General features: G+C 35.9%; 2 protein-coding genes across 6 annotated transcripts; both read left to right on the plus strand.

Annotated features, from left to right (window-relative positions):
* Nucleotides 1–2,605: 2,605 nt before the first annotated feature.
* On the plus strand, nucleotides 2,606–78,472 carry FAM135A (family with sequence similarity 135 member A). Of its 5 annotated transcripts, none has more exons than XM_081141390.1 (21): nucleotides 2,606–2,695; nucleotides 4,412–4,527; nucleotides 9,604–9,683; nucleotides 24,727–24,866; nucleotides 24,978–25,048; nucleotides 26,380–26,553; nucleotides 29,073–29,199; nucleotides 29,874–30,027; nucleotides 33,726–33,803; nucleotides 37,769–37,818; nucleotides 41,134–41,289; nucleotides 50,676–50,749; nucleotides 52,081–52,235; nucleotides 52,452–54,804; nucleotides 56,316–56,476; nucleotides 58,421–58,512; nucleotides 59,014–59,111; nucleotides 61,536–61,687; nucleotides 63,248–63,358; nucleotides 74,334–74,447; nucleotides 76,995–78,472. In XM_081141390.1, the coding sequence occupies exons 2-21, from the start codon at nucleotides 4,451–4,453 to the stop codon at nucleotides 77,198–77,200; spliced, it is 4,623 nt and encodes a 1,540-aa protein (XP_080997516.1). In that variant the 5' UTR covers nucleotides 2,606–2,695; nucleotides 4,412–4,450; the 3' UTR covers nucleotides 77,201–78,472. The 5 variants fall into 5 exon arrangements, with proteins under 5 accessions (XP_080997516.1, XP_080997517.1, XP_080997520.1 ...); XM_081141391.1 differs by having other exon boundaries at nucleotides 77,000–78,472; XM_081141394.1 differs by having other exon boundaries at nucleotides 53,034–54,804; nucleotides 76,995–78,471.
* Nucleotides 78,473–82,310: 3,838 nt separating this feature from the next.
* Nucleotides 82,311–85,613, plus strand: SDHAF4 (succinate dehydrogenase complex assembly factor 4). The gene is made up of 3 exons (XM_081139465.1): nucleotides 82,311–82,442; nucleotides 84,882–85,031; nucleotides 85,186–85,613. The coding sequence occupies exons 1-3, from the start codon at nucleotides 82,388–82,390 to the stop codon at nucleotides 85,293–85,295; spliced, it is 315 nt and encodes a 104-aa protein (XP_080995591.1). The 5' UTR covers nucleotides 82,311–82,387; the 3' UTR covers nucleotides 85,296–85,613.
* The last annotated feature ends 36,513 nt before the right edge of the window (nucleotides 85,614–122,126 follow it).

Consider the following 122,126-nt stretch of genomic DNA (forward strand, 5'->3'; position numbering starts at 1 on the left):
AGAAAGCATAGGCAATTAAGAAATTGTTTCTTAGAATATTTTTCAGAGAGAGGAATGTAACTCTTTTTGTTCTTGTTCTGAGCTTTTTTCTTTGTTGAGATAACTAATAAGACCAAGTATTTTAATGAATGCTGCGCAGATCCTGGAACTAGGTAGTAGATGGAGTAAAAGGAGTAACTAGTTTTTGTTACTTTGGGCTATCCTGGTTTTTTTTAAGGTATATAATAACATGATATATTCAAAGGCACTCTGTATTATGTTACTGGCAGGTTTGTTTTATGGCATAGATGTATCCCTGAAAAATGTATATGAACTGCTTTTAATAAATTAGATCCTGTTTTCCATATAATGTCAGAGGTAGTTTTCATTAAGTGTCTCATAAAAGTTATTTTTTGTTCCTTTACTTCATTCTTATGTACTGAGTAAACCATGGAAATGCTCTCAGAAGTTCCTAAATTTTTTTTCTACATTATGTTTAAAAATAATTTTTTCTATGGATTTTCTATTATATTAACACAGTTATCCAAAATTAATAGTGTTCTGTTTTGAGAGTGCTTACCTCTTAATCTAAATGTTAGTTCTAACATTACTAGTAATATGTTTCTCTTTTATTAGACAACAACTGTTTAAACCCCGATTTTTAAAGAAATTAGGAAAGAACAATGCCTTTATTTTACTTATTTATTTTTTACTCTTCACTGGAGGACATGTTTGTTGATTTTTAGAGAGCAGGGGAGAGAGAGAGAAGCATCATTTGGTTGCCTCTTAGATATGGTGTTTGTTGGTGTGGGATTTGAGAAATAGAAGATTTCAGTTAGGGAATAATGTTAATTAAATGGAAAATTAACTATAGTAATTTATCAAGTGCAGTTTTTTTCATTGTTGCATTCTGATTTTAGTTTTTGTTTTATTATGGGTATATTTACCTTATGGCTTGATGATCATTGAATTTGTTTGGTATAACAATTCAGGTGTAGGCTTTAGAAATGTGCAAGTGTAAATATAAATTGTAGAGTTTTATACATTTGAGGTTTTTGTCCTTTTATATTATTTCCTTACTGTGACCTTGGATAAATTATATAAACATTTTGATCCTTAGTTTGGTCACCTGTAAAATGGAGTAATAATAGTTCTTCCAGATTTTTATGATAATTAAATACAATAACATAGTTAAAGTTACTGGTGTAAGAGTAGGTGCTCCAAAAAGTTCTGAGTGTCTGGTTTCTATTTGATACTGTTATTTGATCTGTATTTGGTATCAAGAGGGAAACAGAGCTTTTAAAAAAGTTTGTCAATCAAGCTATTCCCATTGTCTTTCCTTTGAAGATCTCCCTCTTCTCCTCTCCCCAGAAGAGAAGAATTTAGTACTTTATTCTTAAGTATTTCTATAATTTCTGCAGTATAGCATATGACTGGCCCTCAGGAGTTCATTTGGATGACTAAGGAGTGGGAGCAAAAGTTTCTAAACCAGTGATTTTTTTTTCTACTTTACATGTCTCCTCTACTTTAATGATTCTGATAAACTCATCCTCACTGTGAATCACTTTTTAAAATGAAATGTCACTGATGAAAGTGTGTTGTGCATGTGAATAATTATGAAGACAAAAAGAAGGTTAAAGCCGTCTGAGTAGTGGTGATTTTCAGAGTCAGACAAGTAACAGGTGGCTTGGCCGTTTTAGACCAGGATATAATCCAGTGACTTAGCATGTTTAACCTCTGCAAGAGGGAGTTTACCAGACTAGGCAGGGTGTCAAGGCCTTAGCCAATCAAAAAGGAAACCGAATCAAGAAATAGGACCATAGCTCAGATATTTAGACTGAACCAACCAATGCAGATTTAACCAACTTATGTGGCCAGAATTACACCAGATAACAGGGTTATAGATACAAGACTAATCCACATGTCATTAGCTGATTGTTCTCAATTTATAACTGTATGTAACTTACTCTTTTTGATGATTATTAAGGTTCAAAATAACAATTATGGCAGGTGGTACAGTCTACATATTTATGATGGAGAGAAGAAAATATCTGTGAAAAAGAGTGAACGTGGTCATTATTCTAACATTTTTAGTACCTAAAATAATTATGTCAAGGGCAAAATATCTTTTTAAATCTAAGTGATAAATATTTGGAGTTTGGAAAAAACTATCCATAGCATATCCAGGCAACTTTTTTGTCAAAATATTTTAGGTAGCTCATAGCATACACACATTTCATTCAGAAATCATTTGAATTTGCTCTACCCAGGGAGTTATTTAAAAATTACGAGTTCTGCATCTTAAAAATTAATAGGTTTATAATGTTTTGTGTATTCATGAAGTTTATTTCTGAACCACTGAACTAAGAAAATAGTCTTCTATTTATTATTGTGCTTTAAAGTATGCACAAGTGGATCCTTGACAATGATACGATAGTTAATACTGATATCAGTGAAACTGTGAATGAAAACAAAATCTCTTAAACTTATTCCTAAGCCTTATAGAGGATATAGATCTTTTAGGTATATTGAGAATGTTAAGTAGCTAACAAAGCATAGGTTTCCTTAAAGTGGACTTTTTTATGTTTACTGTTTTGTTTGAGATGTTGTTTTTCCTTTCTCATAGGAGGAACAATATATTTTTAACAAGAATTAGTAACTGGAAGCACAAGATTTGTTATTTAATAATGTTAAAATGAAGCTTTGATCAGCAGAGGTAAGACTATGCCTTTATTTATTTTATTTTTTTTGCATTTAATTCATAATAGATTAGATTCTTTGTCACATTTCTATGAAGAACTATTTCAAGAACTGCGAAGGGTCTAAGATTTTATCCCACTTTCAAGTTAACATTTAGTCTGCCACAAGTGCCATAGATGTGGTTAGAAGACATGAGACTCCTGGATCAACAAAAAGGATAGTTTATACTCATAGCAAGAGCAGTAGCTAGAGTACCAGGCTATACCTGCATATAAGTGGGTTGTGTCTTAGGAGAGGAACCCTGACCTAGGGGTACCCAAATCTTTCATTTTGGACAATAAGCCTACCTGACTTAGGCCTCAGGGGGACACTCTAATCTCTATTACTTGGGACAGTAAACGTATCTGCCCTTTGATCCAGTATAAAATCTATCTCTGATTTCCTAAGGCTTCGCTAACCACATCCTTGAAAAATAGCCTGGAACAAAGGCAGTCATTGTCTCTGCTTGCAAGACATACAGAAACACAAGGCTGGAGAATTGTCTTTCAATACTTCCTACTCTGAATTGCTTTTTAAAGCAAATAATATCGATAAAGATGATTGTTGCAGTGCTTTTTTGAAGTAGTGAAAAGATGGAAACCACTAAAATACCCATTAGGAGATTGTTTAAATTATAACATTCACAGCATAATAGTTAACAATTAAAAATAATGTTATAAAACTACATTTATTGACATAGATGTTCATCAAAAAGATTAAATGAACCCTGGCTGGTGTGGCTCAGTTTCTTAGAGCATTGTCCTGTACACCGAAAGGTCGCAGATTTCATTTCCTCCTGGTCAGGGCACATACCCAGATGGCAGATTCAGTCCTCAGTTGGAATGTATACAGGAGGCAACCCATCAACGTTTCTCTCTCACTTTGATATTTCTCTCTTTCTCTCCATCCCCTCTCCCTTTCTCATTGACATCAATGAAAACATATCCTCTGGTGAGGATTAAAAAAAAAAATTAAGTGAAATAAATGGGTTATAGAATGTACATGTGGTTTGATCTCTCCTTTATAGAAATTGTACAAATGTACACACATGAAGAATATATACCAAAGTATGTATTTCAGTGAGTAGAATTGTGAATGTTTTCTTTTTTGCTTGTCTGTATTATTTTAACCCATTTGAAGATGAATACTTCAGGCTTTTGTAATGAGGGGGATTTCTTTTTGAAATTTAAAGATGAGTAGTCATTTAATAACTTCACCTAACAGAGAAAAACCTTCATGAATATAAGTAGCGGTTAAAAAATGTTATTTCACTTTTGACTCTGGAACTGCCTTTATGTGCAATATAGAACTAGAAGAGAATAATTAGCTTAATTTTTTCTTAACAAGTTACTATTTTATTTATGATAGATAAAGTCAAGAGTTTCTTTTAGCAGTTTGGTGTATTATTTATTATCACATGCCACAATGGCGAACAAATCTTAGAAAAAGCATTCTAACAGGATATATCTTAAATTATACAGTGCTATTTTAGTAAATATATTATTAGTAAGTATACTTAGTAAGTGTATATTCTGGTGCTATGTCATTGGGTTATTCTAAGTTAGGTACACTTAACTAAATTGCTTTATTTTTCTTTCCTGCCTATATATGATACTCAAATATGTTTAAATGTTAGTGGTTTTGTAAGTTGGCATTTTTGTTGTTGAGCTTCTCATGATTTTTTTCCTCCAAGGTGCTGTTACCAGATTTGTCTTCTGAATATAAATTAAAAATGACTGAAGTTCAAGCAATGGTAGAATTCTCTGTGGAGCTAAACAAGTTCTACAATGTGGATTTATTTCAGAGAGGGTGTGTATTTTAATGTGAAAACTATGTATTTTGCATAAGATAATATGTACAGTTTTCATTTATAATTAATTAATTACTTTTGTTCCAGTATATTATAAGGAAAACAGTGAGGTATATTTAAGTAATTATTTTCTCAGAGGAATTTATTTTTATTTTTTATTTTTTTAAAATATATCTTTATTGATTTCAGAGAGAGGGAGAGGGAGAGAGAGAGATAGAAACATCAACGATGAGAGAGTCATTGATCGGCTGTGAGCCCACAACCTGGGCATGTGCCCTGACCGGGAATCGAACCCCGATCCCCTGGATCCTAGGTCGACACTCAACTGCTGAGCTACGCCTGGCTGGGCTGGAATTTATTTTTAAATACATATTTGAGAATTATCTACATGGATATAATGATAATAAGGGATATATTTAACATGTGTTTATAAATGTATACCAATCATTGAGAGAACTTTAATGAAGACTCATTTCTCCTTTTTAAAAGCTTATAGTGAATGGGGAAAATCAGATATATACATGAAGCACCTAAGAAGGAACACAAAATGGCGAATATTCAATAAGTATATGTAGGAAGTGCTCTAGGAAAAAATAGAAAAATATCTAGGTTATTATGTTAGGAAAGGCGTTATGGAAGGATAGGATCAAAGTATGAATAAGACTTGAGTAAGCAAAGGATAAAGTGAAAGACCCTTTTAGTAGGAGAGAGCAGCACGAATCAAGTCTTGGAACTGGGAATGAACATGTTCTTTTAAAGAATATTTAGGAGATTGGATATTCTCTAGAAGAACTGCAGAAGAAAAGATAGTAAAGAAAGGACAAGTTATGTTGTGAAAGGCTTTTAATGTCTGTAGAAGAGTTTATACCAGGGATTAGGGTAGCTATTGATGGTTTTCAAGTAAGGATGAAACTATCGCATTACAATAAGCACTTACTAACTTGATGAAGATTGTGATATATTAGATTGATGGTTGATTGGTTGTATATAGGAAATAGAAGCATAAGGTATAGTTTAGAGGTGCTTGCAGTAACTCAAGTTAGATACCTGAAGGTATGTACTAAGAATGGGAGTAGAATGAGAAATCTTCCATTGTTTTTATTTGTTTGTTTTTTGCTCGGCTCGGCTCTGCTCTCTTGTTGAAAATATAAAACAACTGTGCTCTGCTCTGCTCCACATGGTCTCTCATCCCTCAGCAGAACAGCCTAGGCTTCTCATGGCAGAGGCAGGAGCCCAAGAAAGAGCAAAGGATGCCCAGGCCCCTTGAATTGGCCTACTTGTTACTTCCACTGCATTTTGTTGGCTAAGCAAGTTATAAGGCCAAACAAGGTGTCTAGGCTAGTGGCTTTTGGGCCAATAAAATTTAAAACTTTATGGGTTTCTATATTTTTATATAATCCATTCCATGAAACTACACCCACAATTGTTTTTTATGGCATGACTGCTCTCTAGATGTAATCACTACTCTTGGGGGATCATGCCCTTAAACTTCCTAATAACCCTTTTGTCAAACAGAATGTGTACTTAGACACTGCCTTAATTCATTTAGAGATCTTAGGAAAGGGACTTATAGCCACACCCATGATTTGATCTATGTCCATCACTGCGTTTTATTTTGAAAATCTTTAGGGAAGTGAGATAAACAGTTTTATATTCCAACCCAGAAAGCCTAGTCTCTCTCTCTTCCCTCTATATTCTGCTTGTAAAATGACCAGTTGTTTCTTTAGCTTATCTCTGTCTTGCAAAATCTTATTATACTTAACTAAGAGCAGCCAGTGACATTTTTAGCATTCTGCCTAGAAATTAACTTGCTCACGTACGAAAGTTCCTTCAGTACATTGTCTGAATTCTCCTAAGTTATTGCTGACAGCACATTTACTTAAGTTTCATCACTACATAACATGGGTTACCATTTTTTAAATCTCCTATACTTTCATTACTTTTCTTGCCTCTGTAACTATTACTGTTACTTTGGCCCCCAAGTCAATGCCACATATTTTAAGTTTTTGTTAGGTACCAATTTCTGTATTAGTTATATATTGCCACAGTAATGCAGCTAACAACAAACATAAAGCCTCAGTGGCATCACAACAATAAACATTTATTTTTGCCTCAAGTCTATAGATCAGCTGAGTGGTTCTGCTGATCTGGGCTGGCTTGACTGATCTTTACTGGGCTCACTCATGAATTCACAGTCAACCGGTAGGTTGGCTGGGTGCTGGCTGATGCAGAATGGCCTTACCTTGATGGACTTAGCTGTGTTTATGACCTCTCATATTCCAGCTTATTCTCATGGAGGAGGCAGGTTTCCAAAGTGAAAGAAACTATTTAAGAAGACCTTTTAAGACCTAGGCTTCGAACTGGCACACTGTCATCTCTCCCACATTGTATTCCCCAAAACAAGTCATAAAGCCAGTCCAGATTTAAGGGGTGGTGAACTACACTCCACTTTTTCATGGAAGTTAACATTGTAAGAGGTGTGTATACAGATGGGGAGGGATGGGGGAAAAATTGGAAACATTTATAAAGTCAATCTATCACACACTTTAATGTGTGTGTTTTTAAAATTAATTTTTATGAGGCATTTTGGAGAATAAATAATAGGATTTAACAGCTGATTCAATGTGGAGGATGATGTTGAGACAGAAAAAACATTTAATAATATATATGAAGAAGCATGGATTTGCATGATGTCTAGGATTACTTTGAAATAGCTCAACAAAGGAAAATAGTACTGATGACTCATGGCAAAATATTTTTAATTGGAAATAGGCAGTTCATTGCTGTACATTTTGCAGATTTAGAATTTGTAGTGTGGGATTTAAAAGATAATGCTGAAGTTTTAAGTCACTTTTACTTGGACAGTATTAGAAATACTGAGATATGTAATGAAGTTGAAGAGGATTTCTGGTGTGGGACTCAAGATTAGTTCATTTTGTTATGCTGGGTTTGAAGTGAGATATCAGTTAAAGAATAAAAATTCAGCCTGGCTGATATGTCTCAGTGGTTGAGAGTCAACCTATTGAACCAGGAGGTCACTGTTTGATTCCCAGTCAGGGCACATGCCCTGGTTTTGGGCTTGATCCCCAGTAGGGGGCATTCAGGAGGCAGCCGATCAGTGACTTATCATTGATGTTTCTCTCTCTCTCCCTCTCCCTTCCTCTCACTGAAATCAATAAAAATATTTTTTAAATTTTTTTTAAAGAATAAAAATTCAATTGAGAAAATTTAAAGATATAGTTGGCTTTATTGAGCTATTTATGAATCATGCAGTATTCCATCTATCATGTAGAGAGGAGCCCCAGAAGCTGTATAATATATAGAACACATTTTTAGGCAGGAACTGGGTGGGACAAGAAAGTTATTAGAAAAGAAAAGATTGTTTCAAGCAAGGTTACCTTACTTAGGGGAAAGAAGGGATCTTATCAGGCAGATTGCCTTAGCTTCCTTTGGTGAATGGAGAGGGCCTGCTGGACAGATTACCTCATTGGTAGTGACCAGAAGATTCCAGACTGACCAATTAATGATAACATTCCTAGAAAAGGTTGAAACTGCAATTTGGTGAAGTATTAAGTCTAGGTTACTTGTGATGGGCTTTAGTATAAGTAACTCAGTTTTGGGCCTGTGGTATTCTCCTTAACATATCCTAGTAGAGGTAGTTTATAAATAATTGGGGGTTTGGAACTGGGTATAAGGCTGGGGCGGGAACCGTCCAGCCTCAATGGCGCACGAAATAATTTGGTCTGGCCCTGCCAATGCAACCACAGGTGGGATTCAAAATTCAATAAATCTAGGAGCTTTTTTCATAGCTAACTTTTAAGTTGATAATTTTGTATGACTTCCAAATGATGTTATAAATATCCAAATGGCCCTTAGCAGAAAAAGGTTCCCCACCCTTGGTATAAGGATTAAGTAAATTATTACTCTCTTTTATTGTCAACCATTATAAATATAGCATGTATAAATGCTGCTTTTATTAATTTGCTTGTATTCTACAATCTGGTTTCTTTATCCGTTGAGGACTTTTGAAGAATATTATGTTACTGATCTTTCAAAAACCTAATGATTAGAGACTTACTGTTTTTTGATATATTCTTGTTTGTTTGTAAGAATATTCTCAAGAATATACTTTGCTACTTTTTGAGTCCTCGCCACTTCTGCCATTTACTCTAGTTAACTTAGAGCTTGCGCTTGGCTGTTATGTTAAATAACTGTCAGCTCTGATAGATAAACATACATAAATTACCTAAATTTATATTTATATTAGGAAATAAAAATGTCTTTAGTAGTTTATTTTTTGATATATCAAATGATTACTTAGGATACTGAGATGAGAAACTTAAACTTTCAAGTAATTCCTATGTAATATTTTGTTGTGATATTTTTAAAATAACATCAATAAATATCATACCAAATAACATTGGAATTAGAGCCAGTAAGGATTAGATGGAAAAGGAATGTGAGGAAACATTTCTTGTGCATGTTTTGTGATGGTTCTTTCCCTGCTCATATTTTTAGTGTTAAATTTGCCACCATTGTTGTTACATGATAAAGAACTGATTAAGCAGTACCAAAACTTTAGGCAGGTAGAGAAGAGAGAGAAAATGTTATATCTGAGTAGATTTATTTTCTTGAGTGGATAGGTTTTTATAGTATGAAATCAATTTTTAAAAAACATTTGTAATTCTCTTTTTTCAACATTATGCCTAAGAATAATTTATCCTTACCTTTTAAAAGAAAAAACAAATCAAATTAGGCAGTGAAAGTGAAACTCTTAGATGCCTTATTAATTCCTCTGGTTGCTATGACATTATCTCATTTGAAGTAAGAAATACCATATATATTTCTTCTGTTTTTTTTCCCCATTTATCTTTAATTATACTGGTTTCCCTTTGGGTTTTATCCCACTCTAATATTTGATCTGTGGATCTTATACTTTCCACCAATAATACTATGGGAGACTGATATTAGCAGACAAACTTTATTACTTTAGTATGTATAGATATATAGTAATTGGGGCATTGCATATTTTAAATATGTTTTTTAAAATGGCTTCTTTGTCTCTTTTGCTTTAGTTTTTACCAGATTCGTGCATCTATGAAAATTCCACCAAGAGTTCCCCACAGAGTAGAAGCTAGTTTGTTTCATGCAACAGGTAAGCCAAGGAATATTTTCAACTTAAAAAAAAAGCTGAAGCAACATTATACTGGCCAATAATAACTTTTCATAATTATTTTTATTTTTAAAATTACAAATACAAGATACCAAAGAGCATCATTATAATAATACCTCTTATAAGAAATATATTTGAGACTTTCGGTAAAACAGGCTTGCTTATAGGTTCCTTGTCTCCCTCTTAGCTTTTCTTAATATGAATGAGGAAGAAAAATGTATGTGAAATTTCCAGGGGGTGAAAAACTTAAGTACTGGGATGTAATTTGAAAAATGAACAATGCGTCCTGGCTAGTGTGGCTCAGTCTCAGTGGTTAGAGCATCGGCCCACCCACCGAAGGGTCGTGGGTTCGATTCCTGGTCAAGGTCACGTGACTGGGTTGCATGTTTGATCCCAGGCCCCTGTTGGGGCTCATGCAGGAGGCAGCCAATTGGTGTGTCTCTCTCACATTGATGTTTCTGTCTGTCTCTGTCTCTCTCTCCCTTCATCCCTCACTCCCTTTATCCCTCCCTCCCTTCGTCCCTCCCTCCGTCCTTTCATCCCTCTCTTCCGCTTTCTCTAAAAATCAATGGAAAAAATGTCCTGGGGTGAGGATTAACAAAATACAGCAACAAAGTATAGGGTGTCCCAAACAATGTTTACACACTTTGACAGCTGATAACTCAACTTTCACTCCTTTTCAGGTTTAACTGATTTGAAATAATGGGTGAAGCCAGACTAAGCTTTGAACAAAGAAAATTTATCCTAAAGTGCCACTAGGTAAAGTTTACAGTACAAAACCAGCAACAGTCAGCAAATGGAGGGCATACAAATACCGAATGAAATGATCCTTGATGTTTGCAATTCCATTCCTTCAAGTTACCAGCAGTGCCTGGACCAGAATGGTCATCAGTTTGAAAACAGACATTGATAAAAAAATTATTCATTTCTATAGATTCTTTTAAATTTTGAAAATGAGCCTTATGTTAATAAATACTGACTTTATAATCATGCAAAGTGTTTATACATTTTTAGGACACTGTGTAGATCTATCTATCTATAGATAGATATTTATACAGTGAATGTAGATGCCTAATTTGACATGATTATCAGAGGTGTTTTATGATAAAGTTGCTTGAGAATATTTTTTTAACCACATTTTTTTACCTGGTTAACTAATAAGAAAGCAAAGAGCCAGAAGACAATGTAAGAATGTTATAAAATAGATGTTATAGCAGCTCTATTATTTACTTATATTCTAAGGAGAAACACCAGCTTTTATGTGTCTGAGCCAAAACTGGTGGCCCTGACATAATCACTGGGCATTTTTTTCAGCTTTCCTGATACAGTATACTATTATTATTTTTTCTTTTTTTAGAGAGAGTGGGAGGGAGGGATGGCAGGGAGAGAGAAACATTGATGTGAGAGAGACACATCAATTAGTTGCCTCCTATACCTGCCTCAACCAGGGCCGGGGATCGAACCTGCAACCCAGGTACTGGCCTTGACCAGGAACCGAAACCGAGACCTTTTGGTCCGTAGGCGTACACTCTAACCACTGAACTAAACGAGCAAAGGCTACAGTATACTATTTTATTCTATGCAGTTAAAAAATCAAATAGTTAATGAAACATTTTACAAAGTTATCTATATAATAGGAATTGCCAGTTGTTAAAGCATTGTAAAATAATAAAATACACCTAATACTGAAGCTGTGCTAGGCATAATTAAGTTACTTTTTAAAATTTAAAAGCATAGTCTGGGAATTTGAAATGTTTAACATTATCTTTTTAGCATACTATGGATAATAAAATGCTCATTAATGTTAAATTTTAATGAATTGTACATAGTGAAGAGTTTACTCTATATTCCTGAAGACTATCAAAATACTCAGGGACACCTATTTATTGCCTATGACCAAAAATACATTCTTTTAAAATGAAAAAAATTTCTTCTTGGCCTGGTGTACACATTAAAATATATATTTTTTATCAATAAGTCTTTTGTAAGTCTATGTAGTAGGAAACACAGAGGTTAAAACAACTAATATTGCAAGACAGATCTGGTACTCCCTCTTTCAACTTCCTAGTAAACTAAATGTCTTGCTCTAATTGTATCTCCTAAAGTTGCCATTTGAAAAAACTAGAAAGACTTTTTTTCTGGACTCCCTGTATATGTATTTTTCCAGCTTTATTGAGGAATAATTGACAAATATAATTATAGTATATATTTAAAGTATGCTATGTGATTTGATATACATTGTGAAATAATCACCGCAATCAAGATTATTAGCACATCCATCATCTTGCATACTTAACTTTTTGTGCATGTATGGTGAGGATGCTTAAGATTTACTCTTAACAGATTTCAAATATGCAACACTTTATTTACTGTTGTAACCATACTATGCATTAGATCCTCATAACTTATTTATCTTATAACTGAAAGTTTGTACCTTTTGATCTACATCTCCCCATTTCTCCCCACCCCAACTCCTGGAAGCCACCATTCTACGCAGTTTCAAGAAAATCAACTTTTTTGTTTTGTTTCCACATGTAAGTCATACCATATAGTATTTGTCTTTGTCTGACTTATTTCACTTAGAAGAATGCCCTCCAGTTTCTTGCATATTGTCGCAAATGGCAGGATTTCCACCTTTTTATGGCTGAATAATATTCCACCTGTATATATACCACATTTTCTTTTTCTGTTCATCCACTGCCAGACACTTAGGTTATTTTCCTGTCTTGGTTCTTGTGAATAATGCTGCAATGAACATGGGAGTGCAGATTTCTCTTTGGGATACTGATTTTGTGTCTTTTGAATATATACCCAAGAGTGGGCTTGCTAAATCATATGATAGTTCTATTTTTAATTTTTTGAGAAATCTCCATGCTGTTTCCATTGTGGCTGCACTGGTCTGCATTCCCACCAGTAGTGCACAAGGGATCCCTTTCTTCACATCCTTACCAACACTTGCTATCTCTTGACTTATTGATAATAGCCATTCTTACAGGTGTGAGGTGATATTTCCTTGTGGTTTTGATTTACATTTCCTGATGAGTAGTGATGCTCAGCATCTTTTTCATGTACATGTTGGCCATTTGTATGTCTTTGCAAACATATCTATTTAATTCCTCTGCCCATTTTTTAATAAGATTGTTTGGTGTGGTATGTTTTTTCCTCTTGAGTTGTATGAGTTCTTTATATATTTTGGATATTAACCCTTTCTCAAATACTTGAGTCGCAAGTATTTTCTCCCATAAGGTAGGTTGCCTTTTAATTTTGTTGATGTTATTATCCTTTGCTGTGTAGAAGCTTTTTAGTTTGATGTAGTCCTATTTGTTTAGTTTTGCCTGTGCTTTGGTGTCCAATCCAAATAATCATTGCTGAGATCAGTGTCAAGATCACTGTCAAGGAGCTTTTCTCCTTGTGTATGTGTGTGTAATTTATTTATTTGAGAAAGAGAGAGAGAGAAACCCAATTTGTTGTTCCACTTATTTATGCATTCATTGATTCTTTTTAAATTTAATTTTATATTTTAATCCTCACCTGAGGATATTTTCCATTGCTTTTCAGAGAGAGTGGAAGGGGGTGCCGAGAGAGAGAGAAACATCTATGTAGAGAGACACATGTTGATTGATTGTCTCCCTCACATACCCTGACCAGGGCCGGGGATCAAGCCTGCCACCAAGGAACGTGCCCTTAACCAGAATTATACCCAAGACCCTTCAGTTCAAGGGCCAACGCTCTAACCACTGAGCAAAACCTGCTAGGGCTCATCATTGATTGTTGTATGTGCCCTGACCGGAGATCAAACCTGAAACCATGGCCTGTGAGGATGATCTAACCAACTGAACTACCAGGCCAGGGCCACCCTGTATTATCATCCAAGAGTGTTATGGTTTCAGGTCTTAAATTTGAGTCTTTAATCCATTTCGAGTTAATTTTTGTTAGTGGTATAAAGGAATCTAGTTTCATTCTTTTGCATGAGGGTATCAATTTTTCCCAGTACCCATTGTATGTTCTTGGTGCTTTGTCAAAGATTTGTTGACCATATGGCATGGGTTTTTTTCTGGACTCTTACTTTGTTTCATTGGTCTGTGTGCCTATTTTTACTGTTTTGATTACTATAGTCTTATAGTTTTAAAATAAGGAAGTGTGATACCTCCAGCCATGTTTATTTTTTTCTTAAGATTGCTCTGGCTTTTCAGGATCAATTGTGGTCTCCTGAATTTTAGGGTAGTTTTTTCTATTTCTTTGAAAAATGCCATTGGGATTTTGATAGAGATTGTATTGACTCCATAGGTCACTTGGAGTAATCTGGACATTTTAACAGTATTAATTCTTTCAATCCAGAAACATGGGATATCTTTCCATTTATTTGTGTCTTATGCAGTTTCTTTCATCAGTATCTTATGGTTTTCAGTATAAAAGTCTTCCATCCCCTTGATTAGATTTATTTCTAATATTTTATTGTTTTTGAATCTGTTGTAAATGGGATTGCTTTCTTAATTTCTCTTTTGATTAGTTCATGTTAGTGTATAGAAATACAGCTGATTTTTGTATGTTGATTTAGCATCCTGCAGTTTTACTGAATTTGTCAATTAGGTCTAACAGTTTTATGGTGGAGTCTTAATATATAAGATCATGTCATCTGCAGATAGTGACAGTTTTATTTCTTTCCTATTGGATACCTCTAATTTCTTTTTATTGCCAATTTGCTGTGGCTAGGAAGTTGCATATAAGTGGTGAAAGTGGGTAGTCCTGTCTTGTTCCTAACTTTAGAGGAACACTTTCAACTTTTCACTGTTGAGCATGATGTTAGCTGTGGTCCTGTCATATATGGCCTTTATTATGTTGAAGTATATTTCTTCTACACCTAATTTAGTGAGAGTTTTTATCATCAAAGTATGTTGAGCCACACTTGAGCCCAAGCTGCTGTTGCTGAGTTGGTTGAGTGTCATCCCATGCACCGGAGGGTCTCCAGTTCGATTCCTGGTCTGGACACATGCCCTGGTTCTGGGCTCGTTCCCCGGGGGGGGGTATACAGGAGGCAGATTATAGATGTTTCTCTCTCACATTAATGTTTGTCTTTCTCTCCTTTCCTCTCTCTGTAAAATCAATTAAAAACACATGGATTGGCTGCCTCCTGCATGCCCCAACCAGGGACAGAGCCCATAACCCGTGCCGGTGCACTAACTGAGAATTGAACTGGCAACCCTTAGGTACATTGGACAACACCCATCCAACTGAGCCACACCCACCAAGGCTTTATCATGTTTATTGATTTGCATGTGTCAAACCATCCTTGCATCTCAGGGATAAATCCCACTCGATCACAGTGTATGATCCTTTTAATGTGCTCTTGCATTTGGTTTGCTAGTATTTTGTTGGATTTTTCATCTGTTCATTAGGGCTATTGGCATGTAATTTTCTTTTCTTGTTGTGTTTTCAACTATTTCTTTTAATCAATTTTTGGAAGAGTTCAAGAAGGATTAGTATTAATTGTTCTTTAAGTGTTTGGTAGCATTCACCAGTGAAGTCATCTGCTTCTGGACTTCTATTTGGTGGATGATTTTTTTATTACTGATTTAGTCTCCTTACTCATTATTGGTCTGTTTAGATTTTCTGTTTCTTCATGATTCAGTCACATGTTAGGGTTGGGTTGTTTGAGATCTTTCTAGGTCATTAGTATGGCAGAAATATTACATATAATTAACATTATTTACAAAGCTATGTTATTTTGACATGACAAATAGTGTTTCAAAAATACTCAAAGTACCTTTTTAAAAATAAATATATATTGAGTTCAGAGAGAGGAAGGAAGAGGGGGAGAGAGAGATAGAAACATCAATAATGAGAGTCATCACTGATTGGCTGCCTTCTGCATGCCCCCTACAGGGGATTGAGCCGGCAACCTGGGCATGTGCCCTGACCAGGAATCTAACCTCAATCTCCTGGATCTTAGGTCAACGCTCAACTGCTGAACCACACCTAGCCAGGCCCTCTTCCCTACTTTTAAAAAGAGATACACCATGATTCCCTTATCTTTCTTTGACCATTACTATAGCTTAAATAATATATTTAAAGCTCGTACCCTATTTCAGCAAATATGACAGACCCCTTATTGTATAAAATAAGAAGATATACAATCTTGTCTTTTTATTCAAATTTTCTCTTTTTCTCCACCCCCAACCTGTTAGATATATTTTGTTTTATATTATCAAGGTTGCTAACGTTCATATTGTTTTGTAGTTAAATCTTATGTGCTTTGTCTATGGGTTGGTTCCAGATGTTGTAAACAGTTAAACAACATTTGCATTTTTATAATAACACAAAAGAAAAAGGGTTTATAAAATAGAAATGACATGAAGAAAGCATCATAAGGTTCTGGCAAGACAAGGCAAATCTAGTTACCATTTTGATATTGATCTGGGTCACCTGTGATATAGAGATACAGCTATAGATATATCTTTGGTATTTTAGAAGTTGTAGATTCAAATATAAGGCTCTGTTGTGGTTAATAGAATAATGACTTGGGATCAGGATACCAGCTTCTTTTTATGTTACCTTGGAAAACCTCTGTAAGCTTCAGTTTTTGGTCTGTGAAATGTGTTACCTGCTTTACAAGGTTGTCATGTGTGAAATAAGTAAAAGTTCTTAGCAAACTGTAAAGGGTTGTATACATGTAAAGTATTATTATTTCTCTTCTGGTGATGTAAGAAAGACTGGAAGCAGTCAAATTTTGGCTCATTTTCTATGATTTGTGAACCATTTACTGTTGTAAAGAGCTGACACTTATAATGAAGTTAATTTTATGTTTTCCTATTATATAATTTTAATTATGTAGCATAGTGATTAAGTACATAGGATAATATCTCATGTCAATAAGTAAATTAAAAATTTTTTTAAATCATTAAAACCATTTTGGTATAAGAAGCATGAACAAGTATGACTAAGGGCAAGAAGAGGAAACTGAAGGGAGGAAGAGACCTGTAAAAGATCCCTGAATTTATAGCTAATCAAGGAAACCTAGATACCTGGGATTGCATTTCTGTGCTTATAAAACTGGCTTAATCTGTAGAAAGTGTTTGAATTTGTACATAACTAGTTTCAAGTCTTATTCTGCCACTCACTAGCTATGTATAAATTTAAGGTGTACAACATGTTACTTTGATTCATTTATATATTGTAATGTGCCTTTGTAATATTTATCACATTACATAATTATAGTAAAACATTGTTGTCTATATACATTGCACTGTGCATTAGATATCTATGACTTATTTACTACTTGATGCAGGTTTGTACCCTTAAACAACATCAATCTTATACTCCCCCTCCCATACCTTGGTAATTACCATTTTACTCTGTTTTTTATGAGTTTGAGTTTTTTAGATTCTACATATAAGTGATATCATATAGTATTTGTCTTTCTCTGTCTGACTTTTCTCACTTAGCATAATGTATTCAGGAGTCATCCATGTTATTACTCATGGCTGAGTAATATTCCATTGTAAATACATATCACACCTTTTTTATACATTCATTTGTTGAGGGGCTTTGGGTTGTTTTCATATCTTGTCTGTAGTGAATAATGCTACAATAAACATGAGAGTGCATATATCTATGCAGAACCCTCTTTTCATTTCCTTTGCTTATATATCCAAAAGTGGAACTGCTGGATTATATAGTAGATCTGTTTTTAATTTTTTGAGGAGCCTCCATATTTTTTTCCATAGAGGTTAGACCAATTTACATTCTCACCAACAGTGTATAAAGGGGTCCCTTTTCACCACATCATCATCAATACATCCATCATCTGTTGTCTCTTATCTTATTGATGATAGCCATTCTCACAGGTGTGGTTTTGATTTGCATTTTCCTGATGATTACTGATGTTGAGCATCTTTTTGTGTGTCTGTTGACCATTTTGATGCCTTTGGAAAAATGTCTGTTTTGTTCTGATGCAAGACTTATTTATGAGGAGAAAGTCAGGGAAATGTCACAAAAATTCAAACAATGTGTGAGAAAAGTCTTATTACTATATATATGTATATATATATACACACACACACACACACACATACATACATATATACACATACACATATATTCTCCACTTTTTAGAAGCTTCACAGTTAGATAAGCATTTGTACTAATAAATCAACCCTTGTTGAACAAAAAAGAAATTCCCAGTTATTTGTATTTGACCAGGGTTTTTTAAGGCCATTTGTTCTGGATAAAATTCTTTGTGTATATATGTTTTACATTTTTCTTCCTACCTACCACTACCTAGTGCTCTTATATAGGTATTAGCAGTTACAAAAATTAATATCATGAAAAAAGTAAGGTTGAAAATAAGGACTAGTTATCAAAGTAAGAAAGGATTGGTTCAATTGCTTTGCCTTTGCAGTGATTCATTGGCCACTTGTAATAAAGCTTTAAATATTTTGAAGTGCTACTAGAAGAACCATCTCTTTCTCCCCTATTAGTTGTCTCCTCAAGCTTTGTCCAGCAACCAGCTTTTTGGGGCCTTTCTTTGAGAGTCAGTGAAATGTTGTGGTAGTTTTGCTGACTTGTTAAGATTTTTCATGATTTTATCCTATACTGCATGTCTAATTTTATTTCCCACCGTTCTCCCTGTGGATTCTATGGTCAACAGCTTCCTTCTGTCACTGCCATTAGTTATCTATTTACCTGGCTTAAGAGATAATGATAATTACATTGCCATTTGCTTTGGCCTCCTGAAAGAGGGAGTTAAGAGATTAGCACATTATACTGCAATTATTTGCTTGTATGTTTCTATTCAAACTAGATTAGGAACTCTGAAAAGAAATACAGTGTTCTTTTTATGTTCATATCTCATAGCTCCGGTATTTTAGAGGCTTAATAAAATATGACTGAATGAATGCTCACTTGTTCACAAAATAAATAAGAGATACCAATGCTAGCTATTTAACCAAACAAAATGCTGAAAGATAGAAGAATAAAATATAAATTATGACTAAATGTAATTATTTGTAGGTCTATATCACAGATCACTAAAGGTGCAGACCTGATGTTTTGGTTAGCAGAGTGAAAATAGTCTCATTTCAACAAGGAAATAGAGCACTAAATTTAGATGAAAGTTCATTTATTCAGTAAATAATTGCTGAGTGCCTGTTATGTATAAGACATAGTGCTCACTCCTAAATTAAAGCAATGAAAAAGATATATGTGGTTCTTAAACTCATAGTTAGAGGTTATCAACTAGTAAATATTAAAAAGCAGAGAGGGTTTCAGACTCAAGACAATAAACTGAGTATATGCTTATGTTCAGGTCTTTTTTATTCCAATACTCCTTGATAATAGTAATATAAAATCACAAAAAGAAATAACAGACAACTATTTCAATAAATTTTTTAAGGACAGAAAACACAAGTGGGAGCTAAACTACCTTCTGGAACACCTCCCAGGAATTTTAGGCAGGTACAGTCGATGAGGGGATGCAAGAGGTGGGACTGAAAACAGGGATAAATTAAGGTTTGTAATTGGGCCAGCTTTGATATAGTTGGGCCCCCAGCCCCAAATGCAGAATGCCAGGAAGGTTAGTATTTACCTTAGGACAAAAATCTCAGGGCTTTTCTCCATATTGCTATGGGGTGTTAATGCTCCAGAGTGCCAGCGTGCTCGGAGTCCAGTAGTAGACGAGCTCTATGAGTCTCTGCTTCCCTGTTCAGTGTGCATGTGCTTGTATACACAGGCGCTCAGTTTTTCCAGGTGAATTCCACTTCAGAGGGCCTCTGTTATCCTCTCCAGGGAATAAACCTTCAGACTTCTACTCGGGTGAAGGAGGGGCAGCAGCCTAATGGCAGGTAGTAGGGAGATTACCTAGGAGTCTGTTCTAATCTTTGCTGATAGGTTACCTTCTCAATTAAGCATTGCCTGACTTTTCTGTTTAAAATTGCTGCCTTTCTCATCTTTCCTCTTTATTTTTTTTCTATAGTGCTTATTTTTATTTACTTATTTTAATTCTCTATTGCCCTTCCCATTGGGATGTAAGCTCCATTAGGTCAGAGATTTTTATCTCTCTTATTTGACTGTTTATCCCCAATAGTGCCTGCCTTCTAAAAGGTTTTCAATAAATATTTGTTGATTAGATGAGTGAATGAATAACTAGAAGGAATTTGCACATCTTTTGCCCATTGCTCCTGATTTGAGAATAAAATTAAAGAGAAGTTTGTTATCTGTATGTCATTGGTACATCTTTTTTAAAGCTTTAAGTATTGATGTTAATTGAGAATATAGGTAACTTTCACAGACAGTTAATTATTGTCATTACAAAGCAATTTAGAATAATTTTTTTATATAGTTTCTTATCCTGTGCTAGAATCCCTTCTAGGGCATTCCTAACAGTTGTGTTCTTTTTGAGCATTTCTAGCACTTTTACTCAATAAATCTTAGATATATTTTGTTGGTGGAGCCAATGGGGTTTGCTGAAGAATTGGATGTGGGGCATGGAAGAAAGAAAAATTAATAAAGATCACAGGGCTAATAAGTGACAGTATTTAAACCCAGCAAGTCTGGCTCTAGAGTCTGTTCTTAACCACTATGCTGTGCTTCTTCTTGGACAAGAAAAAACAAGCCAAAAATGACTAAAAAGGGGTGGCCCATGAGGTAGAAGTAAAACCAGAAAAATGTGATGTCCAGGAAGCCAAATTCTTTCAAGAATAAGAGAATATGTAACTGTCAGATGCTGATACACATCAACTAAGATGGGGTCTGAGAATTCACTATTGCATTTATCAAAGCAGAAGTTATTAGTGGTCTTGATAAGAGCAGTTACATGCTCCAAAGCCTAGTTAAAGTGTGACTTAATTATTCTTGTGTATTTGCATGCAAACTTAGTTTAAAACAACAAATGTCTCAGAGCTTCTTTGGGTCTAGAATTCAGAAGTTGTTTAGCTGCTTTCCTTGGGCTCAAGGTCTCTTAAGACACTGCAGTCTATTCTGCTGTCTTACACAAATCATACCTTTAATTGTGCTGTATTTACACAGATCAACCCAGGGACTTTGTGGGAGGTCTTATATAAGGATGTAAATACCAGGAAGTGAGAATCATTGGGGACCATCCTTGAAAGTAGGTATCACAGAACAGGCCAGAGAGAGAATGGGAGGCAAATTTGAGACATTAAATACCAAAGACTCTTGAGTTTGCTAGAAAGGGGAGCAGAGGAATAGGGAATTTGTCCAGGTGTATCTGCAAGTAGATAAACATCAGTAAGGAACAGAGAAGCTTCAGTCCCAGTAGTAGTAGGAATGTAAAAGAGTGGAAGAGCAACAGGGAAACTCACTTTTTGAAGCAGTGAATTCAAATTTTACATTATCTGGGTGCTTTACAAAAGTCTACTTTTCATTGAGGAAAATTTTTCCTCTTAGCTCTTCTCTGATATATACACTTGAGTTTCTCATCTGTTTGGTTTCCCTTGTAATGTACATATATAAATCTGTCAAACTTATAGAAAAGTTATAGGTATAGGACAAATACTGTTTTTTCCTGAACCACTTAAGAGTAACCATTTAAGGATAATTTGCTAACATGATGCATCATCACCCTCAAATGCTTCAGTATATATTTCCTCCAAACAAGAATATTCTCCTAATAACCCTAATAAAATCATCAAAATCAATAAATTAACACATACATTATTGCCATCTTATCCTCAGACTCATTCAAGTTTTGCTAGTTGTCCCAATAAAGTCCGTCATAGCAAAAGGACACAGTATAGAATCATGCATTGTAATTAGTTATGTCTCTCTAGTCTCCTTTATTCTGGAACAGTTCCTCCGTCTTTCCTTAACTTTCTTGACTCTGACCCTTTTGAAGACTATAATCCTATTAATTTGTAGAATGTCCTTCAGTTTGCATTGGTCTGAGATTTCTTCATGACTAGATTCAGGTTATGCACCTTTGGCAGGAATATCTCAGAAGTGATGCTATGTTCTTATTATATTCTGTTAGGAGGCACATAATTTCTGTATGTCCCATTACTGATGTTAACTTAGATCATTTGATTAAGTCAGACTTGACTTAATAAGCATCCTGTTCTTTATCAAACGCCTGACTTGTTTGTTCACGTATTTATATCATTATGGACTTCTGGATTTCTGTATTATTGAATGTATGTTAATACATTACTATCATAATTTATTTTGATCCTCAGTTCATCCCAGATATGACTAGGGGTAGCTTCTTCAAGCTAGTTTTTGTGTATTTTTTATGTGTCCCCTTATTCTTTTAGCACTTCCTTACTTTCTGGTATGAAAAGATGGCCCAGACTTTTCTCGTCCTATCTGTGCCCCAGCTCTGGAGTCAGCCATTTCTCCGAAAGCCTTGATTCCTTTTAGTGGATAGTGGTATCTAAAATCAACATTTGGGACTGTCCTGTTCCCAGTCCCTTTTAGGTGACAGAGCTAGCGAGTGCATGTGTGTACAAACATGTATATTTATATACGTGCATATACAAATTTACACCTATCTTCCTTTATCTAAATATATAGTGAAAACCATGAGTTTATGTCAGGATTTCTAATTTCAATCCAGTACCATAGGATTCATTCTATATTTGTATCTTCTTTCCATATGCATGCATTCTTTCTCGAACAATAAGGAACCTGACTATCATTATCCTTAATATATTTTCTTATTTAATCTATCCCTTATATGTGCCAGTCCCTTGTCACTATTCCCTCTCCCTCATGGGCTACTTGGGCTTCAGCACCTCATGCCAGGAGACTCCCCTATGTGGACACCCTCCTTACCTTACTTGGGCTCAGTTAGTGTGTGTCAGGCTGCCCACACTCACCCTCTTTCCCATATGGAAGTTTTTCTCATCTCTCTTGGATTCCTACACCATGATGCTCTTCTGCAAGGACACCCTCCTAGGCTAATTTGAGCTCCAAATCTCCAGCCTTTGAGCTCCCATGCAGTTGCCCTCCTCATTTTGTTTGGGCTCCCAGTACCTCCCTCTAAGTCACTCCTTTACCTAGATTGCCCTCCTCACCCTACTCAAGTTCTAACACTTCACTTCAGCCTGCCTCTCACCAGGCACAGGCTCAGACATCAGACCACCACCCTGTGTGAACAGACCACTCTCCTTTTTAGTTCGACCCTGGTATCCCACTCTGGGCTTTCTGACCCACAGGATGCCCACCTGGCTTTATCTCTGGCTTAAACATCTCCAGTTCATTTGACTGTTTCTCCTTCCATGTTACTTCTAGAGGATAGAGAAGACGGCCGGTGGGCTGGAGTGACCTGACACCAACAACTCACAGACCAAACTTGATAGGTTAAGGATGTGGCCTTCTGTGAGATTACTCTCACTTCAGACACCAGCTGCAAGTTCAGGGGTTCACAAACTACCCTCACTTTGGACCACTGACTACAAATTTTGGTTCCTCTTACCCCTGCCAGTTTGATAATTCACTAGAATAAGTCACAAAACTCAGGAAAACACTCACTTATCTTACAGTTTTATTATATAGCTATAAAATTATAGCCAGCCTAAAGAAATGCATAGGGCAAGGTATGGGAGGATCACAGATTTGTGAGGCTTCTGTTATTTTCTCCCCATGGAGTCAGGATGCATTACCCTCCCAGAAAATTGATATGTAACAAAATATTATAGAGTATTGCCAACCAGGGAAGCTCACCCAAGCTTTAATGTCTAGAGTTTTTATTTGTGTTTTATTACTCAGGCACGATTGAATCATCACACACATGGTTCAATCTCCAGCTCCCTTCCCTTCCCTTCCCTTCCCTTCCCTTCCCTTCCCTTCCCTTCCCTTCCCTTCCCTTCCCTTCCCTTCCCTTCCCTTCCCTTCCCTTCCCTTCCCTTCCCTTCCCTTCCCTTCCCTTCCCTTCCCTTCCCTTCCCTTCCCTTCCCTTCCCTTCCCTTCCCTTCCCTTCCCTTCCCTTCCCTTCCCTTCCCTTCCCTTCCCTTCCCTTCCCTTCCCCTCCCCTCCCCTCCCCTCCCCTCCCCTCCCCTCCCCCCCTCTCCCCTCTCTTCTTCCCTTCCCTTCCCTTCCCTTCCCTTCCCTTCCCTCCCCTCCCCTCCCCTCCCCTCCCCTCCCCTCCCCCCCTCTCCCCTCTCTTCTTCCCTTCCCTCCCCTCCCCTCCCCTCCCCTCCCCTCCCCTCCCCTCCCCTCCCCTCCCCCCCTCTCCCCTCTCTTCTTCCCTTCCCTTCCCTTCCCTTCCCTTCCCTTCCCTCCCCTCCCCTCCCCTCCCCTCCCCTCCCCTCCCCTCCCCTCCCCTCTCCCCTCTCCCCTCTCCCCTCTCCCCTCTCCCCTCTCCCCTTCCCCCTCCCCTCCTCTCCCTTCTTCTCCCTTCCTCTCTCCTCTCCCCTCTCTCCTCTCCCCTCTCTCCTCTCTCTCTTCTCTCTTTTCTCTTCTCTTCATGTGGCTCAAAGCCCCAGCTCTCTAATCACATGGTTGGTCTTACTGGCATGGCCAACTCCCATCCTGAATCTCCTTGGCATAAACTCTCTAGGGGACCACCTTGAGTCACTTCATTAACATAAACTGTCAGGGCCCTCCATGAATAACAGAGACACTCCTGTCCCTGGGAAATTCTAAGGATTTCTAGATCACCTTCCAGGAATCAGGGACAACAGCCAGCCAGATTCTTTATTTGGAGGGTTTAGAGGTTACTTCCCAGTAACCAGAACAAAGGCCAACCAAAATCTTTACTATGCAAGCTGTGGAAAACTAAATTGGTTTCTTCTGTGGTATCCATATTCATTTTTTACTTTTAAAATACCTACTTTGAGATTTCCTTTTTACTTTCTCAAGTTAAGATAAGTTGTACACAGCAACTTAATAATGGTTATAATGACTTACCTATTCATTTTTTTAAATCATAGAAATGAATAAATTTTCAGAAATGTTCTAATACTGTTATTGGCATTGGAATAATATAATCAAGCTTATAGTGTAAAAATTTTAATTTACTTGTATTATGTTTTACCCTTTACCTGTCAATTATATATCTTATTTGTTTTAGGTATGACTTTAGCCTTTCCAGCTTCAGTTCATGATTCTCTGATTTGCAGTAAAACATTTCAAATTCTATATAAAAATGAAGAGGTTGTTTTAAATGATGTTATGATCTTCAAAGTTAAAATGCTGTTGGATGAAAAAAAGGTAAACATCTCTTCACATATATTTAGATAAGTATTTTTTTAAAGCCTCAAGTAGTATTTCTAACTTTCTATAAATATTTTAAAAGTATCTCTTATTGTAATTTCTTTTCAGATTGAAGAAACTCTTGAGGAAATTGGTTTTCTGTTATCCTTGGACCTACACTTTACAGATGGAGATTATTCGTAAGTAGGCTAACCAAACAATTAAAAATCCATAGTTACTCATGACTATTACCTGTTAAATAGTCATTTACTTCTTAGAATTCAACCTTTTTCCAATGGTTAGGCCTACTCTTTTGTGCCCGTGCTGATTCCATGAGCGTCAGATAGTGAAATCAAGTTGAAGAAATATGAAATAATTTTCTAGGCTCTAGAAATAGCTCTGTTGATATAATAGCACTGCCGTCAGGCATTTAAATATAACTGAGCTCTTTTCCATTTTATCACTGGCTAATATTTTTAGTGGCATGAATGATGATTTCTTTAGGTGGGACTTTTTTAATTGATATTCAGAGTTATCAAGACCGATGACTCTTAAACTTAGCAATTGTTTCCAGCTCCCCTTGAGGAAATTTTAGGACTAGCTACCCTGAACTTGCCCACACATCTGGATGTACAATACCGTCATAGATTTTAGGGACAAACTATGCTTGTATTCATTTAAAACAAGAATCGGAAATCCATTTAACAATTTTTGAAGATTTGTGTGTTTTTTTAATTTGAAATGTACTTGTAGAAATATTTCTTGCATGTAGGATAAGTGATTAAGCAGTCACATTACTGAAAGGACTACATGAGATGTCCTCTTTGCTATCCTAGAGGAATAAGAATTTTTTACGTGGTAGCTATTGCTCCTCTGTAATACTTGTTTATTACAAATAATTCCTTAAGAGATTTTTTAAACCAAGAAATAATTCTTTAGGTGGAGTAAGCTGAAATGAGTAAGTAGTTTATTAGCTGTAGATAATTATAATGTGTGTATGTATGGGTTAAAATATATATGTGTGTACATATATTTTGGATATCATTTTCATGGAATTGTTTCAGATATCTTGTATGTGTACATCTAAAGACAGACTAAATATCTACCCATGGTTAGCTTATCTTTAGGAAGCATTTACTAACAAAATTTTGTACAATAAAAATAATTTTAAATATCTTTTAGGATTTATTTTAATCAGATTTTACCTATTGATACCGCAACCTTATAATAAACAATATTTCTATGGAAAAAATTTAATATAAGATGAGACTAATTTCTAACATATCAAGAAAGACTCACTTTATAGAGACATTAGTGAAAAAAATCCATATCATAGATTGATAGACATCTATAGGTAGGATCTTATTGTTAGACTTTATTTGCTGTCTAATGCAAACTTGCTGCTTTAAAAATGATTCTCATTAACAGTTTTTAAAAAGTAGTTAAATAACTGAATGTTTAAACAGCTTTACGAAGTATTGGCCTTTATGAAATATTCTATACTTATATAAAAATATGTTGCTTTTTATAGGGCAGATGATCTGAATGCCTTGCAACTAATAAGTAGCCGAACCTTGAAGCTGCACTTTAACGTCCATAGAGGCCTTCATCATCATGTTAATGTTATGTTTGATTATTTCCACCTTTCTGTTGTGTCTGTTACAGTCCATGCATCTTTAGTTGCACTACACCAGCCACTGATAAGGTAATTTTAACCAATACTCTGGTCTTTATTAATGTAATGTCTTTTATTTTTATAGTGAAAACATATACTTTGATAAAGATAACTTCATTAGTAAGGAATTTCTAATTCATAGTTATTTAATAAATTCATTTTATACTAAAATATTGATTTAAAATTGAAGAGCATGCAAACATTAGATTGATAACTTTATTATCACAGATATATGGAGTAATCATTGTCAGATATACTAAGAAAAATAATGCAGCCTGGAAAGAATCATACAGCATTGTTTAGTCTGAATCTATGTTTTTGTGTGATGCTATGCTGTAATTATTCACTCTCTGGAAAAGTATATTCATTTTTTCGTAGTTTTTTTTTTGTTTGTTTGTCTCTTCGCTGGATGAACTTATTTTATTTTTTTAAATCTATATATACTATACAGTAATTCTTGTTTTCTAAGTCATTAACCAAATTTATACATCTTTTCTAAACCTTTTAAAATTATTTTATGTATATCATTTTAGCTTAAAAGTGCATAAAATTCTGGATCATAATAAACACATTGGGATAATCATTTTCTCTGCCCACTTCCCTGGGGAGATGGATTTTCTTTTATTAATGTAAGAATACAATTCAAGCTCTAGTTTTTACAATAAAACAACATCCTTATGGTATGGGCAATTCATGGACACTATTCAAATCAGAAACTTACATGAAAAGACTCCAGATTGATTTGATTTTTGAACTACTTTATAATTCCTGACATAAATCTTATTCCGACAACTGATATTAGGGATAATGCTTAAATGTTATGATATTAAACGAATTTATCAGAAAACTAGGTAATTTTGTAGAATTATCCTCAGAATTTGTAGAAGACCCACACAATTTAACATATAGCCCACAAGTAAGAGCCTCCTGTGGCATACCTTTACATTGTTTTAAAAACTGTGAGAACCTTTTCTGTTATGTTTTCCCATTATCTCTTTTAGGGCACAGGGCCAGGAAGAAATCTATTTCATGACTTGCTTTGCCTTCCTTATTCTCTAGGAAGATCTCGTTCTCTAATAAGTAACTAGTGTTTTGCCATCTTGGTCTTACCTCTTAGGCTTTTGAGAATGTTCTGGATTGCTATAACTTCTGTAAATAGCACTTGATCATAAACTTTGTCAAAAATTTTCAGATTCTGATTGAATAAATTAATATATAATAACATGATAACGGAATGAAACTTTTCTGACAAGAAATATAACTTTGAAATAAGTAGTATATAATATTTTTGTGTGAATTACATGTTAAGTTTTAATGATAGAAGTTTATTTGTTTATAAAATATGCTCTAGTTTTCTGAATCTCTTATTTTTGTATTTTCAATAAGAATCCCTAACTAAACTAAATCTATCATTCCTTTTTCTTTATAGCACTGGCTTACTTTCTCTTCTGAAAAATGTACAGTTCATAGAGGTTAAGTCAGATTATTAATGTTGCTTTTTAAGACCCTGAATAGAGTAGTGATATTCATACTAATTATAGTGAGTTAAATGTGTGCTTCCTCTTGTAGTACAGCAGTTTTTGCCACAGACTAGTAGGAGAAAGGGACAGCCATCTCCTAGAGACTGTTTGCTGGAAGGAGAGGACATTTTTGGCTCAGAATCAGAAGCCAAGAGGATTAAGTGTTGGCTTTGGTTAGTGACTGAAAAAGAAAATGAGGTGCCTGCAACATCTGAGGTTCTGTTCTTTACCTAGCAGCCATGGGCCCTGATATCCTCTCTTTTGCTGCTAGAATTTTACCCTGAAAGAAGGAACATCTTTCCCTACCTTTCTTTGCCTGTAAATGAGAGGTTGGAGAAGGGAAGCAAGGAAAGGGTAAAGGAAAGCTTTTTGCTGGTGGCGTGCTGGTAGAGGGATCATGTTAAGGGTAACATTCCTTATTATTTATGCTTTGACAAGTTTTTCCTGAAGTTTTATTATAAGTGAACTTTTTTATCCTTTAAACAAAGTGAAAAAATTTTAATTTATAATATTATCATTCTCTTTAAAACAATTTCTATGTTCAATCCAACTATAGCCATTAAATCAGTTATGTAAAAGTAAGTGGGAGCTCTTCTCTATGTAGAATTCATATTTGATTAAGTGTTAACTTTGAAAAGTTGATAACCAGTTCTGACAGATCAATATTTCCAAATTAAAGCTTGACACTCACTTGTCATTTAGCTACTCTGGGTCCCACCCTGTTTTATCTTTAGGATCCTTTGAGGCTCCCTAAAGTCCAATTATAAAGAAATAATCTCAAGAATCTAGTCTTGGTTATATATATATATATATATATATATATATATATATATATATATATATATATATATTTTCATTGTGTCTTTAATAATTCAAATTATTAAAGGAAAAATTATCTTGGAATACTTTACATCATCGCCTTGCAAAACCCTTGCTCTTTATTCTATTCCTATAGGACTTTTGTAAACATTTAACTTAACATTCAAATTGACTATTGTGACCATAATAATGTAATACTTATTCCTTCAGCTTTCCTCGCCCTGTGAAGACTACTTGGTTAAATAGAAATGCACCAGCACAAAACAGAGATTCTGTGATTCCGACTCTTGAAAGTGTGGTCTTTGGTATTAACTACACAAAACAGCTGTCACCAGATGTAAGAACTGATATATTTATAAATCCTTTCTTCCTTTTTATTTCAAATGAGATATTTCTTTAATGTTTTATCTGTGGATATGATATTTCTTTTATTAATGTTTTGAGCTCAACAACTTACAGACCTAATTAAATATGATCTTAAGAAAATTGGTTGTTTTCAGTTGTTTATTCTGAAAAAAACAATGACTTCAAGATTTTACCAATTTAATCGAGATTTTTGAGAGTCACTGCTTTTTTAAACTTGTGTTGCTCTCTTAACAGAACTGGTAGAATCATTCTAGAGGTGCCTGTAAAGAACAATTGGCAAAGTCAGACCCAACTTGCAGTAGTACAAGTATAGCCATTACTCCTCTAAAAGGAGAAGAGAATTATACTATAAAGGCAGAGTGTCTTTCCCTCAGTCCAAATGTAATTTGGACCTCAAATTTTTAAAAATCATAATCTTGTTTTAAAAATCCACTATAACTGAAATTACTAGAGTTGCATTTCATGTTTAAATTACTTGCATTGAAAAGAGCAACTTCCTAAAATATTGGTGAATTTCTTATGTTTTAAAATAACTGTAATTAGTAAATGCTTAAGGTTTTTATTTTATTTCTCTAAGTTTCAAGTGTAATATTTTTAGAGTTTTGGTTACTAATACTCAATATCCTAAATCTATTCTTTGTTTAGGGTTGCAGCTTCATTATTGCAGACTCCTTCCTACATCATGCTTATCATTTTCATTATACCCTTTGTGCCACATTGCTGCTAGCCTTCAAGGGATTGCACAGCTACTTCATTACGGTAACAGAAGAGATTCCCTCTTGTCAGAAAGTAGAACTAGGTATGTTGAAAGTAGTCAGACTTATCCTATAGTTCAAGTAATTCTCTTCATTCCCATATTGCTAGTTATCAGCTTTGACATAGTTTTTCTATACTACAGTGTTTATGTGCTTCACTTTTTCTTCTCTCTCAGTTCCATCTTTTTCCATCTTTGGTAGCTACTTTCTGCAATTAAATACTTTTTTTATATTGAGAACTAACTCCTTGGTGCTAAGTTTGAAATGAGTCTTTTGATAGATTTTTTTTATAAAAGCATATATCCACATACTACTCCTCTTCGACTATAACCAGAAAGCATACTGGAAAGCAAATGTTATTATCTGTAGAATCATAGGAAGATCAGTTAAATCCATACTTCCAATATTTAACAATTTAAGAAGAGTGTAGATACTTTGGACATTTTTATATACATTTGATTTTAAGTGATCTCAGATCTTATTTCTTTCATTTCACTTAAGAAAAGAATAACATTACTCAGTTTTAACATTTTAAAAATTATTTAAATAATTTTAAAAATTAAACTTTAGTTTTAATCCAACAGTAATATCTGCACATATGTTACAGTACATGAGAAAAAAGTCATATTGCCTTAATTTTGTATGTCATTGGTAGTTTGCAAAATTTTCTTACATATATAATTTCACAAAAGACAAATTATTGGGATTAACAAAAATATATTTTATTTAGACTTTTAATAAGTTACTTATAAGCTTTTATTTTAAAATATCAGGTAATAGCTTACCATAAAAGCACATTTTAATGATCTCTTCAGAATAAATTATTCTTATTAGATATTTGAATAAATCACGAGTTACTTTTAAAATTTTACTTAAATTATTCAGTGTTCTTTGTTTGTTTCTTTGTTCAAGAATCTCAGTCTTTTAACAATATTGATGCACTCAAAAATAGTTATCGTTATTGAAAATAATTATTGGGTTTGAGACTAGCCTATAATTGCCTATTTTGAGATACAAAAGAATTGTAAGAAAGTGAAATAATTTGTACCTTACTTAAATTCAGCTGTGAGAAAATTCTGGTTATTGTCCCATTCCCTGTCAGCAACTACTCCAGAGGGTTTGATTAATTTCGTTAGACAGTTCACACTTTTTTGACTTAAGGAGAAACAGATACAGATTGACTGTTTAGAATGTTTGATGCAAAAATCCCAATGTATACATAGATACACAACCAATAGGAAAGTGTGTTTGTTCTTTTTTGCTCATGTGTTCTTCCTAAAGATAAAAATGGAAGTGTGGAAGCCTTTTGATTACTGTCCTCTGAAATTTTCTTTTTCCTTGCTATTATTTCATGTACTTAGAATCCTTCTATTTCCCTTAGGAAAATCCTGTAGGGGACAACTGCTTAAAATGTAAACTTTTTAAAATGAAAGAATTGTTTGTAGAATAGACTAATTTAGACTATCAGTTATCCTCAATTAATGGAAAAATTATGGTCCATGTATTTTTCAGCTTGGCTCCTTGAAACTCAGACACATTTTCTTAGAAGAATTATATAAAATTTTTTGATTAATTTAGATTTAATGACCAGACCACAAAATTATTAAACCACAATATTAATGAAGGACAGTACCAGGTGCCTGAAAAGTAGTGTTATAAAAAGTAGTGGTGTGAAACTTAGAAGCGTGTGTAATAACATTTCTACAAAAAAATTTGTTAGTAGTTTTGATGTTGAATGCTGTAGTAGAATTCATGGAGGCATTAGCTCATAGTGCTTAAAAGTGCATGTTTGGAGCCATTTCTGTCACTTATTAGGTTTGAGACTGTATATGCAAAGTAGATTCCATTTGAAAGATAGGGAGATTAAAGGGAACCACGTTGGTGCATGAGTCTGGCAGGAAAGATGAGGACATCCAAAAGACAAGGTGTAAAGCAGCTCTCGCTGTAAAACTTTTTAATGATATAATTCCCTTGGGCTTTTTATGTCAGGTACTGAGATACAGGTACTGAGGAAAGAATAGGGTCTCTCTCTTTAAAAAGCTTTGACTTCTCCCTTCCCTTAATAAGTAATCAGTTCAGCATGGGAATGAACGAGAGAAACTCACCCACAAGACTGGGCTTCTTGTGATTTTAATGTAGAGTCGTATATGAGATGGGCCTATATATGCTTGTATAAGGAAGGAAGATGTTTATCAGCATTTAATTTTCAAGTAGATTTATATTTGCAAATGAAAAAACACATAAAACCTATTTTAACTTAAATATTTCTCTCTAAAAGAAAGTAATGTTTAAAGAAAACGAGCATCTCTTTTCAAAGGCAAAGACTTATTTCAAAAAGCTTAGACAGTATTAGCACTTTATTGCTAATTTATTACTTTAACTTCAGTGTGATCATTTTATAAGGCTTTTGATTTTCTCTCAGATAAGGATTGTTTTTTTTGTCATCTGTTACTTTGGGCTTCTGGATGTAACGTAGAAAATTTCATAATTAAAAGAGCCCTTATATTTAATTTAAGGAGATTATTTACTAAATGGATATCAACTTTATTCCAAATTATATGGTTAATATATTTTATCAAAAAATAAAATTCTAAAGCAAACCTAGACTTTAACAAGTAAATAATAGTGATAGAATAAAATTATTACTACCTTATTCATAGTATTTATTCAAAATATATTTGTTGAATGAGTGAATGAATAAAACAGCACAATGCAGTTTTTGTTGCTACTTGAGAAGTATATAAGCATCAACACATAGTTTATAGCAGTTTCCTAGGGATTTTTAAAATCAAGACTCATCTTCAATAAATATTTATTGATAATACTTTGTGTTATTCTTAAACTTTTCATTACTATTTATATTTTCTATTTATTTTGACAGTTTATTAGTTTATTCTTGAATGCATCTTCTAGAAGAACCTCTAAAAATACTATCAACACTTCAGTAAAACTACTGCATATTCTTAGCTATTGATATTAACGTTGTTTACTTTTATTCTAGCAAAATTAAATTGTAGGCACTAAATAATACATCCATACAACACTGCTGACTAAACATCATCATATTCATCAGTTTTAATAAGTGGACTTAAAGTAGTTCTTGATTAAAGGGTGTATTTTATTTCCTTCTACTACTTAGCATTTTTCTTGAGTATTCAAATAAATATATATTTAAAAGTCTTAAACTCCACCATACTTTGAATGTATCTAAACTCTACTCCATCTTTTAATATATGCCTTGAATTCCTTTCTGCTTTTGCCTTATTTTCTCCTAGATGAATGATGTACATTTTTTTGATGACATAGAGTTAAATATTGGTTTGGTGCAAGCAGCTCTAACTGAAAATGAGAGTCACAAGTTCTGGAATCTAGGCTTTGGCAAATGTGTAACCTTTCTGGGCCCCAGTATCTACACTTGTAAAAGCAAGGGTTTGACTTAGCTGATCTCTCAGATCACTGCCAACTCTAAAATTTTGAGTCTAAGAAATTAAAACATAAAAATATGGATTATGAAATATTGAGTGGTGCATACATTTAAATAGAAAACAAAGTAATATAAACTTGAATGTACATCATTTGTGATTCTAATAAGCTAATTAACTAACTCAAAGATTCTGCTTTAGAGTTCTAACTGCACTATCAGGTCAATGCTAAGTCTATTAATAACAACTTGGGAAATTCTAATAAATTTTGTTATAAAAGGAGTATAGTAACTAGTGCTGTGTGCAATCCTTATAACTAGCCAAGGCCAACATGCAGGTCCTTTATGAACGCCTTCTCAGAAGAAAACAGCCACGAACCCAGAAAGACACCTGTCTAGGTATGTTAACAAATAGGTTAAGTAAATAATCCCTTTAAATTAGTATGAAATTTTGCTTTAAATTAGTGTCAAATTTTATAAACATGTATTTATTAATATAATATGTTTCTACCACCCTTATTTAAGAACTTTTAGAATTTGGTTTGTAAATAAGCTTTAGTTAATTTCTTAATTTGTAATATTGAAGTTTTTATTTAAAACTGGAAATGGTAAATGCAGAGATTTCTTTGGCTCTTTCCATATCTTTTAGAGTTCCCACAAACAGCACTTTTGGAAGCCATGTTTATTGCCAGGATTTGTTGGTTTAATGATACTGCCTTCAATTTATCTTTGGTTAGGGCTAGTGATAATAAAATGTGGTTTAAAAACTGAAGCTGATTTCATGCATTACAGAAATAAAGAAGAGAAACATCTTCATTATCTGGTTTTGTTTTTTGTGTCAATTTGCATTTGTTTTTTATTCTAAATTTAAAAAGCAAGTAGTATCAGTCACCACTATCCAGATATGTTACATATTGTAAAGGAAATATTTTAATCGCATTATTTTGTTGATGTATTTCCCTATCCCTATATATTTTAGACTTGTTATTGACTAGCAATAGAGTTTAATTCACTATTTTTTGATAAGTATATTGAAAGTTTTTACTTTACATTGGGTAGACCATCACAATTACATTTTTTAAAAGTTATAAAAGGCTATAGAAATAAAAAAAAAAAATCACAGTGTTTCTTCATTTTTAGGAGTATGAACAAAAGTAAATTAAGGAGCCAAAAATCTTTCTTAACATTTCTCAGATGAAAACTAGCTCAGAAATATTTAAGCTGCGTCAATTTTCACTAAAACTTAAGAGTGGAACTGAATTTCTTATCAGGAAGAAAAAACAAAGGTTGAAGATTTATTATGATCACTATTTTGTAATATAATTTTATATTCTCATGTAAAGTAACTAAAAGAATTTGATTGTGGTCATTTGTGACATATGTTAGTGTTCTTTTTAGCAATAAAAATATACTTCTTCCCCAGTAATTTTTTTTTTAATCTAAAAAAAACACAGAGTAAGTGGTTGAACTGGAAAATATATATATACTTCTCATTTAAACTATTGTAAGTCTATCGATTTACATTCTAAATAATTCTATGGAATGCTATTTATGTAATAAGCTCTATATAAAGAAGAGCCCAGTTTTTAGTTGGGTGGGAAAAGACTTGATTTAAAACTAAAGTCTAATGAATTAAATTATACTTTTATCAATACTTTTATTAAGTAATTTATCAAGGTATTTTTGGTTCTTAATAGCTAGCATTGTATTGGCATTTTCTGAACTATGTAATTAATATCTGTTGAATGAATAAATGGATGGATTTAGAAAATAAGATACATTTTACCCTTTGACCTAGCAACCCCACTTTTGTTAACCTATATCATAAAATAAGAGTACTAATATCTAAAAATATATGTACAAGCATGTTTATTGCAATATTGTTCATAGTGTTAAAACACTGAAAACAAAGATGAATGACCATCATTTGGCGAAGAGTGGAATATAGAAGAAATTATAAGGTACTCACACCAAGGAATATTATGCAGCCATTTAAAAAAATGCTTTAGGGCTGTATACCAGAGTTCCATGGAGTAGTGCTGAGAGAAAAAGGCAAATTGCAGAAAGGGTGTAAAATACAATCCCATTTTTGTAAAACAAGGACTCCAAAACTCATTTATGTATACATATGTATATTTGAAAAATATGGAAGGATATGTTCTAGACTGTAATCTCAGAGTAGCAGGAGGAGCGAAAGTAAATGATTTTATATAAGATAATCACATTTCTACATTTCTATAAAGTTGTTAGATATATGTCACATTAAGACGAAAACTTAATTAAAATAGAATTTTAATTCAGGTAACACTCCTAAATGATTTTGAAATCACTTGAACTCAAAGATTTTGAGGTTAAGTTTTGCTTTTAAACATTCTTTAAGATGTTGTTTACACTGAAGTAGCTTTCACTAGCCATAATGCTAATGTACCAGTTTATGCATTTAGATCTTGTATGTAAAGATTAAAAAAATGTATCAAAACTTTAAAAAGCTTTTTATTTTTAAAAAATATTTAGGCAGAATATGTAACTACTAAAACTAACATTTTCTTCTATCACTGGAAAAGATCATGAATAATGTGAAAGCAGATATTGGCATATGAAAGTTACAATTTTAATACAGGGTCTGCTGCTGGTTTTTTTTTAATTTTGGCAACCAATAGTAGAAGCCACTGATTTATCTGACAATGAAATGATTTTTGAAATCTTAGCAGATTTCTTTAGTTATCAATGGGCTGACCAAATTTGTGATCTGTTTCCTGGTATATTTTAATAACTAAATACAATATTATTTATACATTTTGTCAATTACAAAACATATGTGTTCTACTGGTTTTAGTTACCAATAGAATATCTGTTCACATCATAGTTTGGTTGTATTTACCACTTAATTGTAACTGCTTATTTTATCAAATTTAAATGTTTATCATTATTTTTATCAAGTAGTAAACATTCAGTCTGCCTTATAAGATAGTCAGTTGAGTGAATTCAGGGATGTCATAGAAAGTTTTCTTGACTTTGTGTGAGAATGATCAATTAAACTGTCTTTGAGCAACAAGATTATGGAATTTTGTGTGATTATAACTATGCTATTATAGTTCTTTAGGAGATCTCATTTTGGTTTGATTTCTGATTAAAAATGAAATATATCTAAATATGGTATTTCAGAACTTAGGGAAAGCAACTAATAAATCTTTCTATTCTGTTAGTTTCTATATTCCCTTGTAAATGTTACCATTTTAATTGCAAATTAATGTGTACAACTTTTTAATAGATGGTTGTAGCATACATTAAATAAACCAGAATTGTATGGAAAAATTTTGCCTCACTGTTAGACTTATAGAAAACTGAATTTTAATTTTTTTTAATATATTTTGATTTCAGAGAGAGGAAGGGAGAAAGAGAGAGAGCTGAAACATCAGTGATGAGGAGTTGTCATTGATTGGCTGCCTCCTGCACACTCCCGACTGGGGATTGAGCCCACAACCCAGGCATGTGCCCTGACCAGGAGTTGAACTGTGATCTCCTGGATCCTAGGTCGATGCTCAGCTGCTGAACCACACCCAGCCGGGCGAAAACTGAATATTAAACTAAACTAGAAACTTACCTTTTTTTTTTTTTTTTTTTTTTTTAAACATATCTTTATTGATTCCAGAGAGAGGAAGGGAGAGAGAGAGAGAGATAGAAACATCAATGATGAGAGAGTCATTGATCGGCTGCCTCCTGCATTCCCCCAACTGGGGATCAAGCCCGCAACCTGGGCATGTGCCCTGACTAGGAATCGAACCCTGATCTCCTGGATCCTAGGTCGATGCTCAACCGCCTGAGCCACGCCTGGCTGGGTGAAACTTACTTTTTATTGAAGAGGATTTTGTCATTCCTTTTTATTAAATAGCCTGTACTCCAGGTATGTTTTACATACTTTTTGGTTATAAAGATTAATTTGACTTGAATTTTTTAGCAATACCTTTTGTAAAAAGCAAGGAATGTATACATATAAGACAAAATACTAAGCTTTAGTGGAATTTACAGTATGTGAAATGCAAGAAAACTTAACTATATTGTTTTGTCTTTTCTGTGATGCAGTTGTGCAAGTTACTTTAGGTATATAGTCAATATTTCCTTGACCGTGTTAGCCTCTTTTGGGAACTGAAACACTGTTTAATAGAGCATAGAATATAAGGATTATCACATTATCTACATGATTAATATATTTATGAATATACATTATATTGACATTTAATTCATTAGAGTCAAGATATTTCTTAACCTGGTTTTTAAAAGGTAATTTAATTGATATAATTTCAAAAATAGATTTCAGATCTAACATTGAAATACTTTCTCTAATTGCTCTTTAATCCTTTCAGAGGATATGGATGTAGAAGCTCGGCTTACTGAACTATGTGAAGAAGTTAAGGTACTTGGACTTTTTATCAAGTTATTTTAGTGGATTGTTTCCTATTCTAAAAATTGTGTCTAAGAAAACCTAATAATTAGTTATCCTTCCTAAAATGCAAAGATAAAATTATTGATCATGGTAGAACCACAGCTTAGTTGATCAAAAGACATTTGACTTGAACTTGAATTTAAATTATCTTTAAAAAGTATGTTGTTCTGCATATAATTGAAATAGCAAAGACAGCTGATCAAAAGTGTGTTTTCTCTTCAATTAGTTTACTCATAGAATTTCTGGACAATTTTTAAAGCATCACTTAAACTTGCATATTTTTATAAAATTATATTACTTAGAAATGAACATTTGTTTTATTTCAACAAGTCAAATTTTTTCACAACCTTTAAAATGATGCTTTGAAGAAATGTTTGATGATGTGGGAAAATGTTCATACTGTGATATATAGTGAAAATGGCATAAAACAAAATCTTGTTTGTAATCAAACAAGATCATTTAATGCTATGAAAAGTATATATTCCATGTAAGACAAGATAGTGAATGGTATTTGAAAAAATACAATACAAATGTAAGATCTTATTCCTACATTTATACATATAAAAGATCTTGTCAAACGTAATTCCAATTTTCTTTTCAACATAAAATAATTTTATTATTTATATTTTAAGACTTACTGTAAAGATTTATGTAAACCAGAAAAGTAATTTGTTTATACTTTAAGGGATGCTTTCCCAGTAATGAATATACTGAAGTCTTCTCTCAGAACTGTGGTGCCATGATCCCTGAGGAATAAAATTAATAATTGCAAGGTATCTAGATAGCCCTGCTCTCAGGAAAGGGGAAAAAAAGTTGTGTACTTTATTCAGCCTATGGTAGGGCCAGGAGAATTATTTCTACTTGTTTGTAGGTTATATTAGGTACAGTGTTGCTTGCCTTACACCATGCTATTTACTGTCAAATGCTTATCTAAGTCTTTTTCTAACCTTTGTTTAAACTATTGTTGGAACAATACTGCAGGTTTCAGCTTATTTTAGATTACATTGTCATCTTCTGTATGTTCTTAAGAGAGACGTTAAAAACTTGTTAGCTGCACCCCAGCCAGGTGGCTCAGTTGGTTGGAGCATCATCCTGTGCACCAAAAAGGTTGCAGGTTGGATTCCCCATCAGGGCACATACCTAGGTTGTAGCTTCGATCATTGGTCAGGATGCATACGGAAGGCAACCAATCGATGTTTCTCTCTTTTATCGATTTCTCCCTCCCCTCCCCTCCCCTCTACCCCTCCCCTCCCCCTACCCCTCTCTAAAATCTGAACATTTATAAATCATCCCCTGAGGAAAAACACATCTGTAGATTTATTGTATGTTGTTGAATCAATATTTATTATATGTTCTATTAGCTTCCATTTCAGAATTCTGGAATTAGTCAACATTTTCTAAGTTTATCCATAAATTCTGGTAGCTTTTTCCTTATCTGAAGCCTATAATTTCTTATTCATTCAGTAAATATTTGAGTGACTACTATGTACCAATAACCAAAGTCACAAAAGAGACTAAAAGACTCTCTCTTCCCTTATTACTAATTTTGCTGAATTTTTGTCTTATGTGTTCTCTGAGTTAAGGTAGATAAACGGAAGCTTGGTTTGGGTGGATGAAGAAAAGCTTGCTGAATTGCAGACTTTAAAAAGAAGTAAAAATAAACTGAAATTAAGAGTTTAATATGTGATAAGCAACATTTGGGGAGGATGGGAGGTTTATTTTTTGTTTTGTATTTTGGTGGGCTTGTGTTGTTTTTTTTAAGAAAGAGAGAGTAGAGATATAATTGTAATTTGGCACAAGTTGAACTTGAGCAACTTTCTTTTCATGTCCAAATACAGTCATCCAGTAGGTAATAGGTCTAGAGGTCAAGAGAGCTGTGATCCAGAGATATAAATTTAGCCATCCGTGGTATATAGGTGGTAATTAAAACTATGGGAGTGACTTTCAACTTTAACCCCAATAGACTATGTCTACCTTCTTTAGGAAGGAAATGAAATCAACATCTTTCTATATATTTGGAGTAGATGTCCTATTATTACTAGTAGTTGAAGACAGATGTTTGCAGGAAGAAATCTGCCTGAAAACTGGCTGCTGCCTCAGTGAATTAAAGAAAAACCTGTCCTCATAATAAAAATACTTGTCCAAAAGAGAAGCATTCAGTCTGTGTTTATAGTCTTTTGTTGTTCTTTGTTCAGAAATCCATATTTTATCATTCAAGAAAACCAAATGCCTTTTAAAAGATTATGTATAATCTAGTTTCGTAGTATAATCTAGTACTCTTTAACTTTTATCATCAGCTTAGGTGAAGATTTAAATAAATGGAATAATTTAATATCACTATAAGAACATTCATAATATTAAAATTGTTTACCTACCTTACTTTCCTCACCTAGACTGTGAGCTTCTCATATTAATCTTTGTATCTGTAGAATGGTAGGCTCTAGCATTTAAAATGTGCTCAATAAACAGTGGGTGAATATTAGAAAGAGAAAGACGTGTTTGACAAGAATTATCACAAGCAAAACAGAACATAGGAAACCTAGAAGTGACAGAAAAGCAGTACTTTAGAAAGTCCCTCAGCCCTTTATGAGGAATTACAGATCTTTTAAATACTTTACATTGCTGATTGGAGAAAAACTCTTATTCTAAGATATCATTCATTATCTTTCAAAAATTTTATAACTTTCAATATGATTTGTACATTGTGTTTAAAATTCTCAATATTTTAGTGTTTGAAGTTGATCATGCTCTATAGAATTCCATTTCATAATTTTGTACTGTATTTGACATTGTAGTTACAAGTTATCTCAGATATTGAAATATTAGTTAAGTCATTGAAAATTGCTATATAGTAACTATCAAATAGAAAAAAACCATTGGTCAGTTCTCTTTCTACAGACATACACACACATACTTCTTTTGTTTTTAATCCTCACCTGAGGGTATTTTTTCCATTGCTTTTCAGAGAGAGTGGAAGGGGGGGAGGGAGGGAGGGCGCAGAGAGAGAGAGAGAAGCATCGATATGAGAGAGACTTCGGAGTGGTTGCCCCCCCCACTCGCCCCGACTGGGGCTAGGGATCGAGCCTGCAACCAAGGTACATGCCCTTGGTCAGAATCGAACCCAGGACCCTTCAATCCCCAGGCCAACGCTCTAACCAGTGAGCCAAACTGGCTAGGCACACATTTTTTAAAACTAAAAATGTGCCTTTGTATTGATATTCTCAATTATGTATTATATTTAGATGTATTATAGTAAGTCTCAGAGAGCCTTTCTTGTCATTTCAGAAAATAGAAAACCCTGATGAACTGGCAGAACTTATAAATATGAATCTTGCACAACTTTGCTCACTTCTGATGGCTTTATGGGGACAATTTCTGGAAGTTATAACACTACATGAAGAACTAAGGCTGTTATTAGCACAAGAGAACCATACTTTGAGGGTAAGTTAAAGAAAACTGTTGTTAGAGCATTTTCATGAGTATTATTATTTATCTTAAATTTCTTATGAGTGAAAAGCCTGATTTTTTACTTCATGTGTTGATAAATCTGAAAAGAGACATTTATTACTGTGTTATTGTTTGATTTCTAAAGATAATAATAGAACAATACAGTGGAGCACGTGACCTAACTTAGTTAACCCCTGCTAGTAAGAAAAATCACCTAGATGTAAAGAAAATAGAAAAATGTATGATATAGATTTTCCTGGGAACCCAAGAACAGGATTATATTCATACATACATACATACATACATACATACATACATACATATATATCCAGGTCTTGTTAGGAACAGAAATCAGGAACTAGAGAGCCATCTCAAACTAATATAGACTATCTATATTCTATATCCTGTTCAAATAGTTTGCCCATTTTTCTATAGGATTACCTTTTTTCTTGATTCGTAATAGTTTTCTATGTATTTTAAATACTGTTCCTGTGTTATGTTTTATAAATAAACCTCATATGATGGTTTGATTTTTCACTGTCTTTATGCTGTTTTTTGGTGAACTAGAGGTCTTAATTTTAGTGTAGATGGAACAGAAGAGAAAGGCCAGACATAGTCATATCCGTATTTCAACATAATAAATGCAGGTGGACAATGAAAAGGTGAGATTTTCAATAAATGACTGGGACAATTGTATATCCATGTGGAAGAAAATATATGAAATTGAATTTCAGATGAATTGAAGACAAATATGAAAGGCAAATTTATCAGACTTCTAAAATATAATAGGGAATTCACAGAAAGAGTATACAATAACTCTTCATCAGAAGCACAAATTATAATTTTGGCACATTTGCTTTATCATTTCTTTTTGTAGATAGGTGCATATATCTGGACCATTTGAAAGTTATAAACATTGTGCTCTTTTATCCCTAAATACTTCAGGGTATACTGACTAAGAACAAAGATAGCCTCTTACTTAACCAAACTACAATAACCAACACTAATATTGATACAGTACTGCTATCTCATGTATAATTCATTTTTAAATTTTATTAATTATCTAATGTTCTGTGTGATAACCTTTTTCTCCTTTTCAGCATCAAATTCAGGACCACATAATTCATTCAGTTGTCTTATTCCTTTAATTTCTTTTTAGACTCATTTAATCTGGAAGTTTCTTATATTTTTTTTGTCTCATGACTTTGATTTTTTTGAAGAGTATTAGCCAATAGTTTTGTAGTCCATTCTTCAGCTTATGTTTTCTTGTGATTAAATTCAGGTGGTATAGTATTAGTGAGAATACTGTATTTTGTTTATTTTTCAATCAGTTTTAGTAAGTTATATTATTCCAGAAGTTCTTTCTAAATTTATTCATTTATTGACATCAAATATTCATAGTATCCTTCAATTTTCTTTTTAACACCTTCAGTATCAGTAGTATTTTCCTTGGTTTCATTCCTGATATTAGTTATTTGTGTCTTCACTCTTTTTTTCTTTATCAGTCCCACCAAAAGTTTGTCATTTTATTAGTTTTTTCAAAGAACCAAGCTTTCAGTTCTCTCTCTTGTTTTGTTTTCTGTTTCATTAGTTTTGTTTTTACTTTAGTATTTCCTCTTACTTTCTTTAGGTTTATTTTGCCAACTTTATAAATTTCTATAAGTAGATGCTTAGCTTATTAATGTAGCATTTCTTTTTTATTTTATGCATTTAAGTTTGTAAGTTTATAAGTATTGCTTTAGCTGCATTCCACAAGTTGTGATATGTTGTATTTTTTTATCCTTCAGTTCTCAATATCTCTTCATAGTGTCCTTTGAGACAAAGGACATGAGGACAAGAAGAAAAGTCTTAAACTAATTTTTTTCCAGTAAAAGGGTCTTATAAATTAAGACATATATATTCAACAGTTACTTTTTGGTAAAATTTTTAAATGATAGAACATAACTTTTTTAATTGAGAGAAAGTATTGTGTTTATGACTGCTACTGATAGTTTTCTTGAAATCATTAATTTTTTACATGTTTGAGAAAAATCCACATGGCAAGGGGGAGAAAAGATTTTTTAAATCTAAGTTTACTTGATGTATATGTCTTTGTTTCAGTAGAATCCTAGTATATAGTTGATTTTTTAAAAATTCATAGTCCTCAGAGGCTTAGCACAGAAACGTTGCATTCAAGAGATCTAGATGTTATAAACTCCAATACAAGCTTCTTGAATTATAATTGGTACCATATTTTCAAAACCAGGCATAAAATCTAATATCTGCTTCTTCTCTTTAACAAATTAACTAGTGAAAAAAAATAAAAAGGAATAAATATTGGTATCTTGAATCAATATTGGAACATATACTTATGTAAGTTGAGGTTTTATTCCCCCTTGAAAAATTACCCTGCTGCTAAAATCCTCAACAAAATATTAGCAAACTGGATTCAGTAATAAATTAAAAAGATCATACACCATGATCAAGTGGGATTTATTCTGGGAATGCAGGGTTGGTACAATATTTGCAAATCAGTAAACATGATACATCACATAAACAAAACAAAGAATAAAGATCACATGATCATATCAGTACATGCAGAAAAGGCATTTTGACAAAATTCAGGACCCAATTATGATTGAAACTCTCAGCAAAGTGGGAATAGACAGAACATTTATCAATGTAAAAGAGGCCATATATGACGAACCCACAGCCAACATCATACGCAGTGAGCAAAATCTCAAAATGTTTCCCTTAAGATCAGGAACAAGACAGGGATGTCCACTTTTACCACACTTATTCAACATAATACTGGAAGTCCTAGCCGCAGCAATCAGATCAGAAGAAGAAATAAAAAGCATCCAAATTGGAAAGGAGGAAGTAAAACTGTAATTATTTGCAGATGACATGATACTGTATATAGAAAACCCTAAACACTTCACTAAAAAACTACTAGAACTGATAAATGAATTCAGGAAGGTACCAGGATACACAATTAATATTTAGAAATCGATGGCATTTTTATAGACCAATAATGAACTATCATAAAGAGAAACTAAGAAAACAATCCCATTTACATTTGCTAAAAATAAATAAAGTACCTAGGAATAAATTGTACTTGGAAAATTACGGAATACTGAAGAAAATTGAGGAAGATACAAATAAATGGAAGCATATTCTGTATTCAGTGATAGGAAGAATTAACATAATTTAAATGTCCATACTACTTAAAGCAATCTATAGATTCAACACAATTTCTATTAAAATAACAATGGCATATCTCACAGAACTAGAACAAATACTCCAAAAATTTATATGGGATCACAGAAGACCCCAAATAGCCTCAGCAATCTTGAGAAAGAAGAGCAAAGTTGGAAGTGTCACACTATCTGATATCAAACAATACTACAAGGCCATAGTAATCAAAACAACATGATACTGGCATAAAAACAGGCATATAGATCAATGGAACAGAATAGCCCAGAAATAAACCCACACCTTTGTGGTCAACATCGAAAAAGAAATCAAGAACATAAAATGAGTAAAGACAGTATCTTCAATAAATGATGTTGGGAAAGTGGACAGATACATGCAAAAAAATGAAACTGGACCACTTTTTTTACACCATACACAAAAATAAACTTAAAATGGATTAAAGACGTAAATGGAAGTTGCAAAACCGTAAAAATCCTAGAAGAAAATACAGGCAGTAAAATCTCAGACATTTCGCATAGCAATATTTTTTCTGATATAGCGCCTCAGGCAAGGGAAACAAAAGAAGAAATAAACAAACGGGACTACATTAAACAAAAGCTTTTGCACAGCAAAGGAAACCATCAACAAAATGAAAAGACAACCCACTGAATGGGAGAACCTATTCACCAATAATACACCTGATAAGGGGTTAATTTCTAAAATTTATAAATAATTTCAACTCAACACCAAAACAACCCGATTTAAAAATGGGCAGAGGACCTGAATAGACACTTTTCCAAAGAGGACATACAGGTGGCCTACAGACACATGAAAAGATGCTCAATGTCACTAATCATCAGAAAAATGCAAATAAAAATTGCAATGAGATATTACCTCACACTGGTCAGAATGGCTATCATCAGTAAATCAACAAACAAGTGTTGGTGAGGATGTGGAGAAAAGGGAATCCTCGTGCACTGTTGGTGGGAATGCAGGTTGATGCAGCCAGTGTGGAAAGCAGTATGGAGTTACCTCAAAAAATTAAAACTGGAACTGCCTTATGACCCAGCGATTCTGTTAGCAGTGGGGAGAGGTCCTTTTCCCCACCTGTTGCTCGTAGGAGTGGGCTTTGTGCGATATCCCAAGGAAAAGAATTTCCTGAGACTCACAGGAGGGTGAAATATTGTAGAAAGCTTTATTTCTGTGGAATTACAACTCTGAGTTTCTAAGGTCCCATTTCCCTTTGCCCCACCAGGGAAGAAGTGTAGCTGTGGCTTCAATAGGGCTAGAATCAAAGCCAGTGTCAGAGGTTTCAAACTCTACATGTTAGGGGATAGTCTAATTCAGCATCATGCTAGCTTAGTTTGTGTTCCCAGTTCCAGCCCATTAGTCCATTGCATGTGGGGTCCACACGGCCACATGTCTATAGTGCAAAACATGGGTGAATGTAAGAGATCCAAGAGCCAAGAGAGAATTCCTTTGTCTAGGGAATTATGTATTCCCAAAGTTTTGTTGGCTTGTATTGGCTCCACCCTCCTCTGGTCAATGATCTCAGTCCCAAGGTTTGACTGACAGGCAAGTACCTTCCCTGTGTCACCCCAACCTCATTGGGCATGCATGTATCTCCCCTTTGTTGGACCCTTTCCCCTGGCGATCTTCAGGGAATGGGCTGGTGGTTCCCTGGAGAGTGAAATTGCAGCTTCCTGTTGAAGCTGCCCAACTGACCATGCCTATAATGTCTGACCTTCTCTTTGCTCCTTTTCTATTAATAAACTAGCTAATTACAACAGTATTAATTCCATTTGGGGGATATATCCAAAAACACTAATTTGAAAGAATATATTCACCCCTATGTTCATTGCAGCATTCTTTTCAATTGCCAACATATGGAAGCAGCCCAGGTGCCCATCAATAGATGAGTGGATAAAAAAGCAGTGGTACATTTACCCAATAGACTACTACTCGGCTGTAAAAAAGTGGGGGGAAGAGTAGGGGATCTTACCTTTTTCGACAGCATGAATGGACCTGGAGAATATGCTAAGTGAAATACAACAGAAAAAATTACCTTGCAAAAAAAAGGAAATTATGTCCTGTTTAAGTTATTGAGAGCTCTCTCAGCTTGATTTTGAACACAAAAGCAAAACTCTGTTGTCTTCAAGATAACAAGAAATAAAGTCCAAGATTAGGGTAATGTGAAACGGTAGCAAATGAAAGAAACTGTCTGCTTAAATAACTTTAAAGAGCATACAAAACAAAATGTTCAGGGAATGGAATCACTAAAGTTTTAATCACTGTTTGAAAAATACTTAGAGAAGGCATGTTAGCTTGAAATATCTGTCTGTGATAGTGTTTTAGATGCTTTTTGAGGTACCTGACAAAATCAGTATAAAAAGTCAAAGATATGTACACAGATTTAGTCTTTATCCATGGGAATTGCACTTTATACTGCCAAGTGTTGAATATCAGTGTAAACAAATTTTGTAAAGATTCTCTGAAAACCAAAACAATAAGTTATGTTATGCTGATCACAAATATACCCATACCAAACTAATGAAAAAAAACCTAGTGTCACACAAATGACTTGGGGTGAAATCTGAGAAAGCGTTATACATGGATTCAAAAGTAGCTGTATCTCAAAACACTTGGACTAAGTGACGATGAGGTTCACAGTTGAATTTAATCTTGAGAAATAAGATCCTACAGAGTTAGGATTATATGATCTAGGAAATTTAGCATTTCATTTTTGAACTTGATCCAAGTGAGACAGGCAAGTAGACTACCTCTCAGTGTCAGTGAAACACAATAGATCTTATAAACTATACAGCCAAGAGATGGGCAAGGACACGAGAGGAGTAGAACATGGATGTTGTGCCAACCTATTGGGTGTTAGAGTATACTTTCTAATACCCAATAGGCTGTTAGAAAATAAACCTTCAAGTAGTGAAGGTTTATTTTTATTTTATTGAGGTAAAATTTAAATCCAGTGAAATGCACATATTTTAAGTGGACAGTTGAATGAATTTTGACAAATCTGTTCATCCATGTCACTAACACCCCAGTCAATATATATGACATTCCCATTACTTCAGAAAATTATCTTGTGCTTCTTTTCATTTTTTTTAGATTCTCCATGTTGCTGGGTGCGTTAGTAATTTTTTTCTTGCTGAGTAGTATTCTATTGTATGATATACCAGAGTCTATTTATCTTTTCTCCTGTTAATAATTTGGTTTGTTTCATTTTTTGACTATTACGAATAATGATAATAAATATTCTTCTACAAATCTTTTTGCAAACATGTTTTTTTTTCCTTTTCTGTTTCATTGACCTATTATATATCTTTATGTCAGTGATTTTCAACCTTTTTCATCTCATGGCACACATACACTAAATACTAAAATTCTGTGGCACACCAAAAAGTATTTTTTGCCCATCTGACCAAAAAAAATAGGTATAATTTTGATCCATTCACATCGGACAGCTATTGTTGTGTTGGCTGTTGTCATTTTTTTTGACAATCTAAGGGAAAAGAGGTCAGTGCCCCTGACTAAATAGTCAGATATTGCATATTTTAAAAATTCTTGTAGCACACTGGTTGAATATCACTACTTTATATTAATAGTACACTAACTTGTCATGATATATATCACTCATATTCTAAGTTTGTATTTGTAAATTTAACACTGTTTCTATGTATGTCTTTTGCCCCACATTAAGCTGTGCTGCCATCAGGTAGCAGTCATACCTTAGTTATGTCCATATAATGCAGTTAATGGGGTTATTCATTAGACATTGCCACAGCACAAAAATTATGGCAGGAGAAAATTTAGAAGGAAAACTATATATGGGTGCAAAGAGGAGAGAAAAGACTTTCTGGTAACAGGGAGTCTAATACAGAAGGGAAGAGGTAAGCAATTTGGAGCACAAGGTTTAGAATTTCTCAGATTTTTATTTGAATCCCGTGTTTATCACTTGCTATGTTATCTTGGCCAGGTACTTAGTCTCTTTGTGCCCATTTCCTCATTCATAGGGTTTTTATAAATAGTTTAAATGAAAGAATGGAGCCTTGGCCAGTGTAGCTCAGTGGTTAGAGTGCCATTCCCCTCACCAAAGGGTGGAGGGTTTGATTCCTGGTCAAGGACACCCACTTGGGTTGCAAGTTCCATCCCCAGCCCTGATTGGAGGGCATGCAGGAGGCAACCAATGGATGTGTGTCTCTTACATTGGTGTCCCCCCCTCCCCCTCTCTCTCTCCTTCCCCCTCCCTCTCTCCCTGCTTTCTTCCCTCTCTTTCTCCCTGTCTCTCCCTCCCTTCCACTCTCTAAAAATCAATGGAAAAAATATCTTCAGGTGAGGATTAACAAAAAATAAAGAATGGAAATAATGTTCTTATTTAGCCCAGAGCCTGGTAGGTAGAGTGCTGTCAAGAAATGTCAGTTATTGTAGGAACTGGGGAAAGTAGAGAGAGAAGTAAAAGCGACTAGTCAGTTTTGCAGGCCCAGCTGCAACTGCAGGAATCCAGATGACTTCAGGCTGCATTTGTTCATATTTTATAGCCCTCAGGGAAAACATATGTAGTAGATAGACAGGCAGACAGATTTTTTTTTTTTAATGTTTTTATTGATTTCAGAGAGAGGAAGGGAAGGGGAGAGAGAGAGAGAAACATCAGTGATGAGAGAGTCATTGATCTGCTGCCTCCTGCACACCCCCTACTGGAGATTAAGCAACCAGGGCATCTGCCCTGATCAGGAATCAAACTGGGATCTCGTAGATCATACATAGGTTGATGCTCAGCTGCTGAACCATGCCACCTGGCTCTCCTCATCTTTAGTGTTAGAAGGGATAAAGAGGCAATTGGATGACATTTGAAAGTGAAGACACAAGTTGCGTCATTCCCATAGATGCTACATACCTTCCTCTTCCCACCGTTCTCACTGTCTTGTTCCTCTGAAGATCCAGTCTCATCAGCTTAGGAAGACAAGTTAAATAAGTCAGAAATTCACATAGCCACATCTTGATATCAAGTAAAATAAATCACCAGTTCATTGTATGTTTAAAACCAAAGAACCCTAAATTTTATTTCCCTTTAGAAAAGAAAGTTAGATGTAATATAATTTCAAGATGTAAAATAATTATCCTTCCTGTACCTTCCAAGCAAAACATTTTTCCATCTCCTTACTGTTGCTTTATATTGCTCCAATAGCTGATAGAGCCTTTCTGTGTATAATTAGAAATGAAAGGATCAAAATACAAATATGATGGAAGAAATACTTAATTAGATTCAACCAGTACTTACCAAGTACTTACTTCTGTAACATACCCAGATATATTTTTGGGGGGTCTAACATAAATCATAAAAATATAGTTCCTACTCTAAAGAACATTACACATTAGAGAGGAGACAATTCACATATCAATTATTTTAAGGAAAAATGTGGTGAATACTTATAATGGCAATTATAATAATATATTTATACATACTTTCCAGATTAAAAACTGCTATCAAATAGTTTGTCTTTATCTCATTTATTCTTCAAAATAACCTTATATATAGAACAAGTACTAAACAGAATTTGAAAATCATCCAAGGCTCAAAGGTGAAATGCCCAAAGTCAAGATGCCAATAAGTCATTCAGTTTAGCTGGCATATACTATGCCTGGCACATGGCGTAGTGGAAATGCAATCTGATTCTATCATTTTTCCCATGTGCTGGGCACTATTTGTGGGACTGGGGGTGTAGTAGTGAATAAGACAAACAGATCCCTGTCTTTGTAAACCTAAATTTCTCACTCTGCATTCCATTGTTTTATTTCATAGAGCACCAAAATACAGTGCTTTTGCAACACTGAGGAGGGAGGTTAATTCTCACAGGGGTGCTTATGGAAGGCCTAATGAAGGGGTTTCTTTCCCTACCATCCCATGCCTGATTGATTTTTTTATTTTTTTATTTTTATTTTTTATTTTTTTTAAATATATCTTTATTGATTTCAGAGAGAGGAAAGGAGAGGGAGAGAGAGAGAGACAGAAACATCAATGATGAGAGAGTCATTAATCGAGCCCGCAACCAGGGCATGTGCCCTGACCAGGAATCGAACCCTGATCGCCTGGATCCCAGGTCGACGCTCAACCCCTGAGCCACATCCGGCTGGGCCTGATTGATTTTTTTAAATGTGCCATGTTATTCATATTCTCTTTTGGAATTTTTCAGGTACGCAGATTTTCTGAGGCATTCTTTTGTTTTGAACATCCAAGAGAAGCTGTCATTGCATACCAGGAACTTCAGTGAGTAGCATAAATCCAAAATTAAAATAATTCTATTTCCTTTTACATTAAGTATCTCAGAATTTAGTGACAGTATATACAATATTTAAAATGAGGAAATTAGGAAAATTTGGTGTTCAGATAGAGCTTGTTTAATCAAATTGGGTTTAATCTTATGACTTACTTTATGAAAGACCCATACCTTATATAGAAAAGCATCTTGCACTTTATCCCCTCTTCCTATAATCAGATCTATAACCTTGGTAGTCCCATACAGCTCTGGCTCCAGCCTTCTATTTGGCCATCTAGTTGCATTTTTATTTCCACAGGTCAGAATCTCTTACATTTATCATTATATATTACAGATTTTCATAAGTTCTCTTAACTGGCATTGCATTTTGTTATGTCTGCTGCTGAGTATATTTTGATTGGTTTTCTTTGGCTTTAAAGAATATTTTGAGGACATTGTATTGAGAGAAAGAAGTTGGAATAAAAGAGTAGATACAATATGATACTATATATGTGAAGTTCTGGAACATGCAAAACTAAGATGAAAAAAGTCAGAACAGTGGTTGTCTTGTTGACTTGGGCTGGGAGTTTGAAAAACAAGGGTAATCGCTGGGTAGATGGAAATAGTCTGTATTATGTATCCATTTTTCAAATGGCTAAGATTTGTGTATTTTAGTACATGTGAATTTACCTAAAAACACACACCTATAAATAATAATAGAGTGTGGGGATAGGTAGTGAGTAGGGGTATAGCTAAAACAAGAAAGGCAAAATGTTAATTGTAGAAGCGGAGTGGATTTATTTTAGTATTCTTTTTACTTTGATTTGTTTGGAATTTTCCATGAGAAAACATTTTTTGAAAGGCTCTTTTGTACCAGAAAGTTATATACCTTGTTTTAAATAGTTGTTAATTGTATTCATCAATATGTGTTAAGTACAGCAGTAACAGTGGAACACTTTTTTTTTTTTCAACACTACCATCAAATCAGTAGTAGCCATTTGAGTTTTCTCCTATGTGCTATTCTCAGCAAATTAGGAAGTTCAGACATTAAGCATAAGTAAGTCACTTTGAAATAACATTAAAAAGTATAGAAGAATATAATGGAAGTTAAATAAGTTTTTAACAAACCATAGTTTTATAAGCTATTAATTTATTGTCAACAAAGTATTATTTTCATTTTACCAATTTTTCTCTCTGAACAAGAAGCTCTTTCATGAGGAGGTTACATCTTGAGGAAGGAGCATAGGAATGGTGAGGGGAAGGGAAATGGGTATAGAATCTGTAAAGTGGAATTAGGTGTAATTTTTTAAAATTACAGTCTGACCTAAGAAATATTTTTCAGTGTTCAGAGTCATCTACAGATGTGCACCGCTATCAAAAATACTTCCTTCTGCAGTTCTCTTCCACCCCTACCTATTGAATGTAGTGAATTAGATGGAGATCTCAATTCATTACCTATAATCTTTGAAGATAGGTATTTAGATTCAGTTATTGAAGGTAAGTATAATCTAAAATATATAAGCTGTTGTGTCATTTTCAGTATATTCTCCCTAATATACATAAAACTATTCCCTAATGTCGGTCCATTTCTTTTCCCCTCTAGTTTGTTTATTTTTGAGGATATTAGAAAGTTATAGCCAGAAAAAATAGTCTTAATCATATGAATTCTCACACCTTGTTTTAAACCTGAATCTTTTTTTCTTTGGATAAAAGACTTAGATGCACCCTGGATGGGAATTCAGAATCTTCAGAGATCAGAGTCCACTAGAATGGATAAATATGAGACTGAAGAAAGATCTGTAGCTGGACTTTCTAGCCCAGAGGTGAAAATCAGACCTGCTGGTGCCTCCAATTTTTCCTATACAGAAGGTGAAAAGCAGCTAACAAAATCTCTAAAAGGAAAGAATGAAGAATCACATAAATCCAAGGTTAAGGTCACTAAGCTCATGAAAACAATGAAACCTGAAAATACCAAAAAAATAATAAAGCAGAACTCTAAGGATTCTGTGGTTTTGGTAGGCTACAAATGTTTGAAAAGTACAGCATCAAGTGATCTCTTTACATGCTTTGAAGGCAACCCTTCACATAGTCAGAAGGAAGGTCTGGATCCCACAGTATGTGGATATAATATTGACCTAAAGACCTACATCAGACAGACAAGTCAAAAGGAAGCTAGCTATTTGCCAACAAATAGAACTGAACAAAAGTCTCCAGATATTGAAAATATGCAACCAGACCTGTTTGATCCTTTGAACTCTGGCAGCCTAAATCTTTGTGCAAATTTGTCCATTTCAGGTAAACTTGGTATCTCCCAGGATGATAGTGAAATTTCACACGTGGAACTCAGTATGGCAACCAGAAGTTCATCAGACGATTGCCATGATCATCAAGCAATTCCATCTTCAGGAGTTAGAACAATTGAAGTAAATCCCTATAATAAAGATCTTTTCAGTGGGGAGAAAAAAACTGTTAAACTAGGTCCTTGGACAGAGCTTCAACAAGATGAAATACTTGTAGATAGTTTACAACTACCTAACTTTGAGTCCTTAGAATCTGATGGTAAACCTAAATCTGTAGACATAACACTTGAAAAGGAAGCTTTGCAGGAAGCAAAGTGTCGTTCTGTTGGAGAATCATTAGCTAAGTTAAGAAGTAATCAACCTGCTTCTTCTACAAAAGAATATCATGTTGTCGTAAGTGGAGATACAATTAAGTTACCAGATATTAATGCCACATATGCCTCATCTAGATTTTCAGATTCAGGTGTTGAAAGTGAACCAAGTTCTTTTGCAACACATCCAAACCCTGATGTAGTTTTCGAAATTGTACAAGGACAAGGCCCTTACAATAATGAAAGATTATTTCCTCAGCTTTTGATGAAACCTGATTATAATATAAAATTTTCATTAGGAAATCATTGTACTGAGAGTACAAGTGCTTTAAGTGAAATACAGTCATCTTTGACATCCATAAACTCTCTGCCTTCTGATGATGAACTGTCACCTGATGAAAATTCTAAGAAATCTATTGTACCTGAATGCCAGCTAAGTGATAGCAAAACTGTGTTAAATCTGGGAACAATTGATTTGCCAAAATGTGATGCTAGTAAAAAGACAAGTATTGTTTCACAACAGCAGAGTGTCATATTTTCAGGGCATTTGGACAATGAAGCTATAGCAATAAATTTCTTAAATTCAAGCACTAAAGACCCTCTACAAGCTGTGTTTTCAGATGAAGCTACTTCCAGTGATGTGAAAAGTAGTTGCAACTCCAAACCTGACTTGGACCCTATTTGTAAAGACTCCCAGAGTCCTGATAAATCCAGTAATTCTGCAGGGACAGCAGTTACATTAAATTCAAAACCTGTTTGTTTAGGCTCCCCTTGTGTTGTTTCAAGCTCCATTTCTACTAATACAGAAGTTAGTGAAGATAGAACTGTGAAAAGAAAAAATAGTGATACATTAGATCTCAAACAAATAAATCCAGAAGCCCCTACAGTTAAAAGTGAAACTTACCTGGGTACAAGTGACCCTTTTTCAGCCAGTCCTGATATGGTAAAACAGGGGCTTGTGGAAAATTATTTTGGCTCTCAAAGCAGTACAGATATTTCTGACACGTGTGCCATTAGCCACAACAATTCAGGTAGCCCTCAGAAGGAAACTCCTGAAAAAGGATTTGGTGATCCTCAGTGGGAACAGGGCAGAGGGGACGAGGAGGAGGAGGACCAGCAGATGGTTCAGAATGGGTACTACGAAGAAACGGAGGACTCGGCCTTGGACGGAACCCTAAACGCTCGCTATCCAAACAGAGATGCACTAGAAGAAGAAAGGCTTATAAAATCTGAAAAATTAAACAGTGAATTTCTGAGGGATGGTATAAATATGCCTACTGTCTGTACTTCTGGTTGTTTGTCCTTCCCATCTGCACCACGAGAATCTCCTTGTAGTGTTAAGTATTCTTCTAAAAGCAAATTTGATGCCATTACAAAGCAGCCAAGCAGCAATTCTTACAGCTTCACTTCATCAGTTTCCTGGTATGAAAATTCACCAAAACCTCAAATACAAGCGTAAGTAATGGAGCACAAAACGTGCTAATAAATATATAGAGACATAACTTTATATTATATTTTATATTTATATTATATATATATCTGGTAATGTATATGTTTCATGTTCTGTGGTTTCTATAATACTAAAGAAAAAAAAGTGCTTTTATTAGCTATCTAAAATGGAATAATGAATTCATCATACAATTTGACAGACCTGTAGTTCCCCGTATGATATAAATTTTCCATTGGTGGTTTTATGTTAGAAGTATGGAATAATTGCAGTTAAAACCCTTTTTTCATTAGTACCTTATTTTGCCTCCACTAACTCCCAGACAAAAGTTAGGTTTTATAAGTACATCTAGCAAATAAGGACAATATTAGCTAAAGAATAAGAGGTTAAGTAGAAACTTCCTAAACCTACCAGACCCAGATTGCCTCAGCTAAGTGAGTATTTCCAGAATTGAGTTTTCATGGGGAGTTAAAAAAAAACAAAACCAGAAATATTTGAGGACAACATAGGTTTTCTAGTCTGGCACTAGTTTTCAAAATATTCTGCCTTACTGCAGATGGAGTTTTACCCTGGAGTGAAAGGTCTGGGCATGTCTACAGTAGATTTTTTAACTTCCTAAATTATTATTATTATGCACATAATTAAAATCCATAGTGGTTTTGGCAGGCTACAAATGTTTGAAAAGTACAGCATCAGTGTACTTTTCTGATGCTGAAACCAGGTAAGTGATGACAGCCTATTAGAGAATTATAGTGTGCTAGCAAGCTGAAGGTTGTATCACCATCTAGGTACCTCAACTGTTCCTGAGTCCTTAATGAAAAAAATGGTCTATATGTCTTCACCTAGTGTATCCTACTATGTTTAGTGTTCATCAGCTTCTTTGAATTTTACTTTAATCAGTTCAAATTAGATAAATGTTAAAATAATTTTTGATGTTTACAATCCCCGAGTTGAATAGTCACTCATTCCAAATGAGTATGTTTCACCAATTATATGTAGTCACATCCCCCTGTTGGTTCTGCTGCTGCTTCTTGGTATTTTTAGAGAAAAATCCAATAACTTAATCTACTAAATACTATAACTACCATTCTCACTGTTACACTTTGTACAACAGCTCCTTCCCTTCTATTAATGTAAGATTTAAAAAGGAACAAAGAGGACAAGATTTGATTAGAGGATAAGCATTAGATTGTCTCTTTCCAGTACTTCTCCCAGCTTTTCTGTGCATACAATACAAAATTTTGTAGAAAGCATTAACTCCACTCCTATTTTCTTCGTTAATTTTGAGTTTAAAGGAGTATTTTAGGTATTTTCAGGTTTAAAATAGTTGTTGTATTTTATGAGAATATGTACTAAAAGTAGTAAAGAAAATTACTCTCTGATTTCTAAATCATTTAGGTGATCCCACATATTTTTATTATTTTAAAATTAAATAATTTCTGCATTTCCCTTTAGCAATTCCTTAAGTTCAACAGATTGTCTTTCTGGTTTTAAAAACTGAATATAATACTTGCTTCAGCTTCCTTCAGGCAAAAGAAGAATTGAAGCAACTTAAACTCCCTGGGTTCATGTACAGTGATGCTCCTCTGCTGGCATCCTCAGTCCCTTACTTTAGCATGGAAGAAGATGACTGTTCTGAAGATGGAGTGCATCTCATTGTCTGTGTGCATGGTTTAGATGGTATGAAATGCCTACTGATATAATCCATAACAACTCAATTATGTTTTCTTTTCCTAATAGATCTCATTTCCTTTTATTTATCTTTGAACTGAAAAAAAGATTTTTAATTTGCTTAAGTTAATTGAATTTTAAATACATCCTAAAACAGGAATATGCTTAATTGTGCTAAGTATAATATTAGATTTCCTTTTAAGTGAACTTTACATGGAACTAACATCCATGTGCCAACATTTTATTTTAACTTTGGAATTTTCTGTCTTCTCTCTCACTATGTGTGTTTCTTTCCCAGCCATTACTTCATGGCAATCATTTTGTCTCTCTTTGATAGTCTTCCTAGTTCCCTTTTAGCTTGATGGATACCTTAGGACTAGAAAAGTCAATACCTTACAATTAAAGATTCACTAATTAATTAGGGATTAATTAAATTCTAAATACCTGGCCTCAGTGCTATGGTTTTATAACAGACTTTTTTTCTTTATTAGGAGTTATATTAGAAGATGCTAAATATCTCTACACTAGCAGGATATTGCTATAATGTTATTCTGTAAGAACAAATTGACAAAAGATTTTATGGATTATAAAAATACTAAATAGTTCTGAGGTAGTAAATTCTTAAAACAACCACCAAAACAAACTCTCCAGAAATAAAATGCTTCCAGTACTAACCTCTTCTCACCCCCGTAATAAATTTTCAAAGAATTAGCCTTCAAGGAAGAGTTCTTGGTCCAGTAGAATCTCTGGCAAATTCTTCTTTGAAATCTTCAAGAAAACATTATTCCTTTGTTATACAAATTGTTGCAGAATGATAGAAAAAAAAGATGAAATGCAGCTTATTTTGTGTCTTAAAGCTAACCTAACCTTGTAATCAAATCTGAAAAAGATATCACACCCATACCCCCCAAAATAGTAGAGCAATTTGACATAAACGTATTTAATGAAACTGTAGCAATATTACAGAAAAATAATTCATTTCTAAAGTGTTCAAAAACCTTCTAGCAAATAGGATTTAATTCCAAGAATGCAAATATAAGTAAATATAAATTTATTAATATACTATACCAGAAAATCAAGTAAGAAACTATTGATAAAATTCAGTTTTCATTCCTAATTATGACAACTAAGCACCAAACTTGAAGCCTTAAATAACACTAGCCCTAGTTCATTAATGTGATTAAACATATGTATTTCCAGCCAGTGGGAAACATATCCTTAGTAGTGCAACACTAGAGGTGTTCCTTTTAAAATTAGGAATAAAACAGTTATCTCAGTGTATGAGATATGTAAAAGATTATACATCTATATTTATACACATATGTATATATACATATACATTTAAATACATATATACACACACACACATATATGGTAAAATTTCAACAATTGATAATGAAATGTTATTCCTAAGTAAACCAAAGGAATTATCTAAAACGTGACTAAACTAATTTTTAAAGAAAATAATTTTTATGTATTATCTATATTATAAGTATTTTCTATTTCTAGATATCTTTTAAGTTAGTAGTAAAAATAAACTATCCTAGATTATTTAAATAGATTTTTATTTCTATCAGGCTATACCAGTATACCAAAGGAAAGTCAACAGATTAAATCTAAATCTAAAGTGCATTCAAAGTTTGTTAAATGATCATCTAGAGTAGTGGTCATTAGGAGTACTTCAGTCAGTCATTCAAGCTACTATAGTCAGCAATCAGTCACAGTCAGTGAGCACTAGCAGTTAAATACATCCTTAGGTGAGAAAGTGAAAGCCTCAGTGTGACCAAACCTAAGAAACAGAACTGTTGAAAGACATTGGTTAATGGAAATCAACTTTGAAATAAAAATTGAGAACTCTCTTTCCCAGTGCACTGTCTATTTACAGCTGGCATAGTTATGCCTTTTAATTTATCTCATCCTTTAGACATGATTTTTATTTTCTTTATTTTTTAGGTAACAGTGCAGATCTACGATTAGTAAAAACTTATATTGAACTTGGACTGCCTGGGGGAAGAATTGATTTTCTTATGTCTGAGAGAAATCAGGTACAATATCACAGTGTTTTCAGTGGAAGAAAATAATTTTGAACTAGTTTCTACCTAAATAGTTGCTATTACAAAATGCCTGTAGTAGTAGAAATTTTTCTAATTTCTATAAAATTTAACATTAATGCATATCCCCAGTAAGTAAAAATGATTTATATTTCTATTTATGAGCTCTTCACATGTACAAATTTCTAGATTTCACATTTCTTTGCAAATATATCATTAATGAAATCATTATAAATAATATATTAAATTCTGGTAATGAGTTAAACAATTAAAGAACTAAATGAAGTGTTATTAAGAACACTGAACCTTTTTTCCCCTAGAAATTTCACTCTTTTTTGCTCATTTAAATACAATGAATATTACATTCACCAAATCTCTAAAAAAACACTGGTCTTAAACCATATTTTCATACCTAAATGTAAAATAGTTTATTTTCAGTTTTTCATGTGATTACACATATTCAGTATATAATGTGTCTATTTTGCTTTTGTTTAGAATGATACTTTTGCTGATTTTGATTGCATGACTGATCGCCTTCTGGATGAGATAATGCAGTATATTCAGATGTATAGTTTAACAGTCTCAAAGATAAGGTAACTTCTATAATACTACATAACTATTTTTATATCTCCGTGAATTATAGAAAACCAAAAAAGAATTTGTGATAGTTTTGATGTCCTGTTCTGAATATAGCAGACCACATGTCAGAATGACTGAAAGAGAAAAGAAAAAATTAAAAGATTTTAGAGAAAGACCACATATTGTATGATTTCGTTTATATGAATTGTCCAAAATTAGCAAATCTATAGACAGAAGTAGATTAGTGATTGCTTAGAGCTGGGAGACATAGGAGACAGGGTGGTAATAACTAAAGGGTACAGGGTTTCTTTCTGAGGTAGTGAAATGTTATAAAATTTCTTGTAGTAATGGCTGTACAACTCTGTGAGTACCCTAAAAACCATTGAATTGTACACTATAAATGGATGACTTATATGGTATGTGAATTATATCTCAAAAAAAAAGTGTTACCTAAAAGAAAGGTTTTAGGGAAATGGATATATATAAGTAAAAAAATACAAATATTTTCGAAGTTTTATGACTCTACCTTGTGAGTTAGTTTTCCACAGCAAGAGATGATGATTAGACCAATATGTCTCATTATTTAATCAGATATTGTGAATATATATGGGAGACAGAAAAGTTTTTGTTTCTTCTAATCCATTAGGAATTAAATAAAAAGTCAAAACTAATCTTCCTCAAAAAGAATAAACTGATTACCTTCATATTCCAGCTAGGTTAGAGGAAGAAGCTGGCTCTGTATACTGTAGGCTTTTGTAGAGTTTGTTTCCAGTCTGAATTATAGAGTAGGGGTTAGGAAAAGAGATAAACAGATTTTTATTTGAAGTTTTTTTTTTTAAAAAAAAGATTTCTGTTAAAATATGGAGAGAGATGCAAGTATGTTGTGGGGAAGAGAAATTATTTTCTTGTTCTAATTTTCTTCATTTATAGATTTTTAAATACTCTTTGTTTACTAAATTTTCTACAGTGAGCTTGTATTTTTTTATTCATTATTTTATGATGAGAAATGTTTTCATTTTTTCATTCATCTACAAAAGTATTCCCTCTTTCAAATTAGATTGTCAGTTAAAATAATCCGTTAACCAAAAGCCTGATATGCTTGATTTAGGACTGTTAGTTACCATCATAACTCTCACCCTACAACTTTAGGACAGTCAGTTTGGGAGGGAAGTTTGTCCTGAACTCTCACTAGTTATATATGTAAACCAGTGTTCAGACAGCTTTCATTTCTTTCATTGTTAATTGTCCCTAGGGATTCATATATTATCTGTTGTAAAATAATGCTAAGCAAGAAGGCTCTTTTGATTTAAACTATTTTAGTTTGATTTAAACTATTCCTTAATAAAGGTGAAGTGCTTTATAAATATTAGTTATTCTTTTCCTATGATCGTAGACTTATAGTAGGAAAATGCACATTTTACCTATGCTGTGAAAGTAGTCAAAGAACTTTCCCACTTTTGAGTGTGGACCAGAGAATAAGAGAAACAGGTATATAATTTCTTATTAGTCATATTTTATAGGAACAAATTCATTATTTTGTTTTATATTTTATTTATTTATTTTAAGTTTCTTTATCTTTTTCTTTATTGTTGAGAATATTACAAATGTCCCCTTTTTATCCCCATTGATCCCCTCCACCCTGCCTCCATCCCACCCCCAGGCTTCCCCTGTACCAATGTCTGTGTCCATGGGTTATACTTATAAACATATAAGTTCTTTGATTAATCTCTCCCCACCCACTCCCCCTTCCCCGCCTTCCCTCTGAGATCCCTCAGTCTGTTCTATGCTTCTATGTCTCTGGATCCACTTTGTTCATCAGTTTATTTTGCTTATTATATTCCACATGTAAGTGAGATCATGTGGAACTTGTCTTTGTCTGACTGGCTTATTTTATTTAGCATAATACTTTCTAGTTTCCTTCATGCTGTGCCAAAGGATAAAAGACTCTTCTTTTTTACAACTGCATAGTATTCCATGGTATAAATGTGCCACAGCTTTTTTATCCACTCATCTACTGATAGGCACTTGGGCTGTTTCCAGATCTTAACTATTGTAAATTGTGCTGCTACGTTAAATCGTTACTTAAGTAAATAATTATATGTGTGCCTAAGGAGGCAAATTATCATCTAGTCAATGTATTACTACTTTTAAAATATATTTATTTCTAAGCAATTACAAGCTGTAAGTAAAATTTTCTATATAATATCTTGCTTCCATAAAGTAAACATTTAAATTATCTAATAGGAACTTTCTACTACATTCACATTTTTCCCTTTAAGATATAAGTTATCTCATTTCAAAGTATCAAACCATAATTTTAACACATACTAGAAAATTTGAAATTCTTAGTATTTCACATCTATGTGTAGTGATATCACCTTGATATTTGTTTTTAAAACTAATACTGTAAGAGAAATGTCTTTTTTTTTCTCTTAAAGCTTTATTGGACATTCATTGGGCAATTTAATAATCCGTTCAGTGCTTACAAGGCCAAGGTTTAAATATTACCTCCACAAACTTCATACCTTTCTATCTCTTTCTGGACCTCACCTCGGTACACTCTACAATAGCAGTGCTCTTGTTAATACAGGTAAAAAGTTTTATTGTTCAGTATAAAAAATATGGCATGGGGAGAAAATTTTAAGTCAAATATAATATTTTCTTGTGTTTATTTTAGAGCCAACTTGTCAAATACTTGGAAATTCATGAAAGAAAAGATGTAGCTGTTTTCTATTCTGTCATTCCCATGAATTAAGCTGATAAGTCATTTCAGAAAAATGAATATTATATTGAGATGATATTTGTAAAAAGTCACTAGAGCATTTTTAAAATTAAATTGTAAATATTTTCAGTAAATGTTTACCTTATAAACAGGCTATTCTGTTTTTACATTAGTTGAACAGATAAATAAATGTCTATATTTAATATATTATAAAGTTATAAAATATTTTATAAAGAATGTTAACTCTGATTTGGTTTGATAACAAAAGCATGTTATGAGGAAGTAAGTTCTAAAATTTTTAAAGAAATTAAAATGAAAGTTAAGAGCCCATTTGGATTAGAAAAAATATTCTCACTAAGAAAGATCTCATTCTTGATTTGACTTTTATTTGGCTTTATTTTCTCTTAGATTTTTAAAAATGGTTTTTATAGTTTAGTCCATTGATTCCCATTGAGAGATGAATTAGATTTCATTTTGTTGTCCTTTTTCATTGAGCCTTAAAACTCTTATTTTCATTTTCTCTTTCACTTCTTTCATTGACAAAAAAACCAAACCATTTTCTTTTGTATCTTATTTCAAATGGTGGTATTCAAAATACAGCGAGTTCTAGATTTTTACAGTTTGAGAAAAAGGAAATCCATAAATAAATAAATAAAAATAGAACCCAATATGAATAAAATGCAGCGCTCTGAATTTCTTTCTTCATTAAACTTTCCCCTAAATAGGCTTACAATGATCAGATTTAATCAATTAAAGGGTTTTTTCTTATCTTCTCCTCTTCCCTTCTATAATATTAGAAGCACCAAAAGTGGAAATGAATATTCCACAGTCTGAAAACCAGTTCCAGAGTGATTAGGGTTTCACATAAGGGAAGGTGCATTTAAATATGAGTAACTGATGACATAAGATATACAATTAAATATGAAAGTTAAGTTATATTCAGCTATTGCTAGGAAACATTAACCAAGTCCTCATTCTAAGAGTTGGTTCTTATATAATCATTCTACCATAACTTAACTGTAATTATCTATTGTCTAAAGACTCAGTGTTAGGCATTTGGATCTATACTATGTTTGAAGTTTTATCTCCCTCTGCTTCTTTATAATTTGGACAAATATATCTAAAGGTACAGTTTTCCCAGATTTGTTCTTCATAGACCATTATCTGTTTTATTACTGAATGAGAAATAGCAGGCCATCTTTTAACCACCATTAACCCATAGTTAACGTATATGTGTATATATATATATATATATATTTATATTTGTTACCACAAAATGGAAATATTTTGTAAATATATTTATTAGCCAACAAAATGCTAATTTGGAGGATGTCTTTTTTGAAATGAAATATATATTAAATTTAACAACCTTGGCATATGTTGCCATATATTTCCAGTTATACTTACATATCATTTATAACTCTCTAGGTCTATGGTTTATGCAGAAATGGAAAAAATCAGGTTCTCTTTTGCAATTGACATGTCGAGATCATTCAGACCCTCGCCAAACTTTCTTATACAAGCTTAGTAATAAAGCAGGTGAGTATATAGTAACAGTTTTTAAAACATTCACTTGCAAATCTTTTGTAAAACAAACCTTTAGCAAATAAAGTATCTACATGTCTTTCTGGTGATTAAAAAGTATTAGTCAGTTGAAGAATGAAATAGTAGACTCACAATTAAAACTAAGCAATTGATAGCATGGTTTAATTTTCTCACATGATTGTATTTATCTTTTAAGAGCTGCACAGCTACATTGAAATTATCCTAAAATTTTAGTATTTATAATTCATACCAGTTACAAGTTAGTCAGTTTTTAAACTAGGTCTCTGCATACCCTGGTCCTCCTTTCCTAGCTGCCCCTACCCCAGTCTTCAGTCCTGATTATAAACTGTCACATATTGTTCTACTCTCCTATTCCAAGGCTGTCAAACATTTCTGGAAAATGTCAGCAACCGAACTATTAATAGTTATTCCTTCTTCACGCTCTCACCCCTGACGAGTCTTGTTATTCCTCTCTTATTGGTTGATTATTAAATATTTTCTTTCCCCATCTTGTATATATTTTCTAAGCTTTTACAGCCTGAAGTCCACAACTGCTGCTTTGATACTTTCACTCTATAAATTACCTTACCTCTAACCTTACCACATCTCCCTGACTCATCCTCACACTAATGTCTTCCCAATCCATTCTTTCCACTGGGTCCTTTGAAATCTCCATTTGAGGGGAGCAGACTGCCCTTGTCTTTATCTTCAAAGAATGTTATCTTCTCTTCCTTCTGAAAGTAGAGACATAACTGAAACCTAGATATTATCCCACCCTACCCCCATCTCCCTTTTTCTCTAAAGGGGCAGATAGTGAATATTTTGGCTTTGTGGGCCATCTGATCTCTGTTGCAGCTACTCAACAATACCACTGTAGCACAAAAATAGCCATAGACAATACATAAATTAATGAAAATACCCACCTTCTTGAAATACTTTGCTCCCTCCAACTCTATAACATCAGTCTCTCCTGGTTTTCTTTCATCTTAGTTCTCTGCTTCCTACACAGGCTTCTTTTCTTTCCTTTCCCCTTACACATGGGTATTTTCCTTGGTCTGCAGCCTCTATCATCTGCTCTCTGTACATTCTTCATTGATAGCATCATTTCATATCCATCTTCACTATTGGTGCCTCTCAGATATGTATCTAAAATCTCAGTCCTCTGTGCTGTGCTCTAGACCTACATAGCTAGCTGCATACTGAATATATTCACTTATATGTCACAAGGGTGCCTCAGATGTTTCAGACACCTCCTCTTTCTACTCAGATTTAATTATCTGGATTCCACAATTACAGGAGTGGCACCATCGTCTACCCAGCCAGAAATGTAGGAGTTGTTCCAGACTCCTCTTTCTCACTCTCCCCTCACATCTGTGGAGTTATCAAGCCCTGAAACCAATTCAGCTTTCTTAGTAACTAATGGAGGCTTCTCTTTTCTTTGCCACTCTGCTAGTTCACCTTTCATCACCTTCTACTTAGATTATTGCTATGGCCTCCAAACTTTATGCTCCCTTCTCTCCAGTCTCACTTCTTCATGAGATGAAATGATTTCCTAATAATTAAATCAGACTATATTGCTCCTGTTTGAAAATCTTTCACAGTACCTTTAGGATGAAGCTTTTAGGATGAAGTTTAGATTCTGTGGCTTAGGGCATCAGATCCTTTATAATTTGGTCCCTGATTCTTTTACCTGCTTCATATCCTACTCTTCCCACATACACATCCTTTGCTTTAGTCATACCACATATGTTTTATGCTTCCTTGCATTCATGCTATTTATTTCTACTACCGTTCCTCCTGATGTGTTTACCCATCTTTTTAGAACTAATTGTCTTCATCTTCTAAAGTTAAATTTAAGCACCACCTACTATCAAAAGCTTTTCATGATGTTCTATCTGATTTAATGCTCCTCTGCCCTCAGAGTGCCTAATATATGCCTTTATATCCCAAATCTTATATCTCTAGGACTTCACTAATGAAATCCAATCCTCATTGGCCTGCTGGACATCTCTACTTACATATCAAACTAAGTGTGTTGAATACTGAACACACTGTCTTCTTTTGCAGCCTCTTTTCACCCTTTTTTAAATGGTACTCTGTCTTCTAAGTTACTTGGTCTGAAACACCTTAGTGTCATCTTTGATACCACTTTTTTGTATCCCACATCCCACATTGCTAATGTTATCTCTGAATTCATATTAGCATTATATATGAACCTCTCTTATACCCGTTATAGTTTATCTGATATGAGTCATTTTATGTCTCTCATCCTCTTTCTTTAAATATGATCTGCTGTGACAACCCTTTTTCCACCCTCCGAATACATACCCAGTATTTACTGTAGTTCATCCTAGTAGGTGTTCAGTATAAATCCATTGAATCCATGAGTGATCTTTTCAGTATTATTTTCTGTGTCCTAAAGCAGGTCAGATATTGTATGGTAAGCTGAAAATCAAAGCCATCTATTTGGTGACTAATAGTTCCAAGTCTGAAGTAACTTCACCTCATAAACTTAAATCCTGGCCTTTTGAATCTTTTACCTTCATTCCTATCACCCATATCCTCCATCCTGCTCTTAAAACATTTGATATGAACACTGGACAGATTTAGTAATTGAATGAATATAGCTACTTCATTTGAGTCCTATTTTAGCCTTCTTAGGATTCTACCATAAATGTTGTTATTAATATGATAAAGGAATCTGGGAATGGTTACTTCATGTATTGTCTGATAATAGAATCAGTAAAAAAAAAGTTTTTTTATAAGTCAAGTTTTATGATCTTGTTTCTAAGGATACAGAGCAACAAGTTACTTGTAGTGCACAGAAATATATATTTGATTAATAAAACTACAAAATATTCCTATAAAATAAAATAGTCTATAAGTTCTCATGTGAGAAAAACTTAATGACACTAACTAGAACCATTGTGTGTAGCTGTGGATTTTGTACCACTGCTCCTGATGGGCTGGCAAATAGATGAAAGGCAAAACAATGTAAATGTTCTCCAGGGTGTGTGCATTTTACAAAGCAAAATTTAATTAGCAATAGTAATAAATAGCAACATAAGAAAATAAAAACATAAAGCATAACTGTAAAATTTTACTACACAAATTCTATACTCCATGGCATTCCTCATCCAAACAGATTTTGTGTATTATTAAGTTTATAGTTATTAATAGATGTGAGTAGGTCTTTTGCACTTGAGTTGTTTCTTAAGGAACAGTTTAAACTTTTGTTTACAAGTTATTTATTATTTGCCTTATCTCGTGTAGCAAGATTCTCACCTCCCCTCTAGTTGTACCAGCCTAACACTACTTAACAGCCAAACTTTGAAGGCACACATAGATGTTAGTTCTAGTTGAAACACTGAGTAGGTGTTACTTAATCAAAATAAACTTCAGTTTCTTCATTGGTAGAATGGGAATGATAGTATCTTCCTCATAAGACTATTCAAGATTATTTGAGATAATGCATGCAAACAATTACCATTCTGAATAGCATGAAATTCAATAAATGTTAGATAGTAAAAATAGCTCTAAACGAAGAAGTGCCTGAACTAAAATAATATTAGTGTTTTAGATAATAGAAATTTGCTTTCACATTAACATCATGAATCCATTTTAGGAGATATTTTAACAGAACTGTTAAAAAACAGCTTATCTAAATGTCAGTATTACTAGCCATAAAAATTATTCAAATGACTTATGAAAATTGTTATGTTTTAAGATTTCTACTTGTACCCAGATATAAGTTTATTAGTATATACTTGAATTAAATTAATATTATTATTGGATAATAACATGCAAGAATACTGTTTTCTAATAATGATGACTAATACATTAAATAATACTAAAATATAGGACTGTATAGCTGACACAAATGGCACTTCCTATATTCCAGGTACTACTAAGCATATTATACATATTAGCTGATTTAGCCTTATGAAGCAGGACTATTATTGCCCCCATTTTGCAGATGAGGACACCGGAGCATAGAGAGGTTGAGGGACTTGCTGAAGGTCACAGAGCTAGTAAGCAGACATGCGTGGTTCAAGCCATGTTATGTTAAGCCAATAATGTATATTTTCAAGAACTTTAGAAGCTATATATAATTTCAGTTTTAAATATCAAAAAATATTCATTAACTGATCTTCTTTTTGCTAAATTAGAGTTTTTTTGTGTTTTTTTTTTAAATTTATCTTTATTGCTGAAAGTACTACAAATGTACATTTTCCCCCCATTGGCCCCCTACCCCCTTTACCCCTCCCCACAGGCCTTCACCACAGTATTGTGTGTGTCCATGGGTTATGCATATATGCATATAAATTCTTATGTTAATCTCCCCCACCCCCACCCCTGCCTTCTCTCTGAGATTCTTCAGTCTGTTCCACGTGTCTATGTCTCTGGATCTGTTTTGTTCATCAATTTATTTTGTTCATTAGATTCCATATATGAGTAAGATAATGTGACACTTGTCTTTCTCTTACTGGCTTATTTCACTTAGCATAATACTCTCCAGGTCCCACCATGTTGTCTCAAAGGGACAAAAATGAAGGGATCCTTCATTTTTACAGCTGCATAGTATCCCATGGTGTAAATGTCTGAGAAGATCCTTGATATGATTTCAATCTTCTTGAACTTGTAGAGACTTGTTTTGTGTCCTAGCATGTGGTCTATCTTTGAGAATGTCCCATGTGCACTTGAGGAGAATGCCTATTCTGCAGCTTTGGAGTGGAATGTTCTGTAAATGACAATTAAATCCATCTGATCAGTGGGGTGTTAAAGTCCCCTACTATGACTGTATTGCTGTCGATCTCTCCTTTAAAGTCCTCCAGAAGTTTTTTTTGTTTTGTTTTGTTTTCCAGCCTCTGTGAGTCTTTTGTTCTGAGGTGAGTCTCTTGTAGACAGCATATATCTGGGTCTTGTTTTCTTATCCATTCAGCTACCCTATGTCTTTAGAACAAATATTCATTAATTGATTTTAAAATTATAATATTACCACAGTCTGTCTTGAGCTATGTCTCCCTCCACCACAGTTTTGTCATCTAGAGAATTATGAGAATGAGTGGTCAGTTCCTAGGCAATTATTACACCTGTATATATACATATAATTACTTTATTCACAATGTAGAAATATATGGGTTCACATAAGAAACATAAGTAATACAGGAAAGCATAGAGCAATGTTTACGTAACCATTTTATATAACCAGTGTGCTATTATTAGGTGTTTTTAAACAATCAAAAGTCCTAGTGGTGATTTCTCTTTTATGTTTTCACTCTGTGAAAGGTACAAAGTCTTGGATGCCCTAGTCCAATTATTGCTTCTATATCTTCTGAATGGCTAATTTCCTCTCCTTTTGAGGAAGACTAAGATAACCTCTGTGAAGCAAAATCCAGCCTTCTACCTTGTTTTCTTTTTTTATTTAAGCAAAGCCTCCCCTAGGGTCTTCCTTTTGAAAGTCTTTTTCTCTGCAACATATCATTAGTTAGTAGCTTTTCTTAATTGAAAACTATTCATTATTTTAAAATTATGGAAACATTTAAAAGCCTAAAATAATTTGTGTGATTGGAAGGGAAGGAAGGGGAGAGAGAGAGAGAAATATCAATTTGAGAGAGACACATCGATTGGTTGTCTCCCCTACGTGCCCCAACCAGAGCCGGGGGTTGAGCCTGCAACCGAGGTATGTGCCCTTGATTGGAATTGAACCCAGGGCTCTTCAGTCCACAGGGCCATGATCCAGCCACTGAGCCAAACTGGCTAGGTTTTTTTTCTTTTTTTAAAAAAGTGGGTTTTTTTGAGAAACATAGTTTTTTAAAGAATCATTTTATTAAGTGTCAATTGCCTTTTTTGTTTTGTGGACACAGTAGATCTATCTGGTAAAGAACTAAAGAAATACAATTTTTAAGGGGAAATTATTTTTTTTATTAAAACATTACAATTACAAATGCTCATTAAATTGTTACAGCAACTTTTGACCAAAAAACCTACAGCATTCTACAAATGGCTGATAGACTATATAGTTCACACAGTATAGTTATGGCATACTAGCATCTCAGCATTGAATATCAAGGGAAAGAAAGAAGATGAAGGAACTAGAGCAATGTGGAAGGTAAAATGTATATTATATATAGATTCAGTGACACCAGTGGTGAAGTAGTCAAGATTACATAGAGATAAGGATCATGGGCGCTTTTACATTCTGTAATGAGGGCTCAAATATAGCCAAATAAAAATCTATTGATGTTGGAACTTCCAAAACGTAATATCCTATTTTAAGTTCTTCCCCAAAACATCTGCTTAGATTCTCTTTACTGGCTGTTGAATTCTGACAAATAGAGAAGTTTCCTGCTGTGCTACTGTGGCACAAGATAATCTTTTCTTCCAGTAGATTACAGTGGTGTTTAATAATATGTATCACTTGATTTGTAAAGAACATATGTATTTTGTTTCTGAAAATTTGGGTAAGAATCAGCATCCACTAACATTTTTAGGAAGCAAATTCTTTCTAACAGTGTTTCAAATAAATAAGTAAAAATAAGAATAGTTTAATGTTACTTAGAATATGTCCATTTTAAAAGTACAGGGTCTTCTCAACTTCAGCACTATTGACATTCTGGGCTGGATAATTCTTTGTTGTCAGGAGTTGTCCTGTGCATTGTAGGATATTTAGCAGCACCCTGGCCTCTACCCACAAAATACCAGTAGCACACACCCTTACAACCCCCAACCCCCGGTTGTTACAACAAAAAATGTCTCCAGACTCTGCTAAATATCCCTTAGTGTGCAAAACAACCAGTGCTTTAGCCAATTTCAAAAAGTAAAAAGAAAATGAGTCAATATGAATTGCTTTAAAACATTAAAATTTCAGAAAAAATGAGATGTCAAAAATATCAGGAAGACTATGATAAGGAAGATGAAAGTTACCTTTTATAATGTTCATATGTAAATCATGTTGTTATATATAAGTACAGGAAAATATTGAAGATTTACTTTAATCTTTTTCTTGGAAATCCTGAAAAGTAAAATATTTAGAAACTTTTCTAATTCCACTATTTCATTCTGTAGATAGGAAAACCTTGTTACCTTCCCAAGTTAGAGGTAACTTTTCAACGGAGAGTTAGCCACTTCAGGGACTGAGTGAAGTGCTAACCGGAAGGCCCGTTAACTAGGTCATCTTTGAGCAGGTAGAATCAGTATAGGTGCAGAAACGATTAACCTAAAATAGAAGGCTCCCAGAATAAAGACTTCAGACATTTTTATTAGCTGGACTTCAACTCAGATGAAATGTTTCCATAATTCCCTTTAGGACTCTGGACCTACCATGTTTCACTTTGAGTTTCTGCCTTCTCTAGCCAGCACTGCTAGACAAGGAATTGAAACCAAAAGATTCAGAAAGAGTCACAGTCTACTTAACTAACTTGGTTCTTGGATAACACAAAAATCAAACATTCTATGCAGAAGTACATTATTAGTATTAATTTATTGTTGAAAAACTATTATTAAAACAGATTACTTATTTTAAAATACTTTTTTAAAGTACAGTACTGTCTTAGGAATCACATTTCAAAATGACAGTATACTTATATCAGTATTAGGATCTTTGATTTGATTTTATCATCATGCAATCTGAGAGTTAAAAGTTATCTTGATCAAAGATTCAATTCCCAGTCAGGGCACATGCACGGGTTGTGAAATCGATCCCCAGTAGGGGGTGTGCAGGAGGCAGCTGATCTGATATTTCTCTGCCCCTCTTCCTCTCTCCCTAAAAATAATTTCAAAAAGAAATCTCATCTAATCATTATTGATTTTATTTACTTTCATTGCACTGAGCTGCCTGAACCTGAGGAGACATACACTTCCCTCAAGGATCTCAGTCTAAAGCAGTGATTCTCAACCTGAGTGTCATTTCTCTATAGAAATATATCAGATTCTCTGTAAAAAGCTATTATTTTTAAAAAACATATTTAATGTAATTTTTTATGTAATGCCTATTATTTTTATAGTATAACTATATAAATAAAGCAGTGCCAAGAAATTGGGGGGAGGGGTAATGGTAAAGGAGTATAAAGTCCAAAGACAGGTTCATTGATTGATTGATTCTTTAAATGGGAAATATTATAGTGTTTTGCTACTGATAAGAATCATCTGTACAAAAGAAAAAATTGATGATGTAAGAGAGGGATGGGACAATTACTAGAGCGAAGGCCTTAAATAAGGAGGAGGGATAGGGACCTAACATACAAGTTATAAGGGCTGGCCTGAGGTGAGAGCATGAACAGTTTATCAGAAGGAGCAAGAGTGAAGGCAGAACATGAAAGTACAGGTGTGGAAGTGGACTTGTGTTAAGGTGAGAGTATGTGGAAGTTCTCTTCTGATTCTTCTATATTCTCAATGAAATAGAAAGCAAGGTCATAAGGTAAGAGTAAAGAGGGGATAAGAAGATGCTGGCAGTTTGAGGGAAAATAGTCATTTAGGAAAGTACAAAAATGAATGTTGTTAAGGCTGGCACAGGCTGTGCAATGCACAGGTCCAAGTGGTGTTATTTATGCAGACTATGGTATGAATTGTCCCCCTGGAGTTGTGCAATATGGTATCCCTTTATGGAGTACACAAATAGATAACTTTTAGATAAATGAAGAAGCTAATTGTGCTGTTATATGACTGGTTTCATGCAGCTTGGGATAAAATTTCAATAACAGCATCATACTTAGATTCAAAATGTGCAGTATGGAAAACAACTTGGAAGTGAAGATGATGTACAGTAGGACAGTTGTTTGCACATATTTGGCTTATTTAACCCTTAAAATATTTTGAAAAGGTATGTATCCCCTTATATAATTTTAGGGTGACACCTAAAAACATTTTCTATAATTTTAAATAGCTGCAAAGGATATATTTTATGGAATATAAGGTTGTATATATTTACTGTAATTATATCATTATAAAAATATAAAGACTTAACTCATTCAATTAGAGTTACAGATTTAGCTCATTTAATTCAATTTATGGAAGATGTGTGCCCCAGGGCTATACATCATAATAAGACCCAAAATAGATTGGAAAAATATCTTTCTTGTAAAGTGGGAAAAGGACAAGTCATTTATAGAAAAGTGCTCGTATGGCAGTTGGACTCCGGAAATCAGTTTTCTTAAAGCTGTACATGCCCATCTGCACTGTAGAGGGTCTTAAATTACTCCTGGGGTAAATGTATACCAGTTTGAAACCTCTGCTGTAGGATACATAGATGATTCCCAAAGTAGCACTAATGTTAATGACGACAGTGCTGTCAAATGAAGCCAAAGTAGAATGAATTTGCCTCATGAAATGTGAGAAAGGAGGAAAATCAATTTTTCTTAATATCTTTCTAAAATGATATTAAATATGATTGTGTAATTGAATTGGTATTGTAGATGTTTGATTATTTTACTTATACCCCTAGAATTTTATATATTCAAATTGCCTTAAAGTGGTATCTCCTCACTGTGAGAAAAGGGAAGATGACCCCGTGTTTGGCACAGAGGGTGTGAACCGTCTCACCTGTGTGCGCCTGCAGTCTCTCGGTATTTGGACCCTTAAGTTCCAAGGGAGAAGGGATCTTCTGCAAAGGCTTTCTGTGTTCTGTATCCACAGTATTCCCGCAGTTGGTCTGTTTAAGAATCTGAATTTCGCCAGCCATCCTGGCTCAGTGACTGAGCAGCTGCCTGTGCTCCAGGACATCGTCGTTTAATTCCAGGGCACATGCTCCGGTTGCGGGCTCGATCCCCAGTGAGGGGCGTGCAGGAGGCAGCCGATCAGTGACTTTCTCATCATTGGTGTTTCTCTCTCTCTCCCCATCTCCCTTCCTCTCTCTGAAATCAATAAAGAATATATATTTTTAAAAAAAAAGAATCTGAATTTTGCTCTGGAATGTTCCAGAAACAAAATTGTATGCACTGCACACCCCAATTGTAATGTATTGTTATTATTGATATGTATCGTATTTAATAATCACATAAAATTTTTGCTTTTTATTTACTAGTCTGAGACAGATAGTAAAACTATAACATTACCATATTAAAGTGGTCAAGAACATGGTTTCAGACTTAAGTTAATTAACAACGTATCCCAAATCACAAGCCTTAAATTCACCTAGTTTAATAAAACATAAAAATAAAGGGACCTGCCCAGCCAGTGTTTCTTAGTGGTTGAGTGTTGGCCCATGAACCAAGAGGTCCCCAGTTTGATTCCTGGTCAGGGCACATGCATGGGTTGTAGAATTGATCCCCAGTAGGGGGCGTGCAGGAGGCAGCTGATCGATGTCTCTCGCATTGATGTTTCTATCTCTCCCTCTTCCTTCCTCTCTCTCTAAAAATCAATAAAAACATTTGAAATAATTTTTTTTAAAAAGAGGGACAGGACAAAAGTCTGTGGATGGATCATGAAACCTGTTGTTATTACAGAAGAAATCAAAGCATCTATCTTCCTGATATACTTAAATAAGGAGAAAATATGAATATTATTAGGCAAGAATCAAATGAAAAATTAAAGTAAAAAAGCCAGCTTTAAATGAATTCACATATGGTGTTTCATTTATTTTTAAAGGTAGAGTGTAGTTTTGTTTATTTGGGAAATATTCCTAAATATTGAGGAATGTCCTTTGGAAAGTAAGAATGTCCTGAAATATTTCCTATGGGATTTTAGTCCACTGTATCTAATTTTTCCCAACCCTCACACCACCACACCACAATCCTTGCTTTCAGTCAGTGCAAACACACATTTCTTATTTCAGTACATAAACTATATACAATGAAGCTTGGGAAGGGGCGGTTGTAGATAATATATAGAAATTTGGAGAAAGAATTCAGTAGGTATTTAAAAAGCCATAAACAGTGCTACCGAGGAAATTGTTTTGATCACTTCATATGATACTAATAAGTTCTAAATCTGGTTAATTACTGCATTATAATTCAGTATTTTCTTTCCACAGGGCTTCATTATTTCAAAAATGTTGTGCTAGTGGGATCTCTGCAGGATCGCTATGTTCCTTACCACTCTGCCCGCATTGAAATGTGTAAAACGGCTTTAAAGGACAAACAGTCAGGTATCAAAGGAAATTAGTATTTCCAAGAGTGATATCTCTATGGGAGCTTTCCCCAAGTTTTTCCCAGAGTCACTTTCTTCTTTCTCTCGTCCGTCTCTTCCTTTCACTCCTTTTTCACCCACTGACATGAACAGCTATCCTTCCTCCATTTCTCTTTTCTTTACTCCTATCACATCAGATGTTTTTACCAATAAAACAGTAGTAGTTTTTATGAAATAGTTCTTTCATCTGATTGCAAATGCTTCTCCGTTTTGCTGCCTCAAAAGTAATTTGAACTTTGATTTCCTCGATTATTGGGATTGGTGATTGTGGTGATGGTCATGTTACATGTTTGTCTGTGCCTCACTTTTAGTCAAAGGTGGCAGCAAGGAGTTGTGCCACTTTATTGATAGTGACTGATGAAGAATTTACTTATTTATTCTTTTGCTATTTTTGAATAACAAAAGAAATTTAAATCATAGCAATTTGGGTCCTGTTTGCCCATTTTGTAACTGAGCCCCAGAGATGCAAAGCGATGTATCCAAAGTAACTGGTGGTTAATTACAGGCTTCGGATAAGAGCTTGGGTGTCCTACCTCCCACTATTGCCTCAGTTCCTTTTTTGAATAAGGCTGATTTCAAATGAATTCTTAACCCTTCACTTTTCCCACATTGTGACTGTGAACAGCTCCTTTAGGCAGGGACTCTCTTAGATACATTTGTATTAGAATTGCCTAGCATGGTGCTGGCACATAGTAAGTCAGTATCATTGAACAGATATTTTTTGAGCATTTTGTGACATCAGAATAACTTGGGGGTGTGTGTGTGTACATACATCCATCCCAGCAAGGTCCACTTATGGGAAAAGACTAGAGTCCACTTAGAGAAAAATTCAGAAGAGGTTTAACCTTCACACGGGTCACTAAAACTACAGAAATGTCCGTTGTTTTAACAGTGGGATTCTGTGCCACTGGGGGACAGGGAAAATCTAATAGAGGTTTGGATTTCTTCCTAAGTAAGAATATTTTTTAAATAGCATGGAATCAGAAATCCACCTTGATACAATGAAAACTAAGAGGAAAGGTTGTCTATGAATCTGTGTGATATTAATCTTCCTTTAAATACTTTTCTTTCTCTAATTGTACTTCTGTATACTATTACCTTCTCTTCATTCCTCAGGACCACATCTGCCTCTCCTCCAAAATGTAGTACCTGCCTCGCTAAAATTTACAAGTTCCATGTTATGTGTCAGCACTCATCTATTAGTAATGTAGTAATGCATAAGCAGTAAAAACTGTTTTGCCCCCTTATAGGTAGTTTGTGCTTTTATATGTATATATATCTAACTTTGATCTTTTATGCTTAGCATGACCTCAATAAATCCATTAAAAGAATTAACCAAAATGAGGGAGAGAGAAACACAACTTTGGAATTAAAAGCAGAACCAAGCATTAAATAAACCTTCAGAGCAAAAAAAAGGATCTTCTTTGATCTTTGAGCCAGACTCACATTGTTCTTCTGACTATAGGAAGCTGCTGTTCTTCTCAAAATACGGGGGTGGACAAAAGTAGGTTTACAGTTGTGAGTGCACAAAACATAGAGTTTATTCTTATATTATTATTTGTTTATTAATTGTATTATTTATTATTATTATTAATCTACTTTTGCCCACGCCTGTACTGTGGAAAATGTTGACTGCCATGGAAATTTGCTGTAGACTGAAGTTTTAAATTTTGCCTTATCAAATGTCTCAACATGGCTACTTTTTCATAATGATTTAACAAATAATAGATGACTTAATCTTGAAGAAAACTTTGCTCTATTATATTCATTGCTTTGAATTAAAAATATCAAATTGACAAGGATAATGTATAATAAATTTGCTACTTGTACTTGACTAGATAAATAATGGAAACATATTTTCTCTAAAACAGTCTCAAAAATGATAGTCAAAGGAAAATAAAACCTTTTAAAATAACTTTTTCTACTTTTTTATTGAATTTATTGGGGTGACAATGTTTAATAAAACTATACGGGTTTCAAGTGTACAATCTAATCAACAACATAATTTGCCCTAGCCAGTTTGGCTCAGTGGTTAGTGTTGGCGCACGGACTGAAGGGTCCAGGGTTCGATTCCGGCCAAGGGCGTGTACCTTGGTTGCAGGCTCAATCCCCGGCCCCAGTCAGGGTATGTGCAGGAGGCAACCAATGGATGTGTCTCTCTCACATTGATGTTTCTCTCACTCACTCACTCTCGCTCTCTTCCTCTCCCTTCTCCCTGAAAAGCAATGGAAAAAAATACCCTTGGGGTGAGGATTAAAATAATAATAATAATTAAACAATAGAAACAGAAGCATAGATACATGGAACAGATTGACAGCTGGGGGTGGTGGCTGGGTGAAAAAGGTGAAGGGATTAAGCCTTATATATATATGACACATAGAAACAGACAACTTTTTCTACTATAAATTGTCTACTATAAATTGAAATAAAGCAAATTATATAAAAGTTGGTATAAAATATTTTTTTAATCATGTCACCTAATTTTACTTTTTCTCTTTTTCCATAGGACAGATCTATTCAGAAATGATTCACAATTTGCTTCGCCCAGTTCTGCAAAGCAAGGACTGTAATTTGGTTCGATATAATGTCATCAATGCATTGCCCAATACAGCTGATTCACTCATTGGGAGAGCTGCGCATATAGCTGTTCTTGATTCAGAAATATTTTTAGAGAAATTCTTTCTGGTTGCTGCCCTCAAATATTTTCAGTAGGATAAAAACATTGTTAAGAGACTTGACAATTACCTCATTCAACAATGATTCAAATAATGTATTATATTTAAACTATAGATGATAAGTTCTAAGAAATATTTATACCTTTTTATATGGAAGATAATTTATATCATCCATGTTTAGAGCTTTTTAAACATCAACTTTACTTTCTAGGTAATGTGGCTGTGCAATATTTTTTTAATTTTATCTTTTTACTTTTCTATTACTTTTCATATATTTTGCTACATAAGTATTTCAGTGAAACTTTAAGCCCATACATATGTCTGATTGTTTATTATTGGCTTTCCACAATCCATATATCAGACACATCATACTAGAGGACATTATTGCTAGAATAGCATGGGATTTTAAATTTTCTAGTATGGGGGTATTTTTAGTTAATTATAAATTTTACTTTTACCATTTTACTATGTTTTAACTGGAAATAAAATTATGGCTGCTAAAATATATTTTTTGAAATCAACTCTTCAGCCCTGCCAAATGAGGTAGTTCGTATATGACAATGTTATAAAAGTTTTCTATAAAAAGTCACTACTGTTGCTATTAAACATATGTCATGCCTATTAAAATATATTTTCTACTGGTAATTTCAACATTGTTTCTCACATTGACTTTTATTACTGGAACTTTTCATGTTCATGTTAGCAGCATCTAGAGATTTTTGAATGAATGCCCTTTGCCTTGATTTAGTTGGAATTTTGTTAAATTTGGTAATGTTGCTTGAACTTTCTGACTACATTTCTTTAACTTTTTTTCATGGACTTCTTGTATGTACATAATAATTAAATGTTGAAATTTATGAAATACTTTTATGAATTTAGATAATTTTTAAATATTGTTAAAATTTGTTGAACTAAAGAGTAATGTAAATAAAATAATTCATGTTAAAAATGGAACAAAATAATTAACTTTACATGTTTGGTGATACAGATGCAAATGTTTTTGATATATGGAGATGATGTTAAGTCTTTTGACTTTACTAAAGGTGCTGAATAGCATTAAATTCTCTATTTTCCTTTACTGTTTCACTTGCAAAAATCATAATGCACTAAGGGTGGATAGAAGTCTGTTTGCATTCACCAGTTGTGACTGGACACAAAGTTTTTGTAAGTATGTATTGTATGATTGATGCATGTTTACTTTTAGCATTGTGTTATTGCCTCTGGTGTTAATAAATGAACAAATGACTAGAGGAACAGCTAAAACACTTGCTTATTTTCAGAATACTAGAGGTATGTTTTTATTTTTAATTGGATAGACTATTATTTATAGATCAGCATGATTGTATAACTTATAGCCTTTGTAAAGTATAATTTACATCTTTTGCATATATTAAGTAGTTAAAAGTTACTTCATTGGTAGCTCTCCATAAATCTTTACTTTTTAAAAAAGTACTTGAAAACTTAATGAAATGACTAAGCAATAATATACCAAGTGCATTATAACTGGAAAATGTAAATGTATGCATTATCCACCATATATTTTTGCCACACACATTTTTCATCTTCACATACCTTGACCCTGAATTTGAAATATCATGCTTATTTCTAAGTTTGAATAATCTCTTCCAGGTTTATCAAAGGATTCTTCTTACTCATAATCATATCATTGTATTTAAGGCTAAATTGCTCTTATGATCATAGTCTTCAGTTTGCCAGTGATCATGAAGACTGATTATTACTTGTCACCACTGCCACTTCCTCTGTTTCCTTTGTTTTCAACCAGCTCCTCAGCTGATCAGATTTGTTTACCTAATGGGTCACACAAGGATCTGCAGCTTGGGTGGTTTTGCCTATATATGGTTATAACAGTTCTTTGCTTAGTTTTCACAATTCAACATGATATTGATAAGATTCCCAAGTTCTAGTCAAACACCTCTCCCTACTCCCTTTCCCCCCATGGTCATTGGGGCCAATCATTCCAGCTGGCACCATAACCACTTTTTCTAACTCCCTACCTAGAGGAATGAGCTAAAAATGATCAAGTGGAAATCCCAACTTCCAATTCAGGGAAAACATATCCCCTTGTACCTCACTTGGAGTGTAAAAATTGGTATACCAACAGAACCTGGAATCATGGAGATGGATGACAAGATCAGTGAAGGGTCTGAGATTTTATCCTACTCACTGGCTTGTTTGCCACAGTTTCAGGGATGCTGGGCAAGAGACAAAAGACTTTATTAGAGCAAAACAGTAGCCAAGTGTCAGCATATTTGCACTAGTTCCTGGAGCCCCAGCCCCCCCAGTGATGCAGAGGGCCAGATGACACCTGTACACGTGGTATGTTGCATTACAGAAGAATCCAAGGCTGAGGGCCAAGCAGTTTTTGAGCAAGCAGTAAAGAAGCCTGTATCATTCCCCCAAGGGAGCAGCAGCTAAATGGTAGTGATGCTGTGGTTGCTTTGACCTACTTAGATGCCTGTATGACTAGCTACAGAAATGCTCAGTATCAGGAGGTGGATGAGCCTTGCAGTTGGTATACTCAGCAGTAATATGCAGGGTCCCTCAGGACTCATGCATGCAGATTGTTTCTCCCCACAATGGAAAGCAAAATACATAGGTCGTGTGTCAGATGTAACAAGGTATCAATCCCTCTGCTACTCTTTGGACACTGGTATTCTATCAACTGAAGAGATCATTGAATACTGTTAAGTCAGTTGGAGCATATGCCAAATCCTGTAGGACAACATCCCAAAGTGTGTTTTCTCACCTAGTTCCAAAAGTAAACCAGTAGGACTGTCCATTATTTTATAAGACCATTTGCTTCTGGTCTGATGGGATATGTGATAAGACTGGTTAATCCCATACCCTGCTTTACATCTTTCACAGGAAAGTGAGTTCTAGGGTAAGAGGCAGTGTTGTATGGGATCCTCCATGAGGTGTATGGTGGATACTCCACAGATGGAGTATATTAAAGAAGCATAAATCAGGGAAAGCAACCGAAACCCAGGACAGTCTATTCCTATAGAACAAGCTGCTGCTTCATTATAGTAGGATCCCACTGTTATCAAACCTGCCACCCAGGTTTGATAGTACAAATAATAGTGCTAACCAGTCAGTCTTGGCAGAGGAAAGTAATGTTAAAAATATGTGCATGTCTCCATGCCACCGTGGTGATCTTGTTAGTGAGCAACTGAGCAAACAACTGTGGTGGGGGAAGGAGACTGGTGCCTACAGAGTGGGTCATTGTGGTACGCAGCCTCTAAAAGAGCCTTCAATGATCCCCACCTGCCTGTATTCATCCCCTGTGTAACCCCCTCCCTCTGAGAGTGGGCTGGACCTGATCTAATGCTAAAATACAGCAAAAGTGATGCATGTCCCTTTTGAGATTAGACTTCAAAAAGACTTGTTTTCCATCTTGATCAATCCCCCTTTTCTCCCATTTATTCATTCTGTGGAAAAATAGCTGCTATGTTGTGAGATGACCTTTGGAGAAACCAACGTAGCAAGGAACTGAGGGAGGCCTATAGTCCAGCTAAAACATCCTGCCAGTAATGTGTGTTTGAAGGCAGATCCCTCCCCTAGTCGTTTCTCCATATGAAACTGGAACCCCAGTGAACAGCGTGACTGTAACCTCATTTAAGAGGTAGGGCCAGAGGCACACTGGCTCCTGGATTCCTGGTGCACAAAAACTGGGAGAATAAATGTTTTTTAGGCCACAAAATTTTGGTATGTTAGACAGCAGTAGAGTCAACTTGTTCTGATTAAGAGCCCTTTAGCATCGACAGCCTTTTTTTGAGCATTCATTGGGACCCAAATGTTCTTATGCTTTGGGGCCATTTTGAGAGGTCCTATTGCACAGTATTCCAGAGCCTTCTATTCCCAGTCCCTGACCACTTGACTACTGGAAGGATGTAGATCTTTATTTCAAGTCATATCTCCTACCAGGCAAAATGCACAAGATAAAGTCCCGCCCTCCGGGAGGATGTTTTTCCACACTGCTATTCCTTGAGGGCCTCTGTTAGATGGGGCTCTAAGTGCCAAAGCCAGTCTCCTGCCAGCTGGGTCGGTACATTGAGCCAAACCATCTGTAATTCAGCTTTGAATTTTTTCCTCAGCTAACTGGTCACAAGGAACTCATCATTAAAGTGTAGATGTGAGCCCGCCCGGGCATGGCTCAGCGGTTGAGCATCGATCTAGGATCCAGGCGATCGGGGTTCGATCCCTGGTCAGGGCACATGCCGGGGTTTCGGGCTCCATCAATGACTCATCATTGATGTTTCTCTCTCTCTCCCTCTCTTCTCTCTGAAATCAATAAAGATATATTTAAAAAATAAAAATAAACTATAGATGTGAGCTAAGTGTCAGAAGTATGACTGTGAGCTACCTGCTAATGGAAATTGGTGAGCTTTTTGGCTCTGTATATACCACTTCCTCTTAGTAAAAGAACCCCTCTCTAGAATAAGCGGATAACCCGCATAGCCACCTGATGTCACGCGGTCAGACACTGCATGGCCCAATAGCTAGCCAAGAAATTTTCTTTAAAAAAAAAAAAGACAAAATTCTGGAGACCTCCCCTGTGGTGCTGTGAAGTCTTCCGCGGGTTTCATAAAGCCCCCGATCTGCCACACACGCTCCCAACAAACTGGAGCTGTTGGAATTTAAGGGGCCACTTGGCAGGTCTCCTTTCACAGCAGCCTGGGCAAGATGGAAAATCTCTTGCTCTGCACCTCACTCAGGACTCATCTTTCAAGTCATCCGGTCAATGACCGACGAATTAGTTCACCGAACGAGCAGAGATTTAAAAAGAGAACCGAGAGGAAAATAAACGATGCTCAACCTTTGTATACTATAAAGGAGACCTGCCAAGGTTTTTCCTCAGGTTTAGAGGAGTCAGCGAAATTACTCCCTCATCCAACTTCAGCCATGACTTGGGGGTTTAACTAACACAGGCCTCGGGGTGGTTTGGGTCGTTCGCGACGGTCCTGGGCTGCTTCCCGCGGTCGCTCGCTGCAAACGGCCTCGGCCAAGGGCGCGGATTCCTAGGGCGGGGGTACGGAGGCCCCGCCCCCCGAGGAGGCCCCGCCCCCCGAGGAGGCCCCGCCCACCCCGCCCCACGCCGCCCCACGCAGCCCGATAGCCCCGCCCCTCCTGGGGGGTGACGGGAGAGGACTCCGCCGGCTCCCTCCCTCCGCGGGCCTGTGCGGACTCTGCGGGACTCGGCGCCATGACTGCCGCCGGGCTTCTCGGTCGCGCTCCTGCCACAGCGTGGAGAGCGGCAAGTAAGGCGCCCGGCCAGGAGCCAAGGTCGCGGGCGGGTCCCCGGTGCCGCGAGACAGGCCTCTGGCGGGGCAAGCCGCGTGTGTCCCAGGCGTTTGAGGGTGAGGGGTCGCCGAGCTCCTCTCTCACTCAGCTCGGCCACCCGCGTCTTGGCCCTGCGGCAGGTCTCGTACCGCCGGGATCTCAGGGGTGGGACTAGAGCTAGAAGATCCCCAAAAGCTTTCCGCCCCGGACACCTGCTTCCTTCCGGCCACTGCTTGTTGCAGAACTGAAGCAACCTAAAACTGGCACACATCACTTTCAGCCTCAGCCCGGGGGTGACCCTTGGACACTGGGCTGCGTGCCCGCAGGGGAGGCTGGGAAACGGGCTCTCTCAGGGAGCGGCCTGGGGCTCAGGTTAATAGCTATATTTGCATCATTTAAGAGGTAAAATTTTTAGCCTCAGAATTTGTCTACATTACCATTGGTAACCAGGGATGTATTCTGTGCCATTTTTATGATTTTGCATAAATGCTTAGGAATTTCTACAGATTTGGAATATACTAAAATTACTTTTTATACTGATTATTATTTCAAGCTTTCAATTAAGAGATTTTAAAAAAAATTTGCAACAACCACCAAACCTAAAACAAGAGTGATTTTATTGAGTTGAGCCTGAGCACACAGTATCAGGTAGCTACTCTTATGTATTAGATACTTACTGATTTTTAGGCTTCAAAGTGAGTTATTTAATGTATAATAAAGTATACTTAATTAGTAACCAAATGCAAAGACTACTCATTAGCCAAAGTAGATGTAAAATCTGTCCACATTTGGAATCTAATATGTAATTGTTAGAATTCTCCTTTCTGTGTATCTATATTATTACTGAACTATCATGACTTAGCATACAGTCTTTTTTGCTTTACTAATTGGTAATAGATTTGTTGACAAATGGATATTTAGACATCGGATGATGGACAGAATTTCTACTGTGGAGGGTGCATGAACTTGCTAAATTGAGATACAAGGTCAAGTTATAAAGAATCCTATATTTCAGATAACATGACTTAAAAGTGATTTAAAAATCCTGTTATTTGGACTGAGAAAGTCCTTCAATTGTGCATAGTTTATTATCACCAACATTTTCAATGTATTTTCTAAATAGTCAACCATAATAAACCAAGATGAGGTTATTATATTTAATATATTAATATAATCAGAAACTCACATTTGTATGTTTTCCACTTAATTTCTAAATAAAAACAAATGCTGCCTTATATTATTGCATGTTTTTCTGTTTAGCCTTTTAGTATATGTTTAAGTATACTTATGAGGAGATAAGAAAAATAAAATACGCTTCAGTTATTGAAGTGGAGTTTGAAGACAGAATAGTCGGTACCATAAATCAATAAATAAATAAAAACTTTTAATAGATAAGTGTATTTATTTTATTTTATTTTTATTTTTTATACATGCAACACACTTAAAACAGGGCCCAGCACATGATAAGCCAGTGTATTTATTTTAATACAGAAATTTTTTTGGTCCACAGAATTTTTCTTAGCCAGTTAGTATCATAAATATGAAGTATTTTATATTAGTGAGCATGTAGATGAAAAGAAACTATATTAATTCCATAGATCATTGTCATCACTTTATTAAAATATTGATGAATAGCCTGGCTCGGTGGTTAGAACATCGGCCTGCACACCAAAGGGTCTTGGGTTCAGTTCCCAGGCAAGGGCATGTACCTGAGTTGCAGGTTCGATCCCCAGCCCTGGTTGGGGTGTGTATGGGAGGCAACCAATCTGTGTGCCTCTCTCACATCGATGTTTCTTTCTCTTTTCCTGCCTCCCTCCCTTCCACTCTCTCTAAAAAGCAATGGAAGAAATATCCTCAGGTGAGAATTAACAGCAACAAAAAAAACCATTAATAAATAAATTCTTATTTTCTATAACCCAGTTTGACTATTTTTCAATTCTTAAATGCATCTGCCTGATACATTTTTAAAATTTTGGTTGGCAGGAATAGAGGCCCATGATTAGGATTTACCTGTAAGAATACTAAATATAGTCTCTTGTGACTTCTAGATATATACTAAATATTGTCATTGAAAAATTCATACTAATTAGTTATTCTTAACAATGTGATTCCCGGCATTTTTGGCATTGCTACAGATAGGCATCAGTATTTCATATATAAGTTCCTATAATTTTGACAGTGGTTAACTAGCCTCTTTCAAAGCTCTTCTTTTCAAACTGATATTGGTTGCTGCCAAGGAAAGGAAATGGCTGTCTGGAAGATATGGACAGAGGGAAGAATTTTCACTGTGTGTCCTTTTGTACTTTTTGAACTTTGACAAATGTTAATGTATAAACTAAAAATAAAGTAAAATTATTAAATTTTAAAAATAGAATAAATGAACAGCTCCTATTTTTCCGCTATCCCTGCTCTGCTAGGATCCCCCCTTCTGTGTCATTCTTTGAGGAAAACAAGTTCTCAAGGAGGAAAGTCTGAGCCTATCCAGCAACCCCTCAAGAAGCCAAAGTTACCTCAAGGTCGTTTTGATGCACCAGAAGACACCCATTTAGAGAAAGAACCACTGACAAGTAAGTACAGTAAAGCTGCTCACATTTCAAGACTGCATGGTAGCCTAGTCATGGTATCCGGCCTCCTAACTGCGTAACTCTGCAACCTTGTCTTCAGAATTGCCCATAATGCTTTTCCTGTCTCTTTGACTGCTTTGTTCACATCTTTCTTCAGAATTTCCAAATGATGTTAATCCTGTTACGAAAGAAAGAGGTGGACCCAGGGGCCCAGAACCTACCCGATATGGAGATTGGGAACGAAAAGGACGCTGTATTGATTTTTAAGCCACATATTCTTTAACTTCAATATTTTTTTCTGAATACATACATGTGAATTAACTTATTTCTAATTATTTTCTTTCTGTATATTCTTTAATCACCTAATTGCTGTAATGTGTTTAAAAGTGTATATGATGGCTTTGAAAGAAATATGCTCCTATAAATGAGGAAAGGGAAAATATTTCTGCATGAGCACATTAATTTTAATTTAAATGTATTGGGGTATATAAGTGATTATTAGAACTGTAAACTTCATGTTTTAGTCTAAATTCATTTAGTTGTTTATAAAATGCAAATGTAAATAAAGCAACTTTTTTTTAATGAGTGTATTGCCTTGTGCTAGATAATATTGGCTTTTTAAAATGTGAGTTAAGGTGCTCGCTTCGGCAGCACGTATATTAAATGTGAGGTAAGTAGTGCATTCTCTTTGAGAAGTCTATAGTAACAGCAGAAAGTCTTTAACTTGGAGCTAGATTACTTGGGTACAAATCCTGGCTCTACTACTTACTAGCTATGTGACCTTGGGTAAGTTATTTAACTTCTCTGCTTCAGTTTCCTATGTGTAAGTTGGAGATAGAACTAGTTCCACCTCACAGGGCAGTTGAGAAGATTTTATGAATAAATACCTGTAAACCACTTAGAACCATAGCACATAGCTCTCAGTAATGATAGCGGTCCTTAAATCATGAATGCATTTTTCCAAGTCTTTAGGCTTCCTGGGGAAAAAGATTAAGAAACCAAAATTTGAAATACTTGAGTTGAAATTGTTTTATATGACTGTAACAATAAAAAGTCATTGGTTGGAAAATTGGTGATTATTTGCATAGGTGAACTGAGCTGAAATATACATTCATTTGTGAAACAAAATTCAACTACAGAGGGCAACTATGAGAAATGTGGGGCATAGAATGGACCAGCTTAGTTCTGATGACTCAGTAGGTCCTGCCCCTGTGGCCTTTGGCTAACTAACTGGGTCAGGAGAAGTCAAGTCCAGTTTACAGATCTGGGATGAAGGAGGGATGAGAACTGCTGGGCCTCCCTTAAGGCCTCCTTTGCTGTCCTGTGGCCTCACTCAGTCACAGAGATTGGCCCTTCTGCCTTCAGGCTACACTTAAATTGGGAAGTAAGGGTTTGCAAAGCTTATAGAGGACAGAATACACTGGGCCGATTATTGTGTGATATGAATCAGGAGTGCAATGAGAAGATTGTAGGGGTACTTGTTGAAGAGAATGAACTTTTTAAAAAGTATATTCTCCCCAGAAACAAACTAACTAGTGTGGTAATTGGGACTAGTCATTCAGTCTTTATACCATTCTCTCTCTCAGTCAAGATTTGTTCTCTAATTGCAGCTACTGCGTATGCTGCTAAGTAGTAATGACATTCCTATAAAACTGTGCTATAATTTAGTCAACCTCCAATTAGCCCAAATTAGCGAAGGTTTTTACTAAATTAACATTTCAGAACTACTGTGTTAAATTATTTTGTATTGTCTTGTTTTGCTTGGATTCCACACTAATCATCATGCTATATGACGGAGAAAAGACAAGTTACATACCTCAAAAATAATATAAAATGTGGAACAACCAAAGTGTTGCATTAACATAATAGAATCTTTAATCTCTGTTACTAGTAACATGATTCCTGACAGCAACAAATATATAGGTAGAAGTTCATGGCATGAAAACACTTATTTTATGTCCATCAAACATTAACAGAAAAACCTGAAGACTTACCAAAGGTGGTGTGGTGGCAATGGATGCATCACTCAGCTCTCCACCTGTGGGAAGGAGCGCTGACTGAGATCCCCAGCTGCTGCCCATTGGATCCACTGTTGTGTTTCTGCTGAGGCCATGCTCCCTTGACGCTGTTTCTAGCCATGAATGAGTGTGGCGGGGCTACAGTGAATGAATATGATGGCCAGCTCCCCTGATGGGTGATGTGAGTTCAAAGGACGCACCATTAGCCTTTCCAGAATTTTTTCAGGGCTGTGCTGCTGTCTGACACTCTTCCTACCCAATCCTGTCCTTCCCTCTCTCCTTCACAGATAGACTCTGCCTATTCCTCCTTTTTATAATTCACAAAAGCCTCCCCAATAAATCTCTTTCACATTTAATCCCATTTTAGCATCTGTTTCTCAGAAAACTCAAACTAAAGTGGGTAAGTTTAAAAGAACAATTTACAGATTTTCAGAAAATGTCACACAAAGCTTGTGTGGCTTTTTCTAGCGTAATCATAGTTTAAACACTTTAATTTACATTACTAGAGGGATTTCTGGGAAATTATAGGCTGAGCTTTTATGTACAAAGCTCATACCATGGAGCCTTGTACATATTAGGTGTTTTGGTGGAATCAACTTATGTCCAGTATTTTTTCTTATTTTGATGTCAATTGCTGAGACCTGTCATGAGTCAAAATATAATATTACCTATAATTAAACTAGTAAGAAGAAGCCTAAAGCCATGTTCTACTAGTAAATAACAAATGCTTGTTGTATGAATAGAATAGTTTATAATGAGCAAACTTTATAATAGTGATTATTAATGATCTATGAGCAATTTTAGTGATAATTTCAGAACAGGACAGTACTTTTATAAGTGCAGAATAAGAATGGTGGTCAACTATTAGTTAACCACTGGTTGACCAATTAGGAAGGAAAGGAAAGTGAAAAGTGTCTGATGAGTGCATTCATCCATTCAGTTAATGCTTTCATTTAATCAGTGTCGATTATTTGTTTGCCATTGCCAGATATTCTGCTAGACTGTGTATTTCGTGATAAATGAGACAGATCCCTTGCCATTCTGGCATAAAGTCTGGTGGGTTTGATTTGCACATGAGAACAGTTCCAAAAGACAGCTGACAGAAGACCAAATGGATTGCAAGTGACTCTAATTCCCCCCAAACAAACCAAAGGAGACTTCCCAGATTTGATGAGGCTATCCTTTCTGGGTTTTTGATACCAGAAACCTGTTTTTCACCTTTTTAAATATAAACTGACTCTGTGAGATACTTATTAGTCAAGATACTTATTTATACAGTGATCAAATGTGTTCTGACCTCGCCATATATCAGCCTCCTTAGACATTAACCAAGAAGAAGATATGGAGTGAGCAGAGCGATATAATTAAGAGTCTTGGACATAGAAAGATTCCTCAAGCCATTCCTGGCTCAAGGAGAACATTTTGAGTGGGCATCCCTCTGCACAAACACTGAAACTAAAGCTGCCTCTGAATTCCTTAAGCGAGGGCTGTCTACTGTGGGTGAATTATAAATATTATTGTACAATCCATGAATTGGAGGATATGTGTGAATATTAAGAAATATTTATGATTAATAAGTATTCAGTATCAGTTCTGTGTCCTCTGGGTACTTTGTTCTAAGTTATCCTCAGCTCTGTCATTTGTAGAAATAGATAGCACTTTCTGGCGCTCCTGTAGACTCGGCCTTGGTTCTAATGTGTGCTGCTTTTGCATCTCCCTCTCCTCCTTCTCTTTAGAGGACAATACCAATTCTCCCTAAACCAACTTCTCTCTCATATTCACCGAAATCTCAGTGGAGATTTAAAGAAAAACGTAGCTTTCTCCATTATTCAGGGTTTTTGGATAAAGATCACAGAATCTACTCTGGCTATTAAACTTTCCTGTCTTAGGGTCCTGTTATACTTTAAAAAAATTTTTGAGGTCCCTAAACTGCTTAGGGCACCAAAGAACTTTTGCTGGTGGGTATTATATCTATTGATCCTGTATTATGAATGAAAACTGAGCAATCTTTAAAATATTTAATTCATTTAAAAATAACCCAATAATAAATCCATTGCATGTTAACATAACATTTTTTTGTGTGTGCAAAATAATTAAAATAACTGTTCAAAACAAAAAGCAATTAAGAAGAGTGCAGTACTCTTTAATGCCTAACTTCATAGAAGGCAGCTATATTCTCATATCACCTTCTGCATTCCTTCCATTGTGACATCAATTGACATATAATAAAAGCTGACTTCACACAGAAGCGTAGTTGGCAAAGCGTAGTTGGCACACACCCTGAAAGGGTCTTGGAGACCCCAGGGTCCTGGGACATCACATTTCTAAGAACTGCTGAGCTGATTTAAGTAGGAAGGGAGGTACTGAATACTGACTCTGGAAGGGCTAGCAGAACAGGCTGAGCCTCCAAGACCAAGTTTCAGAACTACATAAGAGCGCTGGCAGGAGAAGGGAGCTGCTGCCTGAAATCAATTAACTACACCTCTCAGGCAGCAACCTGCAACCGCCACCACCACAGGCCCCAGAGCCCTTACGACTGTTACTGCTGCCACTTGCACCCACAAAATGAAGTCCCATGGCTTCCTCTTCCCCTCATCTAACCCATTTCTGCATCATTGTCTCATGCTGATGTTTCTGATTAGACACTAAAGTCAGATGTCTGCATCCTAGTAGAGGCTGAGAAGTATACTAATACCTAATTCTCGAGATGGTGCTTATAAGATTTTGGACAGACACAAATGTTACTTATTTACTACCATTATCTAGGAAAACAACTAGCTGAGAATTCGTTTTATTGGGGCATACAATATAGAAATGTAAATGTATATATATTTCTATATATGACATAGAAGCATAAAATTGAGCTTAAATACTCCCTGAGCATGTTAGATGTTATTCCTGCTCACTTGAAGAATGCTCCCATAAAGATTGGGCATTTGACTGTGATTTATTTTTATGCCTTTTACAAAGCCTTGGTTAATGAATATGAAGATTAGTTATATGAAAAGTTGCTTAAAATTCTGTAACATCCTATATTCTTTAAAATACGGTTTAGGTATATTTAGTCTGTGTATTTCTAACTTGGTCTTAGCAAGTGGAATCTTGTCTGAAGCCCTGAAGCTGCAACTACTCCTCCTTAGCTGTTCATGGACAGACTGAGAAAGGAGTTTGTTGTTCATGCAGGTGTGAGGAGATGAAAGTCAAAGGTGTTTCAGAAGCAACCTAGAATATTGGAAGCTGAAAACACCCACAGGAAAAAACCTTTGCAGGATTGCCTGAAGTAGCCCCTTGGGGAAAATCTGAAATAATAAATTGAGATATTATAGACTGTGGAGTGTAACTATTATCTTAAAAATTGTATATTTCTTAGCACCTGAGGTCACTATATTCAAATCAGTATTTACAACTTTAAAGGCATGTAAAATTTAGATTCTTTGGTTTGCCAGAAGAGCTTCATATTTCTCATCATTCCTAAGTCAGTGGCCCAGGCAGATCCCTTATTTTTAAAAAGGTTACAGAAGCTTTTGTTTTGGTAGTTATCCTCTCATTTTCATTGTGCTGGTTAGATATGTCAGGGCTCCTGAGTGGGTTGTCTCATACCAAATCTGAATGCTTGATTATGTCAGTTACAGCCCTCTACCACTATCCATACCTACATAGCAAATGTTTCAACCTGGCAAAACAACCCAGATCTTTTTATGTCACAGTTTTATATAGGTTAATGCCCACTAGAGTGCCCCCTGCCCTTCTATATTTACACATATCTCTCCTTCCGATCCTTTTGTTGAGTGAGGCTAGGTATAAATTAGATAAGTGAAATCTCCCTCTCTAAAAAAATAAAAAATGTTTGACTCATGTCAGACCTCAGTGCTTTTCCAGCTATTAATCCTGACCACCTCTGATCATGCGTTATCATCCCTCTCTGCCGATGCGTGGCTGACATGCGATCACCAGCCTTCTGCACAGACGTACTGTGGTGGTTGTGATGACTTAGCCCTTGTCCTCTGTCCCAGTGTTCTGGGGAGCTTTTCGGTTCTGTAGGGGTTACAATGCCAAGAACTACATTCTAGTGAGTGTTCTGAGAGCAAGTGAATTAGATGCACTTGTTGAGATTTGGAAAGGGCTGTGAGCAGAGCCGTCTTCCTGCTGCCAGCTTTTATAGTTGGCTGGTGCAGTGGTGGAGACTGGATTTTCCTGCAGCAGCACTCCAGTGTCTAGTCACTAGCCCTCTGGGGTCAAGAGGCACGCCTCCTATGTTCTTGTACCGAACAGTTCCCGATGGAGCCTTGTAATTCCCAACATTCCTCATTGTGGTGGAGATGACAGCCCCTTCCCACCCCCGATAGGCCAGTTTGGTCATATTTTTTCTTAAGTTATTTCTGGAAGTCCAGTCCAGAGTCTGCTTACCTATCCCTTCAAGGAATGTTGTCAGCACTAGAATACCTGCCTATTTAGAATAACAAGAGAGGTGTCCGTGCTCTACAATGAACCCTGACTGTCAGGGTATTTGTCTGTGAATAGACCAGCTGTGTCACATGCGGTTTCATTCCTGGACTCTGTACCCTCTTTTCTCTATATATCTGAAGCTACTTGACCCACCCACATGGCAACCCCTACCTCCACTGACTGATAAGAGTTCCAGAAAGACAGGAAGAGAAACGGAGGAGTGGAAATTATTAAAAAATCAATACAAGACAGTTTAGTACAATCAAAGGATGTATTACCAGAACAGAGAAGCTGACCAAAACTGATTCCAAGTTATGAAGTTGCAGACTATCAATTGCAGGGATAAACAGCATATCAAAAAAGCTTCAAAAGAAGAGAAATAATGTCGCTTAGAGACAAAGGGTACCAAGGTCTCCAATAGAACACAGGAAAGTAGTAAAGCAACCTGGTCCATATTCTGAGGGTAAATAATTTTTATTTGGAATTCAGTACAGCCCATACAGCTTGCCAGTGAAGTATACACATAGAATATACCCAGTTAATCGCATTGAGAATGGAATAAATATATTTTCAGACAGCAAGGCCTAAGGCAGGAGGGGGAACTTCACTCCCATGCACTTCCTCTTAGGAAGCTACTGATGGATGTGCTTTACCAGAAAGATACATGAACCATAAAGGAAGAAAATCAAATCCAGGAAGGAAGAGATTCCGCACAGGGGTGCAGTAAAGGGAAGATCCGGGATACAGCTGAGCAACAGCCAGAGAACAGCCAGTCCAGACAAGAGGTAACAGTCCAGAGGTGTGTGAGAGGGAGATATAGGGGAGGTAGAGGAATGGAAATAATCTATTATTTACTGTGATTGAGCATTAGAAAAATCATAAACATTTGACCAATGGGGAATTTAGAAGATGTCAATGGGTACATAGAAAGCTATGCAAATTTAAAAAATGAGACAAGAATTCAATTGTTAATAAGACAAAACTTTGTACAAGAAAGGATATGTTACTCAGAAGGTAACAATTATTACATACTCTTAATAATTGTTAAAATATTACCTATTGAATTTTTTTAAATTAAGACTTAACCGTATGGAGAAGAAGGCAGAGGGTGGTAGTGATAGAAAGCTGAATCTACAACTCCATATTAACAGGAAGTCAAGAGATAATTGCTAAATTTGATAAATCCAGGGATAACAATGTATACATATTATTTAGAAATGTGGAGGTAAATACCAGAACAATCAACTAGCAGAACTAAAAGTGGTAGCCTATAGGGATGAATTGACTGGACAGAAACTGTTGTTTTTCCTTAGAAGTTCTAATTCTTAAAATAAATGAATATATTGTTATTTTAAAAATTTATACAGCCCAGCCGGGCATGGCTCAGCAGTTGAGTGTCGACCTGGGATCCAGGCGATCAGGGTTCGATTCCCTGTCGGGGCACATGCCCGGGTTGCGGGCTGCAGCCGATTAGTGACTCTCTCATCATTGATGTTTCTCTGTCTCTTTCTCCCTCTCCTTTCCTCTCTCTGAAGTCAATAAAGATATATTTAAAAAATAAATAAATAAATAAATAAATAAATAAATAAAATAAAATAAAATAAAAATTTATACAGATTCATTGAGGAAATTTAGAAAACAAAGTATAAAGAAGAAAAAAACGATCTATAAAACCTCTATATCCACTTAACCTTTGATGGATTGTCCTTCAATATTCTTAACTATATACAGTATACATGTTTTTATATCGCTGTTATCCTAAAAATTTCATAGCCAAAAATAAGATTCCACTATTTTAATCTTCACTTTCTTAATCCTTACCTGAGGATATTTTTTCCATTGCTTTTCAGAGAGAGTGGAAGGGAGAGAGAGAGAGAAACATCAATGTGAGAAAGACACACCAATTTGTTGCCTCCCGCACGCACCGACTGGGGCCAGGGATCGAGCCTGCAACCATGTCAACGTACCCTTGGCTGGAATTGAACCTGGGACCCTTCAGTCTGCAGGCCGACGCTCTAACCACTGAGCAAACCAGCTAGGGCTAATCTCCACTTTCTTAATGACAAGTGATGATAACACTTTCCCCTATGGCTATCAGTTGTTTGCATTTCTAATGGGCATGTTACCTTTATAAGACTCCACCCTGTAGCCAGCTGGAGGAATATTCTCCTGCTGGCTTTGAAGAAGTAGGATGCCATGTTGTGAGAGTGTAATTGGCTAGGAACTGAAGGCAGCCTCTAGAAGCTGAGAGTGACCCCTGACTGTCAGCCAGCAAGAAAACAAGGACTTCAGTCCTACAGCCACAAGGGCGCTGAATTCTGCCAAATACCTGAATAAGGTTGGAAGAGGATTCTGAGCCCCCAATGAGACCCCAGCCCCAGCCAACAACTTGATTTCGGCCTAGTGAAACCCTGAGCAGAAGACCCAACTGGAGCCCAGACTCCTCATTCAAGGAAGCTGTGAATAATAAAGTTGTGTTATTTTAAGCTACTAAGTTTGTGGTAATTTCATATGCAGCAATAGAAATCTGATACAGTATTCAAGCTGCTATGACTAGGGCATTGGCCTTGAATCTTAGATCAATGACTAGGCTGGTTTTAAGACCTTGTAGTTTGGATAACCAAATCTTTGTTTTGATTGTTTGAACACAAAATCCCTTTGAGACTGGCTCTGCCAAACTCTTGCCATTGTCTCTCTTAAGAGAAATGAAGCCCTCCTAACCAAAGCCATTCTTCCCTGTGCCAACTCCCCATTGATCAACAACAAAGTTTAGTTACTGATCTTGGATTCCTTCTTGCCATGTTCTGTCTGCATATAATAACACTCCTGTTACTTTGCATTGAATCTCTCTTCCTTATTGGAACCACACATATGTAAGCTACCATCTACTGTTTATTGTGATAACTTTTGTATGTTGCGTTAAGCCTACTGGACTGAACTTCCTTCAGCAGCGTACAGCCTGGCCGTCTTCACTGCCCAGAAGACGGATCTGTTTTCTTCTGAAACTGTCCCCTCTAATAACAGTTACTTGGCCAGGTATTCTGGAATTGGGCCAGTAGAGTCCCTCAGGTGAAGTAAAATAATCTCAAGTCATTCAAAAAACACTTAAAAATATGGTACTGTTGCCTGGCTGGCATGGCTCAGCGGTTGAGCATTGACCTAGGATCCAGGTGATCGCAGTTCAGTTCCCAGTCAGGGCTCGTGCCTGGGATGAGGGTTTGATCCCCAGTGCAGGGTGCGCAGGAGGCAGCTGATCAATGACTCTCTCATAGTTGATGTTTCTGTCTCTCTCTCTCCCTCCTCTCTCTGAAATCAATAAAAATAATTAAAATATATATATAGTACTGTTTGCTTTAATTTAGAAAATATAATGAGAAGCCTTTTTAAACTTTACATTGTTGTAAAAAATGCCCCAAATTCTTTTAGGAATTGGTTTATTAAATAAAAGTGCATAATTTTTAAAACCACCCAAAATACTAAAAGATTTGGAATCTAAGATTTTTAATGTCAACAAGAGACAGGTAGCAAAAGGTTCCACTTAAGTTTCAGGGGCAAGTGATTAAACAGGTAGGTGGTGGTTAAGGAAGGTGAAGTTGGGGCAGGTCGAGCTAATATGCTGCTTGCGAGAAGACAGAAGGGTAGGAGAGGGGGCTGGGAAGTGCCAACTCTGGAGGAATTTAACCCAGTATTAAACTTGGTCTCAAAGTGTGTGAGACTGGTCCTGGTATTAACATTATTTTTATGAGGCTATAAGCTGAGCCACAAGACAGTTGCCCTCATTTTCTGCAAATGAGCCAAGAATTCCAGGCTATGGGAGGCTGACCCCACTTACTTTTCAGAACCATTAAATTCACTTAAACTACTCATATTTTTTGCATTTAATTTTTATTAAGAAATCTAAAGAGAATTTACTAGAAATGGGTATCAATCTATAAGGACAGCAAGAGTCAAAATAACAAAACAAAGACTCTTCACCATGTTCAGATAGTTTCCAAAATTTAGAATAATTAAAATGCAAAAGGTATAAATAGTTTCAGAAGAGAATAATGCTGACATTTTCAGACACTCTGCCAAAGCAAAGCTCCTCTCTGGCACGCAGCAGCCTGACTTAGAGCAGCTGCTGATTTCCTGCCAAGCCCCCCGCCCCCACCTGCCATTCCCACTGCAGGCAATCTAGTAGGCTTTGTCACCACACCAGGGTCAGTCACTAGGAAGATGCTTAGGCATGAAATGTCATCGCTATTTCCGTAATTAAAATACATTTCCTATTTTTTTCCTTCAAAATGTAACTAGATAAATTTTTAGGGCATGCTCAGAACCAGTTTAACACCTACATATCATGATTTAAGCCCTCAGAAAACTTTCCCCCCTGCACTTTATAATATTTTTCACGTTAGAATCTCTCCCAAATGGCCCTCTAGAAGCATACCTGTCACAGTTTAAGGTATTAAGGTGCACCTTAACATGTGCAACTCATTACAATGTGTTAATTACTTCTGATATATTTATTGCCACTTGGCATTAAGCAGTCTCCTATGGAAAGGGATCAGACATATCATCTTTATTGTTGCTGCAGCCTTTACTATGTAAATTTTCAAAATACACAGAGGTAGAAAGCACGATATAATGTGTCCCCATGTAATTATCACCCAAGTTTAACAGTTATCAATATTTATCAACAATTGTTAATTTTGTTAATTTATCCCCTTACACTTTTTTCTCCCCTCTGAGATACTTTATGGCTTAGAACTTCAGACTGGATGTGTAATATTTTTACATACAGAAGTTAAGCAAGTTTCAGAGGGCAGCCTATCTAGTTGGGGGTTGACACTAGTGGGGAGTGTCAGCATAAAGGAGGCAATAGCCCAGGGCTGGGATACTAAAAGGCTAATACATCTTTTAAAATGTATATATTTTCTGAGAAAAAACCAACAGATCATGACTGCAAACCAAAAAAAAAAAAAGGTCTTGTTCTTTTAAGGTTTTGTTTCATCTAAAGTATAGGAAGTGACTTTAAATACTCATGATCCCAATGAGTTTAAACATCCTGTTGTGAGCAGGATGGTGACCCATGGGTTCTCAGTTTTATAGCCTACTCTTAAAGACTAAGGACAAGGATTTCACAAATTTTAGGAAATACATTAAAAGTTCCATCATCTTTTACATTCAGGAAAATTATCATTATTGTTTGAGCTCTTTTTGATATATAGTATATTTCCACTTCTTTTCCTTTGGAAAAGTGTCAAACTTTGTGTGTGGGGGGGGGTTCTATTCTTTAAATTTCTACTGTCAAATATTCAACATACAGTCTTCAGACAGTCCCTCGTCTAGCTTTAAATGTAAATGTAACCCAAGTGAAAACCTCCTTCTTGCATTAGCGTGTTTGGGAAAGGGGTTTGTCGCAGGACAGTGTGTGAGCCAGTCCTCACTGCAGAGGCCCCCCCTTGCCACTCAGTTGCGCGGTGCCCCTCAGCAGCTCACAGCCCTGCCTCCTCCTGCTGGGGTGGTGATGGGCTGGCCTCCCATGGTGGAGGTAGGGGAGAGCCCCAGTTTCACGGTACCTCTGTGTCTCTTACACCCGCTGTTGCTCATGGCAGGCTCTCACTGAAGGGACAGCGCAGAACAGGGCACAACTGTACACTAATGTGATAAGGTAAGTTATCAAGGGGAAAAAATCCACTGGGTTTTTTTTCTTACATTATTGCTTTCCTTTCATTATGGTGGCCTCACCAAGGAAGAATAATTTCTCTGTCCCTTCCACCAGTCTAGTAAGTATTGTGTTTTTAGAGTCCAAGTTCTTCTTTATGTCCCTCTGACTCCATCAGAGAAGTAAATCGCTATTGTGATTCATGTCCTCTGAGGAAGAGTCAACAGAGAGAGGAGAACCCAGCTCTTTGGCTTAAAGAGGGAGGAGTGTGGCCCATTTGTACCTCACCTCAAGCAGCACCCCTGGTGGAAACACCTCTGAGGGAATGGAGTTGGGGGCACCTGGAGGCTAGATGTCAAGTGCCACAGCCTTGAAAGCTGTATGCATTTATTAGGGCTGCCACAAAGGGGGTGGCTTAAAATAGCAGGAATTCATTCTCTCACAGTTCCTGAGGCTAGACGTCTGAAATCAAGGTGTTAGCCAGCCACGCTCCCTCTGAAACTCATAGGGGGGAACCCCCTGCTTCTTCCTGCTTCTGGTGAAATGCCAGCAGCCCTTGGCACTCCTTGCTTTGCAGGTACACAACTCTAATGTCTGCCTCCATAGTCCCATGGTGTTTTCATCGAGTGTCTGCTTTCACCATCTTATAAGGACACCTGTCACATTGTTTTAGGGGCCCAACCCTACTCCATATGACCTCATCTTAACAAATCACATCTCCAATGACCCTCTCTCCAAATAAGGTTACATTCTGAGGTACCAGAGGTTAGGGCCTCAACATATCTTTTTGGGGGAGAGACATAATTTTGGGGGGATGCACAATTCAACCCATATCAAGAACCATGACATAAGAAACCTGTACCAGCCACTAGCCTTTGAATAGGACAAGCAAGGTTGAATAACGACTATTCTCAGCATCAACCAAGTAAGACCAGGGCCTCTTCCCAAAGTTTCTACTCTGTGTAAGCGTTGAGAGACTCTTACACAAATTTAAGAGGCGAAGGAAGCCTCCCCCAACTCCACCATCCCAAAAGGGAAGGATAGGTTTGGTGATTCTGCACCTGAGTGCATGGGAGCATGTTCAGGTCACACTTGGCATTGCTGCTCATAAGAGTCCCTGGTCCATCTCCACCTCCAGCCGTTTCTCACTGGGGGCTCTTTCTCTCCAAGTGCCTCATTCTTTCATTTACTTTCCACAGTTGTCAGTGTTCTACTTTTGGAGTAGTCTTTTATTTTGCCATTTGGAACTTTTATGGCCCAAACACACGTAGGCAAAAAAACTAAGATCGTTTCCTAGTCAAAAGTGTCACCTGCTTCTGGTTGACAGGCTTAGTATTAAAACATTTTGCAGTTACAATTTTTCTTTAATAGCTCCTATATAAAATTTGTAGGAAGAACTTAACCACCTTCCGGACCCTGTAAGCATAAGGGATGGGATGGAAAAACATGTTCCTTTCCTCAGAGTCAGTCCCTAGGGGTTGAGAATATGGGAGGCTGGATTTTTTTCTTCCAGTTATATAAAAATCAAAGAATTGCCCCATTTCTGCTCAGATTCACTTGAGATATCACCACTCTGATTTTTCCTTAGTTTTAATCTGTCCACAATTTTTTAAATCCCATAAATAGCAACCTCCCACTGAGACAAAATGCAAACTTCTGTACAGTGTTCTGTAACCAAAGCTGCTTCCCATAGTCGGACCGAGGGGGAAAGAATCCAATAAATAAGGTAACAGGAAGCAAACTATATTTATAAAATCATGTAAATATTATGTAAAAGCACTTTAGTTGCATTTGGTAATACAACTAATTATCAATAAAGTATTGATAACTACTAAATATTGATAACTACTGCCCAGCCGGGCGTGGCTCAGCGGTTGAGCATCGACCTAGGATCCAGGCGATCAGAGTTCAATTCCCGGTCAGGGCACATGCCCGGGTTTCGGGCTCGATCAATGACTCTCATCATTGATGTTTCTGTCTCTCTCTATCCCTCTCCTTTCCTCTCTCTGAAATCAATAAAGACATATTTAAATATATATAAATAAATAAATATCGATAACTACTTTACGTATTGAATACTTTTTAAAAAATTCCTGTTTGAAACAATGAGACAGTGGGGCTGTAGGATGCTGCCCTTCACTCTCCCTTAATAGAAAATCATTAAGGCAGTTTTAGCAATCTGAATGCAGGCTCATTTTATAAAGAACTCTATTTATTTACTCATTTATTTTAAATATGTTTTTATTGATTTTTTAAGAAAGAGAGGAAGGGAGAGAGAGAGAGAAACATCAATGTGAGAGAGAAACATTGATCGGCTGCCTCCCGCACACACCCCAACCGGAGATCAAACCCAAAACCTGGGCATGTGCCCTGACTGGGAATCAAACTGGCGCTCTTTCGATGCACAGGACAATGCTCAACCAATTCAGCCACACCGGCCAGGGCCTAAAATATATATACATGTCATTTTTCTACAGGGCTTTGCAAATTTGTGATCCAGTGCCTGAATATACCCATAGCCAGCCCAGGGAAAGTTACTGTGACTCATTTACCCAAAGCTTTTTTAGCCATAACCTATTAAAATGAAAAAGAGGAAAGGAAGGGAATGGGAGCCAGAGGGTGGTGCCTGGATTCTGTTGTTGAAGAACTGAGAGTGTAGTGCCTGGAATCTATAGTTGCAGAGTCAGACTCCAGTGGGGCAGATGTTATCCCTTGAGTAATAAGAGTGTGTGTTGGAGGAAGAGTGTGGGATGAGGGTATTTATCTTAGAATCATGGCCGTTACATCTTGACCATAGGCATTAGATCTTGAAAGTACTTAGAGATTATCTAGTGTTCAGCAGAGTAAGCAGAGGTGCAGAGACAAGTCAGTGACCTGGCTGAAGATCACCCTGCTGCTTAGTCACTCCAGGGCCAGTACTTGGGTTTCTTGACTTGCAAGTCTGTGCTCTTAACCCTCCCCCTCTCACTCACCTCATTGCTTCTCTTGAAACTAAACTTAAAATGTCACTAACTTAAAAAAAGAAAGTTTGAATTTGTTTTATTTGCATAATATATGTTAGATCACAAATAATTAGCCATTTTAAAGTATAACATATTGTAGATGATACTGACAGTCAAGAAAATATCTTTGTAACTTTAGAAGTGAGTTGCTAGCCTCCATTCCAAAGAGTCTCAGCAAGTCTGCTTGTTTTCTTAACTGTTTTTTGAACTTAAAAGGCTGGAGTCAGAAACAGCATTCTCTGCCTACTGTCTGAATATGTTATCCTGGCCTCCAGCATCTGGGTAAAATGATTAGTGCTTCAACTGCTTCTTTGCCCCAGCAGCTGTCAGCTTGAATTCATTTCCCCACACAAGCCATTACCCTCTAAAAGGCGTTTGCAGTATATCATACTCTAAAGCCAAGAAGTACAAACATTGACAGTTTAATGGCCTAGTTACACAAAGTTTATCAGTTCTATAAAGTTTACCAGCTATTTCTTAGTTTTAAAAGGTACTGATACTTACTAAATTACATATTAGTTTTAAAAGTATTGATACTAACTTACATATTTTTAACTGTTCTTTAGGAAAACATCCATTTCATTTACTTATTTAACTAGTCCCAAGCAAGAATACAAATGTACTCTACATTTTCCTTAAGTCAAACCAAGCTGTTAACAGGGTGAAGAGTCAACATACAAAGTATTCAATGAAAAGTATATAAAGCAACTCTAAAAAATACAATCAGTGCAAATTTATTTGTCATTCATATTCTTGGGAGCAAATAACTGGTGAAAATTAATGATCAGCTCTTTATTCACTACCTGTAATTTTTAGAGTATCTAAATAGTGCACACATTTCAAACCCTCACCTGCAGCTTCCCGGAAACCATACTCGCTAAGGATGGAATTATTGGGAGCTGGCTGATAATCATGGGCTGTAATAATAGGGTGGATTTTTTGGAATGGCACATTCATCAGCTCCCCATGGTGGCCGCTTTTCCCTGGGACTGTTCTCCCTCCCAGGACAAACATACCACCTGTGGACAGACAGCACCCCGCTGTCTCCTGTTAACATCGAAGTGTTAATAACAAAGATGGACAAAACTCACTCAGACTCGCTCCCACATAGGGCTCTCGGCCATTTCACTCGGTGTCCTTGCAAACTCCAGTCTCTTGTCTGTGTCACGGAAACACACTCCCGGCACACAGGGCTCAGGGCCTGGACATGTCACGCCACGGCCAGCCTCTCAGCAGAGATGGCCGTGTGGTGGGACGCTCCGCACCTTCCCACAGCACCTGTGGCTGCTCTTCCTCCTTTCCCAGAGGTACCACCAGCTCTGGTCAAGTTGGGTCAGAAGTTAGAACTAGGCACTGGCTATGCACTGTAAATTACAAATATTATCCAGAGCCGAGGAGAATAATTAGTATATAATTTATATTTAGACCTCTGTTTATGAAACTTACTCCTTCAGAAGCTATTGAGAAGCAGCTGTAACTAAATAATAATATGATCTATGCATGAATTTTCCATTCAATTCCTGCAAACCAGGAATTCAGGTTCATCAAATCTTTTCAAGAGATAATATTTCTGATCAATGTGGAAGTCTTACTTAAGGAAGTAAAAACTCCGAATCATAGAACGTGGCATGTAGAATAAACAGAGACGTACTGTTTCTAGTCTCTTATTTCACAGATAAGGAATCTGAGGCTCAGGAAGGGTAAGCGTAGAAAACACAAGATCACGGGGGGAATCTTCCACCCTCCAGTGTGAGACTAAAGTGATACACCCAACCAGAGCAGCCTTCCTTGAATCAGCTCTGTTTCATCAGGGTGTGTCATCAGGGTGCCCATCACCAGGCTGGAGAGCTGACCACCTGACAGGTGGGGAATACTTAGTAACCTACCAAGAAACTGACTGACCCATGTGTCAGGGAGCTTTCAGAAACTGGCGTGGGTCCTGTATGCAGAATGGCTATTTCCGCACAGTTTGGAAACTGCGGTGCCCCTGGCATTCATTACCCAAGAATGGTTGGTAGGGTCATCTCAAAGCTGAACAGCAAGTTATCAGTCCAAACCGGCACAGTCATCAACTCCAAGCAGAATGAAATCTCAATTTGTGAGAGTGAAAACATAAGTTTTAAAACAGTATACACCAAAATTTAAAAAATTTAAAGACTTTTACTTACTTTGTACCCATTTTTGTTCTTAGAATTACAAAAAGGAATGCATTTGATAATTTCTCCCTACTAGTGATGTACATATGTGTGCATATGTAATACCCATACTCAAACGGCCTTAAACAGATAAAAATACACACACATTAAGAATAGAAAAGTTATATTCTTACAGCTGAGCTGAGAAGCACTCTTAGGGAATAGTACCCTCCACTCCTATCTCACCCACAAGTACTTATTGGGTAGGCAGAATATGTCAGCATCTGCCGAGGTGATAAACAGCCCTTGGGTCGGAGGCCCAAGGTCCTTTTCAGATGCCAACAATCACAAACATTTTTAGCCAGGAAAATTATTCCTTTGGTAGGCCCACTGTCTCAGAAACTGAATTGGTTCTTCCTCCTTCCTCAGCTGATGCAGTTGGAGAGCTCAGTACGGCTGGAGCCAGGGTGAAAGGAACTGGGTCAATGTAGTCTCTGCTTCCAGAAGAGGTGGGGCCAACGATGTAGTCTGAGTGTTCGGAAGGCTGATTACATGGGCAGGGATTGAGTAGATCGGTGAATATGCTCAGGATAATGGGAGCCAGACTTCTTACCATTAGAGAAAGGGCATACAAATGTGAAACAGGGGAAGGCCAGAATAAATTTTGGAATATTGAATTGGAACTGACATAGAGGTTTCAGTGTGAACATTTGGTTTTCGAGGTAGTTACGTGGGTAGATGATAGACAGGCATTTGTGTCCATGTCTGTGTGTGTATACACATGCTTATATCCCTTCGCCTTTTCTGCTGATAGAGCCTAGAAGTAATGACATTTAGCAATAAGCACACTGAACTCTCACATCTTGGCTCTGCAGTACCATTCCCTATCCAAGGAACCAGAGCTCTTGAATAAAGGGCTGGATGTCAGACTAGGGCAGGAAAAGTACAAAATGAGCCTGGGATATCTAGTTTTGCCAGAAAGTAACTATGTGGTCAAAGGACACAGGAACCAGCTTCAAATGTCTTCCACTGGCCAAATATGAAACATTTTCAAGATAGTGATCCATGTTCTTCTACGGCAAAACATGTGACAAAATATACTACTGCCTCTGATAATTTGAAAAGTAGGTGATGTGCCTCTGGACTTCCAATTTTAGGGAAAGAGAATGGTTAATATTTGCTGCATTTCACGAATTACCATAAGGCCGATGGGTCCTTAGCTACCTGCATAGTTTATAAGCAGTAACAAAAGGAAACAGAGGGTCTAGAGATTCAGAACTTGTAGCATTGAAAGAAATAATTGCTACTCAACTCCAAATAGTAAATGATAAAAATTAAGAAATATAATGAGTTTGTGTCGAGGACCAAACCAAGGATCTGGCCGTCAAACCCATGATTTACACCTTTGAATGGATAAGGTGGCGCCAAATAAATTCTTTCAGCTGAAAAAAAGGGGCTCAGGAAAGGCAGACTAAAGAGTGTGGCTCTGCAATTCCCCAGTGTTAACTATTTGCCACATCAACCTTGTATTTACTGTCTTTCTGCTCTCTTCATGAGCACACACATTCATACTCATCATTACTACTTTTTCTGTACCCTCTGAGAGAGTAAATTGCAGACATGATGCCTGTTATTCCTAGTACTTTAATGTGAATCTATGAAAATCCCACAGCTGACATCATACTTAATGGTGAAAGGTGAATGCTTTCCCCTTAAGATCAGGAAAAACACAAGGATGTCTGCTCTTGCCACTCATATTCAACATCACTCGGGAAGTTCTAGACAGGGCAACTAAACAAGAAAAAGAGAGAAAAGCGGCATCCAAATTAGAAAGTAAGACATAACATCATCTTTGTTTGCTGATGATATGATATGTTCTTAGAAAATCCAAAGGGATCTACTAAAAAACAATGAGAACCAATTATAATTGTATTTTTATATATTTAGTCTGCCTTTCCTGAACCAAAATGACATTAAGACAACAACTTCATTTACAATAGCCTCAAAGAGAATACAATATTTATGAATAAATTTTAAAAAGGAAATAAAAACTATGCTCTGAGAACTACAAAACATTGTTGATAGAAATTAAGGAAGAACTAAGTAAATGGAATGACATCTCTGTTCATGCATCAGAAGACTTAATGTTGTTAAGATGGCAGTACTCCCCAAATTGATAGGTACATTCAGTACAACCTCTATCAAAATATCATCTGCCTCTTTTGAATAAACTGACAAGCTGACTACTCCAAAATTCTAGTGGAAATGCAAGAGACCCAGCCTAGCCAAAACAATAAAAAATAAAACAAAACAAAATTGGAGGATCCGTACTCCCTGATTTTAAAATTCACTAAAAGCTGTAACATTCAAGACTGTGATACTGGCATAAGGATAGACATATAGATCAAAGGAACAGAATTCAGAGTCCAGAAACAAACCCTCATATGGTTCATTGATTTTTTGACAAGGGTAGTAGCAAGATGATTCAATAGAGAAGGAACAATCTTTTTAACAAATGGTGCTGGGACAACTGGATATCCAACAATGCAAAAGAATTAAGTTGTACCTGGCCCTGTATCAGATATAAAATATTAACTCAAAATTGAACATAAATCTAGATGTAAGAGCTAAAATCATTAAGCTCCAAGAAGAAAGCATCAGGGTACATTCTCATGACCTTGGGTTAGGCAATAAATAGTTTCTTTGATATGACATTGAAAGCACATGCTACAAAAGAAAAAATAAACTGGACTAAATAAAAATTTAAAACTCTCTTGTTCAAAAGACATCATGAAATGAAAGGGAAAGACATCCCACAGAATGGGGGGGAAATATCTGCAATTCATACATCTGACAAGGGACTTATATCCAGAATACATAAAGAACACTTATTGCTCAATAATGAAAATACAAATAGGCAAAGGGTATGAATACACGTTTGTCCAAAGGATATATACAAATGATCAATGAATATGCTCAAATATTTAATTAAGGTAAAAACATTCAAATAGGATAGGAAGGTATGTAGTATGTATATCTATGTATGTATTAGAAGGTATATCTTCTTTAACCTATCTAAATTTTCTTTATATGCATGTATTACCGTTTCAATTTAAAAAAGAGCTAATTTTAAAAGGTTTAAAAGATGCAAATCCCTTCCAGGCCTAAAATTCTATTATGTCATCATTCTGCATAACACTGTTTAATAGAGTATCTCCAAGAATCTATTATAAATTGAGGTATGAACATTAGAAAATGGTTGTTTGTGTGACTTGACACTTAGGTACTGCTGGGTATTTTGTAAACCATGTGTTTAATTTTGTGACTAGAGAACTGGATATCATACAATGTACCACAGAATAAGTCTGGATATTTCTTTCTTAAAATAAGTGAGAAAGTTTTAAATGGATGCCACCTTTGTCATGCCATCACGATGACGTGGTAGACATCTGTCGTCATGGTAGCACAGCAAATACATTGCTGTTTGTACCAGGCTGATGTTTGAATCCTGGCTTACCACTTAAATTCTATATGACCTTGAGCAAGTAACATTATCTCTTGTTACCAAAGATCCTTCTTATAAAGGGAGAGTTACTTCTGCCTCACCTGTCTCCTGAGGTGTTGTAGGGATGCATAGAGATAATAGAGTTGAAGAAGCTAATCAAGTCAAGGGATCATTAAGAATTCCACTACTCATCATATGTAGATCATGTTTTGAAAACATCCTAAAAAGGTGTAGCTAGATATTCAAGTGTCAGCTTTCTAAGGTTTTCTGAGAAGACACAACTGAGCAGCCACAGTGGACCTAGTGGCTCGGAATATACCAGGATACACGCTCACTAACGTGTGTAAACTGCTACCTTAATGAAACTCACGAGATGAAGCTGTTGGTCAGATATCCAATTTTAGGCTCATAGAAGGGTACAGAAATACTCAGGGTAAGGTTTGAGGTACTTATAAGTGGGACCTCAGCAACTCACAGTTGTTGTGGCAAATGTACCATTACATCTGGCTTTGGGGAAAATTGTCATTTAAAAGGCTGGTACAAGAAGAGTAGGGAGAAATGGCCTAATTAAAAGGCAATTTTAACTCAGAATTTAGATTAATGGTTGGGAATGCCCTTTCCACATGTGATCCCACAGGAAACAAAGGTAATTCTTCCTTAATAAGGTAAAGACAGCAGGTGGAACAGAGCTACCCTGGATGGGCCCTAAGGGCCTGGAAGAGGCAGGTATAGGAAGGATAGGAATGTGGAATATGCATTCCCATGCAATTTGCAGGAGCACACTCACACATAAACCTGTATCTCCAAAGGTGAACTCAAGCTTTTATGCATTAAAGAGGTATTAGTATGGCAAAAATGTATTGCTTAATAATTCAGCACATGCATTAATCTAAGAAGGGTTTAAAAGTCATTTATTGGAAAGAGCAATTTATTGCCAGCCCATTTTCAATTGGTAATTTCATTACCATTTGATGCCAAAGGTTATCATTTCTCTTTTTTAAATTTTCTTTTATATTCACTTTAATATTTTATGAGACAAATTTAACAATAAGTCATAAGATATTTAATTACTTTTTACCTCTCTGAGTTTTCTCACTCCTCTGCTGTTTCCTTTCCACGGAGTACATAACAGAGTTTCATCAATAACAAGAAATTAAACAGAGATTTTTAAAAATGTTACTTATCTGATACAAGCTTAAGGAGACTTAATAGAACAGGAACTTGTGTTAGAAAGAAAGTAGGGACTGGATATTAGTGACCAATGAGCTTAATATGTACAAGGGAATGATAGGTGCTTTGAAAAAAAACCAAAAGGCAAAATAAACTTAGGTTCCATATATGGAAAGAGAGTGCTGGGAGCACAGGAAAGTTGTAGTTCTGTTTTCTGCTGATCAAACCACAGCTGAGCTAAAGAGTTCAGTTTGGGAAAACATTATCATGGAGGAGTTTGGAGGAAGGCCACCAGAACAGAAAGAATATGGAAACAGTCCTGGAAGGAAGCACAGGACGCATTTGGGAGGATTGGCCTGAGGGTGAGAACAAAAGAGGGAGATAGGACAATGGTCTGAAAATAGACAAACAGACACCCGGTTAAAGAACTTGTGGATTTGTGTTATAGTTATCCACAGAGCTAGGATTGTCATGCAGAAATCAGAGGGGAGCACATTATGGGTTAAATTATTTAAAATTATGTTCTAGCAAATAGACCTACCTAAAAATGCAATATGCTGTCTTAGAAATTAGCCATTTCTCCACCTTTCAAGTAGAAGATAAATGGGCATCTATCAGGGACACTGTAGAGCGGTGCTGTCCGAGGAACTGTGTGTGGTGATGGAAAGGTCTTAGGTCTGTCCTGTCACGACAGGTTGCCTTAGACAGGAACCCGCAATGGTCTTTCACGCCAACAGATGGGAAGGCAGAGAAAACAGCACAGCTGCAGGTGAGCGGGGAACTGGGGCTGCTGATGGCATTTGGAAGTTCTCTTCAGATTGATTTCATTTTCTTAGTGAAATAAGAAACAAACCATCTGCTGAGAGCTGGAAGGGAGAGACAGTGTTGAAAGCACGAGGAAAGAGAACATGTGAAATAGTCACCTTGAAAAGTGAGAGAGTGATATTATTAGGGAAGATTTTAGCTCCTGTCAGTCTCTCCAAAACTAGTTCTTCTATAAAATGGAATGATTTCAGTATCCATGTAAATAATCCTTCCAATACTCTGGCCTCTCAGTTTCTTGCTCTCTGCTCTTCCAATGATCTTTTCTTCTACCCTTTCTTTTCCTCCACTTACTCCCATGAAACCCTAGACATAATCATTTATATATAACTGTCATCCTCCCATTATTTCAATTTCAAACACTTCACTTTCTGAACTCCACCTTTCAACTTTCTAGCTTGTTTTTTCTAGTACTCAGATCCCAGCAATTCTTCACTCCATCACAGCCTTTCACTGTCCCTCACTCCACTCCTATTTCAGTCCCCTTCTTTTCAAGCTTAGATGCCGCGATCAACTGTAATCATCCCCTTGAATACAGCTTTGACCCCTTGTCCCCTCCCTGTCCCTGCCCATGGATAGCACCTAGCAATTCTCCCATTTCTTGTTTTTTAAAATTTTCTTTTTTTTCTTGACTTCTTTTCATTACATAATATATGATGTAATTTCTCCCATTTTAAAAAACACCATTTCTTTTACGTTTCTTCCTCCATTAACTAATACTCTTCCTTTTCCCTGTAGAAATAACTCCCAACAGCATTGTCTATATTCATTGTTTCCAAATCCTTTCCTTCTGTTTTCTCTTGATCCCTCTCTAACCCGTCTTTCCTTACCACCACCCTGCTGGAACTCCGTACTGCAGAGTCTGATTGCTTATTCTCAGTTCCCGTTTAACTGCATCTTTCAGGGACTTTATCTTGTTTTATCCGTTTCTTCACCTGAATTCCAGGACACCAGAGGGACTTTCCTCCTATCTCACTGGCTTCTCCTTCTGAACACTAAAGAGCTCAGACCCTGAACTTCTTCTATCTCCACTCACTCCCTTGGTGATCTGATTTGACTTCATGGCATTAAATGCCACACATACCCTTATGACTCCCAGATTTTGTCTTTGGGGCAAATCTGTCCCCTGAATTCCAAGCTTTTATATAACTTCCTACTCAGCATCCCCACTTAAGTGTCTAATTGGCATCTTGAATCTAGCATATCTCAAACTGACATCTTATCTTTCCTTCTAAATTTACACCGCCCAGGCTTCCTCATCCAGTGTTGATGGCAACTCCATCTTTCCAGGTGTTTAGGCCAAAAGCTGTATAGTCATCCTTGGTCTCTCTCTCTGTCTCACATCCAGTCTGTTAAATTTGCCCATTTCTTACCTCCTTGGTCTACCCAAGGTCTTCCCTGACTGCCCTAGACTGAGCCATCTCATATCTTATGCACTCTTGGTCTATGAAACATTTGTTCTGTGATACATTTGAGAAGCCCTGAACATGTCTAAGGAATAAAGAGAAGCTTTCTAAGCAAAAGAAAATGAAAGCAGTGGAGAGTAAAATGAGATTTGGAGGACTGCTAGTAGTTAAACAAAGCTAGAGCAAAGGATGTAAGAGATATGGCTGGAGAAATACACAGGGGCCAGAATATGGACAGAAGGCCTTCTATTATCTGGATGAAGCGGGCTTTATTTTGCCAGCAATGAAGAGTCATTGAAAAGTCTTAAGCATGGGGAAATAGCAGATTTGTGTTGGGAAGACCCCTACTACAGCAAAGTAGGAGACTGGATACATGCCTGGAGCTGGGGGGACAGTAAAAAAGGAAAGCTATTACAATAGCCTAGGGGAATGGTGATAAAGGCCTGAGAAATCTTAAAAATACAGAACCCCTGGTATTTGGTATATCATTGAGTATGGGGAAAAGAGGGAGTCGAGGGTGAGTCCGTGTTCCGACTTGGGTGTGTTTGGATGGTGGCACCACCTGAGATAGGAGACAAGAGCAACACGTGTAGAGAGAGGATGAGTTTCTGTTGGACAGAGTGTCAGGTCTCCATGGACATCTGGGTGAAGATGTCCAGGAAGTTGTAAATTTTATGGGTTAGGAGCTCTGGAGAGAGGTCTGTGCTAAAGATGTGAGTTTAAGAATTATTCTTTTCTAGCCTGGGCATTAGAATGGCTCAGTGATAGTTTGCCGAGGGAGAAGAACAATCCAGGGATAGTATTACACATGTGCCGACAAAAAGGAGCCTCTGAAGATTCAGAATAGTTGGAGGTAAGATGAGAACCAAGAAAGGGTGATGTCTCAGAAATTAAGGGAGGAATTCTAAGAAGGGGAGTTAGCAAGTAAGATGATGATTATATTAATCAGCTCAGGCTGCTGTAACAAAATACCATAGACCGTGTGGCTTTAACAACAGACATTTTATTTCTCACAGTTCAAGGTGCTAGCAACTTTGGTTCCTGGTGAGAGTGAGAGATCTCTGTCTGACTTGCAGATGGTGCCTGCTTCCTGTGTTCTCACATGGCAGAGAGAGGCAGAGAGAGAGAGAACTCGGATCTCCCTTTCTCTTCTTCTAAGAACACTAATCCTATCATGGAGGACCCATGACCTCTCAAAGCCCCACCTCTAAAGACCATCATAGTGGGGCTGAAAGACAGGAATTCGTGTGTGTGTGGTGAGCAGGGCTGGGGGGGGGGGTCATTCAACAAGGATTACAGGAGTTCTTTAGATTTGACAATAGAGAAACATTTGGTGGCCTTGGTCAGAACAAATTTTGGTGAAGTTGTGAATATAGAAGTCTGATGGCAGATAATGGAAAAATCTGGAAAGCCAAGACAATGACCTCAGTCAAGTATTCCAGTCCCTGGCTTCAAAGAGAAGGGAGAAAGATAATGCATTTAGAGGGGGGTGCACAACTGTTTTAAGATGGAGAGATTTGAGCATGCTCACAGGCATCTAGAAGCATCAGTAAAGAATAGTTTTATAATTTTAAAGTGCTGTAGAGAAAGGAGATGACTAAGGGAGCAAGGTCCTTCAGGTAAGGAGAGGAAGGGAGTTGAACAGGAAGCGAGATTGCTCCTGCTGGGATTAGAGGAGAGGAAGTAAGTTTGGGGCCAGATATAGTAAACACACAGGTGTGAGCAACTGCATAAGGCTGGCTCTCAGAAGGGACCCTATGCTTGGTTTAACCTCTGCTGTGAAATTCTTAGTAATGTTATCTTTGAACTTGCGTTTTGTACATGAAGTCCAATGGGAAAGTGAAGTATGCACATGAGCAGAGAAGACATTTCCGGCAGCAATATACACACTTGAGCAATATATGCTCAAGTTCAAGCCCACAGACATGATAGGCAGCAAGCGGTTTAGCTGGCTGCCTGGCATTCATGCACCCACATGGGCCCAGAAGGAATGGCTGTGGCCAAGACCTGGGTCCAGATTGGCAGCGGTGATTGTGGCAGTGGCAGCAGAAGCAGCATTGGTGGTGGCCATGGCCCTAGTCCCAGGACAGAACAGGGGCTTGGAGACAGCTCCAGGGCCTGCAGTGGGAGGCCAGCTTGATTCTGTCCTGGTATCCCAACTCTGCGACACCTACACAAATATTAACTTAGGAAAGTTAATATTTGAACACTGGGACAGGAATTGTTGATGCGAAGGCAGTAAACTTTGGAAGAAAATGAATGGAAGATAGAAGAGTGCACATGGGGCTTGCAATAAAGCATATCGGGGACTTAGTAGAATATTTCAGAGTTCAGAATTTCTGGTTTTGATAACTGCAACACTGTCAAACAAATATCCATTAAATTGCCAATGAATAAATTTATATAATTAAATTCAGAATTAATATAAAATTGATGTGTATGAAGAGTTAAATCTTTTTCAAAAAATTGTTCCATGAGAATCATCAATCAGCTCTAAGTATACTAAAATTTGTATTTCAAAATAATTTCTCAGAAATTTATCTCAATGTCATCATAGCCTATAAAATACTCTTAAGAGCTCCCATAATAGTCGCATCAGCAGAAATAACCTCAACATTAAATATTATCAAAAATTACTTGCAATCTTGCATTTGAAAAGAGGACTAACATTGCTTTCAGTTATATAGACTGAAAATGAAGTTGTTGAAAGTAAAAATTTTACCAACCTAATACACAAACTTGCAGAGAAAATGAGCTAGAAAGAGCTTGTGATTAGGATGTCACATTAATAAAATATTGTTATTTAATGTATTATATAAAATTACAATACCAAAGATATTTTTGCAATTTGTTAGTTTGTTTTAGTCATGTATCACTATTATTCCTAATATACGTTATAATGAAAAAATATTTTTAATGGAGAAAGCTTTATATTTTAGTACTTTTAACTGCTTTCACTGCATTTTTTAATGTTGTTATTGATTTTGGAGAGAGAAGAAGGGAGAGGGAGAGAGAGAGACAACAACGTGAGGGAGAAACATCAATTGGTTGCGTCATGCATGCACACTGACCAGGGTTCGAACCCACAACCCAGGCATGTGCCCTGACTAGGAACTGAACCTTCCCAGTGGCCTTTCAGTGCTCAGGGAACTGAACCACACTGGCCAGGGCTTTACTGCATTTTTTTCCCTTGCTTTTTGAAATAAGGGGCCCTACATTTTCATTTTGGATTGAACATTGCAAATTATGTAAACTGAACCTGGGTGTGAGGATGAGCTGTTGAGGGAGTCCAGGCCTGATATACTCAGGTTTCTTTTCTTTTTTTCCTTCTGGACAGTTGGAAGCAAGAAAATGGGAGTGGGGTGGGGAGTAAAAGGAGAGTGGGTTCTGAGTGTTGGCTCTGGGGAGAGTTTTAAGGTTTAAAATGTTCTGTGGGAAATTAATAAGGGAATGTAGCACTTTATCTGAGCATTTTAAAATACTTTCAATACCATCATTTCCATAGGCTTTTTTATTACATCTATAATATTCATTTTATGACCAATCATAAAGAAAATTACATTGGGAATTATTCTATTTCTATCAAAACATTTGCTAGGTTTAATATCATGTGAAAAGTCAGATACACTTAGCTTGACTTGATATGAAATAAATGATGTGTTAAGGTCTCAATTGCTATAGATGATAGAGAACAAATGTAAAAGTATCATGAAAACTATAAAGCATTATGGGTACTATAGCCATTAAACTTAGTTTGGGGAAATTATCTATAAAATATGAATTTTAAAGATGTATTTTGGGGGGTTGGAGGATGGGCAAAAAAGGTGAAAGGGATTAAGAAGCACAAATTGCTAGTTATAAAAATAGTCACAGGATATAAAGTATAGAATAGGGGATACAGTCAATAATATTGTAATAACTATGCATGATGCAAGATAGATACTAGGCTTATTGGGATGATAACTTCACAAGGTATTTAAACAGAAATATGAAAAGATTTTCAACATCACTAGTTATAAGAAAAATGCAAACCAAAATCACAATGACATACCACCTCACACCTGTTAAGATGGCTATGATCAATAAGACAGGAAATAAGAAGCATTGGAGAGGATGTGGGAAAAAGGAAACCCTCACGCACCACACACCGCTGGTGGGAATGTAAATTGGTGCAGCCCCTGTGGAAAACAGTATGGAGGTTCCTCAAAAAATTAAGAATAGATCTACCATGTGATCCAGCAATCCCTCGTTTGGGTATCTAACCCCCAAATTTGAAAACAGTTATTTTGAAAAGATATATGTAGTATTATATATGTGATATGCATTGCAGTATTACCCACCATAGCCAAGGCGTGGGGACAACCTAAGTGTCCTTCATGGGCTTACTGGATAAAGAAGATGTGGTGCATACACACCATGGAATGCTACCAAGCCATAAGAAGAGGTGCAATACTGCCTTTGTGACAACGTGGATGGATCTTGAGAGTATCATGCTAAGTGAAATAAGTGAGACAGAAAAGGCCAAGAACTGTATGATTCACTCAAATGTGGGAAATAAAATGAACAAATAAACTCATAGATACAGACAAGAGAATGACGGGTCCCAGAGAAGAAATGAGGGTGGGGAGGAGATGAGGAGGGTACAGGGGGTCAAATACATGGTGACAGGAGGAGACGAGACTTGAAGTGGTGAGCACACAGTGGAGTATACAGATGCTGTATTATAAAGTTGTACACCTGAAATTTATATAATGTTATTAACGCATGTTACCCCAATAAGTTTAATAAAAAAGAAAGAAATGTTTAATCACTATATTGCACACTGGAAATCAATATAATATTGTATGTGATCTGTAATTGAAAAATAACTTTTTTAAAAATGTATTTTTCGCCCTAGCCAGTTTTGGTCAGTGGTTAGAGCGTTGGCCCATGGACTGAAGGGTTGCGGGTTCAATTCCCGTCAAGGGCAGGCTCTATCCCTGGCCTTGGTAGGGGCACTGCAGGAGGCAACCAATCGATGTGTCTCTCTCACATCAATGTTTCTCTCTCTCCTCCCCTTCCACTCTCTCTAAAAAGCAATAGAAAAAATATCCTCCAGTGAGGATTAAAAAAAAAAAATTAATGTATTTTTGTTTGTTTTTAAAAATGGAATATTTCAAATTATAAAATTGGCATATGTTCTTTGTGAAAAAAATTTTTATAGAGAGAAAAAGAGTGCTCACATGTCCTTCTTTCACAGTCTACTAATGTTACCATTTTGATATTTTTTCCAGATTTTTTTCTCAACAATTAGAATATAATTATGATCATAATTACATGATATATAAATTTTTCATATAACTCATTTTAATATTTATATGCTAGTCCATTATATGGCTCTGTCATACATCATATATCCTTTTACTTATTGCTAGATATTTAGGTTGTTTCCAATGTTTTTGTAATTTTATATAAATACATGAAGATTCCTCATTGAACTCACTTCCAGTTGAAATATTTCTAAAATTAAGCTAAACTTAATCATATTCAATTTCTCTGCCTGTCCTCCCTTCTCATTTTTAATGCATAAAAATGTGAGGCACTGACTTTATTTGAATCTTAGTTACTAAGGCTATTGTGCATTATCTATCTATCATTATCTATCTATCTATCTATCTATCTATCTATCTATCTATCTATCTATCTATCTATCTATCATCTATCTATCATCTATCTATCTATCTATCTATCTATCTATCTATCTATCTATCTATCATCTATCTATCTATCTATCTATCTATCTATCATCTATCATCTATCTATCTATCATCTATCTACCTATCTATCTATATCTATCTATCATCTATCATCTATCTCTATCTATCGATCATCTATCTATCTATCTATCTATCTATCTATCTATCTATCTATCTATCTATCTATCTATCATCTATCTATCTATCTATCTATCTATCTATCTATCTATCTACCTATCTATCTATCTATCTATCATCTATCTATCATCATCTATCATCTATCATCTATCTATCATCTTCTGGGAAGGTGAAAAAACACAAGGCTAACCTCACAGGAAATTATCTTTATAAACTTATTGTCTGTTACATGGCCTCACAGTTGAAGTGCCTGAGAATTTCTTAACAGGGACGAAAGGCAAAGGTTCAGCTATTGCTCAATCGATGAATTAGTCATTGCGGGAGATAGCTCAGGCTGTAAACAGGTGGAAGACCCCTGACAGATATAATAATATGTTTTCTGTCACCTCTGAACTATTTAAATGTAAATAGGTTGTTTGGGAGCACATTTAGATTTTTCCAAATGACTACTATAACTAGAAATGTTTCACTTGCACTTTTTTCAATTTAACCTAACCATTTACTGACTCTTCGAAGATATTTATTTTGTGATCAGGAGACTCGAAAGAGTTACTATATTTTGCAAATGCCTTACTTGCATTTGGGATTAATTTACTCCCGCAGCAGGATCTGGCTTATTAGACCTTCAGATATTTCTAAAGATAATTCTATGTTAGCTGCATCACTGAAATGCTTGCTGTCTCACCGGGAACCCACATAAAAACAGCTTGGTTGAAGTAAACTTATTTTTGTCTTTTTCTTCCTATGAGTTTTCCACAAAACAGCTGGTCTTTTCTAAAATGAGTTTGACTAACCATTTATGAGATTTCAGAAGGGATTAATTAGTATTGTAGGCTGATTGGGGATTATATCTATTTTTATTTTTAAAATCACATACAGAGAAGCATTTGTTTGGTAGCTTGCTTGTAAAATTACTTTCCATCAACCACAGTGTTAACAGTGTGCCTATTGCATAGGAACAAAGCCTATGATTCTTTATCACTATTTAAAATTGGGCCCATTATAGTCAGTGACTCTAACTATGTGATTTTACAGTTTTACAGGGTTAGGCAGGAGATAACAGAAACTCTGACTTCTCGTTTTCACAGATAAGTTTTCATTAATTTTTCAATGTAGAGGCTATGACTAAAGTCCCTTTGCAGGCCTTTCCTTTGGGGGTTGAACACATATGACAGGATATAGCACGTGAGTTTTGCAGTTGAGGGAACAGGGACCATGAGGTCCCCTCCCAAGTCCCCTACCCCCATCCTGACCTCTGTGGAGGAGGCTCCTTCAACCTTACCAAGACTGGGCCGATCCCTACCTCCAAAAGAATATGTAGACAATTTTTTCAGGGTTGAATATCCTAGCCTTGAATCTCACTATCCTCCAGGTAGATTAAGTCCTTGGATTAACTAGATCAGCAATTTTCAGCCTTTTTATCTCCTGGCACACATACACTAATTACTAAAACCATGCAACACACCAAAAAATATATTTTTTTGCCAATCTCACACACACAAAAAAGGTATAATTTTTGATTCATTCACACTAGATGGCTATTGTTGTGTTGCTCTTGTCATTTTTTATTTGACAATCTAAGGGAAAAGAGGTCAGTGCCCCTGACTAAATAGTCAGGTATTGCATGTTTTAAAAATTCTTGCACACCGTTTGAAAATCACTGCACTAGATTAACTATTGCTCTTCTCCCACTATCCTCCAGCTAGATTAAGTCTTCTGATTAACTTGGAATTCCTAAAGCAATAGGATCTCTCTTTTCTCTTTACATGCTTGTAAAGCCTCACCCTCACACTGCCTTTTCCATCCCCCACTCTCCTTTGTCTGGCTATTTTTACCTCTCATTGCAGTTTCAGTCTAGAGGTCAGCTTCCCTGACCACACCTTGCCCCACTAAAAAACAAAAACAAACAAAAGAACCCAAAATATAATAGCATAAATAACAAATTTAGAGCCTGTACACTGTTTTCCCACACCACCTTGGACTTAAGCTTTTAGTAGCACCTGTATACTTTATTAGAATCACGTATTTACTTGTGCGTGGGGGTGTCCCCCATGTAACATTCTTGAGAACACTATTTTGTTTACCTCTATTTGCCATTATCTTAAAGGGTATAAGATGCAGTTTAAGAGAATCTGCAATCCAGTTGTGAAAAAAAGGTGATGGTAAAGCCAACAGTAATATATATATAATTAGTCCAAAACTGTTTGATGTAATAATTAGGTCAATAGGATCAATTTATTATAATTATTGATCAACTTATCAATAATTAGATCAATTTACAGGCACAGCTGATCCATGAAAGCAGGAGCAATCTAAGGAGAAGTTGAGATTAGAATTGGCCAAATGTTGCTGTTTCTGTAGGACTGGGGAAGGGGGTCATTTCTTTTTATTATTGATTTGCAGTACTTTATGTAATTCCTAAAGAAGTATTTTGTATTTATCATGTATTAAAATATTTTCTCAAAATCTATAGCTTGCCTTTTTATTTTTTTAAAATATATTTTCCAACTTTCATATTTCCTTTCTCTCCCCAGCTTTTTTGAGGTATAATTGACACATAACATCGTGTAAGTTTAAGCTGTATGATGCCTTTTTATTTTCTTAATGTTGTCTTTCGAAGAGCAAAAATTTTCAATTTTAATGAAGTCTCATTTTCAATCTTTTCTTCTTTGGTCAGTGCATCTGGTGTCTTAAGAAACCTCTGCCTATCCAACATTTTAAAACATTTAAAAAACAATTTTTAAAACAATTAAAAATAAAACTATGCCTATTTTGGGGAGAGAGATGGGTGGAGGTAGAAGAGGGTATAGGGGGGATAAACAGTGATGAATAAATAAATATTTCCTTTCCCCCTTTCTCCTAAAATGATGCTATTTTTAGTTTAAAATTAAGATGATACACACCATTTTGGTAAGAAGGTCAAGAATGAGAATGTCAGAAAATTTCACATGTAAAATGTCTCATCTCAGCAAGGTTTCCAATCCTCAAAGTCCTAAAAGGTAAGGAATAGGTACCTTTGAAGACAAAGAAAAGAAGCTAAGTTCTTTCAGAACATGGCCCCTTGTCTACCATCAAATGGTACATGGCTTATTATCAATAATTTTGGTGCTGTGCATAAATCAGCTTTAGTTTGATTCTTTTATATATAACAAACAAAAGAAGAATGCATTGGAAGACTTAGTGAGGTAGTCAAAGAATCTATGGGGAGCTGAAGAGCTGGTCTTCAGAAAGGCCAGGAACTCGCAGCACTGTGAGGATCAAGGGAGCAGGGTCAGACAGACCAAAAGGCTTCCAGAGAGCTGAACCATCTGCAGCTGTTTCCGTACTTGTGTTACTCCCCTCAGGCTCAGCTTTCAAGAGGAAAGTACCTAAGTGGCCTGATTTGGTCACATGGCCAAGGGAGATACAGGGACCTTGGTTGAGAGTTCCTCCTTCAAAACTGGATTCAATAGTTCCCCAAAGAAAAATAGGGCACTGCTGCTAGGGAAGCGGGGGTAGTGATTCTAGCATGGTAAAAACAGTACATGCTCACCACACCCTTAAAAAGGTAGAATATGTATCTTTCAACTTGTGTTTATGTTCCCTGATTAAGTAGAATGAAACTGCCTTTATTCATTTAACTTTAAGTCTTCCCTCAAATAACTGGGCTTGGTTGAGTTAAATTATGCTGCTGCCAAAAAGGCCAAATCCGTGAAAGCAGAGTGCACCTGATTAGAGCCCAACCCAGGTTAGTTTTGTTGTTGTTGTTATTATTGTTTTAAATCTTGATGTTGACTGTGTATTTCTGATTAGTTAGAATTTTTCTTTCTAAATTAAGATGCAGAAACTCTGGGAAATCTACTATTAAGTGGAGAAAACTAAATAAAATATAATTTGACCAAGATCAGAAGTGAGTAAGGAGTGATACAAACAGGTTTTGTGCATTAGATTCCTTTTTAAAAAAATTGCTTTAAAAGTTACATTGCTTGCTCTGGCCTGGTGGATCAGTGGTAGAGCATCATCCTGTACACCAAAAGGTTACGGGTTTGATTCCTGGTCAGGGCATATACCTGGGGTTTCGGGTTAGATCCCAGGTCAGGGCATGTATGGAAGGTAACTGATCAATGTTTCTCTCTCACTCTCTCTCCCCCTTCCTCTCTCTCTAAAATCAATTTAAAAAAGCAAAATAAAAAACATATCCTCTGGTGGGGAATAAAAAAAAAGTTAAGTTTCTTAATTTTGCTTCCAGAAACTATATGTTTTCACATACAAGTTCTTACCTTCAATCTTACTTGTTCATTCTTTCATCCTGCAAAAATTTATTAAGGGCTTGCCATGTGCAAGGTGGGGGCTTTTGTGGAAATCTCAGATAAGGATATAGATAGTGAGAGAACCTGATCTATGAATATGGACAATAAACCATTATAGAAATGAGGGATGGGCTATGATTGGTTTGTTCACTGATTTTTATCTCTATTACTTAGCACAGTACGGAAAACACAGAAGGAACTAAAAAACATATAGTTGAGATGAATAAATGAATGGAGGGAGGAATCATTGCTCCTGTCAAAAGACTGGTGGTTGGGAGTGTAGAAGACAATGGGAAGGGGCAGGTTCAGGAAATTTTTCTAAGAGTTGTTTAATTCTGCTTCAATAAAATGCTTAAAAGAATGAAGGCTAGAGTTGCCAAATCCCAAACTTGAGAACTGGCTACCTCTCTGGAGTTCCACCAGGCATCTGCCTTCAGATACACATGATTATCCTGTCACCTACAAAGGATTGTCAGAGTTGAATGTGCTCTTCTGACTCCTTGTATCAGGTTTTTGGTGGCTAGGGACACTGGTTGCCTGCATGACCCCTAGAAAATTTTCAGTGTTTCTGTACTGGGGGTAAAAAGATGAGGCTAAATAATTTGGAAATTACATTTGCCTACATTAAGCAGTGTGATGTTGTGGAATCTTGTATAATAGATTCTTGCTCAATACTGTATATTTGGAAATAAGTCATTTCTAAAGGAGGGTGGGAAAGAAGTGTGTGGAAGTCACACATCTGCAACAGAGACCAAACTGCCCACACTGAGGAGAGCCCACTGGTATCTAAGGATAGATCAAAAGAATGTTCCACAAACCAGGTGAGCAGAGTTTTTAGGAACCACAAACACACTAACATTCCCTGACGTAACTTTTAAAAACAAAACAGATATAAAATCTGGGTCTTTCCTGGGTTTCCTCTTTGTGGGTGTGTATGTTATCTGTTTATATATCTCCATGTTTGTGTGTTCCTCTTGACTTAAAATACCTGGCCTCTCTCTATTTCTTGTTATTGCTGGATCTAACTTGTTCTACTATTTTCCATCCCAGGTGGTAGCATGGCTCATGAAAAAAGCAGGGCCTTTAATGCCAAAAATACCTAACCTCAAATGCAGTTACATTATTTAAGATCTAGGCTACTTTCAACACAGTACTCATCTCTGAGCCAATTTCCGTGCTGTACAGTGATATTTCCATCTCTCTTTCTTGGTACATGGTAAGATTACACTTCTGGTTCCCTTGATATTAGGATATGTAATGCACTTGCTTTGGCAATGGACTGAGTTTAGAAGTAGATGTGTCATTCTTGGGGAGAAGCCTGTAAGAGACTAGCCTTGTTGCCTTTCCCCTGAAACATGACAGAGACTATCACTCTGGTCCCTGAGAAAGGGCAACATGGAGCAGAATCCTTACCAACCCAATAAACATGCAGCATGACCAAGAAATAAACTATTGTTTACAGTCATTAAGATTTTGGGGTTGTTACTCAACATGAGTTAGCCCATTCTGGCTGATGCTTCCTGATACAAATAATGAGTATAATATTTACCTTAAGGATTTGGTGTGAGGATTATTAACCCATAGATTAAAAAGCAGCAGTTCTTATACCTATTAGCCCCATTCTCACAGTTGTCCATATCTATTGCTCTTCTTTGTTCCTTCCCTCCCCCCTCCCTCCCCCCTCCCTCCTTCCCTTCCCCTCCTAACCATCCCAATCCCTCCCTCAACATTTTACTGAGCAGTTCCTGGGAAGCCTCACCAGATGATTTCATTTCTCTTGTTTCTGGGCTAAAGGCCAGCTGCGAAGGAAAAACTGAACCCATAACTACACGCTGTATGTGTTGACTAAAATTGAAAAATTGAATTTTCTGGAGCAGTTGGCATTAGTGTTCACCCTTACCTCTCAGAACCCTCTCCTCCATGGCCTCTGGTTCTCTTCCTGTCCATATTTCACCTCTCTTTTCAATGGTTCACCTTTCTTTGTCCAGTCCTCATTTAACTGGCAATTCCTAGGGTTTTGTACTTGGGACTCTTTTTTTAGCCTGTATGCTTTCTCTGGAGAAATATCCACCCTATGGCTTCTATGGCCATTTAAATGTAGATGACTCCCAAATGACTTTCACCAGCACTTTCTCCTTAGAAATAGATAGGCAATGTCCTATTAGACGTATGGAGCTGAATGGATGTCTTATGGACACCTTAAACTTAACATGTCCTCCAGCAAACCCCTTTCCTCCTCTGACCCCAAATCTGTACTGTCCCTTCTATTCTTGACCTGGATTACTGGCATCACCATTTACCTGTCTCCCAACTTAGAAACCTTGCTGTTATTCTCACTTCCTTTCTCTCAACCTCCACATATAGTCAGCTGCCAAATCTTGCTGCCTCTAATTTTAAAATATCATTTGATTTTCTCTTCCAAACTGCATGCTACTGGCTTAAAATAGGCCTCCAGCATATCTTCTTTGGGCTGTGTTACAATAGCACTGTCTGTAATCTGTTCCCCTGATAACATTTTTCCCCAACCATGTTCTCCAGCCTGCCACCATGGTTTTAGAAAGTGAAACTAATCAGGCCTTTCCTCAGTGTAAAAGCTTCTGCTGGTTCTCTACGCCCATGGAGTAAATTCAAACTATGTAGTTTGGATACAAAGCTTTTCACCTCCTTGCCCCAATCTACCTCTCTCCTTCGTTTCCCTACCTGTTCTCCATGCACATTCCAGGTTCCTGTTGCCTCATATTATCCCTGCTTCCAGCACATGACCGTGCACTTCCAGAAGCCCATA

The sequence above is a fragment of the Miniopterus schreibersii genome, assembly GCF_964146895.1.
Source record: "Miniopterus schreibersii genome assembly, chromosome: 6".
In the NCBI taxonomy this organism is placed as follows: Eukaryota; Metazoa; Chordata; class Mammalia; order Chiroptera; family Miniopteridae; genus Miniopterus; species Miniopterus schreibersii.

Excerpts from the sequence above, each read along its gene's own strand:
- SDHAF4 (XM_081139465.1), top strand. The coding sequence starts at position 82,388 with ATGACTGCCGCCGGGCTTCTCGGTCGCGCTCCTGCCACAGCGTGGAGA. Across the intron at positions 82,443-84,881 it reads CACAGCGTGGAGAGCGGCAA|GATCCCCCCTTCTGTGTCAT; the intron begins GTAAGGCGCCCG and ends CTGCTCTGCTAG. Across the intron at positions 85,032-85,185 it reads AGAGAAAGAACCACTGACAA|AATTTCCAAATGATGTTAAT; the intron begins GTAAGTACAGTA and ends ATCTTTCTTCAG.
- FAM135A (XM_081141390.1), top strand. The coding sequence starts at position 4,451 with ATGACTGAAGTTCAAGCAATGGTAGAATTCTCTGTGGAGCTAAACAAG. Across the intron at positions 4,528-9,603 it reads GTGGATTTATTTCAGAGAGG|TTTTTACCAGATTCGTGCAT; the intron begins GTGTGTATTTTA and ends CTTTTGCTTTAG. Across the intron at positions 33,804-37,768 it reads CCAGAAAGACACCTGTCTAG|AGGATATGGATGTAGAAGCT; the intron begins GTATGTTAACAA and ends TAATCCTTTCAG.